This window comes from Leucopleurus acutus (genome assembly GCF_964270905.1).
Source record: "Leucopleurus acutus genome assembly, chromosome: 15".
Classification (NCBI taxonomy): domain Eukaryota; kingdom Metazoa; phylum Chordata; class Mammalia; order Artiodactyla; family Delphinidae; genus Leucopleurus; species Leucopleurus acutus.
The window spans coordinates 833,405-977,583 of record NC_139157.1 but is presented as its reverse complement, the minus strand read 5'-3'; the positions used below and the strand labels follow the sequence as shown (position 1 = coordinate 977,583).

General features: G+C 44.1%; 3 protein-coding genes and 1 pseudogene across 5 annotated transcripts; 1 reads left to right on the top strand and 3 right to left on the bottom strand.

Moving 5' to 3' along the window:
• Positions 1-20,923: 20,923 nt before the first annotated feature.
• On the bottom strand, positions 20,924-21,304 carry LOC309972037 (eukaryotic translation initiation factor 1-like; annotated as a pseudogene). The gene has a single exon. The product of its transcript is annotated as a eukaryotic translation initiation factor 1-like (transcript).
• A 45,879-nt stretch (positions 21,305-67,183) lies between these two features.
• Positions 67,184-114,286, bottom strand: WDR27 (WD repeat domain 27; the record flags this gene model as incomplete). Its single annotated transcript, XM_082855446.1, is given in 20 exon segments — positions 67,184-67,368; positions 67,772-67,852; positions 70,750-70,935; positions 72,906-72,947; positions 72,950-73,014; positions 73,016-73,023; positions 74,067-74,155; positions 74,850-75,043; positions 82,431-82,552; positions 82,779-82,847; positions 83,418-83,482; positions 85,083-85,164; positions 86,038-86,121; positions 88,019-88,089; positions 88,803-88,854; positions 89,926-90,039; positions 91,445-91,744; positions 96,950-97,223; positions 107,124-107,216; positions 114,231-114,286. Coding segments are annotated over 18 exon segments (2,076 nt in total). The 5' UTR covers positions 97,217-97,223; positions 107,124-107,216; positions 114,231-114,286.
• A 178-nt stretch (positions 114,287-114,464) lies between these two features.
• On the top strand, positions 114,465-115,656 carry LOC309971905 (UPF0669 protein C6orf120 homolog). The gene is made up of 2 exons (XM_082855322.1): positions 114,465-114,542; positions 114,814-115,656. Exon 2 carries the CDS (start codon positions 114,858-114,860, stop codon positions 115,410-115,412), a length of 555 nt encoding a protein of 184 aa, XP_082711448.1. The 5' UTR covers positions 114,465-114,542; positions 114,814-114,857; the 3' UTR covers positions 115,413-115,656.
• A 577-nt stretch (positions 115,657-116,233) lies between these two features.
• On the bottom strand, positions 116,234-135,249 carry PHF10 (PHD finger protein 10). Of its 2 annotated transcripts, none has more exons than XM_082855687.1 (12): positions 135,112-135,249; positions 132,101-132,207; positions 129,500-129,630; positions 128,800-128,883; positions 127,774-127,907; positions 127,534-127,683; positions 126,816-126,925; positions 124,634-124,787; positions 122,580-122,735; positions 117,956-118,064; positions 117,502-117,690; positions 116,234-116,412 (listed from the first exon to the last, which is right to left on the bottom strand). In XM_082855687.1, the coding sequence occupies exons 1-12, from the start codon at positions 135,196-135,198 to the stop codon at positions 116,327-116,329; spliced, it is 1,497 nt and encodes a 498-aa protein (XP_082711813.1). In that variant the 5' UTR covers positions 135,199-135,249; the 3' UTR covers positions 116,234-116,326. The 2 variants fall into 2 exon arrangements, with proteins under 2 accessions (XP_082711813.1, XP_082711814.1); XM_082855688.1 differs by having other exon boundaries at positions 128,800-128,877; positions 135,112-135,225.
• Between the last annotated feature and the right edge of the window lie 8,930 nt (positions 135,250-144,179).

The following is a 144,179-nucleotide window of genomic DNA, read 5'->3' as shown; positions in this document are numbered from 1 at the left end:
AGCTCTGCAGGCCAGACGTCCAGAACGGGCGCCACGGGGCTAAGCTCGAGGCGCCAGCCGGCCGCCTCCCCGCTCTGGGCTGACACAGGCCTTGCTCCAACTCTTCCCGAGTCCACCTCCCCCTTAAGGACGCTGTGTCTACACTGGGCCCACCTGGATGACCCAGGAAAACCTCAACTTCAAGTTCGGTTGGTTAGCGCCCCTCATTCCACCTGTCTTCGTCCCCCTTTGCCACGCGCAGTAACATATTCGCAGGTTCTGGGGATTTGGACGGGGATGTCTTTGGGACCCTTATTCTGCCCATTCTTGGATAGCAGCTAAAAACTGAGATTCAGGAGGTTAGCTGAGTCTTCTGTAGGTCAAAGAAAACTTGTGGTAGGGCCCCTGAAGTCCCAGTAGCTCGTCCTGAAACGTGCACCTGGCCAAAGGGAAGATCAGATGGTTGTCCTGTCCTGAACTTTATCAGGGCACACGGGGCAAAGACACCTGCCAAGTGCTTCTCTGGCTGTGCCCGTAAGCAAGACTTCTCTGGCCACATCACGAGTGGAGGAGTTGGGCTGAAAATATTGGGATGTCCAGCTGGGAAAACTTCTCAAGCCTTCAGACGACAGCTCAAGTGCAAGTGGAGGCATGAAGGTGTTCCCGAGGTTAATGAATGTGGTGGGTCACTGAGGGGGGTCACGTGTACAACCACCACCAAGGAGACTCTGAAGGGTGTACAGCCAATTGCCACAATGTGACCTCCTGAAAAAACTCAGATCGAGGGCGGGTACTAACGGGTCCAAAGCTGAGACAGTACAAATGTCAGGAGGATGGTCCTCACCAAGCTAATGATGGGTGACAGGCCCCTCGCCCGTATGCTGTGTAAACATTTCTGGGAAGAAATATGAGTGCAGGCATTCAGGGAATACGATTCTCTCTCCGGCTTCCAAGAGCCATCCCCAGACACACAGCCTGTCATCCATCAGCTCGTTACATGATGAGCTCTTACAAGATGAGAGAGTTTGCAAAAAAAAAAAAATGCAAACTTTAACGTGTAGCTACATGTCTTGGGGACTTTTCAGTGCCTGGAGCCCCCCGACATTTTTAATTTCTGCTGTCATGTCCTGGGTCTGCCCAGTATTTCCACAGCTACATAAAGAATAACCAATGGTCAATTAAACTCTAATCATTAATAATCTTTTTCTCATTATTTTAAACCCACATGAATCTAGCTTGACACTTACACAAGATTTCAGCCCAAAAGCCATAAATTTAAAAGCCCGTCTATTTTTTATTATGTCCTTGGTGTAGCATGCTGGGCTCCTATGCCTTTAAAAGGAAGGTTTGCCAATAAGTGGGACAAAATTCTAGTTTAAAATGGTAGTAACTGGTTAAAAGTATAGATACTGAGGTATTGGCAGGAAGTGTACTGATGTGTCAAATGTATTTTGAAATGCATCAAAAATCAGATTATTATTGAGTGGATAAAGAGAAAGACAGATGGATAGTTACGTGATAAAGCAAATACGGTAAAATATTAATCCCAGGATCGAAATAATGGGAATTCAACTGCCTACTGCAAAACTCTTTCAACTTTGATGTATATTAGAATACATTCATAATAATTTTGGGAAGCATAGCAGGCTTCTGTCTTAGATGAAGGTATCCTGTTACCCACGCTTAACATCCTCTCAAAGCTTTTATAAAAATCAATTATTTTAGGCTTAGGGTCTCTACAAAAGAAATGAAAACTTTATGCTCTACTTTTCGTGTAATTTGCCAGAGATCCTCAGATGAGATCTATCAACAAAGACAGTATTACTTGGCTGTCATTCCTCATAGTAAGTGGCACGTGGGGTTCCATGTGACGATGACCAGGCTACAGTTGAGCAAATTTTCCTACGGCAACGAATACCGATTATATAAAAACGTATCAGCCTTAACTTGCTAGTCAAGTTACTGTAGAGTCTTCATAAGACAGTGATAACTTCCGGTCAGTTAAAAATCACTTGCTAATTGTCAAAATCTAGCTCCATTCAGGGGGTCTCTCTGGACGGAGAGAGAAAGTTAATGTTGAGTGATTTCCCTGGTGTGCCCGCGGCCACCTGGACGAAGCCACCAATCTCAGCCCACTGGGGCAGCAGCAGCAAGAACCCTTCCTTCAGACGTACATACACACTGACCCCACCGCAGGACTCGGACCATCTAAGTGGTGGGTCGCAGGGCAGAGCTGATACTCAGCCCCAAGTAGACAGCTGGCACTCCCCGGCCCAGGCATCTCCCTGGGCCGGCAGCAGTGAACGTCGCTAGTGAGCTTGTTAGAAAGGCAGGGTCCTGGCCCACCCACATCCATTGAATTAGATCTGTGTCTTCAAGGATCTCAGGTTCTCTGAAGGCACTGAAGTCTGAGAAGTGCCGACAGACCCAGTCCCCTCAACCATCGCACCAGTGGCCCCCAGACGTTGTGTGAGCAGAATCACCCGGAGAGCTGAGTACGTATGGATTGCTGGGCCTTTCCTCAGAGTTCTGATTCAGTAGGGCTGGGCAGGGGGCGGGGTGGTGGGAAGAGTCTGCATCCAACAAGTTCCTGAATGGTGCTGACGCTGCTGGCCCAGGGACCACACTTGAAGAACCGCTGTGCTCTGCGGCACGGCCACCCAGACACCGCCTTAGGTGCTACGTTTATATGGAGGATATAAACGCTACTAACACCTTGCAAGCTGTTAAACTGATAGACAGAGCTTCCGGAAATTAACCCTATGGTGTACATCTGCACTTTTAGAACATCTTCCTGTCTTCTGTGGAACTGCAGTTTCTCTGCAAATGTGCAGCATTTCATCTGAGCTAAAAACTGAAATGCTGCAACTCTAGAAGCTACACCTGGAGGACGTCCAGGCACTAATTTTTCCACTTTAGTCACGTTTCCCTTTGATGGAAGAAAACCGGCATATACACCACGACGCCTGTATTTCCAAGGAGACAACCATCAGAAGGCACCGTGTCCCATCACAGTCCGCTGCCCTTCATAACAAATCCTGAGCAGCTGCAAATTCCATCCCATTCACATGCTGACAGGACTTGAAGTGAGGGATCAGAAAAGAAAATGCAAGGGTCTTGTTGGTGCCTATCTGAACAGACAATAGTAAGAACTTTTCCAAATGTCTGAATTACAATCTCTAAACCCTGCCTCTCCTCTAATTGCTGTCTGGAAGCGCAAAGAAATCAGAACATTGTACCAAATGAAGAGCAAGCCTGCTTGAATGAGGGCAAATGCAGTGATTGCAAGACTTAAAAGAGGAAGCAGGGCCCAGTGAGTTTACAAAAGCACATTCACAGGATAGGAATGCGGCGGTACAGGCAAACATAGGTAGAGTAGGTAAAAATACCTACAGTCATCATCTTCAAAAAGTACGCCTCTGTTACACTGAGTCTTCCGGTACCTTGCATTGCTAGACTGTACAGAAGTGGAGTGGATACTGTAGACCAGGTGTGCCCTTTCTAGCCTGGGATACGCATGGGGCACTGACCGGACTGCTTCCACACTGCTCTTCTGATTTGATTCAGACTCCACGCATTAACTTAATATTCTGAAAATTTGTCTTTATCACTTACTGAGGTCCATGGACTTTAAAAATATCTTACTATGCAGCATATTAACTCTGCATTTATTGCATCTCTGCATGGATTAGAATTTAGTTCAAACAACACTGCTTACATTTCTAATGATGTAAATAACATCAAAGTAAACATAACTTTTTAAATTATTTATGATTTTTTTTTAAAAATTAAAATATTTTGGGGCTTCCCTGGTGGCGCAGTGGTTGAGAGTCCGCCTGCTGATGCAGGGGACACGGGATCGTACCCCGGTCCGGGAGGATCCCACATGCCGCGGAGCGGCTGGGCCCATGAGCCATGGCCACTGAGCTTGCGCGTCCGGAGCCTGTGCTCCACAATGGGAGAGGCCACAACAGTGAGAGGCCTGCGTACCGCAAAAAAAAAAAAAAAAAAAAAAAATTAAAATATTTTGAATTCTGAAAAACACTGTTCTTTCCATTTAAGATTTGATTTTCCAAATTCTACCTTGGGTCTCTGACCTTCTTCCTTAACAGACTTGGTTAAGAATAAGGCATGCACAAAATTAGACGTGTAACCCCAAAGCAGCGTGTTTTCCTCCTTTCTTGCCCTTTTCTGACCTGACCTATTGAGAGGAGGTGGAAGGGGAGAAAGGTAGAGGCAGAGTGTCCGTGAGATGCTCAGGTTGCAGCAGGAACGTCCACAGTCTGCAGGCTAACGGTGGGCCCGCAAGTGGGCGAGCGACGCAGAATGGAGGTGCCCCACGCAAGCTCCACCCTTCACACTTCCTACAGTTCTGACCTTTAGCTGAGTGAAGGCGGACATGGGTGCATAACCAGAGCGTGTGTGACGCCGGGTCAAGCTCCCGGATCCTTTACCCGGGATGGAGTCCTCACCTCCCCATTTGCTAACTGCAAACTGCACCTGACTTCTCTGCGACTTTCCTCCGTGAGTCCGCAAACTGGGCTCAGGAACCAGCCCTGCTCACAGCCTGCTTTTGTACAGGCCAGTGAACTAAGAGCCCCTTTTATGTTTCCAAGTGGTTGAAAACAGTTAGGGAATATTTTGTAACCCATGAAAATGGCGTGAAGTTCAAATTCCAATGTCCACAAAGAAAGTCACATCCACATGCTCCCATGTTGTCAGTGGATACTTGCTGCCGTGATGCAGAGGGGGTGGCTGTGGTGGCCACCTGATGTGGGTCCCATGGCTCACGTTGTGCTTGTCGCACCACACGCCACGCGGTGCAATATCAATTGGCAGCGTTTCAAGCCCCCCCCCCCACACTCCTTACCATGACGTTCTACTTCCTTGTCAAAACAAGAAGAGAAAAGTGGACTCAGTGAGCCAGATTGGGGTGCGGGGCGCGTGGATAGTTGTGTTACAGAACCGTTACATCGTGCTTGTTTTGCCATGACACTCAAGCTGAGCCCAAAGGATGCCTCATCCACCCACAGGCCAGACTGAGGCTCATCAGAACCCACAGACGGCATGGTCAGAACATGAAGAAAGTTTAAAGCAGGATATCTCAACAAAGCAGAACAATTAACCAATTGTGAGTTAAACAGATCACGGTTGATTGCAGCAGCCGTGGAAGTGGGCCCCAGCAAATAAGCTCGTGGAAGATTGTTAGCCTTTCGACTCAAGGATGTTGAAGAATTGAGGACATTGTGGCAACATCAATAGTTCACTAACAACAAGGAAAATTATCTCAAGAGCTCTTCCTCGACTCCTGACGAGTCAACAAATGTTACTGATAATATTTTCTCAAATATTGTTGTTGACTTAAGAAGTCAGCAATTCAAAGTGACTTAAGAATTAGTCTCAGTCAATAGTCAGCCTGGATCAACTACAGATGAGAATATTTCAAAAGAAGCTGAGAAAAACATGGATTTGGTACAACCTGAAGTGGAATCCACTAAGATGTGTTATAACTGCTGGTGGTAAAACCTGTGGAGGGAAAAACTTGACAACACTTTTGAGGATGTAAATTGTGTGAAGCTTAGGGTTATTTATTACCTACTTTGCAGAAGGTATTTTGATCTATCCTATCTCACTGAACCTGCAATGACAATGGTGAGCTTTAATGCTCTGGTTACCTAATCTTCCCCAGGGCTGTGACGTCTGTCAGAAATACAAGCTGAGCACTGAACTGCTCACCACACAGCAGCCCAGCAACTCAGCACCAGTAAAGCTCTATTGCAGCTGTTGAGTTCAAGGTGGAGACAAAGTTTTCTAAATGAGAACTGCCTTCTACCATTTTTATCAAACACTGAAGAACTGTGGAATTAGCTTGATACTGTGTCTTAATAAATTCAACCTAAAATTACAAGGCAAAACAATACTTACATGCAAAAGTTATACTGCACTAAAGTCATTTTGATGACAACTAATGTTTGAATTGAAAGTTACAGAGGGTTTGTACACTTCCCATGCTGTCAGAAGTCAAAACAAGAAGTGAGATCTCCATTCTCATATACATTTGAGGCAGACATATTTCCCAAGCTCAGCTATTGTAACAGTTCCAGCAGGGCAAAAGAAATTTCCACATTTCAAAATCCATTTAGCTGCATGTTAAGAGCTCCTACCTAACCTTCAACTGAAGGTGATTAATCTGCAACTTAATGAAATATTAACAGACAAATATCAAGAGTAAAATCTAATGGAATTCTAGGACTACTTGCCAAGGAATGAATATGCTCAATTAAAATCAAATATTTGTGGGTTGATATCAGTGTTTGGTAATACCTATCTGTGTGAAAAGAAATTTTCAATGATGAAATATGTAGAATTTCATTACAGATAAGCATTAACAGATGTACATTTGCAATTAATTCTGATATAAGGAATGTTAACTTTGAACCCCAATTAAAAAAATATTACCCCTCCCAAAAACTATTATTTCATTCTTCTCATCTGCAGATCTGTATTACAACAAAAATTGCACTCAATTTTATAATTATATTTTGAAAGTCGCTAGTGAAAACATTGTTGAGATTTGTTTCCTTTCCTTATCCTCAATTTTCCTCCTGGCCCACACCTAAAATATTTTCTATCTGGTCCTTCATCAAAAAAAAGTTTTCTAACCTTTGCCCCAGATATCACCTTAGTCCCCAAATTATACTTAGTACTTTTAGCTAATGCCTATATCTGTCATCATCTTACATGGTTTTAAATTGTCATTCACAGAAAAATGTGTGGATGGATGGATGGATACTTCCTGTTTTGTAGTCTTAAACACAGCGAGCCATGGCCAGTAGTTTACTGCTGTCCTGAAAGGGAGGTGGAGCCGTCATACAACGCCTGGGGAAAGCAGGGCCTGGTCAGGGTCTTCACCACAGCCACATGTCTACAGGTGGCAGTTTACATTATTTATTTCAAAGGCCTTCAGTCCAAATTATGGCAAAAATAGCTTTACTGAGCATTTACAGAATATTATGCTATTTCCTTCTACATAGAGAAGCAGGACTGACACAATATACATTTAAAAATTGCCCTTCCAATGGCAATAGCTCATTGTTTTGTCAAACTACACTTTTTGGTAATTCAATACTTTGCCTTTAGACAACAAAATGCTATTTCAACTTTAAATGCAACTGAAGTAAGTTCCTAAATAACGTTTAACTGTTGTAGTTTTTAGAGTTCTTCACCCTGGAATCAGCAGCTCAGCAGCATGTTATTATCCCCAGGTCTCACTCAGGGAACTTTTCTTTAAGGTAAACTGATAACAGAAATGGAACCGTAAGTGGATTCTCTAGTATCAGCTGTTCAAGCTTCCAATGGTACGTTTTGAGACATCCTTAAACAAGCCATTTCTCTTGTAATATATTATTGTTAAATTAACAAAGCAAGTCATTCTGTTGCTTCAGTCTTTAAAAATTATGAAATTATCCAATACTAATTCTTCTACTCCTCCTGGCTGCTTGTTTGCCCTGATGGAAGGAAAAAACCAAATGTCAAGTTTTAGTCATCAGCAGTTCACACCCAATTTTTTGGCTTAAAAAAAAAAGAAAAACAAAACAACAAAAAACTAACAGGAAGCTTTCACTATAAACAAATTACACTGTCTTCCTGAAACTAACAATTCAATTCAAGGGTCAAGCCTATGGTGGGTCCTTTTTGTTGCTCTTTCCCATAGGGTCTAGGAGAGGTTTTACCTAAGGCATTAGCTTTGTGTTCTAGTTCACAAAGTCAATCAATTTTTCAGATTATTTTAATGTAGGAAAGGCAGAGTTAAAAAGTCAAACAATTCAAAACCTACTCATAATGTGATCTCTTAGACGACCAAAAAGTTAAATTAAATTTTAAAATCGAATGAGTTAACAAAAGAGAAGTATAATCACGGATCCCAAATTGTGTTATTCCAATTAGCTGCCTTATTCTAGAGGAAAATAGAATTAGTAAGGCAACAAAATGTGTAATAACAGCTAGCAAGAGACTGTCAAGAAATCACACTGGCTTTCCAGACTACACACAAGTAGATTTTAATTTTGTTATTGAAAACTTGTTTAAAGCCTGCAGACAGGGCTTCCTGGTGGCGCAGTGGTTGAGAGTCCGCCTGCCGATGCAGGGGACGCGGGTTCGTGCCCCGGTCCGGGAAGATCCCACATGCCGCGGAGCGGCTGGGCCCGTGAGCCATGGCCGCTGAGCCTGCGCGTCCGGAGCCTGTGCTCCACAGTGGGAGGGGCCGCAGCAGTGAGAAGCCCGCGTACCACACACACACACACACAAAAACAGCCTGTACACATGAGCACTGCAACACTGGACGCAATAGAACCATCTGTGTCTATTTTTGCTTTTTTAAATATTAGATATAATGGCTTGAATCACCTTTGATTCTTTATTAACAGAAGGTCATGTTCACTGTTTCAAGAGAAAATATGTTAAAATCAGTGCCTGCCTAGTAGGCCCATCATAGTCTCTTCGTCTTAAAACAACGTCTATTAAGAGAGAGAAAAGAGACAGTGTAAAAAACTAAGAAATGGGAATGCCAAAATATGGACAAAATCACCACCAACTCAAAAGGAAATGGAAATAGACTAAGAAAATATATCTTCACGAAATAAAGAACATGTGAAAAAATATCCAAAGATATTCCAATTGTTGCATTACAAGCTACCCCCAAAACTTAGCCGCTTAAAATAATACCCATTCTCTTATATTTCCTGGTTTTGTGGGTCAGAAGCCGGGCAAGTCCAGGTGGGGGACCCCTCTGCTCCATGTTGCACTGGTGGCTGTCACCCGCTGGGCTCAGCTGTGCTGCTGAAGGGGCACCGACACAGCCTCTGCAGGGTGGTAACCTTAGCCTGGCGAGGCTTCCACGGCGGGGCTCAGAGTCCAAGAGCAAACATTCTAGCGGACAGAGTAGAAGCTGGATGGGCTTCCATGCTGGGCCTTAGAAAGCCTATGGATCCTGTGGTCATGCTTCTGTGGTCAAAACAGTCATAAGAACACCCAGGTCCATAAGGAAGGGACAGGCACTCACCTCTTCATGAAAGAAGCATCAAATACTTCGTGGCCATGTTTTAAAATTCTATGTTCAGAACCCCACTGTCCAGTCCCTGGTAAGAATTTGTCCACTTTGACATATTCACATATATTCAGAGGCAACAGCTTCCAGAAAGTAACTAGGCCTAAGTAGGAGAGTCTAGGACTAGAATAGGACATTTTGAGCAGAACATCACTTATAAATGATGTTCTAAAGGAAGATCTCTAACAGTAAATGTGCTAGAAATTGTAGTCAGTCATTCATTTGTAGACCTACTTACTATATATCAAGGGTCTACTATTTGCCAGGTCCTGTACTAAAAGATACAGATGCAGCAATAAAAAAGTTGGACATTTTCTCTGTTCTCACCACTCTGAGAATTAAGGTGCCCAAGAGCACAGGTAAGAAATGGGAAACCCTTTTGTCCAGCAGAGCCCCCACTGGACAGTGCATTTCCCAGTAGCTTCTAGCTGTTATCTCAGAGCCACTTGACAGATAACTAATGGAGAAGTGATGGTCAACTGGCAGTCCACACAGTCTGATGGTTTACAAATTCCAGATCTAGATAAGACTCACTTTACTTCAGGTTGAATTAAGAGAGAAAACAATAAAATCAGCACCTACACAATGAAAACCTAACAAAAGTCTTATAAGAAAAGAATTATATATATACCCCACTCAATTGTGAACATAAATTTTTTAAATGCAAAATAAATTATTATCCAAATAAATCCCTCAGTATATTAAAAGTGTAATACATTAAGACCAAGTTGGATTTACTCTAAGAATAAAGGTTTAAAAAGAAGAAAAAAACACATGATCATTTCAATAGATGGAGAAATAGCATGTGTTAAAATTTAACATTGAGGGTCTTCCCTGGTGGCGCAGTGGTTGAGAGTCCGCCTGCCAATGCAGTGGACGTGGGTTCGAGCCCTGGTCCGGGAGGATCCCACATGCCATGGAGCAACTAAGCCCGAGAGCCACAACTACTGAGCCTGTGCTCTAGAGCCCGCCAGCCACAACAACTGAGCCCACGTGCCACAACTACTGAGCCTGCGCACCTAGAGCCTGTGCTCCACAGCAAGAGAAGCCACCGCAATGAGAAGCCTGCCCACCACAATGAAGAGTAACCCCCGCTTGCCACAACTAGAGAAAGCCCACGCACAGCAACGAAGACCCAACACAGCCAAAAATAAAAACAAATAAATAAATTAATTAAAAAACAACAACACTAAGTGTTGGTGAGTATATGGAGCTACTGAAAAATCTCATTCAGGGATGATGGGTCTTTAAATAGGCACAACATTTTTGGAAAACTGGCTTTATTTACTGTAGTTGAAAATACACAAGCCTATGACCCATCAATTCCTGCCCTAGTTACATAAACAACAGAGACATGTGTGAGAATGTGCAAGATAACATTATTTGTAAGTATAAAAACAAAGGAAAATATACCGTGTATCATGTATAAAAAGTTCAAAAACAAGAATATATATATGCTTTAGGGATGTAAGTTTTTTTAATTAAAAATAAAGCCAATGAGGTGATGATCATAAAAGCTAGAATACCATATATATTTTTGGAGAAATGGATATAGGAAATATCCATGGGAAATGGAGATATCCAATATCCATTGGAAATATGGAAATGGAAATAGGTTCTGTACCTATTGGAACAATGCTCAATGATAAATCACTGAGGTGTACACATTTGTTTTATATACATGTCTTCAATATATTATATTTCACAATAAAAAAGAAAAGGGGGAAAGAATAATAGTGAACCAAGATTCTAGTTGTAAACAGTGGGAGAAAATTCAAGCCAACAATAAGAAGCACGCTTAATTTTTGAACTCTGCAGATATTTCTGCTAAACTCATATATATCGTATCTATGGTTATTGAAACTTCTCTATGGTTAGAAATTTATTGTTTTATAATTTTAAAAGCTACATCTAAAACATGTCAGAATCAAACAAGAATGCTTGCTACCACCACATTGATATAATAGTACTTGGGGATGTTACGTAATAAAATATTGGAATAGAATAAAATAAGGAGCATAAATTTGGAAATTAGGTGTCAAAATTATCACTCTTTGCATGTTTACTTAAAAAAAAACTCAAGGATGCTATGTGAATAAAAATATTGAATGAAAGAATTATCTGCAAATTGACAGCTTTTTCTCATACCAACAATATATTCTTAGGAAATATAATAGAAAAATAGGCTTCATGGACTATTTCATTATTATAAAATAAATATAAATATGCATACATATTTATTATACACTTATCTATTATAAATATTTAAAATAAATAAAATAAAAGGGATAAACTTAAAATTTGTCAAAGAACTATATATTTTTAAATAATTTACAAAGAGACACATAAGCAGAAAAGCATATCATGTTCTTGAATGAAATCTTCAAAATTATAAAGATCTCAATGCACTGAAAATGGATCTACGAATTGAATGTAACCCAAGTCAAAACCTCAATATGAATAAATAACTCTGACATTCAGCTGAAGAAATAAATCGCAAGAGTAAGAGGAAAGCAGCAGAAAGATAAGAAACCCCAACTTCTGCCCCTCCATAAAAGCAACGAAAACTTGGCCGGAACTGTCAGAATTCGCTTTTCTTCAGAAGTTGGAAAATTAATCAAAGGGTTACAGGAACCATAAGAGCATTTACTCAACAAAACAGCTGAATCTCAGTGAGAACCACAAGATTTTTGGTGTCTGAGTCACCCCATTCCCATTGCCAACTCCCTTGCTCAGTGGTAGCCGTGAAAATAATTCCCTGCATCTCCTGTACTGGATGGAGCAGAACAGACCTCATTTACAAGAATTTTAATCATTTATTTTGACCTATCTGATGTCTCCCTGGAAGACTGGCTCAAAAGGCTTGTCTTTGTTTTACCTGATGCAGAACCGGCCCACGCTAAAGCATTTGTCTAAAACTGTTACAGGCTAATGCTTTCCTTGCTGCTGCCTGGATGACAGATAACATTTGGTGCAAAAAACTCACGAACCAAAAACCTTGGAAGGAAAGGCTAGAGAAGGGAATTGCCACAGTCCCGGGGACTGAGAAGTCCTTGTGCACACCTATGCTGTGCGCAGGCTCAGGAAAGGTCCAAAAAGGACCTAAGTGCTCACCTCTGTTCTGATCTGAGGCTCAGTGAAGGAGTGAAGCTAAGACAGAGTTGTATACTTCTTGGCCGAGTACTGAAGGTGTGTCCACACACACACACACACACACACACACACACACACACACAGCTCCTGTTCCAAGACCGGGAAATAATTTGGTTCCAGATATTTAAGGAAATCTCTGTCATTAGTTGACAACTAAGTTAACTGTAAGGAGACTTCAACGGCTATAAATGACAAATAATACATACAGAATTTACAGAACTCATCCAGAAAGTCACTAAAACACAAATAAAAATGCCTGCTGTAAGCAGCAATAAAAAATTATCCTGGGAAGGGGAGAGAATCTGGTTTCTAGAGGGATCACCTTATCATGTTCATATAACCCGTTTTCAACAAAAAAAGGACAGTGTGAATCATGCAAGGAAACGAGAAAGTGTGACCCATACACACGAAAGGAAGCAAACAACAGAAACTGTCCCTGAGGAAGCGCACACGTGGTATTGTCTAGACCAAGACTCTAAATATGCTCAAGGAGAAAAAGGAAGCTATGCCTAAAAACTAAAGGAAAGTTTGAGAATGATGTCTCACCAAATAGAAATTATTCGGTAAAGAGTGAGAAATTATAAAGAGGAATGAAATACAAATTCTGACGTTAAAAAGTACAATAGGGCTTCCCTGGTGGCGCAGTGGTTGAGAGTCCGCCTGCCGATGCAGGGGACGTGGGTTCATGTCCCAGTCCGGGAGGATCCCACATGCCACGGAGCGGCTGGGCCCGTGAGCCATGGCCGCTGGGCCTGCGCGTCCGGAGCCTGTGCTCTGCAACGGGAGAGGCCACAACAATGAGAGGCCCGCGTACCGCAAAAAAAAAAAAAAAAGTACAATAACTGATATGAAAAACTCACCAGAGGGATTCAACAGCAACTCCAGTTGTTAGAAGAATCAATGAACTTTGAGCTAGGTCAATAGAGTACCCATCTGAGGACTGGATGGAAAAAGAATGAAGAAAAAGGAGAAGAGCCTCAGAAACCTGTGGGACACCATCAGACGTACCAGCATTACACATACCGGGAGTCCCACAAGGCAAAGAGAGAGAGAAAGAATCAGAAATATTATTTCAAACACTATTGGCTGAAAAATTCCCAAATTTGATGAAAACCATTATTCTATACATTCAAGAAGCTCAACAAACTCTAAGTAGAATAAATTTATAGATGTACACCTAGATACATCATAATGAAATTATCCGAAGACAAAAACAAAGAGATGATCTTGAAAGCAGCAAGACAGAAGCAATCCATCATGTACCAGTTATCACAAATGAGATTAACGTCTGAAACCACGGATTCCAAAAGGCAGTGGCGTGCCATACTGAAAGTGCTGAAAGAAAAAAAACCATTTCAACCACCCTATATCCAGAAAGACTACCCTTTAAAACGAAGGAATGGGGACTTCCCTGGTGGCCCAGTGGTTAAAACTCCGTGCTTCCAATGCAAGGGGGCACAGGTTCAACCCCTGGTCAGGGAACTGAGATCCTGCATGCCGCGCTGTGTGGCCAAAAAAAAGAAGAAGAAGGAGAAATTAAGAAACCTGCAGATAAAAATCAAAAGGGTCTGTCATGAGCAGACATACCCTACAACAAATGCTAAAGGGAGCCCTTCAGGCTGAATAGAAAGACACTAGATAATAACTCGAGTCCACATGAAGAAATAAAGAGCACCAGTAAAGGAGACTAAATAGGTAAATATAAAAGAATAAATGTATGTTTGTTTGTAACTCCTTGTATTTTTAATCTGATATAAAAGACAGATATATAAAGCAATAATTATAAATAATAAATATAAATCTATGTTTATGGGCAAGCAATGTATAAAAGAGAGAGAGAAGACACAAACTAAGGAATGAAAGAGGAGACATTATGCTGACCTTACAGAAATGAAAAAGGCTGTAAGGGAATACCATGAACATTTGTATGCCAACAAATCAGATAGCCTGGATGAAATGGAACAATTCCTATAAATGCACAAACTGCCAAAACTGACTCAAGAAGTAATAGACCTATTAGCTAAGAAGACTGAGTGATGATGATGATGATGATGATGATAATTACAACTTCCAACAAAGAAACACTGAGCACTCAATATATTTATTGGTGAATTCTGCTAAAACTATAAAGAAGAATTAATACCAATCATTCTCAAATTTTCCAAAAAGAAGAGAAGTGAACGCTTTATAACTCATTCTATGAGGCCAGTATTTCTCTGATACAAAAGCCAGACAATGACATCACTAGGAAAGGGAATTATACAGCAATATTCCTCATAAATATAGAGGCAAAAGTCCTCAACAAAATACAGGAGAACTGAATGCAACAACATATAAAAAGGGTTATACCTTATAATCAAGTGAGATTTATCCCAGTTAGTAGAATATAGAAAAATCAATTCAGGTAATACATCATATCAATAGAATAAACATACGATCATCTCAATAGATGCAGAAAAAATTGAAAAAAATGCAACACCCTTTCATGATAAAAACATTCAACAAACTAGAAATAGAGAAGACCTTCCTCTACCTGATAGAGGCCATTTATGAAAAATTCACAGCTAACATCATACTTTTTAAAATAAATTTATTTATTTTTGGCTGAATTGGGTCTTTGTTGCTGCACATGGGCTTTCTCTAGTTGTGGCAAGTGGGGGCTACTCTTTATTGCGGTCCGTGGGCTTCTCATTGCAGTGGCTTCTCTTGTTGCAGAGCACAGGCTCTAGACATGAGAGCTTCAGTAGTTGTGGCTCGTGGGCTCTACAGCGCAGGCTCAGTAATTGTGGTGCATGGGCTTAGTTGCTCTGCAGCATGTGGGATCTTCCCTGACCAGGGCTCGAACCCTTGTCCCCTGCACTGGCAGGCAGATTCTTAACCACTGTGCCACAAGGGAAGCCCCTAACATCATACTTAATGATGAAAGACTGAACACTTTTGCCTAAGATTTGGAACATGACAAGGATGTTTGCTCTCATAATTTCTATACAACATTGTACTGGAGGTTACAGCCAGAACAGTTAGATAAGAAAAAAGAAATAAAAGCCATCTACAATGGAAAAGAAGACACAAAGCTATCTCTATTTGCACATGGCATGAGCTTATATATTGAAAGTTCAAACATCCATTAAAAATATCTATTATAGCTAACAAACTAGGTCAGCCAGGTTGCAGCATACTAGATGGATATACAAAAATTAGTTGCATTTCTATATACTAGTAGTGAACATTCTGAAATTAAATTAAGAAAACAATTTAAAATAGCATCAAAAAGAATAAAATACTCGTTTTATTAATTAGTTTAACAATTAGCTTATTCATTAGAATTAATTTAACAAAAGATGTGCACGACTTTTACAGTGAAAACAATGGAACACTGTTGTATTAAATAAGATCTAAATAAATCGAAAGAGAATAAAACTGTACTACTTTCTCACACCGTATACAAAAATAAACTCAAAATGGATTAAAGACTTAAATATAAGGCCTAAAACCATAAAACTCCCAGAAGAAAACATAGGCAGTTCTCTCTTTTAAATAAGTCTTAGCAATATTTTTTTGGATACGTCTCTTCAGGCAAGGGAAACAAAAGCAAAAATAAACAAATGGGACTGTATCAAACTAAAAAGCTTTTGCACAGCAAAGGAAACCATCAACAAAATGAAAAAGTCGCCTACTGAATGGAAGAAGATATTTGCAAAAGATATTTCCAATAATGGGTTAATATCTAAAATGTACAAAGAACATATACAACTCAACATCAAAGGAGAAAACAACCCGATTAAAAAATGGGCAGAGGACCTGAATGGACACTTTCCAAAGAAGACACACTGATGGCCAACAGACACATGAAAAGATGCTTAGTATCACAAATCATCAGGCAAATACAAATCAAAACAACAATGAGATACCACCTCACACCTCTCAGAATGGCTATTATCAAAAAAACAACAAATAACAAGTGTTGGTGAAGATGTGGAGAAAAGGGAAACCTCATGCACTGTTGGTGGCATTCTAAATTGGTGCAGCTACTATGGAGGTTTCTCAAACAATTAAAAATAAAACTACCATACGATCCATAAAAATAAATAAATAAATAAATAAACAAATAAATAGACATCCAGTATTCATGGTATGGAAAACAATATTGTTACAATACAAATACCCCCAAAATTGAATTAGAGATTCAGTGCAATCCTTATCAAAATTCCAATTTCTTTTTATGCACAAAAGTACAACCTGATCCTAAAACTCATATGAAATGCAAGGGACCCGAATAGCCAAAACAATCCTGAAAAAGGACAAAGTTGGAAGACTCACACTTCTCAATTTCAAAACTTACTACAAAGCTACAGTAACCAAGACAGTGTGGTAGTGGGACAGGGATAGATATTTAAAACAATGGAATAGAACTGAGAGCCCCAAAATACATTCATAATCAATGGTCAATTGATTTTTGACAAGGTTTCCAAGACCATTCAATGCAGGAAAACAATCATCCTTTCAACAAACAGTATGGGATAACTGCATATCCCTGAGCCAAAAAATAGATTTGGACCCCTACCTCACACCATAGGGAAAAATCAGTTCAAAATGAATCAAAGACCTAAATGTCAGCACAAATACTACAAAACTCTTAGAAGAAAACACAGGGGTACATTTCTATAACTTTGGCTTTGGCAAATGATCCTTTGATATGACACCTAAACCACAGGCACCCAAAGAAAAAAAGACAAATTGAACTTCATTAAAATGAAAGATTTTTGTGTATTAAAGGATTTTATAAAGAAAGTAAAAAGACAACCCACAGAATGGGAGGAAATAGTTGCCAGTTAACTGTCTGATAAAGGTCCAATATCCAGGATATATAAGGAAATATTACAACTAAACAATATATGTCAAATAACCCAGTTTAAAATGGACAAAGGACTTAAATAAAATTTCTACAAAGAATTGGAATAGAATATCTCCAAAGGAAGGAATTTCTCCAGAAAAGACATAGAGATATACAGATGGCCAACCAGCACATGAGAAGGTGTTCAACATAATTAATCTCTAGGAAAATGCAAATAAAAACTATGAGATGCCATTCACACCCACTAGAATAGTTATAAAAAAAAAGAAAATAGAAGATAATAAGTGTTGACAAAGATGTGGAAAAATCAGGAGCCTTTCACATTGCTATAAAAATTTAAAATAATGCAGCCACTGTATAAAAGTTTGGCAGTTCCTCAAACTTTCTAAAAATAGAATTACCATATGACTGATAAGTTTCACTCCTACACATACACACAAGAGAAATGAAAAGATATGTTTAGAGAAAAACTTGTATATGACTCCTCACAGCAGCATTATTTGTTATAGTCAAAAATTAGAAACAACACAAAAATCCATCAACAGCTGAATACGTAAGCAAAATGTGGCATATGCATACTGGAATATTTTTCAGCCATAAAAAGGAATGAAACACTGATACAATCTTGAAAACATCATGCTAAATGAAGAGCACCAGACACAAAGGACATACACTGTAAGATTCCATTTATGTGAAATATTCAGAAAAGGCAAAGCCGAAGAGCCAAAAGTAGATTAGTGGCTGCCGGGGGTTGGCGGTGCCAGAGTTGACACTGATTATAATAGGTATGGGGCCTCTTTGGGGATGATAGAAATGTTTTGGAACAGATGGGTGGTGAGAGTTGTACAATATACAAAAACGCTCAAACCAGCTGAATTGCACAGTTGAAAATGATGAATTTTAAGTCATGTAAATTGTACCTCAATAAAAATATCTAATAACAATACATACTAAAATATTTACAGATGACATAACATCTGGGATTTGCTTCAAAATGATCTTGAGGTTAGGGGTTGGAGTAAATAATATCAATAGACTGGTTCAGTGTTGATAAACTTGTAGCTGGCCATGGTAAGAGTGGGTTCATTAGAGCATTCTCCTTACTTTTGGATATATTTGGAACTTTGCATAATAAAATTATTTTTAAAGAACAACTAAGTAAAATGTTTTTAAAAGGATACTGAGGAATAGTTATTATAAAGCTGCATAATCAGAATCAGTGGACTGTGCTGGAAACTAATGTTAAGAAACAGACCTAAGAACATTACATGAAGGATTTGGAATTTTAAATCAGTAAGAAATAAATGATCAGTAATTGGGATACCTAGATAATCCTTTAGAAGAAAAATAAATGGGTTAATAGCCTTACCTCATACCATACATACAAATATAATCCACAAGGATTATATTTTAAATAAAATTAAAAATATATAAGAACAAAGTATGTAAATATGAAACAAAATTAGGGAAATGTCAATGAATATGTAATCCTGGGGGCAGTTCTCCTAAGTCTAATACAAAAAACAGATCTTGGAATTTTTTTAAATATCATAAATTGAGAAAAAATATTGCTCACATATGGAAAGAGGTTAATAGTTAAAGAGAAAAAAAGGTGTTTTCTTTTTTTAAATTTTTGGCTGCATTGGGTCTTTGTTGCTGCATGCGGGCTTTCTCTAGTTGCAGCAAACAGGGGCTACTCTTCGTTGCAGTGCACGGGCTTCTCATTGCAGTGGCTTCTCTTGTTACGGAGCACAGGCTCTAGGTGGGCAGGCTCAGTTGTGGCACACAGGCTCAGTAGTTGTGGCCCACGACCCCTAGAGCACAGGCTCAGTAGTTGTGGCACACGGGCTTAGTTGCTCTGTGGCATGTGGTATCTTCCCGGACCAGGGCTCGGACCCGTGTCCCCTGCATTGGCAGGCAGATTCTTAACCACTGTGCCACCAGGGAAGCCCCAAAAAAGGTATTTTAATGAAAAACTAATTTAAAGGGTGAACAAATAATTCACAGAAAAATGAAATACATGCCCAAGATACTAAGCACAGTTCCCTTTCTTGCTGTCTAATAACTGAGACTCTTTCTGCTTTGGAGAGGCCCCTTCGTGAGTTGTGGAGGCAAAAATGAGGAACTCAATTCACAAGAACGGAAACTGTAAGTTACTCTCTCTCCTAGGCCCTTACAGTTTGGGCATAGGCCTGTGATCTGGGCTAACAAATATTTTTAAAATAATAATTTCCATTTTTTGATGTAGACAGTTTCTTCACACTCTACTAGCAGATATATAAGTTGGCCCTACCTTTTCGGAGAAAATTTGTCAATATTTATCGAAAGCTGTTAAAAAAGTGAGGGAACTGACTCAGCAATTACACTTCTGAAAATTATTGTAGGGAAATAATCACACAAGTATAAAAATGCATCTACTAGGTGTTCATGATAGCATTGTACATCTCAGCAAAACAATGAGAAGCAGTCTGAATGCAGCACCAGAAGACTGACTACACAAACCATGGGGCACCCCTGTATGAGAACTAGATGCAAACATCAAAGCTGATGACTTGAAAACTTAGACTAAAAGCCAGTATCTGCAATAGGATCTCATATTCCTATGTCCATATGCATGTGCATGTGTTGTATACACACATATTCAGGAAAAAAATCTCCAAGTTTAAACATCAACATGTCAACAGCGCTTGCCTCCAGGTGTGAGCACCTAATAACCAAGAGCTTTTGTTTTTCCCTTTTGTTTGTTCGCTTTGTTTTGCTCACGTATATTTTCTATTTTCCAAAATAATATATACTCTTCCTTTAAAAGCGGGCACGTATTTAGAAATAATATCTTCTCTGAAGTAAAAAAAAAATTTCCACCAACATATTTTTGTTTATCTGTATCTTAAATGTCCCGTAAAATGACTTCATATTCTACAAGTTATACTAAGAATAGAGGGTTTTATTAATCATGGACAAACCACACTCATTATATCAGAGCAATGATCCACTTTTTTTTTTTCTGAAAACAAGTTTTATATAAATAAGTGTTTAAATACATTACATAACATTAAAACTGAAGGCGAAAAAACCCCAAAGAAAACCAAAAACCAGCTTGTTACTTCACGTGGCATTGGGCAGCTCTGCTAGTAAGTTGCGAGCTCTACAGCTGCATGACTGATACATCGGTTTGAAATTTGTTCCCTTGTCCAAAGTTTAACTCTGATAGAAGGTTGGCCTCACATTCTAGTTTGCTCATCGATCAGCTGGGATATGTCTGGTCAAAAAGACCTTGGTGGCAAGCCAGATGTCCTGTCACCTCAATAGAAGGAAGGCGGCTGCTCTAAGCTCTGCCCACCTGGTCACGTTGGAGATACCAGGGGATCTTTCCCCTGACGATCAGAGACTCCCTCTAGCAGTACAGCTGCCGCCGCTGCCTCACCCCATCCTCCACTCTCAGCTTCACCGAGGGCTGTTCAGGTGGCGACATTCTCTTAGGGCAGGGAACTCTGTAGAGGGATTGCTGGGAGCTTCTGGCCAGACACAGCCGCCTGTGATCTCGGGGCTCTGGACTTGGCTGAAACATCACCGTTATTGCTTTGTTTCAGGCCGGACCCTGCCAGGTGCCTACTGCTTGACCTCTGTTTAAATGAGGGACTTCAAGGCTACACAGCATGGCTGTTTTCAGTTTATTGCGTGAAGCAGTTACACTCGTCCAAGTTAACAGCAGACCCCAAGTGGTTACATTACACAAGCTGCGAGGTTTGTAAACTTGTGACAAGGGACAGAAGGAAAATTCTACTCATTGCAAGGAAATCCTCACTTAAGCTTCAACGAGCCAGGAGCACTTAAAACCCATGAACCTTCAGCTGATCGCCCTTAGCCAGTCCAACCTCTGCGAGGAACTGGCATATGTTCTTGCGCTGGTCACCCTGTAGCTGAATTACTTCTCCATATTCTGGACGCTCAATTACAGTTCCATCGCAGGCAAATTTCTTCCTAAACGCCTTCACTAGCTTCTTTGTATCGTAATCATCAGCGATCCCTTGGACAGTAGTAAGGGTCTTCCTGCCGTTTCTCTGTTGAATTCTTGTATAGATATAAGATCATCACCCTTACTTGCATCAGCAAAGGGGTCGAAAGAGTGGAGGTTCTGGATGGCGGACATACGATACGATTCCTTTTCCTCGGTGGAAACGGCCTGCGGAAGGCGGCGGCTGGAGAAGGCGGGCGGGGGGTACGGAGCGTCGGGAAGCGAGGGGGCTCGAGGGGGAGGCTGCTGGGTTCTCGGCGGCGGCTCAGTGACTGGGGCTATGATCCACTTTTTAATTCAACTCTGGCTTGTCCTTCAGTAAGTAAATGAAAGCAGTGAGCTTTGGACAAACCCCGCTTAAATGGGCCACCATCTTAAAAATTCAGGGAGATTTACCACCAGCACACTTGCAGTAAAGTCTGTGGGCTTTATATGTGGAAACTTTTGTTATTGTACCTTTTCCTTTGGTATTCTGTTCTCTTGAACACCATTTATCCTTAAATGCAAAAAAAATTTTTGCCATATTTTTATAATTCACAGACTTTGCTAGGACTGTGCCATAACTAGTAATAATAGAATTATGTGTAATAGGAATCCTACATGTTGGACATAACTCCAACGCTGCAACTTATTTAAAGATAGATTTTTTTCAAGTTGGGCTTATAAATCATTTACAAAGAAACTGAGCAGGCCTGAAACTACAGTCCAACTGTCACATTCCTGTAATGTGATCACAGCTGCTCGGGGCTGGCGGCCGCAGCGGTGAGGGAGCGCAGAGCTGAGGGCCCCGCCAGACCGTCAGGAACAGAGCTCTCGCACTTGCCAGATATTAGATCAACAACCATTAAATATAATATGAACCATCTTCCGTGGCCAGGGCTCAAAAGCTGCAAGTACAAACAGCTACAGATATGTCACTGGAGACGCGGGGCCCAGCACACCGACGGTCCCCAAGCTGCAGGGGGAACCTCGCCTCCACGGCCTCAAGCCCTCCTGTCACAAAGTTCTGGTTCTCTGGACCCAAATGCACAGACGCGTCCATTCTCCGTGAGTTACGCACACACGTCGGACCCCACGTCTGCCTCACAACACATGCACCCATTTGGCTTTTACGGGGGGAGGAAGTGGCCTCAACTGTGCAAGAACCCAACACAGGTTTCGGGCTCTCGCCTGAGGGACTTGGTTCCAGGGTGTGTGAACCTGGTGTTCACTGCTGGTAAAGAACAGCTCTGTCCTGAAGGGGGTCAGAGGTCCAGCGGCCACGCCTCCCCCCTACCCCGCTTACAATGCCTTCTACCTCTCTATTCTGTGGATCAGATAAAAATAAGACATCACTTACCAAAAGGGTGACTTTTAACGTTGTCCTGAGACACAGGTCTAAAGTCTATGATTAGAGAATTATTTTTCTGAGAAGTGTTACAAACCTACCTAAAACATAACACACACACACACACACCCATGATTTCTGAAACAACAGCAACGTCTTTTGCATTTTAGAGAGTTTATTTGTGCTTTGATTTCATAGTCCCCACTCGTGAGGGCCCCTCCACACCAAGTCCCACTGCTTTTGTCAGAGACCCGAACACTGCCCAGCATTAGTTTGGTTTTTTCACATTTACTGTCTGTGTTCTTCGCTAGATTAAGTTTTATGAAAACAAGGATCTCACCAGCCTGTCTGTTACTGTTTTTCATGGCACTAAGTAATTCTGATTGAATGAATGTATGAATGTTTGAATGTGTTACATTTGATACATAAAATTATATTCTCTTGACTTTAATATTTTAATAAAAGTGATTGCTGCCAGTTTCCTTAGGTCAGTTTTCACACGCTCATATTTACATATTTATGTGAAAGAGTTAGGAAGCAATGATGTTTTCTGCAATTAACAATGACCTTCAGCCTTTGTATGTTTTCCTGCTGAAGCTCATCCTTGCTGTGCCCCTCCTTGGACCAACAAAGACTACTGCAATGTTAACTCTTAGTGGGGAAACAAGTGCATATTAACGACACCTACATTTAAAAATCCTTGATTTTACAACAAGCATCTTCAAACATTCTCCCTTCTAACAGATATGAACAGGATAATGTCCCCACATCACTACCAAGGTGTAAGAGAGGCACAAAGGAAACTGTTCAGCCTCCTCTGTGTAATCCCACGATCGTGGCATCACACGCACATCCACTTAGCAAAGACTCTTGTCTGTCTTCCATAAAGGATATTTGTCATGTTTTCTCACCACTGAGCACCTTCTGAAGACCCTCCCGATGTTAGGGAATCGGCCACCTCTTGATCTCCAGGCAGAGGCCGGGAGGCGGTTTCCTAGCGCCCTGCACAGACGTGTAGCCCTGACCCAGGTTCATGGATTCGATGCAGGTGCCTGCGGGATTCTTCAGTCTGGAAGTGAGCAGCGGGTGGAAGCAGTGCTTGTCACCAAGCCTGGCATATTTTCCTATTTTTATTCCTATTTTCATTAAGTGAGGATTTAACTCCACTGCCAATCCTTCAGCAGAACACCCAAACTTGCACAGTAATTATATTCAATTATTTTTGAAATTTTGTTAATTTTGGTCATATAAAACTCAGGGCTTTAAGTGTTTTCAATTTTTGATGTGATAAAGGTGTACCTGTCAAGGTCGATGGGTAGAGTATGTTCTTTTCACAGCTTAACTAAAATAAGAAGCTTAGGCTCCTACTTCTGACAATGTCTCAACCAGGTCCCCAGGACAAGGTAACTTCAGAAAAAACAGATGCCTAGGATGAAGGTACACCTCGAAGGGGAGCTATCACTGGATCTGTGTCACCATGAGGTCCTCTAACTGTCAGTATCAATTCAGCACATACTTCTGAGCATCTATGGTTTATGGTAACTAATATGCTAGACTCTGGAGATGCAGAGTTTGTAGGAGATGAACGTGTAGAACAGAAACAGAAAAGTAAGTTAACAGGTTTGTAAAGGATCTGGGAGGTAATCCTCACCCAGAAGAAGACAAAGCCCCAGGGGAGAGCACCCTGGGTAGGGCAGGTAGGGCCTTGAAGGACAAATAAGAATTAGGGAGGGGACAAGTGGAGAGAACTTTTCCAGAAAGAAGAGCTAGCACAGGGGAAGGCACAGCTGTGTGAGAGGACAGAGTCTATGGAAAGGGCGTGGAATTTAGCAGGTTGGGCAAAGAGTTTTGCAGGACAGTAGGACATGAGGTTAGAGGAACAAGTAGCAGATACACAACGGGTTTTATATCCCACGCCCAGGAGTGACTGGGAATGACTGAAAATGTGTTTCTGTGGGAGTGACAACTGTGACTAAATAGCAATTAGTGGCGAATCCTCCTATATCCTGAGAAAGGTCCTAAGAGAGTTCTGCCCAAGTGGAGTCTAAGGGTTTCCTAAAGACGGCAGCCATGCAGTAAGGTCTCAGACTCCTGTTTCAACAGACCATACATCCCGTGTTCAAAGTCAGAAAAGTCAGAGGCAAAATGGTATGGCACTGAGATTCCACTTCTGGGCACCCCAAAGGAAAGGAGCTCTGTGTTCGTAGAGCCTCATGGGCAGAAGAGACCTTGGGTCTCATCTATCACAATGACTGTCATTTGCTTTTATCCCGAGACACTTGAGAGGGACGACAATCCCATAAGTAACTGGTAATGGATCACCAGCTGGTAATGATTCTCAAGATGTAAATGTGTATGTGTGTTTCCTGCCTAAGTGCCCCAACTGGAACCTCCAGGACAATCACAAATAGAAGTGGCAGGAGTGGACACCCTTGTATTTTTCCTCATCTTTGGGGGAAAGTATCCAGTCTTTCAAAATTAACGATGATGTTAGCTGTGAGTTTTTCATAGATGACTTTATCATTTTGAAGAAGTTCTTCTATTGTTGTCATTGTTTGAATATTCATAAACGGGTGTTAAATTTTGTCAAATGATTTTTCTGTGCCTATTGAGATGATCATATGTTTTATTTTGTTTATTGACATAACATATTACATTAATTTACTTTTTTGTTAAGCCAACCTTGCATTCCTGGGATAAATCTCACTGGGTAATGGTGTATAATCTTTTTTATATTTTGCTGGATTTGATTTGCTAGTCATTTGTTGAGTATTTTTGTGTCTATATTCATAACAGATATTGGTCTTAATTTTCAGTTCTTTTGATTTTTTTTTTAATCAGAGTAATACTGACCTCACTGAATGAGTTGTGATGTGTTCCCTCTAATTTCTTGGAAGATTTTGTGAAGAAGTGGTATTAATTCTTCTTGTTTGGTAGGACTTACCAATGAAGCCATCTTGTCCTGGATTTTCTTTGTGGGAAGTTTTTAAATTATTATGACAATTTAGTCTCTTGTTAGAAATCTACTAGAATTTTCTATTTATTCTTGAGTCAATTTCACTAATTTGTACCTTTCTAGGACTGTTTCCGTTTCACCCAAGCTACATACATTACTGTCATACAGTAGCTCATTTGTAAGACAGTCAGTGATGTCTCCACTTCCATTTCTGATTTCAGTAATTTGAGTCTTCTTTCTTTTTTCTTGGTCACCTTTAGCTCTTATCTTAAATTCCCTCCTTGGTAACTTCATATACTCTAATGTCTGGATATACCAATTTCTCATCCAGGTACAACTTGAAATCATTTGTATTTTCTACTCATCTATAAGAATATTTTAATGTAAAAGATATCTATGAATATCTTTTTAATTCTGTGAACCATTTAAAGTATAATTTTATAAGATGACTTACCTAAAAATTAAGATAGCTAACCATTCACAAGTAAAATTCTAAATTGTACTGAAAGGCTACCACAGTAGAGTGGGAAAACACCCACCTAGGATTCTGGAGACCTCTTATAACACGTGCTCTGCTATGAACTAGCTCCATAATTTTCATTAAGTCACTTATTTTCTTGAGGCTATAAATGTAATTCCCATAGCTGGCAGGATTGTGAGCTAATACATTGCCATCAATCATAGAGAACTTGAGGAGCAGCAAATAAACTCTGTTCAGAACCAAAGTCTGAGCATAGGTCTCCCGGCATGCCAAGCATAAGGTAGCACTACTTAGTGCCCATATTCCCTTTCCATAATTTTCTTTAAAGCTCAAAGATCGATTATTAGATTTTCTTGGGTTTGACAATTAAAAGGCATGAGAGAAGACCTCATGAACTATTTATATTTATAAAGGAGACCATGAACTATTTCAAATTCTTAAATTCAGCAACAGGGGAAAAAACAGACTCATCCATCAGAAGTTCTTTTTTCTTTCTTTCTTTTATAATATGACATAAATCATGGAAAGCAAAGGCAAAATTTAAAAGCAATAAGATATTTTCCAGTAGTTCACCTTATCCTTGGAAATGAAACTTACTAGCTGTTACCCAGATGTACTTAATATAGCTTAAAACAACTGTGCTCTGGTTAAAACGTGGTGTAATAATTTAACAATGTGCTATCTGCCTGAAACAAGACCACCCATACTTGGGAAATTTCCATCTTTTTTGAAGTCAGGATAATACAAAACTTGGCAAGTTAGGAAAGGGCAATGAAGGAGGCCAAAGATGAAGTTCAGAGAATGCAGTTTTCCATATAGATTTGTATGAATCGTTAATGATAAATAAAAACAATGACTGTTTAGTTTTCATGCCCAATACATCCACGTTGGAATAGTTGCTTCCAGCAGAAAATAGCAACATTATTTCAGATTTGTGTCTCCATTTAACCCAATACCTTTCCCAAATACTTCCATCTAAAGGAATCAGGACCAACAACCACACACAAGACTGAGGGATCACTTTACAGAAGCAACCCCAGAAGCTGCCAGTGTGCCTGCAAGTCTTCATCTCTGGAAAATATTAAAGTATCCTTCTGTGCCAGTAACAAAAACAGACTCAAAAGAGCAAAAATGAAGTTCTGGGCTGATAGTTCAAATGAGAGCGAAAGCTTCTGTGGTTTCTAACTTGAGGACTTTTTTCTTTCAAGATTCCCTTGTGGAGAAGCTTTTAAAAATGCAATGAAACGCCTTACAGCAGGACCGCACCTACCGTGTGTTCTGTGGGACGCCAGCACAGCCAGGCCCTACGTAGTCCTCATCAGTCCCACATGGTCACTGTGACACCCACACACAGTCATCACACGCTTGCAAGGGAGCATTTTCCAAAGTACGTCAGTTATTTTTATGAACCTTGATTCTAGCCACTGTCACTATTAATCTGGATATATTTCTTTATATCTGAGTATCCCATATAAAGTATGGAACTAATAAAACAAGTAACATGGATTGCTTAAAAGTGAAGAAAACTGCTACAAAAAAGATGGCTCTTTTAATTCCAGTCGACCGTCCCCAAGATACTGGATCGCGCCCGTTCACAGGCAAGGATTTATTTTGCTCTTCGAGCCAAGCAGTGCTGTAGGCTCTGGGCATCAGACAGTGGGGCCAACAAATTGATCAGATACTCAAACTGCACTCACACGAATCAGAGCTCTTACCCTGGATCAGGTTTCACTGGCAATTTCAAGGATGAAGCCATCAGGAGGCATGAAAAAGCAGACTCAAGTTCGGAGCCTCCTCTCCTCCCAGGCCTCTGGGCCAAGCACAGGGTCAGTTCACACAGCGGGGAACCTTCAGGCTATGGAATATCTCCACTTCATACCTCAGGTACTTGTGCAGCGTGTAGACGTTTCTGAGGGAGCCATGGCTCACAGATCCACAGATCACAGATTTACTTCCCACACGCAATCCTAACCCAGAGACATCCTGCTAAAAGCATCACATAGATTAAGACTCTCTTCCCAGCAAATACTATGAGTCTATGTACCAGGAGATGGGGTATTGCCTTGGTGACAGAGACAGTCCGGCCTACCTGCCTGCTCTCTCCCGAGTGGCCCCTGTGTGTTCCCAGTAACTAGAGGGAAACAGATCACAGTCAAGCTGCCCTAACACCTTTCTCCCTGATATTAAACAAGGCAGGCACGCAACCCCCTTCTCGCGTGGCTTGTATTCTGTGCAGAGAAGCAGCCAGTAAGAGGGTGGACACGTGCATAGACAGACTGCTTCTAGAGAACCGTGTGCTATGGAGGCTGAAACGGGGCGATAGGACAGAGAACAAGAGAGAAGACTGTTCAGATCAGGTGGTCAGAGGTCTCTCTGAAGACATGATTAAGGAACTGAGATCTGAAAGGCAGGAAGCCGTTCATGAGAAAATTTCTGGAAAATCATTCTAGTCGGGAAGAAGAGCAAGGGCAGAAGTTCTAACGCAGACGGCTTGGTGTGAAACAGAAATGACTGGGAGATGTTAAACTACGCCTACGCGGGTGGAGCTTATTGGGCCAGGAGGAGAGTGGGTGGAGGCGGGCCCCGGGCAGGTCTGAGAGGCCACAGTGGGAAGCTCTTATCTTATTCTAGGCAGCGGGACGGCACCACAGGGAGTAGAAGAATGACACAGTCTGCCTGATGTTTCAGAAAGATGGTCTGGCTGCCGGGTGGACAAGAGGAGGTCACGTGAAAGTGGTCCAGCAGAGAGATGATGGTGGTTGGACTAAGGTGGTAGAAGAAAAACGTGGCAAGAGACGGAGGGATTTGTCTTACCTTCAAGACTATGGCCAGGGGTGTAAGTTACACCTCAATAAAGGATGGTTCAATATATATGGCCAAGAGTCCTTGTCTTTCGAGGACATTACTATATACTGAAATATTTACAGCTGAAAGTATACCGTGCCAGAATTTCCTCAAACTAAATAGAGCATGTGTTGGGGGCGGGGGTGGGGAGCTGAAACGAGAATTGAGTTGCTAACTGTTGACGTTGGGTGATGGGTGCATGGAGATCTACTATGTATTGAATGTATGCTTAAACTTTTTCATACTAAGATATTTGAAATTGAACAGTCCGGGGACAGGACTCCTATGGTCATGGGGTTGTAAAGCAACTTGTGAGTTACTGGTAGAACCACTCGCCCCACCCGTGGCCACTGTAACCTGTGATGCCTGTCTGCCTAGAGTAGGAGGAAAGTTCTTTTGAACAGAAAGCATTCTTTTTAAGCCACTTTAATTGGTGGAAATGATCAATTTCTTTGGTAGTTTGGAAGCTCTTTGTTACACTGAGCTAAAAATAAATCTTTCAGAAACTTCCAACCCTGGGACCTAGTTCAGCAACATGGAAGCCAAGAAACAAGTGGACTCTTCTTACATGATAACTCTGCAGACTTAAGGACAGCTCTCCTGTCTTCTACAAGCTGAAACGCTGATCCTTTAAATCATTCCTAAAACCAAAAGGAGAGATTTTCCTACAAATTGTTCTCTTCCTGTTCCTCCTCCTTTTTTCCCAAGCTCAGGTATTCTTAGCTTCCTTCTAGGACCTTGCAATTTCAATTAAGGCCTCTCTTTTCACTGGTTTATTCACATACATTGGCCCCATATTGAATAAATCCTAAATATATACAGCAATAGCTCTCAATCAGTTTTCTTCTGCAATACAATAGTGAATAACATTTCTGTGATATAATCTCATACACAAATTAAAAAGTACAAAACTACTCTTTAGACTATATAATTTCTAGCATTGGAGCTCGCCCCTACCCACGGGGCAACAGCCAGAACTGCCATGTCATTTGTCCACAGTTAACTGGACCAAGGACAGCAACTGACCCAACAATAGTATTCCACTTCATATTGACAGGAAGTAATAATTCAAAATAAAAGTATTGTAGTCAGTTCTTTCTGTCAGTGTTTCATATTAATCAAAGTGCCCCAAATATTGAACTTCTTTCTTGCTCTCAGAATCATGTTAAACGTTCGCCAGCATCCCTTTAGCACAAAAAATCATCACATTAATGGGATGTTCATGGTGATGATGTGTGCGGTTCAGACTTTGTGCTCAAAATCAACACCTGTTCATCTCAGCTCTCCCCACTCACAAGCCTACGTCAGAGACAGCGTCTCTCAACAGCAAGGCTGATTCCGTGTTTATAACCAACTGTGCCTCCTGGCTCTCTACTGCAAAAGAACAGAATGTACCTCAGTTAGAACACAGAACTCTCTGCAGACCTCTCGGTCCCGGGGCTTCACAACTATACTGTGATTCGTTTTGTGTGGTCCACAGCGTGTACACCTGTCTACAGCGAGGATACGGGCCATCCCACCATCACAACCAAGCCTCCCACTTTCACCTCTCACATCTCTTAGCCAAATTTTAAATGGTCAAGGTGTCAACAGTTATGTGGTTTCTATAACTATAACCAAATTTTCTATCCTTAGTTTATGGATGATAAGGAAAAATTCAAAATCATAACCAGCACTTACTTTATGATACTTGTGTAAATATCATTAATCATTCAGTCAAGTAACACTCCTTCTCCAAGACCCCACAGGACAACTATTTAGGCATCAGAAGCAAAATATTCCTAGAATCAAGCTTAATCAAATACACACTCTCACATTACATAAATTGCTAACAATCATGGTGCTTAAACTCATTTTAATTTCTTTCATACCAGGACCGTAAATGCTTTGTTTCATTTTCTTAAACTGTCTAATTTTCTTTTTATTTTTTATTAATTAAAAAACTTTCATCATATCTTGAAGATGTTCTATTTTTCAATATCACTGTTTACTGCCTGGAGCCCCTTTCTTCCTGGAGATTTCCCCAGAACCCTCCATCCACATGCAGGAATCTGGACCTAGTGTTTTCTAAACCTGATGCACAGCTGAAGTCTGGGGATTCCCTTCATTACATCTTGGGTTGGATTAATCACGTTCTGGATCTCAAGGCTTCCCTTTTTTCCCAACCCTCAATTTATTGGAATATTTGCTCAAGTAAATTTCTTTCCTCAGAAAGAGTGTCTTGGAGTGAACTTCATACCTATGTGTTACTGAAAATGACTGTGTCTATAGCCTGCAATTCAGTTGATTGCTTGCTGTCTACATGAGTCTCCCTCAGAAAGTAGGATAAATTACAAGGTGAACAAGGAAGAACAGACTCAAGTAAAAATGCAATTAACATAGAGGGAATTTACCTCAACATAATAAAGGCCATATATGACAAACCCACAACCAACATCATTCTCCATGGTGAAAAACTGAAACCATTTCCACTAAGATCAGGAGCAAGACAAGGTTGCCCACTCTCACCACTCTTATTCAACATAGTTTTGGAAGTTTTAGCCACAGCAATCAGAGAAGAAAAAGAAATAAAAGGAATCAAAATCAGAAAAGAAGAAGTTAAACTGTCACTGTTTGCAGATGACATGATACTATATATAGAGAATCATAAAGATGCTACCAGAAAACTAGTAGAGCTAATCCATGAATTTGGTAAAGTAGCAGGATACAAAATTAATGCACAGAAATCTCTTGCATTCCTATACACTAATGATGAAAAATCTGAAAGAGAAATTAAGGAAACACTCCCATTTACCATTGCAACAAAAAGAATAAAATACCTAGGAATAAACCTACCTAAGGAGACAAAAGACCTGTATGCAGAAACCTATAAGACACTGATGAAAGAAATTAAAGATGATACAAATTGGGCTTCCCTGGTGGCGCAGTGGTTGAGAGTCCGCCTGCCGATGCAGGGGACGCGGGTTCGTGTCCCAGTCCGGGAGGATCCCACATGCCGCAGAGCGGCTGGGCCTGTGGGCCATGGCTGCTGAGCCTGTGCATCCAGAGCCTGTGCTCCGCAACAGGAGAGGCCACAACAGTGAGAGGCCCACATACCGCAAAAAAAAAAAAAAAAAAAAAATTAAAGATGATACAAATAGATGGAGAGATATACCCTGTTCTTGGATTGGAAGAATCAACATTCTGAAAATTACTATACTATCCAAAGCAATCTACCGATTCAATGCAATCTGTATCAAACTACCAATGGCATTTTTCACAGAACTAGAACAAAAAGTTGCACAATTTGTATGGAAACACAAAAGACCCTGAATAGCCAAGGCAATCTTGAGCAAGAAAAACAGAGCTGGAGGAATCAGGCTCCCGGACTTCAGACTATACTACAAAGCTACAGTAATCAACACAGTATGGTACTGGCACAAAACCAGAAATATAGATCAATGGAACAGGATAGAAAACCCAGAGATAAACCTACGCACATATGGTTACCTTATCTTTGATAAAGGAGGCAAGAATATACAACGGAGAAAAGACAGCCTCTTCAATAAGTGGTGCTGGGAAAACTGTACAGCTACATGTAAAAGAATGAAATTACGGGCTTCCCTGGTGGCGCAGTGGTTGAGAGTCCACCTGCCGATGCGGGGGACACAGGTTCGTGCCCCGGTCCGGGAGGATCCCGCGTGCTGCGGAGCGGCTGGGCCCGTGAGCCATGGCCGCTGAGCCTGCGCGTCCGGAGCCTGTGCTCCGCAACGGGAGAGGCCACAACAGTGAGAGGCCCACGTACCACTAAAAAAAAAAAAAAAAAAGAATGAAATTACAACACTCCCTAACACCATACACAAAAATAAACTCAAAATAGACTAAAGACCTAAATGTAAGGCCAGACACTATAAAGCTCTTAGAGGAAAACATAGGCAGAACACTCTATAACATAAATCACAGCAAGATCCTTTTTGACCCACCTCCTAGAGAAATGGACATAAAAACAAAAACAAACAAATGGGATCTAATGAAACTTGAAAGCTTTTGCACAGCAAAGAGAACCATAAACAAGATGAAAAGACAACCCTCAGAATGGGAGAAAATATTTGCAAATGAACCAATGGACAAAGGATTAATCTCCAAAATATATAAACAGCTCATGCAGCTCAATATTAAAAAAACAAACAACCCAATCCAAAAATGGGCAGATGACCTAAATAGACATTCTGCAAAGAAGATATACAGATTGCCAACAAACACATGAAAGGGTGCCCATCATCACTAATCATTAGAGAAATGCAAATCAAAACTACAGTGAGGTATCACCTCACAATGGTCAGAATGGCCATCATCAAAAAATCTACAAACAATAAATGCTGGAGATGGTGTGGAGAAAAGGGAACCCTCTTGCAATGGGTGGGAATGTAAATTGATACAGGCACTATAGAGAACAGTATGGAGGTTCCTTAAAAAACTAAAAAATAGAACTACCATACGACCCAGCAATCCCAGTACTGGGCATATACCCTGAGAAAACCATAATTCAGAAAGAGTCAGGTACCACAATGTTCACTGCAGCACTGTTTACAATAGCCAGGACATGGAAGCAACCAAAGTGTCCATCGACAGATGAATGGATAAAGATGTGGCACATATATACAATGGAATATTACTCAGCCATAAAAAGAAATAAAATTCAGTTATTTGTAGTGAGGTGGGTGGACCTAGAGTCTGTCATACAGAGTAAAATCAGAAAGAGAAAAACAAATACCGTATGCTAACACATATATATGGAATCTAGAAAAAACAAAAAATGGTTCTGAAGAACCTAGGGGCAGGACAGGAATAAAGACGCAGACTTAGAGAATGAACTTGAGGACACAGGATGGGGGAAGGGTAAGCTGGGACAAAGTGAGAGAGTGGCATGGACATATATACACTACCAAATGTAAAATAGATAGCTAGTGGGAAGCAGCCGCGTAGCACAGGGAGATCAGCTCGGTGCTTTGTGTCCACCTAGAGGGGTAGGATAGGGAGGGTGGGAGGGAGGCTCAAGAGGGAGGGGATATGGGGATGTATATGTATATGTATAGCTGACTCACTTTGTGATACAGCAGAGACTAACACAACATTGTAGAGCAATTATACTCCAATAAAGATGTTTTAAAAAAATGTAATTAAGAGCATTGAAGAAAGGCAAGAAAACCACCAAAAGAAATGGAAATGGTGTAAAAAGAAGTAAAAGGGTTAAGAATGAAAATGGAATAAAGTGGGATGAAAGGCAGATGAAAGACATCTCGAGCAACCAGAACCCGAGGAATGGGATGGGGTAAACATGTAAAACTGTCATCTAGGGAGACTTCCCAGGGGAGGAAAGGAGTCCCTCCACCCACATGTGGAGAGCGCTGGCCTGACAGGGAACTGATGGGAACGACGGCCCCTGAGATGTGTGCCAGTAAAACCTCAGGCTTCAAAGCTGAAGGGCAACACCCTCAAGGCCGCGCGGAAGCAGACAGACATCTAGCTTCTAGAAACAACCACGTACAAAACAATGGAGCACCGTTTGCAAAAGTTCAGTAAGAGAACCTGTGTACCAGGCACAGAAAACAGGGTTAAACATGCAAGAACTGGGGTGTTTTGTCACCATGAGCCCTTCTGAGGAATGTAGTCAAAGATAAGCTTCATCTAACCAGGAGATGACTGGGAAGTTTTCAGCAAAAGTGCCCCGTGAATGCAGCCATGAGCCGACCCAGCAACAGGAAAAGAAAAGGTGTTTATTTGTGTTGACACTTACCCGACAGGTGTGTCTGCAAGGACACAAATCAGACAAATATCTTGAGACTTTAAAAAATTTGAATGCAATAACTAATGATAAATCTTAAAGGCCAGTTAACAAAGATTGATTTTTTTCTTAATGATTGACCATTTCTAGGCTTTCTCCTCTTCCAAATAAACAGGAAAAAAATAATAAATGAAAGGGACAATTTTATGATTCATGAAGATAAACAAGCTGTTAAATAACTTCACTGCTACTGGCTCAAAACTTTACGTAGAAAAGGGGTATAATTTTTAGACATCTGCAGAAATCCTGAGGATAACACTTTTAATCTGTACCGTTTCATATTTCTCATAATTTATTAGAAAACAAATGAGTTTAAAGAAAGGAAGTAAAAATCTATGCTCCTAAATGGCAAAATTCATCAATGGATGTTAAAATTAGTAGGTAAAAGTTTGATGACAAATGAATATTTACATAATTACAAGGTATCCACCCCAAAAATGTTTATTAATTATAAAAGGAAAAATACTGACTTTATAATAGAGAAACCTGGTGCAAAGAATATTAACCAAGTTATGAACATAAACAAGATCACCAAAACAAACCAATCTCGTGTTGCTACAATAAGAACACATCACTCCTGACAAAACAAGCATCTAATCACAAGGAAGAAATTTTGCAAAAGAATTGACCTGTGCTCTTCAAAAAGTCAAGGTCAAGACGAAGAAAGCCTCTTCCAAGTTAGAGGAGACTAGAAGACATGATCCTTACGTGAAATGCCTCATCTTGGAACGGGAAGATAGTTATTAAAAATGTTTAAATGTTAATTGGAAATGAACTGTGGATTAGACAAATAGATGATGGTACATTATGTATTAAGGTCACATTTCCTGGCTTTGGTAACTTTGTGTATTTATGTAAGAGGATGTCATTGTTCTTAGGAAAGGCATGATAATGTGCTTTGGCACAAAGGCTATTATGTCTCCAACTTACTCTCAATGGTTTTGAAAAATAAATTTATATGGATGTAATTCAATAGAAATATTATGCAAGCCATATGTATAACTCTAAATTTTCTGGTGGCCACATTTTAAAACTCAAAATAAATGATTTAATTTTGATATTTGCTTTAACCCAGTATACAAAAATATTATTTCAGCACATAATCAATATAAAACTTTTTAATGAGAAAGTTTATATTTTTTGTACCAAGTTTTCAAAAGCTGTTGTGTAGTTTAGACTTACAGATCATCTCAATTTGAACTAGCCTTATTTCAAGTGCAAATAGCTACATGTAGAGAGAGTAAGAAAGAAGGGACATGAATAAACAATAAATCAATTAAAAACAGTATAAAACAAAAATAAAATTATTCTTTAATCTGGGTAAAAACTATATAGTATGTCCATGTATTATTCTTACAATTTTTCTATAAGTTTTGAGCAGTATCAACATTTTAAAATTACAATAAAAATCAAATAATAAAAATTATACAGGATATGATAAATAATTTCATGCCAATAAATTTTAAATCTTATCAAATGAGCAAGGTTTTAGAAAAATATCTTACTAAAATGAATCCAAGGAATTATTTAAAGCCAGAGTAATCCTATCACAGGGCAATAGTTCCTAAACTTTTTGGTCTCAATACCCCTTCAAACTCTTAAAAATTATTGAGGACCTCAAAGAGCTTTCGTTTATGTAGTTTATATCTACCAATATTTAGAAAATTGTAAATTAAAACTAAGAATTTTTCATTTACTTTTGAATTCATTTAAGTTAACAATAATAAATCCATTATGTTTCAACATAAATAATCTATTTTGGAAAATTAACTATATATTCTAAAACAAAAATAAATTTAGTGAAATGAGTGGCATGGTTTTATATTTTTCAAATCTCCTTAATGTCTAACCTAAAATAAGACAGCTGATTCTCATACTTGCTTTTGCATTCAAATTGCTGCAATATGTTGTTTTGGTTGAAGATATGTGTTGGGGAAGGAAGAAGTATTTTTAATAGTTCTTTCAGATAATCGTGAATAGTCTTCTTTGATGCTACTCCAAAATATGATGAGTGCATGTTTCTTAAAGGCTATGTGAATTGTAGAATCTGAAGCCATATCTGCAAACTTTCTGTAACCTTAAGAATTAAAACCTATTGGCCTATCTTCCACTTTGAATGAATGGATCTTTACCAATGCACGGTTTTGTAACACCATGCATTAATCATGTGGAAACGTCAGTTCACTGAGCTATGCAGATCTTCAAATACTGACACATTACAGTATACAAAATCAAAATATCACAATCAACCATATCAACAAGCTAAAGAAAAATTAGATGATACCAACTGATACAGAAAAAGCATTTGACAAAAACCAACACATTTATGATAAAAAGCTCTCACCAGTCAAAGAGGAAAATTACCTCAACTTGATAAAGACCATGAAGAAAATGCTTACAGCAAACATCCTACGTACTGATGAAAGTTGAATGCTTTCCCCCGACTCTGGGAACAATGACAGAAAGCCTGCTCCCACCGGAAGCTCCAGCGGTTACAGCGGGGCAAGAATAAGACGTAAAGTACGTACATGTTGGAGGGACAAACTATCCCTATGTGCAGATGACGTGACTGTCTACCTAGAAAATCCCAAGGAATCTACCAAACACACACACACACACACACACACACACACACACAACAAACCCCTAGAACTAATAAGTAAATTCATCAAAGTCACGAGATACACTATCATCACAAAACTCAATCTCATTTCTATATACTAACAATGACCTTATGGAAACCATTGTTAAAAACACAGTATCATTTACAACTACTCTAAAGAAAATTATAGTACTTCCCTGGTAGCACAGTGGTTAAGAATCTGCCTGCCAATGCAGGGGACATGTGTTCGAGCCCTGCTCTGGAAGATCCCACATGCCGTGGAGCAACTAAGCCCGTTTGCCACAACCACTGAGCCCGCATGCCACAACTACTGAGCCTGTGCTCTAGAGCCCGCGAGCCACAACTACTGAGCCCACGTGCCACAACTACTGAAGCCCATGTGCCTAGAGCCCGTGCTCCGCAACAACAGAAGCCACCGCAATGAGAAGATCGTGCACTGCAATGAAGAGTAGCCCCCGCTCACCACAACTAGAGAAAAGCCCACGCGCAGCAACGAAGACCCAATGCAGCCAAAAATAAATAAATAAATAATTACACAAATAAATAAGAAAATGATATATTAGACACAACTTTTAAAAACATATACAGTATATGTAAGGTGAAAATTATACTGACAAAAGCAATCAAATATCAAAATAAACAGAAAGACAAAGCATGTCCATGGGTTGGAAGACTCAGTGAACTAAAAATGTCAATCCTCCCCAAATTGATCTATAGTTTTAATGCAATTCCCATCAAAACACCAACTAGGACTTTTTTATTCAAACACAAGCTTATTCTAAAATTTATGTGGAAGGGCTCATGCCCTAGAATAACTAAGACGATCTTGACAGAGGACAAAGTGGGAGGAATCGCCCTCCCTGACAACCTAGCTCACTACAGGCCCACATGAGCAGACTGTCCCTTTCCCTTGTAGTTCAGACACTTCCTATGAAACATGAAGCAACTTCAGGCCTCAGGACTCCAAGTGCCTCCACTCCCACTCAGAACTCTGAGGCTGTGTCCCTTTCCACATGAGAAAACTTCAGGGGTCTTGAACACAGGGCGGAATGCACCCATGTCTCCTCAGCTCTCCTGAAAAGTTGGAAAACACATCCAAACTCACACTGACCCGCTTCTCTTTGGGGATTTCACGAAGTTCCACTAAATCTTGAAAAGGGGACAATAGGAGCGTTTTCTCAAATCAGTTGCTTCATGTTTCATAGGATGTGTCCCCCCCGCACCTCCTGCACCTGCTCCCCTGCACCTGGCCGGCCTGTGTCCCCTCATTCTCTCTCCTGATTGGCCATCCACTCCCCTTCCGTCTCCTGTGTCCACTGCCTCCCCACATCTTTATCTTGACTCAGCAGCCCGCGCGGGTCTCTCACCACGGGGACGAGGCTTCTGTAAAGCCCGGTAAGGAGCCATAGGACCGAGGCAGGGCTGCCAACTCTGCCGCTCTGCACCACGGCTGCTCTGCGCCCACAGGATGTGGTTCGGTCTACCAACCGCTTCCCTAACACGGAGATTAGCCTCTCCTCGTCGGCGCCTTCAGCGACTCTGTCTCTGGCTTATCCTTCCCGTCATCGTGAGCCTCGGTCTGCCTCACTCACACCCGCAAAACCCACCCAGGACCTGTGGGAGTCACTGTACCTGTGCACCTGGATTGTGTGGGCGGGTGACGTCTATTCCGAACAGTCCTACGCCCCACAGTAGGTGCTTCATTAATATCTGTAGAATAAACACTTCAACAGTGTGCTGTTGAGGAAACTAGCAATAAAAGAGGTCATGTGACTCCCTCAAGGTCACACAGGGTGACCCACTCTGGTGAATAAACGGCTGCCCTGGAACCTCACTGACGTTACAGTCACACATCACTTTCTCTATTACTTACGTCTAAACATTGTTAGTTGAATTTTTATCACCACGTATGTAAAAATAATTAATCTGCATTTCTCTGCGTATTGGGAGTTTTTAACTGTTTTAAAAGACCTCTGTCTCTCCAGTAAGGCTAAAATGGCCCCCCTTCCCTGAGGCCTCGGGTCATCCGCGGGAGCCTGGGTTCCCGGCAGCCGACGCCCAGGTGCTCGAGGCGCTCCGTGTGTCCCTTGGGTGGAGTCGGCGGGGCTTGTGACCCCGACAGGGAGGCGACCACTCGCGTGGAGTCCACGTGACAACTGCCCACGGCCGCGTCCAGACGCAGCTGCTCTGCGTGCGCAGGACGGCCGTTCGCCGTTGGGCCGGCTCCGTGGGCTCAGCTCCCGGCCTGCGGCAGGCGGCCCAGTCAACACCCATCCCGAGGGCCTCCAGCCTCGCCCCTTCTCGCCTACATGCTCTGTCCCCCTGCAGACTAAGCCCTTCTTCCCTTTCTCGTACAAATGTCAGAAGGAAGTGCTGGTGCCTTTTTTTTAGAAAGTAAGAACAATATTACAATAGTCTCTGCCAAAGTTTTCTTGAATCTTTATAATGTACCTGAGAATAGAAATTAGGAATTCATTGTAGACCTTACAAAGATGGTAAATATGTGACATGATGCAGGCATCAGCTCATACTACAGCAGTAATCACTTTGGAACATATGTCACGTCAGCGCGCTGAGCCTGCACAGTGTTGTGTGTCGACTACACCTCAGTACAGCTGGGGCAGAGTCACAGAGCAGCCCCCACCTTCACTGGTAGTCATGAAGCTTACAGTCAAGAGAAAGCACTTGCTGTTTTAATGAAATGCTATTATCCGAAAACATTAGGAATGAATTGTCACAAAAGGATAAATGCAATAAGATGGAAAGGCAGAAAAAGGCAGATCAGCTATGCTATCGTGGGAAGTCTCTGGTTTGGGATATGGGATTTCTGCTTCAAAACTGTCTCCCAGCCACTGTGTGACCCTGGGTCCATGTCAACCTCGCTGTAATTGTTTATTTTTCTATAAGAAATGATGACACCTTTCTAGGATGACTCTGAAGGCTAAAAAGATATTTATTTTATGTGAACATGATAACTTGCTATGGAAGCATAAGGATGATTTCTCAAGGTCCTAGAAAAGTGAAAAGCAAAATGAAAGCTATTTCCATGAACGTGGAGCACAAGCCACAGGGTGTCTGCTAACGTGTCAGGGCTGAGTTGGGGTACAGAAGGGAGTGAGGGGAGGGAGGGCCACAGCCTCGATTTCCTGCTGCGCTTTACCCCACCTTAGCTCTATGGCCCTGACTCTTCTAAATGTGGGGTGGGGTGGCTATCAAAAATGGGAAATGAAGAGATGGTTCTTTACAATCTCTCAGTCACTGTCAGCTCTACAGCGCGGTGCTCCAGTTCTGTTAAAATCTAACGTGAGTAAAAAGACTGACAAACAAGTCATAATTATCTGAACCAGCAAAGTAAGAACCGCACGGGACTTTCCTTCCCAGTTAAGGCAATCGTGGAAATTTGATACTGACCCGCGTTTCTAAGCCTAGAACTGTGGGCTGGTTTACACAGCCCGGCCCACAGGCTCCCTCAGCCTCAGGATCTGGAAGAACTTAGTGGCTTGGCAGACGGGCACAGATGTACACAGCCTCCTGACGGAAACTTGATGGGCCTGTGCAGGAAGGGGGGCGGGGAGTGCAATTAACACCGGAAGTTCCTCTGATCAAGACGATGTGAAGAAGAGCTGCACGTGCCCCGCGGCTGTTTGCAGAAAATCACTGATGCGCCATGATGAGTGGCCCTGCTTTATGACCCTCATATTTTTATATGTCATTACTGGGAAAATGCAGTTTTAAATACTGAAATAGTACGGGTGTACCCAAATAAAAATACTGAAGCAGTGAATCCTTAGAAAATATAAACATCTTAGGATCCCAGATCTCAAACTTTTAAAGCCACAAAATAGATGTCCCTTGTGCAGCCCCTTTTCCATCCAGACCCTAGCATCTCACTCCCAGGGCTGCAGTGCCACCAGCCTCCGATTTAGTCAGCGGTGGACGCGGCTGCCCTTTCCACGCTGGTACAGTGAGAGACCCTCTGGTCACATTACAGCCTACATTTTACACATAAAACTCACTCTGTTTCTAACACCTGATTCACCACTTTAAATGCTTTCAAAGTAGAACGGCTGCACAGCTTAGTTTCCTGAATTCTGTGTTGTAGATGCACACTGTTGCCTCCACACGAGGGAAACACCTGCAGAGGAAAAGCAGTGTAATTCCGAGACAATATGGAAGCGAGCAAAGCTGTTAGAAGTAACGATGCTATCGCAACACCTAACACACGGCCAATGCACTTCTTCCGGGGTCAGTAAGCCGCTGCTCTGCTGGTGACGGGCCTGAGGCTCAGGAATAAAGATAAAAATAAAGATGAAAACCCATCGTCCCGAGGAACCCAAATTCTAGTGGAGAGGGCGACACATAAATGATAATTTAAGAATGCAACACCCTATGTGCTCTTTACAGCCGTATCTAAAGCCTGTTATTGGAGTGCCAAGATAGGCAGCCGACTTTACTTCAGGGGAGATGCCACAGAAGACAGCATTTAGAGGAGGCCCCCGGGGTAGGCGGGCATCTGCCCTGAGGGGCAGGACGGGGACAGGAGCGGTCCCCGGGCCAGCACGGGACCCGCAGTACACAGTGTGGGGTGACAAAGCTGGGCAGTGGGCTGGCTAAGACCCGCTGACCAAGCCAGGGAGTTTGGATGAAATCCTGGAGGACTTAAACTTTCATTTACATTTTTTCACTAAAACCCTAGAGGGAAAATTATACAGTAATTAAGCGAAACTGTGACCATGAGATCACATTACATGAGGTCACATTACATGTAATTACCATGAGGTCAATTACAGTATTATATTGAGTTATTTTCCAGAATGACATTGAGCGCTCAGTTGTATGATGGAATCACAGGCTGTAAAACATTTGAGAAGTGTTATTAGGCGCGTCCAGAATTTTCCCCAGAAGCACCTGGGCCACAGCGGCTTCACCACGTGACTAACTGGCCACAAGGCAATTCTGCAGTGAAAGATTGAAGAGCTGGCTGACAGTTTGCTTGGTGGTTTGGTTTCGTCTCTCCATCGATGCAGTGTGCCCATTCTCTTATGACTTCAGTCGAAGCCCTCACGGTCTACACAGTGACAAGTGCATGTGGCAGCCTTAAAACAGGGGACGATTACCATCATGCATATCAACTTGATAGAAAATATGGGGATAAAACTCACTGGAAGAGTGAAATGAGACAGTGTAAAGCCATACTGCACACTCTACCAGAAATTACTCTACCAGAGTAATCATTACTCTACCAGAAAATGATTAGCACATCAGCCTGCAAATTCTTTGGTGATTTGAAGGTGCAGAGTTGCCACACGGACATGGGACAGGGGACAGTGTACCCAGAGGACACAGCAGGGTAGAGGCCCTCAGGACACGATGCAGAGCTCAGTTACAAACACCATCCCAGTATCTGGAAGCTGATACCTCTCTTAATGAAGAAAAAAATATCAGCAAAAAAAGAAAAAGTGCAATGCTGAATGAGACGATGAATCAAACAAAAAAAAGATAAAATACTATGAAGGAAAGACCTGGAAGGCAGGTGCTTGGGTACAACCCACAAAATAAAATCGGTTATTAGCACAGGATCGCCATGAATCTACACACATTTTATATTATTCAAATGTTTTGTATTTCACAATAAAGTCTTTTTAATTTTGCTATTCATTTCTTATTATGTACTTTTAAATGTACCTCTTTTAATTTTTGGTTATTTTATCTTTTATGGCAAAATTGCCTTACAGCCAGTCAGTTATGCAGCGAAAATGTTTGCAGCAAAAACGCTAAGAGCAAAGATGCTTATGGCAAAAATACGTAGAGCCATTATTAGAAGAGGCAGCAATTTTCTCTGCTAGACAATGACAACCATACCATTGCGAGCAAAACCAAGTTAATAAACTTAAATATCTTCCCAAATTATAAAAAGATTAGGTATTAAGCAAGCTATTTTACGCACACTTAGAGAGTCAATCGATGTTCAACAAAGACACTAATGAAATCCAACGGAAGATGAAAACATTCTTAAGGACTGTCTGCTGGATCAAAGGATCCTCGTCCGGGACAGAGCGACTCTGCTCTCCCCCCTTGCCCACCCCCGCAAGCTCATCCAAGACGGTGTGAAGGCGACACGGCTTCCCGGTGCTCTCACCCGAGGACACGCCTCCCCCCTTGAGAGTAGGTGGCCTGAGCCTTGCTCCCAGCCTGCACAACAGAGCAGATGGGATGGGACGTAGCGTCACGCTGGAGTCTCTCCTTGCTGACCAAGAAAGCAGGTGGCCTTGCCCTGGGCACTGCAGGGCTCTAGGAGCTGAGGGAGGCTTCCGACTGGACTGTAGCTGCCAGAGGTTGGGGCTATCGGTCCTTCGACTACAAAGGTCTAAAACCTTCCAACGACCTGAGGGGGCCTGAAGCCTCAGATGAGAACACGGCCCCGGCCCTGAGAGACCCTGGGGGGAGAACCAGCTGGCCATGCCCAGACTGCTGGAGCACAGAAAGTGCGAGATAATAAACGTGTGCTGTTTTTGTCAGCACTGCCGGGCAGCAATGGAAGCTAACTCAGTGCGTCGCAGACCTGAGTACAAGTAAAAACTGTAAATCTTCTAGAAGAAAACGAGAAAATCTTCACTGCCTTTGGACTGGCAAAGCCGTCTTAGGCCACAGAAAACACTAAGCATAAACTAGAAGTTGGAATTCATAAAAATGTAAAGCTTATTTTCATTAGAGGATACATTATAAATAGACAATCAATAGATGAGGGGGAAATAGTCACTATACGTACATCTGACATGTGATGGTACCCAGAATACATTTTTTAAAAACTCTACAACTCATCAATAATAATAGGCCTATAAACATATAATAAAGTGCTCAGTACCACTCATTATTTTTAAAATGCGAATTAAAACCACAATAAAAATACCATAATAGCTAAAATTAAAAACACTAACAAAGCCAAATGCAGCTGAGAATGGGGAACTCCTGGGGCCCTCCTGCAGGGCTGGTGGGGCTGTAAACGCGTGGCCACTTTGGAAGCTAACGGCAGTTACTTTAAATTGAAGCCTGCACACCCCATCACCCGAGGTTACACACTACATGCCACACAAGAATTTGTTTTTAACATCTTTATTGGAGTATAATTGCTTTACAATGGTGTGTTAGTTTCTGCTTTATAACAAAGTGAATCAGTTATACATATACATATGTCCCCATATCTCTTCCCTCTTGCGTCTCCCTCCCTCCCACCCTCCCTACCCCACCCCTCCAGGCGGTCACAAAGCACCGAGCTGATCTCCCTGTGCTATGCGGCTGCTTCCCACTAGCTATCTACCTTATGTTTGGTAGTGTATATATGTCCATGCCTCTCTCTGGCTTTGTCACAGCTTACCCTTCCCCCTCCCCATATCCTCAAGTCCATTCTCTAGTAGGTCTGTGTCTTTATTCCTGTCTTACCCCTAGGTTCTTCATGACATTTTTTTTCTTAAATTCCATATATATGTGTTAGCATAGGGTATTTATTTCATTTTGATTAAAAATATCAAAATGTAGAAAAACATCTTGCTTTCCCCTCCACATATGTCAAAAAATGGTCAGAAAGGAGGGTTAGAAGCAAAAATGACTGACTTCATTGTAATTTTCTACACTGTACAACACTTTAGACTTAAAAAATACATTGACTATAGTGTAAAAATGCACAGACATATTTTTCAGTGTTCACAGAAACTTTAATGTCTATAAAGCCCTTTCAAATTTATAGTATTTTATGATTTCTAAAAACCTGAGTATTGAGTAAACAATGTCATCGTATTTCCCCACGTGATTTAATATTTTCTGGGTTCAAACAAGCAAGTGTGACCTGCGTTTCATCAGAAATTAATCTAAATCCAACGTTCCTCTTGACTTTTCCATTTCCTACAAACTAATGATGGCTTCTGGATATAAAATGCTTTCCTCATTGAAGTAATCTGCATTTAAAGTATATTAATTAGTGATTTGGATCATATCTGAATTTAGAACTTTCTCTTTGTTATTTTAGCAGGTCAGTCCAATGTGTAACCTACTGGCCTCGGGCAGCATGGATTTCATGCAGGTAATTACGCCCATGTTGTCATTGGCCAGGCTGGAGACGGAGCCTGGCAAACCCAGACCACTGAGCTCAAGAACAGCCCTGGGCTCAGATCCATGTGGATTCTTGCTATCGAATGATGGATGTGGGTCTTCCTAGAAAAATGGGTAGAAGTCAGGGGTTGAAACCCAGAGTTTGGACAGCTGAGTACTGGCGGTAGATCAGGAAGACAAGGCATCTGGTGGACAGCCTTGCACCACCATCTAGGTAACTTAATAAGGAATCTCTCAGAGTAGGATCTGATGCCCAGCTGCAACAAAATGCTGATGTCTGGAGAAAAATTCAAATGTCCAGCCTCTTGCATGGACCTATGGAAATAGCACATCTGGGATAGGACACAAATATCCCTACTTTTTTTAGAAACACTCTAGGAGACTTTTATGCAAGTACACCTTATATACCATGACTTTCCAACCCGAGTACTTGTTGCTCAGCTAAAATAGACCCAGTACTTCTCCAGAACGCATGAGCCATAAACCTATAGCAAAAAACAGACTTCAGTTGACTACTGTTGGCGAGAGGTAAGTCGTTCACATTTGAGTCCTGGAATAAATTCTGCTACTAACGGTTCAAGCTGAAAATCCTCTGTCTCGTGCTGTGCAACACGACACCCTGTCCATGTGGCTGTTACAGCCTCGTCGACTCAGGTGGTTTCCAGCACAAACAATAATTCCCTACTAGTTTTAGCGTTGAGTTTCCTTCCTCTTCTGCTGCAGAAATTCCATCAGCAACCAGAAATTGTGAAGTCAATACCTTATTTGTTTCATCTTAAATAATCATCCTGACAGATTATGCCTACATTACAGTGAAAGATCAATTTGTGGTACATTTTTTTGGCCATCATAGAAAATTGCTTGAATATTAAAATAAACAATGCAGGGACCTCCCTAGTGGTCCAGTGGTAAAGAATCCGCCTTCCAATGCAGGGGACGTGGGTTCGATCCCTGGTCAGGGAACCAAGATTCCACATGCCGTGGGGCAACTAAGCCCACGCTCCACAACTACTGAGCTCGCGTGCCTCAACTAGAGCCTGTGTGCCACAAAGTACAAAGCCCACAAGCTCTTGAACCCATGCACCACAACTACAGAGCCCACGCAGCCTGGAGCCCGCGCACCACAACTAGAGAAGAGAAAACCCACACGCCACAACTAGAGAGAAGCCTGCATGCCGCAAGAAAGAGCCGGTGCACCACAATAAAAGATCCCACATGCTTCAATGAAGACCCCGCGTGCCGCAACAAAGATCTGATGTGGACAAAAATGAATAAAATAAATAAATTAATAATAAATTTTTAAAAAATAAAATAAGCAATGTGACAGTAGCAGGCTTCCTACTCCTCAAGTCTGTACCACATTTAAATTTATGGTTTGGCTGTTGACTTTGCTAGAATCTGCAGAACATTTTCCAAAAGGGAGATACTGTAGATTCTTTAGAAGTGAAATTAACTTTTATGATGTGGGCATGACGGGAAAGTCAGGAAGTGTCTGGGAATAAAATACTCTTCAGAACTAGAACACTGTATATGAAAACACATGTTTGAAAGCACTTGATGGCTAAAAAAAGCATTAATGCCACATTAATAGAATATATATTGCCTCTCATAGGATGGAAACAAGCAACTTTTCTGAAATCTTGATTTAGAATTCATCTCTAGTCAGATGATCTAAGATGGAGAACACACTGCTGGTGCCCGTGTCTCCACTCTTGCTCCTGCCTCTTAAAATCCTGTGCCTTTCAAGCCTCTTTTCTCCTAGGAGCCTTCCGCTCCTCACTGGGGACACTTAGGATTTCTCTCTCCTGTTCTTACACAGCTCATTGGGTGTGCAGGCGGGCACAGGGCTTCCGAAGGTGGGACCTGAAGCCGGTTCAATGGGAAGCCAATCTCAGCATATCCACTTGCCAACAGTAAGGATTGCTCAAGTATGTTAACCTCCTCATGCCTTCACTTCCCTATCTGTAAGATGAGGCTAATTAAGTACCCACTTCTCTAGGATGTGGTGATTAAATAAATAAAGCACTTATAATAGTGATATTACACAGTACCTATCTAATAAATAAAAGGAAATGTTTAAATTGAACTCAAACCATTTTGTCTTTGGCTACAAATAAGAAATTAGGCTTGGGCATGTGGCCAAGAAGAGAAACTCTAAATGACATCCATTTTCGCCCAGTGCACAGGGAGGCTGGCGGCAACTTGACAGGAAAACACAAGTGGCATCAGAGGCAAAATCAGAACTGAGAGTTGATGCCCCGTGGGTTTGAATCCAGACAAAGGTGGGCTTGACACTGGCTCTGTCACTCACTGGATATCAGACCTTGGTCAACTTACCCCTGTAATCCTCAGTGACCTATCCAGTACATACGGCAATCATTAAGATTGGTTTACCGTATATTGTATATAATTATACATGTATATATAAGGTATGGGGAATAAAGAATATATATACATAGATACAAAAAATACCACACCCACACGTGCACCTGCACACAGAATTCAACACTATAGCAATCCTCTTAGTGGAGAAGAAAGCTATTCTAGAACCACAGAGATCATATCATTCAACAACCCAGCTTTAGAGGTAAGAAAATCAAGGCTCAAGAGGTTTGGTGAGGAATTGCATGGCAAATATATAAGATTTTTCTGTTATTGTTTAAATCTGTTTAAGAGATAACGTTTGAACAAAATTAATAATAACATAATGTGAATTTACAGCATATGGAAAAGTAAAATACCCCATAATCATAGCTTGAAGACCTGGAGAGGAGAAATGGAGGTGAACTCCTACTTACCTGTAAGGTTCTTACTGTAGACAAAGTGAGGTAATATCACTTGGAGGTGGGCTGGCATAAGTTAAAGTATACACTGTAAAATTAATAAAACAAGGGGTTACACCTAGAATCCAGAAAAAAAGAGTTATAAAATAGAAATACAAAAAGTGTCCAATTGAGCCAAAAGAAGGCAAGAAAAAAACCGAATAACAGATGGACAAATGGAAAACAAATAGGCAAAGTGAGAGTCTTAAACACAACCATATCAATAACCACATTAGGTGTAAATGGTCTAAAGATACCAATTAAAAGCCAGAGATCATCATCAGATTGGATAAAAGAGTAAGACAAACTGAATACCACCTGTAAGAATGCACTTCCAATATAAAGACCCAAGCAGGTCGAAGAAAACAATTTTTTAAGATATACTAGCCTAATGCTTATCCAAAGAAAGCTGGAGTGGTCATATCAATATCAAGTATATTTCAAAACAAGTAAAGAAAGAACACCACTTCATAACAATAAAGGGATCCAATCATCAAAATGACACAACTATCCTAAACCTAATACAGGAGCTTCAAAATACATGAAATAAAGAAAGAACAAATAAAGAAAGAACACCATTTAAATAAAGAAATAAACACCATTTAAATAAACACCATTTAAATAAACAAATAAAGAAAGAACACCTAATACAGGAGCTTCAAAATACATGAAATAAAGAAATAACAAATAAAGAAAGAACAAAGAAAGAAAGAACACCATTTCATAACAATAAAGGGATCCAATCATCAACTATCCTAAACCTAATACAGGAGCTTCAAAATACATGAAGCAAAAGCTGACAGAATCACAAGGAAAAGATCCTCTTAGTGGAGGCTCCTTAGTGGAGGGTCTTTATCCAGGAGTATAGTCAGAGTTTTCAGTACCCCTCTCAGTGCTGATGGAACACAGACAATTATTCTGGATACGGAAGATTCAAAGAGCACTGTTAGCCCACTTGTCTTAACTGATATTTAGAGAAGACTCCACCACCAACAGCAGAACACATTCTTTTCAAGTGAACACAGAACGTGAATCAAAGTGCAATACATTCCGATCATGCAAAAAAATGTACCAAATGGAGTTAAATCAGAAATCAATAAAAGAAAGATCTTGGGAAGGCCCCCAAATATGTGGAAACAGAATAGCACACTTTTAGATAATCCATGAACCAATGAAGAAACCAAAAGGGCAATTAGGAGGTTGGACTAAATGAACATGAAAAGATAACATATCAAAACTGCGGGGATGCTGCTATAAAGCAGTGCAAGGAGGGGAATTTACGGGGCACAAACCTACGCCAGGACCCTTCTGATCACAAAGAGGACTGAATCCAGGGCAGCAGGCAGACGGCAAGGCCAGCCAGCAGGAATCAGGAGTCTGGTCCCACCCTCACACATCATGGCACACGGGGTCTCACCGTCCACGGCAAGCATGGCCATGATTAAACGGGAAGGGTGAGGGACGGGGGGCAGGAGGCGCGCGACGGGATCTGCTGCAGAATTCAAGTCCAGGCGTGGGGAAGGTGGGTAAGAAGTGTCTGTACAACCTGCCAGAAGTGAAGTGGGGAGCAGAGAGGACGAGTGGAGGAGAAATCACACGTAGATTGAGAGTCGATTGGATTATGTCTGGTGGCGAGTGAACGAGGTGGGGATGGAGACCAAGGGCACGGCTCCTGAGTGGGTGGCGGTCAGACAGTCCAACAAGGAAGGACCCACGCAGGGGCCAGCGCCTGGGACAAAACACTTGGTCTGGAGTCGGAACGTGGAGCTGGAAACGCTGAGGGCTTCCGGCGGGAAGGCCCAGCAGCAAACGGAACCTGGGTCTAAAGGGGATAAGAGGCCCAGAGACAGGAGTCTAAGGTGAGGGAAAGGACAGAGCACTCAGAATCAGCGCACAACGTACAGCCGCCCGGAGAAAACCCGCACCAAGAAGACGGGGTTCGCCCGGGGCCACCCCACCCCCAGCACCCCAGCAAGCAGCACCCCAGGACCCCCATGACGTGGCCAGGACTGTGGCTTAATCTCCTTGGCTGGGGGATTAATCTCCTCCTCAGGGACATCTGCTGGGGACCTCCTGCAATTCTAAGAGCATCCAGGGAGGAGAATCACTGACTCAAAGAGGAAAAGGAGTCAATTTTAAAGAAAGAAAAAGTCAGAAGGCGACAGCAAGCGGCTGCAGTGGCCACAGGTCTGACAGGAGCCGCTGCTTCTGATGCAATGCCACTGCTGCAAAGTTTCAACTACACCAAATCAGACTAAACAGGCTTCAATTTCAGAAGTGTGCGTCTGCTGACATCAGTACATCTCTAACTAACCACAGACTGCTGTCTACTGAAAATGTCAAGCAGAATTTTTTCTAACTGTTGTCATCAAGAATGAAAGGAGTCTGTAAGGATCTGTTTTTTCACAAGAGATAAAAAGACAGGAGACATGGTTCAAGCAGTTAGACGTGGTAGCAAAAGCCTTTTTCCTGTCAATGTAATTTTTAAGGACTGAGGTTAATTAAAATCTAAAATTTAAAATCCAAACCATGAGGATAAGGAAATCTATTTTCCAAGTTCACAGGCTGGCTTAACTTCGTGATCCTGGGGGGCAGGAGGGTAGGAGGAAGGTTTAAAAGGATAATCACCATTGCTCTAGCTCTTGCCTCAGAAGAGCCAGGCCGGCACCAAAACTGGACCTACGTGACATTTAACCTCCATGACCAGCGGGCAGCATCCCTCGCAAGGGCTGTGCTCTCACTCCCAGGAGGCCCTTCCTTTCATCGCTGCACTGGACACTTTGTGGGTGATCCGCTCTTCCTCGTCCTGGGAAACCTACGGGCTCCACTGCAGGCACCCGACACCTAAATACAGGTGGCGGCCCCTCCGCCGGGCTCTGGCCACGCTGCCCAGTGTAGACGGGGAGCGGCATCAGATGCGGCCAGACGGCTACACACCTGCGCTCCTGTCTGACTCCAGCACGGAGGGCTCGGCTGGAACCCACCTGTCCTGGGTGTGGCCCTGACCAGACTCTCCCAGCTTCTGGAAAGTTCCTCTGGCCCTTGCTTCCCAGCCCTGTGGACACCCTGGCTTCTGCCTGTTTCCTAGCCCGGCTCTGGTGCTGCCACCAGTCCTGGGAGCTCTTGAAATACTCCCGGTAAATGAACAGATCAACCCAGTGTCACTTAAGTCAGCGCCAAGGCCACTGCTCGCAGCTGAGGCTGCAGACGCCGAGACGCGGACGGGCTGAAGGACACACACACTGTCGGTGCCCACGGAGGGGCTCAGGTCCACTGGTGTCACACACAGAGTCCCCGCTCCCGCCTACCACTTCCCAAAATGGGCACGTTTGACAAAAGTCAAGACATGTGAAGGCACGGCCGTCTGTTGAAATCCAAGCGCAAACGAAACAGAAGGTAAGCCGTTGTCTCAGGCGCCCCCTTGACTGAAGGCGCTCCAGGTAGAGAAATTACAGCCAGGTCAGGCCACTCAGCCGCGCCGGGCTTCGTGTGGCCCCTGGGGTTTTAGAAGACCGCACGTCTGGGAGACGGACCCTCATGTTGCTTGAGCGGCACTGTATTTGTCCTGACATACTTTGCCTGTTGGCAGATAAGAACTGGCAGAGAAATGCAGTGCTCCCTTCCCAACGAAACGTTAACTCTGTTTCATGTGCTTCTGCCTGGACTTTAAGGCCAATTCCTAAATGTAGAGCCTAGCTTTCTTTGGTAAAATTTTCAACCAAAATGAAACTTTATCCTGAATCAATCATCAGAAGACTGAATTTCAGTATTAGTTCTCCACAATATTCAGAATTAGAAACACCTCGGGCGATTGATACCCTATTCCGAATTAGAACACTGCCCGCCCTGATCTATTACTCGTTTCATATTTTAAGGGGATCATTAAGTCCAGCTACCAAAAATACCTTCCCCAGATATTAAACATCTATGATATATGCAATGACTTCCTTCCTTCCTTTAGCAGTGGGTGCTGACTGATCCCACGGACACCGGCGGGTCTGGGTCTGCACACAGAGGGGCCTCCTACCTCCTGTAACCGACCTGTTCCTAAAAAGCTGAGCGCTAAAGAGTGAGCTTTGTAAACCAAGCACCAGTTTCTCATCAGCCGATATTATAAGTTCACTCTTTACCTTTATTATCAAGGTTTCTTCAACAGCCCAGTGTTTTGGTCTGCGAATGATCACACATTAAAAGGAACCCTTTGATCAACTAGGTAACAAAGAAAAGCATTTCGTAACGAACAGAAAATAGCACCACTTAATAAAGTGCTACTTTCGATTTCTAAAAATCTTGGGGTTAATTCTGGGAGACAGCAGCCCTCTTCTCCGGCCTGGGGCCCCTGAGAGGGCAGGGGTCAAGTCACCCGTGGGCTGGTGACCGTGGCACCTGCCAAAGTCACAGAGAGCAGGCGTCTCTCCTCCTGGACCCAGACGGCATTCTTATGGTGTTCCTGGCCCTCAAAACATGCTACATTCAAAGGAAAGCACAGAACTATTTTGAGGATGGCCACTCATAAATTTTCACTGAACCACCAGGAAGGGAGGCCTCGTGCGCCCACCACGCGCGCATCACGTCCTGGGGACAGAGCTCCGCACGGGAGCCCTTCTCCCCACAACGCAGGTGACGAGACAGATGCGCAGGGCTGAGCGAGGGAGCACACCGTGACGAGGCCACGGCTCCAAGACCAGCCGAACCACGTTTACATAAAATGTCTCTATTTTACTGTGATTATTACACAAATCACGGAACATCTCTGAGCCCAAGCTCCTCAAATAGAAGAAACAGCAGCGCTGCTCACCACTAACTTTTGCTGACACTGTTAGATCAACCGGCACTGACCAAATGCCCGGCTCAGAGCCTGGCAGTTATAAAGCAGCTGAGGGGGGAGGGGTAAGTCAGGAGCCCGGGGGAAACATACACTCACTACTTCATGTGAGACAGGTGACCTACAAGGACCTACTGTGCAGCACAGGGAACTCTACTTAATATTCTATGATAACCTTTATGAGAAAAGAATCTTAAAAGAAGAGTGGATATGTGTATAACTGAATCACTTTCCTGTACACCTGAAACTAACACAACATTGTATATCAACTACACTCCAATAAGATTTTTTAAAAATCAGTTGATAAATATCACTATTATTAGGTTTACTATCTGGTCCTCATCCTAGCACCTCTTCCTCTTTAGAGAGTGGTATCTAAGAAGCAAAATGAAACTGGAGAAATGTTTTCTAAAAGAAGATATCCGATTTCAGTTTGGAGAACTCAGAATGAACGTACCAGCCACGGTTTGTGCTTGACCATAAGCGTGTGCGTTAACACGAAGTGTGGGAATTCAAACGGAGGACTCGACTCGAATGACAAAGGAATGTTTAATACGCTTGCTTGGTTTCATTGAAAGTGTTTTAAAAAGGCGCACAGTGGCCCGGGCAGAGCAGCCCCTCAGACAGAGCGAGAACTGGAGGGAATTGGGCACGGCTGGGGCTGGGACTCCACGGGGGCCTGTGCTGACCCGGCGGTCACCGGGGCGTCTGGAAGTGAATCAGGGCACGTCGGGCTGTGGCACGACTCCTCGGGGGGCTGGGGATCCCTGGCATCAGTGGGAAAGGACCAGGGATGCCATGAGCCCTGGCGTGAGGGGACTGCTGTGCACACTTCAGGATTGTCCACTGAGAAACCAATTGAATGCATTTTCCTACGAAAACAAGAAATCCAGGCACAGGGGGCTGCAGCGTAAGGCACCCTGACAAGACTGTTTGTATGGGAGGGGACAGGGCGCGTTTCTATCTTGGTACCAAAAGCATTTAAACTTTAGGAGTAACGAAATAGGAATAAGGAAGTTCCGAATAAGGAGATGTGTTAGGTTCTCCAGAGAAACAGAACCAACAGGACAGATATAGACTCATTACATAGGAGGAGGTTTATTCTAGAACTGGCTCACGAGGTTATGGCAGCTGAGAAGTCCTAGGATCCACTGTCTGCAGGCTGAGACCCAGGGCAGCTGGTGGCGTCATGCAGTCCAGGGTGGAGGCCTGAGGACCAGGCCTGAGGTCTGAGGCGGGAGAAGGTGGACGCCCACCTCAAGGGGAGAGGGGAATTCATCCTTCCTTCCCCTTTTTTGTTCTTTCCAGGCCCTGAGTAGGTTGGGTGAGGCCCTGCCCCACAGCGGGAAGGACAGTCTTTACTCGGTTCACCAGCTCAAATGCTCATCTCTCCTGGAGACACCCTCCCAGACACACCCAGAAATGACACTTTACCAGCTGTCTGGCATCCCTCACCAGGCGTCGACACATAAAACTAATTATGTTCTTCCTAAATAGTTTTAGTTCTATGGCGACTTCTAGGTTAAAATGGAACCAGGCTCAGGGCTTCCCTGGTGGTGCAGTGGTTAAGAATCCACCTGTTAATGCAGGGGACACGAGTTCGAGCCCTGGTCCGGGAAGATCCCACATGCCACAGAGCAACTAAGCCCGTGCACCACAACTACTGAGCCTGCGCTCTAGAGCCTGCGAGCCACAACTGCTGAGCCTGCGTGCCACAACTACTGAGCCCGTGAGCCACAATTACTGAAGCCTGCGTGCCTAGAGCGTGTGCTCTGCAACGAGAAGCCTCCGCAATGAGGAGCCTGCACACTGCAATGAAGAGTAGCCCCCGCTCGCCGCAACTAGAGCAAGCCCGCGCGCAGCAACGAAGACCCAGCGCAGCCAAAAATAAAATACATAAATTTTTTTAAAAATAAAATAAAATGGAACCAGTCTCAGAATCCCAAATGGTGCCTCCCTAGCAGTCTCCAACCAAAAAATAAATAAATGAAAGATGAAAATTATAACACCACACACAAGCACCAACCACAAACATTCGATGCAAAAGTCTGGGAAGTGTTTTCCTGTAACCACGAGACTGAAGGAGGTGGGTTGAGACACGAATTTCGGCCTCCACATGCGCCACCCTCCGAAACAGTGCAGCTGCCCTGGGCCGGGCGAGCCCTGAAGAAGCCCCCGCCCGCGAGCGGCCTGGCTGGCCCTGGCTCAGCAATGTCAGGACACTCTTAGGACCCTCTCCCAATCAGCACCTCTTTTTCTACGTCATTTTGAGGCTGCAACTCCAACGATAAGCCGGGCAACTTGAAAAAGAGACGATAAAGCCAGTCTACTCCAGGAGACGTCGACATACAAATTACAGAGGAGGGGTGCATAGAACAGGACAGCCATGGGCAGACTGAAATTGCAAATGCACCTGTACCCGCTGAAATCAGTAAAGACATGAAGTTGGGAAATAAATGATGTCACGGCCACCGCCGTGGGAAACCCACTCTCGTGATGCTGAGGAAGAGAACAGAGGGCTTGATCGTTTTCTCTCCCAGGAAAATAAGGTCAAGATGGTTACTTTTCAATAATGCATATTCCTGAGTGGAAACAAAAAGAGATGAATGATTTCACAATTCCTTATGCATTAAGGCACCTTCGCAATAGCTGATGGGGCCTGAGGGTTTTCTTTCCTATGTGTTCTTTGTTGTTTCATCTAAGGTTTCGAGTCTTATTAAGAAGAGGAGGGGCTTCCCTGGTGGTCCAGTAGTTAAGACTCTGCGCTTCCACTGCTGAGGGAATGGGCTCGATCCCTGGTCGGGGAACTAAGGTCCCACATGCTGTGTGGTGCAGCCGAAAAAAAAAGAAGTGGAACTGAGAGAAAACATAGAGTCCTTTCATGTCAGGTCCCATGTATGTAAGCGTTTCCGAGTGGGATGTGGCACTGCACCTTGGGTGTAAAGGCAGAGTGGTGCCCCCGGCGGCTCTGGGGCTGTGATTCTGCCACAGTGACGCACCTTCCCAGCACCCATCCCAGGAGCAGAAGACTCCGTTCCCTCTCTGTGGCCCTCTTTCACCCACACAGCACGCAGTGAATCGCCATCCCACAAAGGAAATATTAATGCCAGAAAGACCAGCAATGCAACCCAGGGTGGTGCTGGGACGCCATGGCAACGTGAGTTTTTGACGTGCCAAGAGGGTTCATACAGAAGAAAATGATTTGTGTTCATTTTCATTTTCTTAACTTATCGTCCAATCTATTAAGGGTTTACATTTTAAAACCTAGTTTCCTAAATTTATGAAAATCTGTTAATAGTGTGGGTTGGATGTACTTATCTCTACATTTAATTCTAAGCACTAAAGAAACATCTTCTGATCTGAAGGAAGTTGGGGTCTCATTCTGGGGGAGCCAGGCCACATGCAGACGTGCAGGTGAGCCCTTTTCATCACGGCGATGATGGCGGGGTCCTCAAGCCTACGCCCTGGAGGGCTCTGTAAGTCTGAGGTCAGGGCACAGCTGCTCCTGACTCCCCTGCCCTGTTTGCAGGCAGCTCACTTGCTCCTGACCTTCGGTGACCTTTGCTGTATTTAGTCTTCCTGAGGTGTGTTGCTGTCTCCCCACACTGCCGAGAACAGCTTCGAGTTACGCTCACCCATAACTCTTCGTGACCCCCTCAACTTGACCACGTGCTTGAATGCTGCTTCCCTCTGAGCTACTTTTCTGGTCTTTGTGGTCACAACGCACGCAGATCCAGCTCGACTCTCCTGCCTTCTCCTGATTCTACGATCAAAGTCACGGGCACAAGGAACCCACAGGCAGCTTTCCCAGAGAATTTGGGGAAGAGCACAGCCTTCCAGGAAAGTCAACGAGTGAGGACCAGGTAGCCAAAAACCGAACTTTGAACCAGGACAAACACAAGGAGTAAGACAGAAGTAAAACGCAGACATTTCAGCACAAATGAGTAATCTAGACCACGCGACCCAGAGAGAAGACAGGGCTTAGAAACGGGGTGTTTTTCTCACCACTTTGCAAGGAGACAAGAAAATCCAGTGTGCCTGGTGCCTCCTGGTCTGGAAACACTTTCAGTAAATCATCTATTCTCTTTACGGAACACAGATGTACTCATTCTCAGCCAATCCTGTGTGTTGTCTTTGAAAAGCAGGAAATCTGTCTGCCTGCGGAGGGAGACCAGGACCAGGAGCCCTGGCCACACAGCGGTGGTGGGAACAGCACAGCCGGGCAGCAAGTGTCTCGAGGAAGCTCCCCGAGCCTGCCCTCGGCTGCGCCAGACCGTCACAAGAGCAGCTCCTGTGCATTACGGGCACTTAGACGGGACTTACAGATCCAAACTGACAAAACAATCATAAATATCACAAACTTTAAATTTAATTCCATTTAAAAATGCCATCATTTCATTAATTATTTTATAATTGACATGTACAGACTTTTTCCACGTATAGACTTAGGTTCTTTTTCCTTGGAAGAGCTAAACCATAACTCTCAAAGTAACATGGCCCAATTAAAACAGGAGGATTTAAATTTCATCCTCATATTCTTCAGTAAATAAAATTTTTGAAAGAGAAAACAAGATAATAAAAAGCAAAACCAAATCTGGAAAAAGCATTGACTCTAATACAAAGGACAAAGTATCTATTTTAAATTAAAAGCTAGAACACTCGGTAAGCAAAACTTTGGGCCCAAAAGATAAAGATATGAAGGATATAACAAGTAATCTAAAAATGAAACGAAGGGCTTCCCTGGTGGCGCAGTGGTTGAGAGTCCGCCTGCCGATGCAGGGGACAAGGGTTCGTGCCCCGGTCCGGGAAGATCCCACATGCCGCGGAGCAGCTGGGCCCGTGAGCCGTGGCTGCTGAGCCTGCGCGTCCGGAGCCTGTGCTCCGCAACGGGAGAGGCCACAACTGTGAGGGGCCCACGTACCGCAAAAAAAAAAAAAAAAAAAAAAAAAAAAAAGGAAACAAATACTCAACAGCATATGAGATAATGCATATTCTCCCTAATAGTCAAAGAAAGGCAAGTCAAAATAATGGGATACTATTTCTTGATAATGAATTTAACAAGATAATGAAGGTATTAATAATCGAAGCTGGTAAGGAAACAAAAAACTCTTCGAGAAATGTTTGTCTATATTTATCAGAATCCTTTCAACGTTTCACTAGTTTACTCAGCACCACTACTCCTAATAATCTTGAGAAGATACATCTAGATACAGAAACCCCTGTATACCAAATATGTACATCAGAATATTACTTACAACACCAAAAACAACTTAAATGTGCACTATAAGAAGATAGTGAAGTATCACTTTCTTAAAGCGAAATAATTTTTCCGATTTCCATTTCTTAACTTTCTCCTCTCTTTCCCCGGGTACTGCCAGGCTGCAGGGGAAGGACAGCCGTCCCAGCATCGGGCGCATGTCCCGTAACTACTCCTGGTTCTTCCCCCACCAGGTACTAAACCACGCCACGCTCTGGACTCCACCTATATCTTGTCTCTTTGCATAAACTATTTGAGGTCTCCCATGTTTCTCCTCTGTGTTCTAGGGTAACGTTAGTGACGTGGTTAAATGCAACCCAGTAACGCTGGAAAGACCAAAGCAGAATATTCCATAGTAAACCCCACATGACACAGAAATGGAAAACTGAAAATGAATACCTACTAAATACCCTAAAAGCCACTGTCAGCAAGAAAGGGCTCTTAGATTCTTTCATTAATGCCATCATTTCATTATTTTATCATTGACATCAGATGAAATTGGTGATTGTGATATTAATGTGAGATAAATTTGATGGCATAAGGCAAAGGTATATTTATGACTCTGTTATACCTGCCAACAAATTTCATGCACTTTTGTCCTCGGAGGAAAGTCGTGTGGAGCGGTTTTCCTCCGTGGCTCACCTACTAGTTCCCTGACCTTCTTTCCTGCACTTCTCCCGGGTCTGCAGCCCTACCCCAGACCACACTCTCACCCAGGGCACCCATCCCTCTGCATCATGCTCCTCTGTCTTCTTTTGATCTCTGGTTTCAATACCATGCATCTTTTTTTGCCAGAAATCACAGCCTTGCTTGGCTATCACCTCAGCAAGGATAGATTAACTATGAACTTATTCCCACCTCAACAGTGAAGTATCTAAACGGATATATCTTTTCTTTTTTTTTTTTTTTTTTTTGCGGTGCGCGGGCCTCTCACTGCTGTGGCCTCTCCCGTTGTGGAGGACAGGCTCCGGACACGCAGGCTCAGCGGCCATGGCTCACGGGCCCAGCCGCTCCGCGGCATGTGGGATCTTCCCCGACCGGGGCACGAACCCATGTCCCCTGCATCGGCAGGCGGACTCTCAACCACTGCGCCACCAGGGAAGCCCTCTAAATGGATATATCTTAAGACAAATACACCAAAGCCCTCCGCATGTCCAATAAGCCCAAATCTGACACCCGCCCTCCGGAGCCACACTGGACCAGGCCCACGTGGCACAGCTGCGTTTCCGGGCAGGACTGTAGCAGCATCCTAACAGCCTCTCGGGTCCCAGCCGCCCTGCGGAGGCCCTGCTCCTCCTGAGCTGGTAGGATTCCCCTTTCATTTTCAGAGCCCGACTCTTAGCCGCATGCATTGCTAATAATAATTCCATTAGTACAAGTATAATCTTCTTCCAAAAGACTGACAAGTCTTACTCTGACAACTGAGCAATGTCAGTGATGAAAAATACTACTTTTGAACCATATCTCGTAACTTATTCTGAGGGGCTCAAATCTTTCATTTTTGAAAGGGGATAATATCTCTCTCAATTAAAATGTATTAAAAAAAGAAAAAACTAGCCATGGGATCTGTCTCCTGCTTTCTCCAAAGTCATGTTATGTCCCTGGAATAAAGTCAGCACCATGCCAGCCACTTTGAATCAGCTCCTGAATAAGTCCCAGGAGCTCCACGTCACCCTCCTGACTGAGATGCAGGAGCTAATGCCCCCTTTGCCGACGCTTATGGACACAGCTGATTCTCATGAGGGCTGGACTTTCCAGCACCCCAGCAGGCATGCGGGGCTGGCGGGTCCCTCTCTCCACAGTCCAGCAAGAACAACCTTGGGCAGGGCTGGGCATCACCAGCCATGAGGGAGCGGCCAGCACTGACCACACAACCAGGAGGAAGGGGCTTGGAGGATTATGGTTTAGAACTACACGCATGTATTCAAATTCAGGGAAGTCACCTGAAATTCATGAGATGAGAAATAATAATAAAGAAGATGAGGAAGGGGTTGGAGGGGGGAGGGCAGCCATTTTAGCTGTAGCATTAAATCTGCAAGATTCAGAGGAATTAGAGCCACGTACCTATCCCACTAATCTGTCACGTGTAACTTTCCCTGTGGTAGTGCACCCATGGTATTACTTGCTTTGTCTCTTGTGGAGAGGGGAACGTTTATAAGGCGCCTACCACAAAGCCAGCCCTTGCATGTTTTTACCCTCCTGCCCCTACTAGGAGGTAAGTATCACCACCCATAGACGCAGATATCTCAGCCGTGGAAGGCGAACCTTCCAGGCCCCTCTCTGTCGGTCAGGAAATGGACCAAGCCACCCTCTATGCCTAAACATGCATTTTAAATGTTAATAGGCCTGGATTAGAACTCAGAGCGGTCTTTTTCTACAAGTAGAAATTTCAAATGGTTGTTTGATGGACCATTTGGTATATGTTTTAAAACCAAAGCTTGAGTCCAGTATTTCGTTCTATGGACACAATTTTAAACATCAGTGTGAGGTGCACCAGAGATTCAATAAAACAGAAGAATACTCCATACTGAGAAGGAAGCATGAGGTTCTAAGGTTCACCCTGATCTCGGAAAAATGTTAGTGAACGGATAGCGTGTATCTTAAATCAGATAAATACGGTACTAAGAGACAAAGCCCGTTAAACACACCATGAGTCCGTTACTGAAGAAGGGTTGCTCCTTCACAGAGATCTTCTGACCATTGTGCTCAGACAAAACACAGGACTTTGGAACAACGAGGGGTTTTGTTAGAAATTTCTATTACAAAGACATTTAGCACTGCGTTATTTTATCATCATTCCTCCAATTTGATAGCAGTTCTACAAAAACAAGTGTGGTAGAGAGTATGAACGTTTGAAAACCTTCCTGCAGGTTCTGCGTGGCCTCGTGGCTTCCTGAGATGCTGAACGCGAACGTCGGCTTCTCCAACTGCTGGCTCTAGGGTGGCAGCTCGTCGGGAGCCAGCGCGTCCCTAAGAAGTGCTGGTCCTCCTTCCTCCCATTCTTTCTCATGTGCGTAGGTCACATTTGCTTCTTTCATTCATGAAAATAACCTCGATGGCAATAGAGACCTACACAACGTTTTCTAATTGAAAATTTTCAAGTATTCAAAAAAGTTCCTCTGATCAGTTATGCTAAAGGGTATTTTGAGGCCAACACTTAATCTTCAGTATTCCACCTGTCAATCACCACACCCAGCCCCCTGCCACACACCTTACTTGCCTCCTAGCCTAGCTCTTCTCTTCTGGCTCTGTCACTCATGACCACTCCTCAGTATTACTGGCTGTGCTACTGAAAGGCTTCAAAAAGGAATCCAACAATGTCAAAGACCACACTAAAAATTTAAAATAGGCAATTGCCATGCATACTATGAACTAAGAAAAGCTGGTACACTACAGTATATGCAGCACAACTCATTTGGGGCTGAGTGAAGCATAACCAGGTGCACATCCCAGTATTGTTTACAAGAGGATAGAAAAATTTAAACCTAAGTACCCATCAGCAGAGGATGCAAAGGCTAAATTAGGTCAGTGATGGATGGGGTACAAAGAACACTTCAGGTGATAGCGATGGAAGTTCTGTAGTCAAGGACACAAGCTTCATTTATTCATTTTTCCAACATTCAATACAAATGGAAGGTAAACTATGTTGCCAGGCACCATAACACGCCCTGGACTGCAGCAATCCAGTGTCAGGGAAAGGAAGCAGGTACGGAAAACAGCATCGATGGTACAGCCCCACATAGTACACACACACTCGCGTGTGCAATCACACAACAGCTGCACTCTCGGAATCAAAGCTTCAAACTTAAAGGGACAAAGTGAAATCAATATTCCCAAATACTCAAGTTTCATTAATATTTAACATTGCTTACATCTTTTACCAAAAAATGTCCCTCTGCTTCTTTTTTTTTTTTTTTTGCGGTACGCGGGCCTCTCACTGTTGTGGCCTCTCCCGTTGCGGAGCATGGGCTCCGGACATGCAGGCTCAGCGGCCATGGCTCACGGGCCCAGCCGCTCCGCAGCATGGGGGATCTTCCCGGACCGGGGCATGAACCCGCGTCCCCTACATCGGCAGGCGGACTCTAAACCACTGTGCCACCAGGGAAGCCCCTCCCTCTGCATTTTAATAGAAGATCATTCACTTTTCTGGGTTGATTTGCAGTTGATGTTACTTTCTCTTAATCCTTTCTCCTAATTAAGATTCTTTAAATTTTGTGGAACTCCTTCTCCATCTAAATCCTTTTCACAAGAATTTCAAAATCATTTCCTTACTTGCCGTGCACTTGCTTTCTTCCTTCAATGTTCCTGTCCATGGATATCTCATTATTTTTTTATATTTCAGTTAGAGCAAATGTCCATCGGCACCGAATGACAAACACTTTCACTGTAAAAGAAAACACCCTCGATTTCTCCTTCTCCCCAGTAAAGGTCTACTTCCTAAGTTCATCTCCCCGCACTCGATGAATGCTGGCATGTAATCTTTAATATTACAAAATTGCACCAAAATACAGGCTGACAGATAGAAAAGCTATGATGTGAGACTTGTATGAAACAGAGGAGACCATACCTGGGCAGCGGCTGGGCTGATGGCCACGGCCGTGACCGCGTCCATGCGTCCTGCCAGTCTGCAGCAGCAAGTGCTGGAGCTGGTTTTGTACATGAACGCCTAGACGACAGAATGCACAGGTGTTCCGTACTGCAGACTCAGATGAGCCACAAGGAACTGTGCACAGCTGAAGTATGTTCGCCAGCTGATCAGGCATCAGAGCAGGAGCTCGTCGACAAAATGCCGCCTAAGCCATGGAAGTAACTCCATGAAATGTGCTTTCCTCTTTTCCCTTTTAGAAGTTTATCATCTTCACGAATTTACTTCATACTTTCTATTTTCTATCATAAGCTTCCACAATACCCTGTGAACAGTTTTAAATATATGCTCATTAGGTGGATGGACCTAGAGTCTGTCATAGAGTGAAGAAAGTCAGAAAGAGAAAAACAAATACTATATGCTAACACATGTCTATGGAATCTAAAAAAAAAAAAAAGGTTCTGAAGAACCTAGGGGCAGGACAGGAATAAAGATGCAGGTGTAGAGAACAGACTTGAGGACACGGGGAGGGGGAAGGGTAAGCTGGGACGTAGTGAGAGAGTGGCACGGGCATATATACACTACCAAATGTAAAACAGATTGCTAGTGGGAAGCAGCCACATAGCACAGGGAGATCAGCTCAGTGATTTGTGACCACCTAGAGGGGTGGGATAGGGAGGGTGGGAGGGAGATGCAAGAGGGAGGAGATATGGGAACATATGTATATGGATAACTGATTTGCTTTGTTATAATGCAGAAACTAACACACCTTTGTAACACACCTTTACTCCAATAAAGATGTTTTTAAAAAAACATCTTTTTTGATATGATATGGATAACTGATTCGCTTTGTTATAATGCAGAAACTAACACACCTTTGTAACACACCTTTACTCCAATAAAGATGTTTTTAAAAAAACACTTTTTAAACCTTTACATATTTTTTAGCTTTTCAATTCAAATTAGCTGTCTTGTGTTACATATTTACATCATAAAAAAATGCAAATGCAAAATCTCATTCAGACACAGAAAAAAAGAGTAATAGCCAATCAGATTTTTTAAATATATAAGGAAAAAACATCTGCTACAATTCTTAAATATCAATAAATCATAAAAAAGATTTACATACTTTCATTCTAAAAATAAGCCATTTAATGATATAAAACAATTCGAAAATATGAAAATACGGCGCTCACTCTTTTGTGAACTGGATGATAAAATGAGTTAAATTCTGCTTGTCCAACACAAGGAGACAGCTACAGGGGTAATTCTCAGAAGAGGTCATTACAATGTAGCAGGATGCTTGCAAAAGAGCATCACTGATGCATGATAAATGTGGCTACACTTGTCAGTAAGCTCAGAAGAAATCAGAAACGACCTATTTTCTATTTTACTGGAAATAGGACATTTGGGCCAATTGTGATTTGTGCTTCCCCTGAATTTGGACTTGCAGGATGATAGGCCTTACGGGGCTGTGGTTAGTTGGAACTCTTTGATGTACACTGCGTAGCTGAACAGAAATTTAAGAAAACAAGCTATTAAAACATGGCGTAAACCTCCGTAACCTTAAACTCCTGTCCTTTCATCCCATCGTATACCATTCAGATGTTTATTTTCAGGAAGTAAAACCAGCTATTTTCCCATCAAAACCCCTCAGAACTGTTTTTCCCAACCTAACACCTCTCATCCAAGAGCACGCCACGGTGAGTCCTGGAACCGCACTCGGCGCTGAGAGACCCTGGGGTCGGCGCTGAGAGACCCTGGGGTCTGCGCTGGAATACCACACTCGGCGCTGAGAGACCCTGGGGTCTGCGGTGACTTGGCCCCTGTCCAGTCCCTGTGTGAGCACCTGCCCAGCACAGACGACATCCTTAGCCATTTCCTAAAGCAAATGCACTGAAACTCCTAACGAAAAGACACGCGGTTTTCAGAGAGAGGAATTCTCCCCGCGCTGGCATCCCAGACGGTCACTCATGGCCCAGGAGGGAGCATCTGGAAGGAAACTTCCCAGGACCCCTGTAGGGCCACCCCCCTGTAGGGGCACTGGCTCAGAGAGGTGCCCACTGTGAGGGGGCCTCACAGCACTGTGTGAAGACGGGTCTAGTCACGGCCCACCTCCTGCCTGGACTGCCCCCATGCCCTCCCTGCATCGCCCCGTGGCTCTCTGGTCCAGACATGGCCACAGAGCCAGGGACCAGGAGGACAGGGGCCACGGCAGACGCTGGGCAGAGCACGTGGAATCTGGGGGATGGTCTCCCGGAGCTGCTTTGTTCTCTCCCGAGGGAACGAGGGACCCTCAGACTGCAACTGCAGGACCCACCCAGCACGGGGGACCTGGGAACACCCCCCACAGGGGGAACCTCGGAGGCTGGCGCTGGGTCCCTGAGCAGGAGCCTGGCTGGGGCTGCCGCCAGGGTCACCAGGTGCCTGCTCTTGGGAGCATGAGGAAGGAGCTATGTGCAAAGCCCTTCACCCTCCTGCAGCCCGTTCCCGACCCCGATCCCGGCCCCCAACACGCAGAGCCGCACCCAGAGGCTGAGCCGGGCCCCTGGCGGCACGACCGAGCCATTTCCAACGTCCGCGTAGACAAGGGGACGCGCAGCGTGCACGCACTCGGGCGCTGTGAGGGCACCGGCCTCCTCCTCAACCCCTCCTGATGGCCCCCCGCCCAGAACAAAACCCTATGTGACCAAGGCCCATGAGCCCAAGGGACTGACCCCTGCCCGGGTCAGCGCCCCCAGTCCAACCCCACTCCTCCGTGACCCCGCTTCCCAAGAGCTGCTCCCCCATCAACCTGGCTCCCTTCCCCACGTCACACACCTGCGGCTCAGGTTACCTGTCAGGGAGGGTCCCCCGAGGGGCTCAGGCTCAGGGTGTCTGACCTGCGTTGAACCCACTTGCTTCTTTCTTTGTAAGACTACAAAATTCTCAAGTGTCAGGACCTTGCTGTGTCATTCACTCATGTGCCCCTGTACTTGGAACAGTGCCAGATACCAGTGGCTGCCAATAGGTATGATACAACTAAAGGGATTCATTCATAGGTAGATTACTATACATGTGCACACGTGCACACACACGTGCAGGCATATGCATATGTACATACACACATGTACATATACACAAAGGTGCATTGCATATGTACACATAAAGCCTGCGCATATATGTGCACACACATGTGTGCATGTGTACGTGCGTGTTACATGGATATACACATATGTACCCACACACTGGCTTTAAGCCGGGAGTTGTTGAAATAAACACTGACAGAGTAAACCACCCTGGGTTATTTCGACTGAATTTTTTACAGAGAGAAAAGAGAAGCACTTGGAAAACCAGATCTTGACAAAACTTAATCTCCTCAAAGTTTCATGTAAAATCCACTATTACTCATTATTTTTGTCAGAGCTATAAAAACTGGGAGCCTTTAAAAGAAATAAGTCGCTTCTTAAGGTGCATCTCCTCGAAAGGGCGCTGCAGGGTAAGTCGTGCGGGGAGAGGCTCCCGGCGCCCGGCCCTGGACTCTGCGGGTCCGCCGGCTGTTCCTGCCCTTCTCCCGAGGCGAGCCGGCGGGCTCTGCTCGGAATCGAGCTGCGCCCGAGCCCCCACTGGAGAAAGCAGCTTATGGCCCGACCCGGGCGCAAGGAGAGCTGTGCTCCGCTAGGGCCGGGAAGAGCGCCACCGGCGCGTGCGGGACAGGCGCGCTGAGCGCTGCGAACCCGCGCCTGCCGCCCAGGGACGGGAGGTGCGCGTCGTAGCGACCCCTCCGGTGGAAGTGACACCAGATCCATGCCGAGCCGGCCCCGGCAGAGTGGGGGGAGACACAGGAGGTCGGCTTCCCGCGTAGGACACCCAGCCGCCTTCATCTAAGAGAGCAGCTCACCAAGACCACACCCACGGCCCAGGCCACGGGGTCCCTCCTGCCTGAGGCGAGGCCCCCGACGGCTCAGCTGGGCGCTAAGAAGGAGGTGGCGTCCCAGCCTGGTTAAATACTGCGCCATGGACCAAGGAGTTTAACATGAACGAACAGTGTTTGGGAAAAAAAGGCAATTTAGAAGAGCAAAAAATGTATTTAAAATGCCAAAATGCCAAAACATAAAACGTTCACAGGGTGTTAAAGGGACTTGACTGACCCCTGCTGAGGTTCCAGCAGAAACAGACTCACAGGCCGCCTTTACATCAGGGCCGTTGTGAACCTGAGGCAGGGTAGACCCTCCCAGTGCCCCGTGGGCAAACAGAAACGCGCCTCCGCACCATGCAGATGGGCCCCTTAAACTACCCGCGGCAGCCCCCTGGGCTCTGACTACGCAAGGCATTTTTGAGCGCCAACTGTATGCCAGCCAGGTACGGCTCTGTCCTCAAGGAGGTCGGAGTCTCAGGATCTCACGGGGAGGGTGCGTCACACACCGTCCCCCGGCACGGAGAGCTTTAGGGAGGCACGGCCGCTGGGCAAAGGCCGGCCCCGATTTCAACCAGACAGGCCAGGGCGGCCTCGTGGAGCAGCGATGGGGCCAGTCTTGACACAGAAGCAGGAGTTTGCCGCTGGTCCAGGCCACGGAGGCAGGTGGTGGGAGGTGCAGTCTGGCCATCCGCCAAGACCTCCCGGGGGAGTGCTGTAGACGTGGAGCGTGTGAGCTCATCTGTGTTCTAGCAACAGCTCCCCGAGGCTGGACGGGAAGAAGCCGGCGTGGGGACCCTCACCCAGTGGCCTTCCGCCAGGGTTAAGAGCATGAGCTCTGCGGCCAGCCAGTGCCTGAGGTCACACTCACGGCCCACAGGTCTCGGGACTTGCCAATGCCAGGGTCTCAGCCACCTCGTCTGCGAACTAGGATTTCTGTGAGGACACCACGCCGGAACATGTGGCGCATAGGAACCCTCGGTGAGCAGTATTTATCACCACCTGCACCCAAGAGGGGACAGGGAAACATCTGGGGTTTGCCCTTCTTCTGTCCTGGTCAGTGCCCCTGGGGCATCTAAAACTCTACAGGGCTTGGTGCATGTCACAGCAGCACCCACGGTGCAAGAGAATGGCCTGGGCCCAGCAATTCGGGCCCCCCTTGGATGCCCGGCCCGAGACCAGAGGGTCCACACCCACACCTGAGGAGACCAGGCAGGGATGAGACAAGAGCAGTGGCCAGAGTCTGCCTGCAAAGTTGATTCCAACTCGGAAGCAGCTGGGCCCTCGAGGAATTTAAAGCCAGACGTTGAAATGGTGGCGTGTGTTTTAGCAGCAGGGTGGTTGGGGAAGAGCCCGGTGTAGACGGGCTGCTTGGAGTGGCAGGAGACGGCCGCTGGGACAGGAAGGCTGACAGAGGGCTGGACCGCACACCCCTGTACCTCCCTTCTGAGGGTCTGCACTCACCGCGGTAACACATGTCAACCCTCTTCCGGGATTTTAAATACGAGTCAGTCTGGGAACAGACAGAGGCCTGGGGAGACCCGGGGACCAGTCCAGACCCTCCAATACATGGGAAGCTGAATGAGTTCAGTCAACCTGCTTCTCTATTTTATGTACCTTCAAAGTCCCCGTAAAATCAAGTTCTGTCTAACAATAGGAAGGACGTGGGATTCCAGCCAAACGCAGCCTTCTCTCATCTTCCAGACAGAATAAATGTCCCAGTCCTCATCGCTCTGCGGCGCCCTTTCCTCTCATTTTACGATGCTTAAAGAGTCAGCTTTGTATAAATGTTATTCACACCCACATCTACCACCTTCTAGATGACAATTTCTTTGAAAGCAGAAATCATTTCTAATTCAGCTTCTGACCTTCTACTGCAGGAAGCAAAATTCTGTGCACTTCTCCTTAAACTCGTGGGAACAAACAAATTGTGTGAAATTAGTTGCACGCAAAGATTGAAAGTTTTCTAAGGCAATGTCCGCCAGCCTTCATAAATTTATATTTTAAAAATGGCTTCCAGTTAATGACTTTAGCATATGCTAAGAAATTCTCATGCATTATCTTATTTAATCCTTATAACAGAGAAAAGTATTCTATGCAAAAGGTTAAAACATCTTCTTTTATGAAATGGAAACAGAGGAAGATGTCAGACAAAACAGCATCACGTTACTTTTCAAAATGAAATAACTTCTCTGAGAATATGAGAAAAACTGGTTACCTAAGTTGAAAAGAATCGTCTTTACCATTATTCTAAAGCCAGGGCTTTATTTTTATAAGTAAAAGAGCATCTAAAGCTCCAAAATCATATTTTTCATTTTTAACTTAAACAGATGAAACAAATTTGGGAACCAAGTTGAAAAAAATCTCACACTAGGCTCTAATATGCCAAGTTTCAATCAAGTCTTTATGACTCTGTGATAAACTCCAGAAAGAAATAAAGATTAGAACACACACAAAAAAAATTTATAGTGGAAATGCTGACAAGCCATTTTCCACACGCAGAAAATGATGACGGTGATGACGACAGTGATGATGATGATAGCTTTGAAATGACCACCTTTAATAAGTCACGTACAATACATTCAAAAGTTAAATGAGCAAAGAAATCTTTTTCTAATTCTGTAACTCATAATACTTCAGAGACAGCAAGTGTCCGAAAGCATGGAAAGAAGTATGTTTTAAATGTAACACTTAACAGCATTAAAGGAACATCACATGGGAGATTCCTATTTATCTTCATGACTGAAACATTTTAACTGAAGAATGGCAATATTTGGTAAATTTAGTCAATTCTTACTGCATTATATTAACTAAAGACTCTAAGAAACTCTGCAAAAACTGATCAAATATACAACCCATGTAACATTTCAAGAGAGACACTTGGATGTTAGAAATATGTATCTTTAAGATAAATTTTATGTACTGCATTTTGAGAATAGTACATTAAACATTCTAAATGCTATTCGTCAAACTGTAACCCCTAGAGTCTGTGTGCAGACTGGTCTTTTCAAGAAACCCATTGCCCTCAGCACGTACATCTCATTTCCTGTAAGGGACTATATCCTTTGCTTTCTGTTGGTAACAGTCAGTTGTGACTCAGGTCAGCAGATTCCAGGGATGGACAGCTATCCCGGGGCACAAGGACCTGCGTCTGGAGGTGAACGCCTCTGCCCTTTAAGATTCTGTGCCGGGGCTTCCCTGGTGGCGCAGTGGTTGAGAGTCCACCTGCCGATGCAGGGGACACGGGTTCATGCCCCAGTCTGGGAAGATTCCACATGCCGCGGAGCGGCTGGGCCCGTGAGCCATGGCCTCGGAGCCTGTGCTCCGCAACGGGAGAGGCCACAACAGTGAGAGGCCCGCGTACCGCAAAAAAAAAAAAAAAAAAAAAAAAACAGTAAAAAAAAGAGAGTCCTCTTAAGCAATGTGGTAAGACTTCACTGAAATAAAGAGGATACCCTTGAATCATCATGCAGATTTCAGAAGGCATTATACATTAAACCCTTAATTTAGAAAGTCATTCCAAATATATCAAAAAGCAAAATTGTAGCTGTCGTCCTACAAACAAAAGTTTTGTTCACAAGTCTCTTAGTTGTTCTTTTGGGTAACAAAGTGTCTTCTGAACTAAACTATGAGGCAATGAATTCATTGAAGGGGCCACCTCCTCAATTCCCCAATTTTCAACCATCAGCTGTGAGTATTTTTAAACACATCCTCTGTAGAGACAGACTAGCTACATCCTACAGAGAGAACCTGCGGATTCACAAAGGCTGCTTCGCATTCCCGCAGCATCTCCATGGCTGTCACCCAGTCCGCCTAGCGCTTGAAACACCCAATGCTCCACCACATTTTAAATGAAAATGGATTATCAGTAAAATCAAAAACTGGGCCCACAAACTAATCAAAGACAAAAGTGTAAACATTAACATTCCATACAGAATTAAAATGTCTTCTAATGTCAAACATCAAGGCTTAGAAGAATTTCATGCCCAGTAAAAACTACCGTTGAACCTGGCAGCAAACTGATTGCATCGTACCTTTGCATCTGCTAAACACTTTAAACAAAGTTGACAAAGGCTGTGCACTGTCAAAAACTCACTCGCTTTCCTTTGACAAATTTGGTGGATGGGACAAGAATGGGCTCCCGCCGTGACGGCGGTGCTGCAGCCGCACTGAGGTCGAAACCTCCAGGGTCCTGCTCCAGCCAGCAGCAACCACGAGGCCTGTGACTCGGTTGGGAACTCCTTCCAACCAGAGACGTACAGATGGATGATTAGGTACGATTCTGAGGCCCAACAGGAGAGGCCTGACCACAGCCCCTCCCCTAGCTGATCCCAGGCAACTGGCCGGAGCCAGTGGGCGCACTGCTCAAACGGTGGGGAGACCCGGGCGGTATGGATTTCCAGGTGGGAAGCCAAGAGTCTACTTAGAGGTAAGTGAGGCTGCAGATGTCAGACACCCCATAATAGAGGTGGAACGGCCGTCCGGCATGTAGGTACTGAGCTGGAAGACAGGTCTGAGCCAGAGGTTAGACAGCGAGGCCGTGGGCGGGAGAGACCCCAGGCACAGGCTGCACACATGAAGGACAAGCCCTCGACACAGCACATGGTGGGTAAACTTCATCAATGTGGCATAGGAGGGACAATGTACCAATGACCTAACCTTCAATGTTTAGCCCAGAGCACTGTCTTAAAAAGTATATGTGGGAGGGCTCCCCTGATGGCGCAGTGGTTAAGAACCCGCCTGCCAATGCAGGGGACATGGGTTCGAGCCCGGGTCCGGGACGATCCCACATGCCGCGGAGCAATGAAGCCCGTGGACCACAACTACTGAGCCCACATGCCACAACTACTGAGCCCACGCTCCAAAACAAGAGAAGCCACTGCAGTGAGAAGCCCGCACACGGCAACGAAGAGTAGCTCCCGCTCGCCGCAACTAGAGAAAGCCCGCGCACAGCAATGAAGACTCAACGCAGCCAAAAATAAATAAAATAAAATAAAATAAATTTTTAAAGAAAGTATATGTGGCAGAAAAGTACAGAGTAGAAAGAGTACTAGGTTCAACAATAAACCCAATGCTAACACCAAAATATGCAGAAATCCTCACTCAAGGCCAGAATAATCAGGGTGACACATTTCTGCTATAGGTGCTTTTTGGTTGGTTGGTTTGGGGTTTTCTTTTCGCAAAAGGTTCTAGCATAAAAATGTCACATTTCTAACCAAAATATACTAGAACCTGTAACACCTTGTATCAGTCCTTCTGAAATTTCAAGTATAACACTTTTCAAAAGAATCTGACTTAGACCTTTGAATAAATTAGAAGTTTATAAAACGAGTGTCTGAAGCTCAGAGCTTTGCTTCTAAATAAATTAAAATCAGTGCTCTTTAAGTTAAAATGATGATGTTAGCCACAAAAGCTCAAAACTTAAAGTTTTGGAATCAATTTCCTATCAACAGCAACTCCTATAATTTTTGCCATCTTCCACGTGAAATGGGGTAAACTGTTCAATTCATCACAGGACGCACATACTAAGTGTAGCAGTTTACTTTTTAAATGTACTAAATTACTATGTTATTTAATAGGCCAGAAGCATCAGGTTATATCACCCTGCTGTATGTCATATGCTCTATTGCCTCCAGTTTTATTTTTCCTTTGAGGCTCTTTTCACGACTGAGATGAAGCCATTACACAAAGGACCATGAGCTCCCCGAGTTCCCGGCGCTCAGCCCGAGCCTGGGGCTTGGACCTTCAGCACATGCTTTTGCTGGAAGGGCAATGGTAAGGATGTGATGGGAGGACAGCAGGAGAAAGGATACAGGAATAAAAATCACTCACTGCTGATAAGCTAGTAATCTGCTGCTGCATCTGTCATGGGGATCCTGAAAACAGGTGTGCACCTGCTCTTCTGTTTATACCTGGAAGAGAATGAAATATGATCCATCATTTTGTTTCCCTTTCACTACAACTAAAGATTCTACCTACATACGAAATGAGTTAAATATGTTGCTGAACCAGGGTGATGACCCCCTTTCCTGAGCCCCGGCCACTGGCAAGATCACCCCAAGCCCAGGGACGGCCCTACAGGGAAGCTCCACGTGTGGAGAAGGGGGATTTCTGGTAACGGAGGCTATTATCACATTTTGGATGGCATCTGTAAATGTAAACGCTTATTTACACATAACTCCTTGTTGAAATGCGGCACCCCGAGTCCAGAGAGGACAGGCCCAAGAGGAGATGACTGCCTTCATGCGGCGCCTTTGCTGGTGTCAACGTGATGCTCGAGCAGCTGAAACTCAAGGCCGAGGACGACAAAATAAACGCGTCTATGTAATAAAACTGCACAGACTGTACAGGATTAGGAAATGTCTTTGCCCTGCAATGAAAATCAGTAATCATTACTAACAAAATAAATGTCAATAAAAACTCTCCTGCTCTAAATATGAAATCCTTTCATCTTAACACCAAACATCTATTTATTCTAAATGTATAGAATGTACTTTGTTAGAACCAGCTTAGTTTTTGGTTTTTCTTCCTGACTTTCTAAAAGATGTTACATGATTAAATTTTACTGTAATGAATGTTTTGAATTCTGGCCGTTTAAAAACTCTAAAATAACTGGGCAGTAAACATATTCAAGCCAAAATTCTAAACCTGTTTTAAAACATAGTTCTGAGGTGTCTGCTGCCTCATTGCACAGCCCATGTCACAGGGTAGAAGCTGATAGGACTAAGGGCCTAAAACAAATTCCCTCTCTCTTCACCGCTGCCGAGCGCCTCACCCTGCAGAGGCCTGGGAATTAACCAACTTTCCCTTCCTGATTAGTTTCCCTAGGATTCAGTCCCTTTTTACAAGACTCATAGAAAATAAATGCTAACAGCTTTCTTGAAAATATGCTTTTTGCCAGCACATAACCTTATGAATCGAAGCCGCATCTCCTGTCATCACCTCTTTTCCTGTCATCTTCCTGTCCCCCTTTCCCATTCTATTTCCAAATGATCTCCTATAAGTTCACTGAAACAAGGCATTTTTTTTCCCCAGAAGGTACTTCCTCCACATAGTATCCCTTGAGCATATTTTCATCGGTACTATAAAATCACGTTGAATTTATATTTAAATTATTCCAGTATTTTAGTATTAATCGCTGTCATTTTTAGGCCACACAAACGAAAGGCTTAACTGTGTGTACATATGTGCACGCATGCATGTACTTGTGTGCTGTGCACGCATGCATGTCACGTATGTGTACACACACACGCACACCACGCACGCACACACAGCAGAAAGTCCTGAACCATCGATCAGTGTCACCGTGCTGTCCAGCTGCCCAGCCTCCTGGTTAGGGTAGGACACGGGGACCCTGGAGAAGCTCTGCTCGGACAGCGGACTGCCCGACAGTCTCCCTGGGGTCACCATTACCAGACGCAGTGCCAGCTCTGTCCTGCGGACCGACCACACCTTCAGCGTCCGTCCCAGGAAGCGGACAGTGCTCACTGCTCTGTCGTGACCTGAGCGGGACAGAGCAGGAAGGACCGAGTACCTTCATCCAAAACACCAGAACCGCACCTCGTCCAGGAAGAAGTAACGCTGGAAGCCAGAGGCATTTCCGAGCCAAGCGACCCAGGGGAACCAACGCCCAAGGAGGTGGATTTTACTTCATTTAAAGGCTAAATATGGTTTCTGAAGAAGGTGTTGAACTCTGACGTAACCCATCGGCTTGACCAGCAATTACAGCATCAGAATAATTAAACTTGCATCTAACGGACCGGTTGTCACTTACTGCATCCATCCCCTCCTTTTACAGGAAAATAAGCGTCTGCTCAGGAAGGGACAGGCAGTACTGCCCAGGTCATGCCGCTGGCCAGCGCGACGGCCGTCCAGACGAGGGGTCCCGCGCCCCGTCGGCCCCAGCGCTGGGCTGCCCGGCCCGCCAGCTCCGTCCTGATGAAGCGGCCGCAAGCGCTGTGGCTTCTGTCTGGGCCCCGTCCCGTCCCGCCCTAGTGACCAACTCGAAAGGCCTTCACAGCGGCGGGGGTGAGGGGCACCCTTAAAGTCACCCCCAGACGCTGCCACCGCCTGCCACGCTGAGGAGCCCGTGCGGCGAGAGGCTTCTTGGAGGTGGGTTCTTGGAGTCTGGGAAATGAAAACTGCCGTCCTGCGAGAAGGGGTGCCAAACGGAAAGGGCAGGGCTGGGCTGCCCACTAGACTCTGGCGGGTGCGCCGGCGGGCGACTGGGAGACACTCGCACCAGAAAACCAGCGATGCTCCCTGCGCTGCAGCAAAGCTGCGCTTCTGAGCCGCTGCCACGCGCTGGGAAGGGCTCCAGCCCCACGTCCTGGGCGCCGTGATCCTGGGCGATCCAGGGCCTCAGATCTCCCGAGTCTGACACTTCGTGACTGAAATCGCAGGGCTAGGAGACATCCTTGCCGTCGCAAGGAGCCTGTGCTCACGTGGGCTCGGCGTGTGAATTACAGATGGTAATTTAGAGATTAGACAGTGACTTGCAACATCACCACATCACACCTGTCAGAAAACTAACAGGAAGAACTGGAAACCCCCGGGAAAGATGCACATTGCAGCTCTGTGACATGACCTCGAGAAAGCTGAGCGCTAAAGTGTACCGAGCAGAAAACTATCCGAAATGGCTCTGCTGCCCTCTGGTGTAAGTTTCCGGGAGCTTCGCCGAAGCACCAAGGCCGGAGAAGGGGCGGCACCTCGGCGCTTCCTCGGGACGCCGCGCCCCCGCGCCCCCGCGCAGAGACGGCGCTGCGGCCCCCGCGTGGGCGCGGAGGGCCCGACACCGTCCCTTCGGACCTCCAGACGCGCCCCTGTCGCGCTGAGCGGCCTTTCCTCGCACGTCACACGAGGGCGCTCGCACCACCCACCTCCCCAGGCGGCAGGAGGCCGCGGGGCCACGCGTGGTGGATTCAGCGGGGCACCCAGTCATCCACTGCAGAGCGGGACACCCTCCTCTCGTCCTCCCAGCCCTCCCGCCACTGACTAGCATTCCTCCCCAGCTCCCGACGGCGCGGCTGCGGTACCCAAGCAGGCAGGGGCGCCGCGGAGCAGACGCCGTAAGGAGCCTGCCCGGCGCCTCAGGACAGACCCGCAACTCCCAGTGACAACAACGGGACCCCAACGGGACCTTCTCCTCCAAGCTCCGCCTGGGCACACGAAGGGCGGAGCCGGAGGCCTGTGCCGACGCGTGGCCTCGGGGTGAGCGCCGGGACCCCAGGGACCCCAGCGAGGACGCGCTTTCCTCTGTGTCCACGTGGCACACACGTCTTCTCTTCTCTCGCCTCCGAAGAAGACCGATGTGCCGGGTGTGGGCTGGGACGCCCTCTAGAAACAGAGCGAGCGGCACAAAACCCAGGCCCACAGCCCTCTCTCCCCCAGGGAGGAGGCTCCCGCCCGGGCGAGGAGCAGGACGGACGGTGGGTGGGCAGGGACGGGGCGCGAGGTCCCCACCAACAGGAAGGGCAGCGGGAAGGGGGCCAACTCAGCAGCGCCCAGACAGACGAAGGACTCAAGACCCAGAAGCAAGAGTTCTCAGCTCAGCTGCATCCTTTTATGAGAATTCGTTTTCATACAATTCCATAATACTGAATGAAATTTTAATTAATCTGGCTTTACACCCCTTGCCCTCAGCCCGACATGAGAAGGGGTGGGCCCCCCAGGGACGCGTTCAGACCCACCCAGCCTGTCCCCGCGTCTGCCCGGTGCCAGGCGCAGGCTAAGATGAGGCATGGGGCCGGGCTCCCCACGTCTCCGTGCCAGACAGCAGCGTGTGGTGGGAAACGACGTTCTAAAGCCTAAAGCATAAACACAGACCCTGTCAGCAAATTGAATATCATTGTGATCCGTGGTTTCCACACGGGACACACCACCTGCTTGTGCTCTCAGAGGTCAGGTCCTCCAGGAGGGAATTTTAACTTAGCACCTAATACTGACCACAATCAAACTATCCAGAACACACTTCTCCTATTTCCCTTAGACGATGATGGAAACAAAAACCCACTTTCCTGCCTTCCGGGTAAACGCTGAGAGACCAATCCTATTTTCAAAGCTGAACCGTATGCCCATTAACCAACTACCCGCATGGGGTAAAATGCTGTGCTGATAACAGGAAAGGGGGCTAATGATGACTCTTTTCCCCAAAATGGAAATAGAGCCCATTTTAAAATGCAAGCTGGACTATCTACTGCATTTTCTTAACTCAGCAGAAGCCCTTTTGCCAACAATAAAATCCACAGAGAGACGTCCACAACCAAAGCAATCACCGTGGACACCCATCTTGGGGGTTGCCCGGTGTACGTGCACGAGGGGCCCTAAGAGCGCCCTCCCGACACAGGCACTGAGCCCGGCGGAGCCACGGGCCGTCCTGGAATTACATGGGCTAGAGGCTGGGTGGGTGAGGAAAAGAGACGCTGCGAGAAGCACGCCCCCCAGGCCCTGGTCTGCCCTTGGGAAGGGCCGCTCCTTCCCTCTGTCCGGAGCCGGCTGCAGACTCTGGGAAGAGCCGAGGCCGGGAACCCGGAGAGAGGCCGGGGCGTGCTCTCATCCACTGCCGGGTGTGGCCTCCCCACCGGCTGGGGCCAGTGACCCCTGGTTCCTCCTCTATAGTTCGCAAAAACGCACGGACTAGTGCAAGCTATTTTGCTTTTTCGGCTGTTGTTACAATACCCACCAAGTGTAAGTTTTGAAGCAAGCAGCACAGGAGTCTCACGAAGAGGGGCGAGACCTCAAGGTTTAGGACCAGGAACCTGCAGGTCCCAGTTACAAGGCCAAAGCGGCAGTGATTTTAACATCATTGCCCTCATCTCAAACCTGCTTGCTTAAAAAAGTTCTTTGTCTTGTTCCGTTCATAAAAATGTTTATTTACAAACGCTACTAACTTCCAAACCATGTTTCTGTCCTGTCTGTAAGACGACTTCACTCCCCCAAAACCTCGGGGCCCCTGCCACAAATATGCCCGCAGTTCCGGTCTCACAAATTACACTCACACTTCTTGGTCTAGCGGAGCTCAGTGGAATCTGGTTTGTTAAATCTCATCATTTCATTCCCCAGTTCAAGCCATGGTTCTAGTCTGTCCTCGTCTTGAAGGGAACGAGAGTTGCACTTAGCAACTAATAACAGGACCATAATGAGGCCGAAACCATGCCCCATAGGGTTAAAAGGCCTGTCCAGAAACCATGCCCACAGGGTTAACAGCAATGGGTGACCAACAGAAACCCTCGAGCTCGTCCTACAGAACAGCAGGTGAGGGAAGAGCTGGTCAGGACCCTCACGGGTAACGCGTCCCGACCAAGCTCGCCTGATCTTTGACTCCCTAGCCAGCGCTATAGGTAACGCCTCTGACGTACGGGTTCCTTGGTTACTGGGGCTTCAGTCCCCAGCCTTGGGGAGCGAATCTGAGATGTGCTCTCCCGTCTCGTCATGAATAACCCCATGGCATCTCAGCGTCTGGCAAACGGACCTAGTTTGGTAACAAGGCCCACTCATAAATCCACATGAACTAAAATTCTACATTTTACCTGAAAAAACAGCAGGTGTCCCTGATCATCACTGAAGATCGTCATTGAAGACCAGGGACAAGTGGCTGACTAAGCCACAGGCCAGCTGCCGTCCATCTCCTGCTTAAAAACGTGAGAGGAGCTCCTTATAAATCGTAACTCAGAGGAGCCACGCTTGCAGCAGATAAAATGTAGAGTCTCCAGTTAACCTGGTGCTCGTTTTCCCAGGCAGTGAGGAAGCCTGAAGCAGGTAACAACACTTTCCCCATCCCCGGCCACCGAGGGCCCGCCGGGTGCCTCACGTCGTGGCCCGACTTCTACAGCGAGGAGCCTGAGGGCGGGGAGCCGAGGATCACGCCCAGGACGCAGGTCTGAGCCCAGGCCGCCCACTCTAACAGCTCTTGAGAGGCGTATGCTCGGCTAAGCCATTCCATGTGAACAGTTCCCTAAAACAAGGGAGAAATCAGTATAGATCCAACGTTCAAACTTGAGGGCCCACTTTTTAATCAAACACTCTGTAAGCAAGCACGTTGAGTATCACAAAAATATTCAGTTTACTGATAACACTACATATCTAATTTCCTAAAATTATTCAAAACACTTCTTTGGCTAGAATTATATGAAAAACAGAAGGAAGTCAGCACAGTTATAAATAACCGTGAGCTTTAGGGATCTGCTCTGCACAGATGGCAAGCACTCATGGAGGTTAGGGTGAGGGGGTGCTGGTGCACAACAGACCCTGGGTTGGGAGCAAAGGCATGTTCTCACCTGTAAGCAAATCTAGGGAGCAGACATGACGTTTACTTCTGAAAAGAAGAGCTCAGAGTGAAGCTGCCTGGATGAAAACTGCCTCCCGACTTCTTCCAAACTTCACCGAGAAAACTGCTGAGGTCCCAGAAAGGAATTAAAGGCATTCTGATGCACTTGACATCACGGTGCTGCCACGAGGCCAAGAGTGCCCGGCCCTGCATGCCCTACTCCACCTGGGGGAGGAAGGGCTCAACCCACTGAGGAAGCAGAAGACCAGGCCTCCAGGGGGCAGCTGGTGGCTACTCTGCAGCTTCCCTTTGTCTATGAATAAGCCTCTATGTGCAGCCCTCCTGCCAGGCTCCCTTGGAGCTTATGGAGGAGACGGCCACAGAGTGCAGACCTGGACCCAGTGCTCGTGTTGCAGGAACTGCAGGGCACACACAGACGCTCTGGGCTAATTCCAATAACGTTCCAGGGGAAGTGAGTTTTGATTTTAATCTCGACTCAAACAATGTCATACAACTTCAAGTAAGCAAGATTTTAAAAATCTGTTTAAAATGGAACAGTGGGCAGGTAAGAGACTCTTACAAATGCAGAGAAGCACGGCTCCGGCTGGACTGTGTACCTGAATACTGAACACAGAGCACGGCAGCTCGGTCGTGGGCCACGGCAAACTGCCTGATGAGCCTGCTTGACAGAGGACTCTCCAAAGGGCACTCCTCACTTCAAGGAGGATAAGAGAAAATAATTGAGATAGTCCAAAGTGGCGTTAGAAATAAAAAATAAACCAGAAACAAGGTGAATGTTTCCCTATTTACATGTATAACTTTACTCCATAACATTTATATATATGTTTACATAAATTTATATATATATATATATATATAAACTCTTATTCAAAACCATGAAATACCACCTATATGCTGCCTACAAGAGACTTACTTCAGAGCTAAAGACATACACAGACTGAAAATGAGAGAATGGAAAAAGCTATTTCATGCAAAGGAAACTACAAGAACACAGGAGTAGCAGTAATCGTATCAGACAAAACAGACTTTAAAACAAAGGCTAAAAAAAAAAACAAAGAATGGCATTATATAATGATAAAGGGAGCAATACAAGAGGATATTATACTCATTAACATATATGAACCCAATACAGGAGCTCCTAAATATATAAAGCAAATAGTAACAGATACAGAGGGAGAAATTGACAACAATACAATAATGGTAAGGACTTTAACACCCCACTGACATCAGTGGACAAATCATTCAGACAGAAAATCAATAAGGCAACATTAGTCTTAAATGACACAACAGAGCAGTTGGACTTAATAGATATCTACAACATTCCATCCAAAAACAGCAGAATACACATTCTTTTCAAGTGCACATGGAACCTTCTCCAAGATAAATCATATGCTGGGCTACAAAACAAGTCTCAACAAGAGACTGAGGACAGAAATTCTATCAGGCATTTCTCCCAACCACAATATCATAAAACTGGAAATCAATTACAGGAAGGAAAATGAGAAAAGCACCAACATGTGGAGACTAAACAACATGCCACTAAAAAACAAATGGGTCAATAAAGAAATCAAAGAGGAAATCAGAAGATACCTCAAGACAAATGAAAATGGAAACACAACTTTCCAAAATCTATGGGATGCAGCAAAATAAGGTCTAAGAGGGAAGTTTAAAGTGACACAGACCTTCCTCAAGAAACAAGAAAATCTCAAGTAAACAACCTAAACTTCCATCTAAAGGAATTAGAAACAGAAGAATAAACAAAGCCCAAAGTCAGCAAAAGAAAGGAGATAATAAAGATCAGAGAGGAAATAAATAACATAGAGACAAAAAACAATAGAAAGGATCAATGAAACGAGAGATTTTTTTTAAAAGATAGAACAAAATTGACAAACCTTTAGCCAGACTCATCAAGAAGAAAAGAGAGAGGACCCAAATAAACAAAAACAAGAAATGAAAGAGGAGAAATTAAAACCAATGCCACAGAGATAGAAAAAAACATTAGAGAATCCTATAAACAGTTATATACCAACAAACTGGACAACCTAGAAGAAATGGACAAATTTCTGGAAACATACAATCTTCAAAACCTGATTCAGGAAGAAATACACAATCTGAATAGATGGATCACTAGCAGTGAAATTGAACTTGTAATTTACAAACTCCCAGCAAACAAAAGTCCAGGAGGGAACAGCTTCATGGGGGAATTCCACCAAACATATAAATAGCTAATACCCATCCTTCTCAAACTATTCCAAAAACTTGAAGAGATGAAACATTCCCAGATTCATCTACAATGCCACCATTACCCTGATCCCCAAGCCAGACAAAGATACTACAAAAAAATTACAGGCCAGTATCACTGATGAATACAGATGCAAAAATCCTCAACAAAATACATGCAAGTTGAGGGCTTCCCTGGTGGCGCAGTGGTTGAGAGTCCGCCTGCTGATGCAGGGGACACTGGTTCGTGCCCCGGTCTGGGAAGATCCCACATGCCGCGGAGCGGCTGGGCCCGTGAGCCGTGGCCGCTGAGCCTGCGCGTCAGGAGCCTGTGCTCCGCAGCGGGAGAGGCCACAACAGTGAGAGGCCCACGTACCGCAAAAAAAAATAATAATAAAAATAAAATAAAATAAATAAATAAATAAAATGTGAAACTCTTCAGCAAAGGGAAACAAGAACAAACTTTTCTCACAATAAGTCTACTCTGTGCTGGCCACTAAGGAACCACCACCAGTATTTTTCACGTTTTGAATTCCTATGAATTATACCCAACTCAGGAGAAGAAACGTCAGCACATTCCCCACCACAAGCACCATGTGAAAACACGCGAGAGGCACAGAAAGGAAGGAGTGAAGGAAGAAGAAAACGCTGAATTTGCACTTCGACGAACGTGAATTCACAAAACGACAGAGTGAAGCTAAACAAAGGTAACTCAGACAGGGAACCCCTCTGCATTTTGTATCTCAGACTACATTGCGCTAACCAGATTGTTTGTGAGTAGCCGGCTTAGTACTTTTTTTCTTAACAAGTCCGAAATACAGCGGAGGAGCCGATAAGACACAGGAGCTAAAATAAAACAGAAAACTGGTCTATGAGGGCGAACTTATATGGCGAGTTATTTCAAGGAGACGCGCAACTTAAAGGCAGTTTTGGACGATTCATTCATGCAGATACAGGTGTGCAGCATTTGGAAGTGAGGAAAACCGCCAAGCTTATTCTTATCCTGCTAAAAAGTGAATTCATATTTTTAGTAAGAGTCCTGTTGTAAAGTCTACCTTCTATCCTGAAATAAAATAATGTTTCACATGAAAATAAACCACAAGCCGTTTAGTTTTAAACAAGATAGGAGCCATGGTGTGAGCAATAATTTCTTTATTGCTGGTATAGCTGGGAGTTTACTAAACTTTACTTCTATTTCTTAAGATAAAAAGGAATCTAAATTCTCCTGAGTGATAAACCCACACGTACACAACCTTCCTGAAAGACTGTACCGGGGCGGCACTGACAGATCCTTTCCCACGCCGGGGCGCTGCTGAGACCTCACCGGGGCGGCAGGGTCAGCCTCCACCAGGGCCATCTGATTTTCGAACATGGATGTAAGCAAGCAGAAGGCCTGCGCGGACCGGTCGTGAGAGAATTAATGATGAACTCGGACTGCGGACACAGCTTTAGCTGTGCTGATAGTCACGCTGCTTGCAGAGCCCCGTGTGGTCCCCTGAACTCTCACACCCACAGTCTCAGTAAGCAGCCACTACAGCGCCGTTGGGAGAAAAGGATAAACCACAGTACGGACAGGTGCACTGTGCAGACTCTACGCACAGTGAGCGGCTACGACTGACCTCACGACCACTGGTTTTGCTCATCACAGCACACGAGCCAGCAACTTGAATGCGGGGGCTCCTGAAATCCTAATTTCCAGCAAGGAGCAGCAAACAAGCAATACGGCAGGGGTGCTCCCTGCCGCCTCCCTGAGTGCCTGCTGCACACAGGCTGGGGCCGGGGCTCGACACCAGCACACCAGGACATTAGGAGGGAGCAGACAGGCCCGGCCACTGGGGCCCGCAGCTCAAGGCCCGGCCCACGGAGAGCTGACCCGGCCCAAGCCCGCGGACTAAACACATGACACGGCTGTGAACGTGCTGGGAAGCGCAGCGTCCCTGTGAGAACACAGAGCCTGGTCTAGGGGACATCCAGTTGGGTCTTAAAGGATAGACCAGCGGGATAGGGGGGCAGGCGCGGGCACTGAGGCCAGTGGAGGCTTGGAGGGTTCAGGGACTGTCACATGAGCGGACAGATGACAAGGGAGGGGTGACATCCCACGAGGAGGTGAGGTGTGGCCTGGGCCCCACCCCAGGCCGGCCGGGATCCCTCAGAGCACAGGGTGCAGGCGGCCGGCTCAGAAGTGGCCTCGGCTGTAGGGCCCACGGGGGGCCGGGGGGGTGGGCAGGAGTCGGTCAGCCCCGCAGCTCAGTGGACACCAGGAGGGGCGAGGAGACGTCGCTCAGCCTGACAGGTGTGAGGGTGACCAGGCACCACACCAAGACTGCGGCGAGAACACGGGCAGAGCCGACTTCAGGGTCCCTGACACGGCCTAGCCGAGCCCCAGAACAAGGAGGGAGGGCGTCAGGCTGCCAGCGGGACTGGGGACGCCAGGAGAGGCCAGGGCGGCGTGGCGGTAACCCGCCAGCCTGGTGAGAGCAGCTGGCGCTGGGGACCAGCGCATCTTGTCCTCCTCACCTCTGACCTCCACACGCGGCAGGCAAAGCAAACTTTTAAAGTTACACAAAGTTCACACCAAAGATCCTTTGAACGTAGGTCTTACCCTTGCAACGTAAAATGCCCTGCAGTTCAAAGTCTGCCAACTTAAATATGAATAAACCCGCTGAGCTTCCAGTCCGCAAGCAGCTGGCATTCTCAGAAGAAAGATTAATTTTAAAAGAAAAAGAGAAAAAAGTGTCCTGATCTTCCCAGCTCCAGGGCACCGAGAATTGCGCTGGACCCACGTGAGAGGAACAGGTGACGCACAACCTTGGCGACCTGAGGGTCCCTCTGCCTGTGTCCCAGGGGCCAGTCCGATCACTTATAACCTCTCAGCACATCCCAGGGTCTGGGTTTCCTAGACACCCACTGTCCAGGGAAGACAGGGAGCTCAAAGGGCCACAAGCTGGGCCCAACTCAACTCTGGACGGAGGTTTTTCTCCCCCCTGACGTCACAGGAGGTCAGCACATCGGCCCCCGCGAGACCCCACACAGGTGGGCTTCCCCTCGGGCGGGCTCCACGCCTGCGTGACGGCTGCACAGAAGACCCTGCCGGGCGGTGCTGACAGGCTGGAGACTGATCGACAGCAGCGTGCACATCAAGGCACACACAGATCTGCCATTTCTTCTTTGTTTTTCCGTTTACAAACTAGACGCAGGCTGTAATCTGATTGATCAGCCGCCTCTGGTTTCACCAGACCTGGACTCAGAACGGCCTCCACAGACACCTCTGTCCCACATGCGCCTTGGGCATGAAGCCAAACAGCAGCCTCAGCCACTGCCCAGGCTGTTCTCGGGTCCTCAGCCTCCAACACCAGCCCCAGGGAGACCAAGCGAGTCTGAGCAGAAGTGGGATCACTGCTCCCTGAGGGACAGTGGGGACCCAAGGCCTCAGACCCACTAGTCAGCTCAAGTTCGGGCCAGGCGCTGTTCCGGACCAGGCAGGGGCACCTGTGCAGAGACACGACTGCCTGCTGCGCAAGCACAGAAGGGCTGCAGCCGCACCAGCAGCCTCCTCAGGTCTCCCACCCCAGCAGGGCCAGAGGCTGCTCTTTAGTCATCTCCAGAGCTCTCCAAACTCTGTGTGGAGCCAAGGGGAATGAGATCACGACATCACCCTCTGCCCTACTGCAGAAGTCAAGATCTGCCTAGATTTGGGTGAAGAAAATTAATCTCGCTTTTTTAATTAAATAGACTTTAAAATAACTGGCCAAAATTATCAACCTTAAGACATAAAATATGCAGTCCTAAGAACACTTACACTTACGGTTATGTCAGACAAAGATAATTCGCTTTATTTTAATCATTCTAGAAAAACAATGAACCTAATTTAGGAAGGAGGCTTTCTCCATACGGCCGTGGCGGAGTCCGTGGTACTTACAAACCACAGTCACAGGGCGCCAGGCTCAGGACAGGAAGTGTCACTTCAATCTCTTCTCCTGTGTCCGGTGCCTTTGTGGAAGGAGGCTAACAGCTGACCCAGTGGGATGTTGTAGGAAATGCATGTTGCTGGAAAGCTCAGATCACGAATCAAGAAAAATCCTTAGGCTTATACATTATAAAGCACAAGGTTAGAAATAAACATTAGACCCTATATCATGAGGCCTGTAGGGACAGAGATGGAGTCTCAAGGATAGATCCACAGAAAGGGGGTGAGGAGGAAATGGTCTACTTAGAGATAACTGTGAATTCCTAAAGTGGGCTTATTACTTCATAATAAATGAGTATTTACACAAGAAATAATGAAAGCCAGGCAAACACATTAGGAAAACATAGATCTAACGGATAAAGGCAATTTCTGACCTGCTTTAAAAAGGAACAGCTTACAGCCATTTACCTATATATACACACATATATCACAAACTGAAAGAACACCAACCACGATAAATCTGAAGGCGAGCAGAGCAGAGACACACCTGCTGTAACAAGAAAATGAAGGACGCAGGTGCCTAGGAAAGAGAATCCATGGCGGGATTAAACAGTAAAAGCAGTAGCTTCCCCAGCTCCTCCGGGGGCAGAGCTACTCGGCACCTGGCGACGGGGACAGGCGTGGGGACGGAGGGATGACGAGCGGGCTCAGTGGAAAAGCCGCGGACCCCTGGGCAGCCCCCGCTGTGACATTGCCAATGGGCTGGAGAGCCGCAGCCCGCTGTCCACTAAGACAGGCCTCCACCCGCCCCACCCCGCCGCTCCCACAGGACCTGCCTCGTCCGGGACCCTGGCTTCTCCTCCCTCTCCCTCCACCCCCTGCTCGGGGAGGGGGTCGCTGTGGGCCTGAGCCCCGTGGGCGGGTCTGCAGGGCATCACCTGGCCAGCTGCATGGCTTGGACTCCACCCCACTGGTGCGGAAACTCTCTCTTTCCTCAGGTCAACGTGTGTCACACAGTGATAATGGTGTCCTTCCACCAAACCGAAGGTCCGAAGCTGGAGAAGCAAAACACGTCTAGACACGCAAGACCACGTGTAGACACAGGACTCTCACCAGGTGGTCGGATGCAAAGCAGGAAGCCAAGGAGAAGAGTGAGCAGGGAGCCGACAGGGTGAGAGGCGGTGCCCTGGCTGCTCTCCTCTGGCCTCCAATCCTTCCCTCCCTCATGCCCCCACCCGGGGGCGTCCTCCTAACGGCACGTCGGGGGGCAGTGCCGACTTGAGGTGCAGACACAACCCAGCAGTCACTCGTCTTCTGCAAAACACTGGACCAAGCACGGTGTGCTCCCGTCCCCAGCGCCGCACGCCTGGTCTCTCCAAACACAGCACAGCGGACACAGCCCAGAGCTCCTAAAACCCTTGGAATCTCCTGATGAGAGTGACCATGGTGTTGCCTGTTATGTTAATGAGGTGACTTCTGGAAAGCCCTCAGGTCACCTAAGGATGGGGACTGGTTGCCAGGGGAACCACCGCTGACCTCGGGGGAGGGGTGCAGGGGCTGGAGACGGACTTCAATCACCACCGCCAAGGATCGAATCAATCCTGCCTAAGCAATGAGCCTCCATGAAAACCCCAGAAGTACAGGTTCAGGGAGATCCAGGTGGGTGACAACATCCTCCCTGGGGTGCGATGCGCCCCACGTCCATGGGAACAGAAGCTCCTGTGCTGAGGACGCCCCCAAACCTTGCCCTGGCAGCTCTTCCTCTGGCTGCTCGCCTGTATTAATCAAGCAGAGGAAGGGGCCGTGGGAACCTCTGATTTGCAGCCGAGTCAGGCGAAGTTGTGGGTGACCTGGGGACCCACTACCTGCGACTGGCATCTGAAGTGAGGGGCAGTCTCGTGGGACTGAGCCCTTAACCACCTCCAGGTAGACAGTGTCAGAACTGGGTTAACTGTGGGACCCCCGCTGGTGTCGTGCTGACCGGCTTCCTGGGGGACCCCCTCCCCCCGGTCTGGGGACAGAAGCATCAGAAGAGTGCAATGTGAAAGCCAAGGAGACGCACAGGAGGAAGACCTGGGTTACCATCTCACGCGAGGTCTCTCCCAAGTTATATCAACAGCCACTGTTTTTAAAAGAGAACAGTATCCATGCTTTGTGAAGTAAACCTCAATTGCTCACCGAAAATCTGGTAAATGGAACATTTATAAATGGAATATTTCCTGCCATATCAATAAACAAAGGATGTCACAGTCACCAAAGATTGCGGCCCTGCCTGCAGCTTGAGCCAAGGAAGCTCAGGGCTGAAAAGAAAGCTGCGTCTAGCAGCCATCAGGCTGCAGCCACTCCCCGCGGCGAGCCCTGGCGAGCCCTGAGGCAACTCAGCCCGAAAATACTGGCCCCAGGTAGCTGAGGTGCACGTCAAAGGAATGACTTCACTGAGGCCAGACTCTTGCGTCTTCCATAGAAAAGCGCTGAATTCCTTAACTTGAGATGCCTGGATTTCTTTGATGTTCCGACTAGCTGCCCTTTGCTGCCAAACTCCTACATACCCTGGCCCTCAGCCTCCCAGCCCCTCGCCTGGTAGGAGCAGTTCTCAGAGTTCCCTGAAATGCCACGTCCCGGGCCGCAGTCCTCATTTTGCCCCAAATAAAACTTAACTCACAGCTCTCACGTTGTGCATATTTTTTTAAGTCAACAAAACTAAGTTTTTAAAAATATCAAATATCTTCAAATTTCTCCAAATACGTAGATCTGACACCAGTGGTTGTACGCGATTTTACAGAGGACCGAGGCTGTCTGCAGGCGAGGCCCCGCGGGTAGGAAAACCCCACCCGGCGCTGGAGGTACGGCCTCAGCAAAGGATACAAAGCAATAGTGGAACAGAGACCTTTGTGCACGCGCTCACTTAGTCATAACAACGTCTGAAAACTGGAGTTAGCCTGTGGTTCTCACCTGGCCATCCACACAGCCGGTGACCAGCTGCAGCCTTCGCTGGTCCACAAGGAGACTCAGGAGGGGAGAGGCTATTGGGGGGGGCACGTGCGTTCTTAGCTTTAAAGGTGCCTGACAGAGTTTAAACTGGGAGCCAGCACTTTTACTGATGGTATTTCTTTTAGTCACATGTGAACTATTCCAAAGTGAGTTCTTCACCAGGAAGTAGAAACTGTAAGTGAACACAAATTTCGGAAAGTGCATGAGTGTGCGAAGACAGCGGTCGGAACGGCCCGGGGGAAGCCTGGGGGGTCATCCCAGTCCCTCCATGAGTCACTAACTCCCAGAGTGAGAATAGCACCAAACAACATTAAACACGCAGCAACAACGATTCTTAAGTAAGAAACAATAAGACTACGGAATTAGTGGTGAAAACAGCAATTAAACGAATGTCTCTTTTTTAAATCGTTGCCTAGGATGTCATTTCATTTAAAACTTACTGTGAATCCAGAGTGTCAAGGATTTAGAAGGAGAGTTAGGATACATGAATATTGAAAACACTGCACGTCCTAAATAAACTTTATAGATGACATCAAAATCAAGTTTATAATTGTTTTCTTAACAGTCAAATAAAGTCCCCATAGTTAATTTCAGGAAAATAATTCCAAGAAGTATGCTCTATCCCTGAGACTGATAAATGGATTCAAACCCCCTTGACTGTCACAGCTCCGGCTTACAGGTTAACATGTATGTATTAGGTTACACATAGCCCACGGACAGAAAACAGGTAAAAGTTTTAAGTTACCTGTTAACACTGATGAGCTGTATGTTAATGATCCCATGCGATGGTCCCAAACCTTTGGACAGACACACGTTTCTTTAGAAGAGGTCAAAATTTTGCCATTATTGCTATAGTTTGAACTAATACTTCTACCAAATTACAAATTAATTTATGTGAATGGTTATCTAAAGGACAAAATAATAAGCATATAAATAATAAAACTACAGAAATACAATTCAAGATATCAGCATCATACACACAGGAAATAAACATTTCCAGAAATAACAACCTATAGTTTTGGAAGACCCAGCCAGACAAGAGAAGGTTGGAGACGTTTCCAGCACTTCATCAACACTGCCGAGAAGAGGGGACAAGGTCACTGTCACCTGTATCCTGACGACAAAGGACCAGTTACTAAGCGACAGGCGCACCCTCCTGTTTTCCAAACATCCGCTCTAATTCTCACCCCCCTTGAGGAGACGGAGGCCATCATTTCCATTTTCCAGATAAGAGAGGTCAGGCGAGCTCGGTTAATCTGTCAGCAGCAGCTGGTAAGTGGCGAGCTGGGGTTCTGGCCCCAGCAGTCTGCTCCAGAGCTCTTGCAAGTGCGAGATTTCAAGGTGACAACAGAAGCATTTTTACAATCTCTCTCCTCTCTCGCTCTCTCTGCAGATGCCTGTTAATCACCCCCAACTTTCCTTCAGCCACAACATAGGACATCCTCACTTTGTCAGTTAGAAAATACTCACAGTGCACTGACTCGGAGGTGAACGGGAACTGAGCTTGCGTTTTGCGTTATTTCCTTCTTAAGCCTAATTTAGCTCTGAATGAATCTTCTGATATTGGAAAGTGGCCCTGCTGCTGGGCCCCTAGGATATACTGTGGAGGTAAATTAAGGTGCTAGCTCTCCAGGGCCCTGGATTCCGGGAGAAGGAGGGTCCCGTCACTGACTCAGCCCACCTGGAATGCCAGGCCACCAGAACGTGCCACGAGCCCCGGCCCCCACAGCCGCCCAGCAAGCAGCCAAGACATCGGGCTGAGTCCAGGACAGTCACCCCTCGGACGTTACGCGTGTGGCCGTGACCACGAACCAAAAGCACAACACAAATCGTTCACACACCACCACAGTCTAATGCCCGTCCCGTACCTCGAAGCTTCTGTCCTCGGACACCGCGATGATGACACGTGCCTGCCAAGTGCAAAAGCCGGTCGCGGTCACTGGGCCCTGGGGACCCTGCAGCTCGGCTAGGGTAGACCGGCTCTGGGGGAATTGGTGAGGGAAGACCAGGCACCGAGTGTTCTGGAAATTATTATTTTTATTAAGAAGTTCTATGAACCTCACAGAAAATAGTTTCTATTAAAATTAATTCTACTTTACATAATCCCCTGGTCCGAATTTGGAACTTCCTGTGCATAACGCTGGAAGCTAAAGTTCAGGGGCTGAGCCGAGAGGGAAGCGCCGCGGCCCTGGCCCCGGGAGCAGCGACTGAAGAAATGAGACTGACCAAGGCCGACACCCCCGTCACGCCCTGAAGCAGCATCTGGGGCGCCCCACCTCCCCACGGCCCACACCCCGCACACGCTGCCCCGCCGCACCCGCCGCCGGGCCGGCCCTGCAGAGGCGTCCGCCCTCCATGCCAGGCTTATCACTTTCTCTTTCGGGAGCATCTGTCTTCCTTCAAACACTGTACGTGCTAAGTGTCCTCCTGCTCATCCTGGTTTACCTTCCCCTGACATGAAGATGGTGTTTGTTAGGTATGGGGGGTGACCATCAAAAGGTGTCTGCACAAAACGCTTTAAATATTTACAGCTCAAATGCCAACGTGTCGCTGAACAAGCTCACAGCCCTGCCCTGATCCTAGGTCACCTCCACCATCTGACCTTTTGTTATGTGCGACCCTCAACTTCACAATCTGGCCCAAAATTGTTTGAAGACAGAAACGTCCACTCTGCACCGCAAACTGCCTGGCACACCTGAGGCCCCATGGCTTAACCATCAGTGAAGGTTTGGTGCGCTAACGTCCCTCCTACGCTAGGTTTTGACAGTGGAAATGGCAAGAAAACGCCTTGCAGGCAACTAGCTTTGCTGACTGCATTCATCCGGCAAACAGAAGACAAGACACGACACCAGGCCCTGGAAGATCTGTCTCCAAGCTGCGTCTCGGGCAGAAGGTGAGTTCTGAGGAAGAAGCCGCCTGCTCTCCAGGCCTGGCGTCCGGCCAGCGCGTAGAGCAACCAAAGCACAGAACCCGCAAGAGGTGGCACGCCTGCTTAAACTATCCCAACTGAGAATTAAGGCAGAAGAGGCCAATTCTTGATGAACAGCAGATTTGCTAGAAGAGATAAAAGCACTGCGCTTTCCAGGCCTTGAAGAGACCGCTCAAGGAGGAGCCGATCAGAGAAACACAGTTTACCACACGTGTGCTCAGTGAACGCTGGTGTCCAGACTTCCTGGAAAGGTTTCCTAATTTACACAGAACAGCAGTATCTGGGTCCAGTGCTTTCCAATCGCAAGATAAAGAAATGTTTTCATTCGTTGCCCCTCACATCTTTACAAAAACAGGCCCAGTTACAAAGCCTGCTGGGAAGAGGCAGGTGAGGCCCAGCACCAGGAGCCGTGGGCGTCGTGCCGGGGAACTTCACGCGGTGTCGGGTCTTAGCTCAACGTCCAGTGTGAATACTTTGTTTCCAGCACACACCGCAGCAACATGATCGGTGGGACTAGGCCTTAAACACAGCGCCTTTCCCAGGAGGGTGCCGAGGACGGTCCCTCGTGGAAGTCGCCCTGGAGGGAGTTGGGTCGTTAGTGTAGCGTCCGAGATGACCTCATGGGAGATGCTGAGAGCGCAGCCCTCTGCTCCAGGCTTGCGCGCAGAGTGGCGCGAGCTTTGCTTTGATTCTGGCTCTTTGAGGGCATTAAAAACATTGAAAAGTTCTTCTGGAAACACGTGGGACACAGGCATTGTCTGTAGGGAAGACACTGAATCACGAGGATGACGGCGTGTCTTGCGGAAGGCCACGCGCACAGACTCCAGGTGAGTTGTGCATCCCGTCCTCCCTCCTCCCTGCATCCGCCGCGGCTCCACGCCTGGCCAGTGACCTGCTATGGCCCGTGGCAAGCAGGCAGAAGGGACACTGTGCCCGTCTGAGCAGAAAGGTACTCAAGGAGACAAGACCATTCGGTCATAAAACAAGAGAAATAAGAAATGATGGAAAACACCCACAAGTCGTTTAGACCTTGAAAGCAAACCAGAACTGATCCAGGTGTCAAAACTACTAGATAAGGACATTTAAACAGTCATTATAACTTCATTTCATATGTTCAAAAGGTTAAACAGAGGCTTAGAATATATTTTTAAAAGACCCAATTCTAACTTCAAGAGATGAAAACTAATATGAAAGATGAAAAACACACTAAGTGGGATTAAAAGCAGATTAGACATGGCAGAAAGAGAAGTAGGTAGTCTAAATAGGCCTATATCTGTTAAAGAAAATGAATCAATAATTGATAACCTTCTGAAACAGAAAGCACCAGGCCAAGATGGGCTCACTGGTAAATTCTACTAAACATTTAAGAAAGAAATCAGACCAATTCTTCAAAACGTCTTTCAGAAAATAGAAGAAAAATAAGAGGAAACACTTCAGAAGAAACAGAGGGAATACCTCCTTACTCATTCTATGAAGCCAGTATTACCTGAATACCAAAACCAGACAAAGACATGACAAGAAAAGAAAATTACAGACCAATACCTCTCATGAACAGAGATGCAAAAGTCAACAAAATATTTAAAATATTAGCAAAGCAAATTAAACAATGCATAAAATGAATTATAAACCATGACCAAATGGGATTTATTCCATGAATGCAAGGCTGGTTCAACATTCAAAAATCAACTAATCCACCATATCAACAGGCTAAAGAAGAAAAATCACACAAAAACATCAATAAAAGTAGAAAAAGCATTTTAAAAATCCAACAACAATTCATGATAAAAAAACCTCTCAGTATACTAGTATCTAAGCATAATAAAGAATAGCTACAAAATATCAAAAGTTACCATATTTAAAGGTGAGAAACCAGAAGTTTTCCCACTAAGATCAGAAACAAGGCAAGGATGTCCCCCTCACCACTCCTTTCACCATCATACTGGAAGTCTTAGCTAATGCACTAATACAAGAAAAGAAAAGGAATAGTGTCTGAGAAGGAAGAAGTAAAACTGTCTTTGTTCACAGATGTTTCCATGACTGTCTATGTAGAAAATCCAAAAGAATGAACAAAAAACTCCTGAAACTAAGCAATTTATAGCAAGTTTGCAGGACACAAAGTTAATATATACAATTCTGTTGCTTTCCTATATACTAGCATTAAACAAGTGGACTTTGAAATTAAAAATACAATAACATTTACATTAGCAAAATGTAATGTAATATGAAATAGGTACAAATCTAACAAAATATGCATAAGATCACCATGAGGAAAATTATAAAGCTCTGCTGAAAGAAATCAAAAAGGAACTAAATGAATGGAGAGATACTCCATGTTTGTGGACATGAAGACTCAACATTGTCAAGATGTCAGTTCTTCCCAACTTTATCTACAGATTCAATGCTATCCGAATGAAATCAACAAACTTACTCTGAAGTTTACATGGAGAGGCAAAGGACCAAGAACAGCTGCATAATACTGTAAAATAACACAGTTGGAGGACTGACCTACCTGAGTTCAAAGCTACTCCAAAGCTCCACCAATCGGGCCTGAGTGATGTTGGCAAAAGAAAAGACAAACAGATCACTGGGAGAGGGCAGAGAGCCAGAAAGAGTCAACCGACCTTTAACAAAGGAACAAAGGCAATACAGCGGAGAACACTATACACTTCTAAAAGGTAACATAGGAGAAAATCTAGACGACTTGCGTTGGGCAATGACTTTTTAGATAAGACACCAAAGACATGAGTCATGAAAGTAAGAATTAATAAGCTGGACTTCGTTAGCATTAAAAAATTCTGCTCTGTGAAAGACACTATCAAGAGAATAAAAAGACAAACCACAGACTGGGAGAAAATATTTACAAAAGACATATATAATAAAGGGCTGTGACGCAAAATATACAAAGACCTCTTAAGACACAACAAGAAAATAAGCGACCCAATTTAAAAATGGGCCAAAGACCTTAACAGACACCCCACTAAAGAAGATACACAGATAGCAAGTAAACATATGAAAAGTATATGTCATCAGGGAAAGTCAAATTAAAACAGCAGTAAGATACTACTATCCACTTGTTAGAATGGCTAAAATTCAGAACACTGACAACACCAAATGCTGACGAGGATGTGGAGCAACAAGAACGCTCATCCTTTGCTGGAGGGAACGCAGAGTGGTGTGGCCACCTTATTAGAGTTTCTTACAAAATGAAGCATACTCTCATCACACAACTCAGCAATCCTGCTCTTTGGTATTTACCAAAGGAGTTGAAACTTTAGGTCCACACAAAAATTTGCACAGAAATTTATGTTTATAGCAGCTTTATTCATAATTTCCAAAACTTGAAAGCAACTAAGATGTCCTTTAGTAGGTGAATGAATAAATAAACTCTGGTCCATCCAGACAGTAGAATATGATTCAGCGCTAAAAAGAAATGAGCTATCAAGTCGTGGAAAGACATGGAGCAACCTTAACTACACATGACCAGAGAAAGGAGCCAATCCGTATGATCCCAACATACAACATTCTGGAAAAGGCAGAACTCTGGAGACAGTACAAGATCAGTGGTTGCCAGAAGCTGGGGTAGGGAGGTGCGAACAAGCAGAGCCCAGCGGAATTTCAGGCAGTGAAAACACCCTGCGTGGTGCTAGAGTTGTGGCTACATATCATTGTTCACTTGTCCAAATCCACAAAATGTACCGCACGGCGGGGGAACTCTAAGGCGAGCGATGGACTTCGTGTGAAAACAATGTCAATGTCGGTTCATCGACTGTAACGGATGTACCATCTGGAGGATGCTGAGCACGGGGGAAAACACGCATGTGTGGGCGCATATCACAGGGATATAGGACCTCTCTGTACTTTCCCCTCAATTTTGCCGTAAACCTAAAACTGCTCTTAAAAAATAATGGCCTCAAAATACAAAAAGTAAGTAAAAAGTAGAATCCAAAAAGAAATGTGTAGCCAAAATTCCACAGTAAGAAATATTACCAGGGATAAAGCATGTCACTCCATAATGTTAATGGAGTCACTTCACCAAGAAGACATAAAGATACTGAACATTTACGTGCTTAACAACAGAGCTTCAAAATACATGGAGCAAAACTGATAGAAGAGAAATAGACAAATTCACATTTAGAGTCGTAGATTTCAATATGCCTCTCTCAATAACCGATAGAGCAGGTGGTCATAAATAGAAGACTTGAAGAACGCTATCAACCAGCTCGATCTAACTGACATTACTAAAACAAAAGACACACAAGTATTTATGGCAACTTTCTTTATAACAGTCAAAACTGAAAACAACCTGAACGTCCACCAACAGGAGAACGGATAAACAAATCACAGTATATCCATACAATGGAATACTACTCAATAATCAAAAAGAACAAACTGTTGATACATGCAACAATGTAGATAAATCTCAACACAATTATTCTAAGTGGAAGAAGCCAGACAAAACGAGGAGAAGCTGCCTGATTCCACTTACATAAAACTCTAGAAAATGCACACACACCAATACAAAGTTTATATTTAGATACATGAAGAACCCCTTCAAATCAACAGGAAAAAGACAGATAATTCAGGAGAAAACTGGCAAGAGATTGAACATATATATCACAAAAGAGAATGGCCAAATGGCGAATAAACGTGCACAAAGGAGTCAAACCTCATTAATCATCAGGGAATTGCAAATCATAATTAAGTACCACTACACCCACCAGAAGGGACAACATTAAAAGGACCAAGTGTAGGTGAGGACGTGGACCCACCACGTGAAGAAGGACAGGTTGGTACAACCACTTTGGAAATCTTAGCTTTAACTTTTAGACTAAATATATGCATTCCTTAAGACTCAGCAATTGTATATACATGTGCGTCAAAAGACATATAAAAGAATGTAGCAATCAAAATATGGAAACCAACCAAACCTCCAATAAGAGTAGAATGGATAAAGTGTGGTCTAGCCATACAACGCAATACTGCACAGCAATGAAAACAAGCAATGTGGATAAATCTCATAAGCATAATGGCAAACCAAAGAGACCAGCAAAAAAGAATGTGTGATGTGTGACACCATTTATACAAAGTTCAAACACGAGCAAAGCTACATGCTGGAAGTGGGGCCAGAGCCACCTCTGGGGACGAGACAAGGGAGCACCAGCTGAGGCAGAGCCTGGGCGGTGGCCGCCCGGCTGTGTTCACTTTGGTATTATCACTACAATGTGCACTTAACACCTGGGACACATTTTTCTAAGTATTTTATGCTCCATAGAAAAACAAGAGAGATCAAGCCAGAGACCGGAATGTAGGGTCAACTCATCAATGCAAGTTGTGTTGAAGAAACACATAAAAACCTCTCTTAACTAAGTGGGAAAGAAATCAAAATACAGATTTCCCTTCAGCAATGATGAACAGCTTCCACTATTAGTAAAGTGTTTGCCAGCATAATTGAAAGTTAAAGAAAATTTCAAAGCAAATACAGTTTTGGTTTGCATGTACTGTCATCACTATTCTCAAACCCCTGAAGCCCAAAATGAAGATTAAAACTATCCCAATACCAAAAATGTTGATAGACTTTTGCTCTTTTATTTTTTACAATAAAACCTGTTTTTAACAGTATTAAGATAATTATATTAGTCATAAAATAACCTTTAGAAAGAAAACTGATGTCTTTAAAACCCTATCAGTTTGATGTTAAAGATTCTGCAATAAACTCCCTTAAATGTTGTATTAAAAATCTACAATTAAAATTAAAAGTTCAACTTGTCTTGATTGTGTTAAGAAGAACCTCTTCTTGTTTACATTCTTACTCAAGAAGAAATTTTAAATGATTTTAAAGTATTTAAATTTATTTTTAAATAAAGTGATTCCAGTTTATTTCCTAAGTCAAAGCTTAATATGCTTTGTTTTGTTAGCATTTTTCTCCCGTAGCTGGTAACTGAATCCACAAAGGGCAAACTCACCCAAACAGCATCAGAGGAACACAGCTTGACGGCAAATTTCTGTGACTTAACAAAAAACACGTATAACTTTTTAAATACCTGGTGAGGAGGTTCCTTGGTGTCCCATATACAAAGTTCGTTTCTATCTAAGGGGAAAGCACAGGACTGCCCACTGCAGGCGAACTGAACGTGGGATGCGGACTTCTTGGAATCCACCAGGTATTTTTCCACGACTATATCACCTGCGTGGCCATCATTTATGGAGAAAATCTCTTGTGGTTCTTCCATCTTCAACCTGAAACACAAAGTACATATAAGCGGACTATGGATATGGTATTTCATGCAGAGGACAGTCTGTTGTTTACTCGTAATTACCAGTATGATCACACACACGTCACACCTGGTGACTCGTCTTCCCTCCCCACCCCCAAGAAAAAGAAAATCACTGACACCCCGGAAGTTCCCTGTCATGACTGCTCACTGCTCCCACAGGCTTTCAAGTTAAGCAGACCTCGGTTCCAGCGCCACGGCTCCCACTGAGCAGACCTTGCTTCCACGCGGAGCGCCTGCTCCCCCACTGGGAACGGAAACGCCAGCCACCCTCACAGAGGCCTCGCGAGGACCAAACGATGCTCCAGCACCGGCACCAAGAAGTGCTTTCAGAGAGCCACGACCAAAATCGAAGACTGTCAGCGACGATTAAGATGCAAAGTTATGGGCTTCCCAGGTGGCGCAGTGGTTGAGAGTCCGCCTGCCAATGCAGGGAACACGGGTTCGTGCCCCGGTCCGGGAAGATCCCACATGCTGCGGAGCGGCTGGGCCCGTGAGCCATGGCCGCTGAGCCTGCGCGTCCGGAGCCTGTGCTCCACAGTGGGAGGGGCCGCAGCAGTGAGAGGCCCGCGTACCGCAAAAGAAAAAACAAAAAACAAGATGCAAAGTTATGTTCTACACTGATGAACAAAGTCAGTGGTGAACTACAAAACAAATCCATACCCGTTGTGCAGCTGGGACTCGTTCATCTAGTTCACAACATTCTAGGTCGTTAAAGTTGGTTATCTCGGCTTATACAACCACTGGTTCACTGGCTGTGTCTTATAAAGCATCAATCAGTGACACACAGACAGAAATGAAAACAGTCTCAGACTTGTCCCACTTCACAGTCAGTAACTCCGTAACGGCTACCGGGTTATACACATGCGGCAGTAGCCCTGGGTCACCCCTGATTCCACACCGCCTCACGAGCACCAGACACACCTGAAGCCTCAGCTACAAAGTCGTGAGCAAAGCGCTTCGCCATCCGGCCACCAAGCTGGTTGTTTAGATTCAGAGAACCCAGCCACGTGGTCACCATGCTGGCTGTGTGGACTCGGCCTGGACAGGCCTCTTGGGGGAAGTGGCAGTTAACACAGAAGAAGACTCTGGACAGTTACCAGCAGAGATGGGGTGGGGCTAAGAAGTGGGGGCAGCTGATGCTCCCGAGGGGAGATCCTGGGATGGTCGCTGCTCAACAGACCGCAGAGCAGGGCTCATCCTTATGCTCAGGGGACCCTGGGGAGCTAAGAACTGAGACAATCAGGGCTGCCCGTCCGGAAACACACACGTCAATCTGGCCGCAGCACCGGGGGTCAGAGTTGAGAGGGGCTGGGTGGGGACGACGGGGCTAAAGCCAAGTCCAGGCCTGGGGTCTGGCCCAGAGAGCCTGGTCAGTAGCTCTGCAAGGACAACGGAAGGTCAGCCAACACCTCAGTTTCCACCCTCTTCTTCCCTTGCAGACCTTTCCTGTCCCCACATTTCTCTTAACCGCACAACCGTTTTCCTAGTTTCCAAGTTTCCAGGCACAAAGCTTGAGTGAATATTAATTCCTTCCTTTGTTTGCCCTCATATCCAATCCATGCCCAGCCCTTTCTTTCTTCGTGGGGAATTTCAGATTTGTCCCTCAAACACCCAGCGAGTGAAGGGTCATGCCAATCCTAAAAGTATAATCTGCTGCAGACACCTGGTGGATTACCTGCTAAAATTGCAGTGATTCTCTCTTTCGGGGGCCAGAATCCCATTAGCACAGAAGCAAAGAACGCGGAAGCCGAGGGCAAGCGGGATGCTGCCGTGGGGTGTGGAGCGGAGGACGCTCTGTGTAGAGAACAGCAGGACTGGGTCTGGGCCACTGGGTCCCAGCATTTGGTTCTACTCCTTCTGTCTTGAATTTGGTGGGGTTTCCCTTCATCTAGGCTATTCTGTTATTTCCAACCAGAGAGCCCTAAATGATGGACTATCTGATTTCATTCCAACTGTGAAAAGAAACAGCACACAATCTGAGACAGCGGGAGCGCAGGACCTCAGCGGTGGGAAGTTCACCGCCAGAGGGGACCGGCCGAGGGGCCTCAGGCTGGGGCTCCCACGCAGCACGCCCCGCACGACGAGGAATGTACAGATCTAGGCTCCCCAGGCCACTTCATGGAGGGTGACCCCCCAGCATACACCTCCTGGGTCGATGGGTGGGGCTGTAATCACCTCCCAGCCTGCAGGTGCAGGGCTCGCGATTTAACAAGACAAAAGAGACAAACAAAAACATGCTACCTAAGAAACTCTGTTGGAAATAACCCCAAAGAAGGCAGGAAGCACTTCCAATAGGAGGTGGATAGGAGGCCTTATTTTAGCACCTGTAAGGCCAGACACCAGACCCAGTCAGGCCTTGTGCGCTCCCCGATCTCCCCAGGACACACATTCTCTGTAGTAATAAATCAGACTTTGAAAGACTTGAGAAGCCTGCGATGTTTGGAGAAAACAAAAACAAAAATAAAATGTGTTGAATATTTTAAAGCACATTCTTCTCTAATTTACAAATTGGTTTTACTTACTTATTTTACATTTTCCAAGGTACAGCAGAGAGCTTCATATAAAAAATAGCTAAATGTTTCAAAGCTACCATGATTTGCTTTGCAAGTTTTATAATTGTAAAGTACCCAGTGCCTAGCACTGCTGGCACGTGGAAATGATGGGTGTACGTGTCCCCAGTAGATGAAAGGAAGTTACTGTGCCTCCTTCCGCTGTGTTTTGAAAGCATAAACATTTCAAGAAACACATGAAATAATATATCAAAAGTCACAATTGTTTCAAAATTTTTAAGAATCCACCCATCAAACTGTGATAAACTGTATTGTATTTGCCTTATTTCAACTGTCTTAATCTCTTCTGTAATTCCTATAGAGTTTATCACCATGATTTGCAAATAGTACTTTCATAGATATTAACATGTAGATTTGTGTTTATTAATAATACATTATACCACTTAATTCTTACAATAATCCTTTAAAATGGTTATATTTTTTCCCATTTTCCAGAGAACAAAATCAGAAAGATTAGAAAGTGTTAAGACTACTCAGTGGAATCGCCACACCTACACTTTCTGACTCGTGGTGGGTAGCACCTCCACCAGGTGCTTTAATGTAACCTCACAGCCCATCTGGTCCCAGAAAGCGTTGCCTCAGCAGAGAAGGAAACACACCGAGGGGAGGAGCATGGGTCTGGTCTGCCACTCAGGGCCACCTCAGTGGCTTGGCATCTATGCCCACGGCGGCAGGTGACCATGCTCGGAGCTGCCACCTCCAAACCTACTCACCCTATTTATTCTGACTTGAGCCCCAAGAGGATTTGCCAACCCTCAGGACCAAATGCATGGTTTGGGCTGGTCTCTCCCAGGACATAGATGTGGTTTTCCTTTGCACTGAGTTGTAGCCCATCCCAACTAATTCTAACCAACAGGCTGAGCAGAGCCCAGGACAGAACTCTGCACAGACAGCTGAGCTGGGATACAGTATGAAGGAATATCACCCTGAGTGTAAGAAACAGACCATTTTAATTTTCAGAGACTAGACAAACACTTGGGAAATAATAGCAAAAACAACTGAATTTCAGATGGATTGCAGGTTACCAAACACAATTAAAAAATAAAAAACAACGAAGGGTTCAAGATGGTGGAGTAGAAGGATGTGCGCTCACTCCCTCTTGCGAGAGCACCGGAATCACAACTAACTGCTGAACAATCATCGACAGGAAGACACTGGAACTCACCAAAAAAGATACCCCACATCCAAAGACAAAGGAGAAGCCACAATGAGACGGTAGCGGGGGCACAATCACAATAAAATCAAATCCCATAACTGCTGGGTGGGTGACAGACACTGGAGAACAATTATACCACAGGAGTCCACCCACTGGAGTGAAGGTTCTGAGCCCCACGTCAGGCTTCCCAACCTGGGGGTCCGGCAACGGGAGGAGGAATTCCTAGAAAATCAGACTTTGAAGCCTAGTGGGATTTGATTGCAGGACTTCGACAGGACTGGGGGAAACAAAGACTCCACTCTTGGAGGGCACACACAAAGTAGTGTGCGCATCGGGACCCAGGGAAGGAGCAGTGACCCCACAGGAGACTGAACCAGACCTACCTGCTAGTGTTGGAGGGTCTCCTGCAGAGGCGGGGGGTGGCTGTGTCTCACCGTGAGGACAAGGACACTGGCAGCAGAAATTCTGGGAAGTGCTCCTTGGCGTGAGCCCTCCCAGAGTCGCCATTAACCCCACCAAAGAGCCAGGTAGGAGCAGTGTTGGGTCGCCTCAGGCCAAACAACCAAAAGGGAGGGAACCCAGCCCCACCCATCAGCAGACAAGCAGATTAAAGTTTTACTGAGCTCTGCCCACCAGAGCAACGGTCAGCTCTACCCACCACCAGTCCGTCCCATCAGGAAACTTGCACAAGCCCCTTAGCTAGCCTCATCCACCAGAGGGCAGACAGCAGACGCAAGAAGAACTACAATCCTGCAGCCTGTGGAACAAAAACCACATTCACAGAAGGATAGACAAGATGAAAAGGCAGAGGGCTATGTACCAGATGAAGGAACAAGATAAAACCCCAGAGAAACAACTAAATGAACTGGAGATAGGCAACGTTCCAGAAAAAGAATTCAGAATAATGATAGTGAAGATGATCCAAGACCTCAGAAAAAGAATGGAGGCAAAGATGGAGAAGATGCAAGAAATGTTTAACAAAAACCTAGAAGAATTAAAGACCAAACGGAGATGAACAATACAATAACTGAAATGAAAAATACGCTAGAAGGAATCAATAGCAGAATAACTGAGGCAGATGAACGGATAAGTGACCTGGAAGACAGAATGGTGGAATTCACTGCCGGGGAACAGAATAAAGAAAAAAGAATGAAAAGAAATGAAGACAGCCTAAGAGACCTCTGGGACAACATTAAATGCAACAACATTTGCATCATAGGGGTCCATAGGGGTCCCAGAAGGAGAAGAGAGAGAGAAAGGACCCAAGATAATATTTGAAGAGATTACAGTCAAAAACTTCCCTAACAGGGGAAAGGAAATAGCCACCCAAGTCCAGGAAGCACAGAGAGTCCCAGGCAGGATAAATCCAAGGACAAGACACATAGTAATCAAACTGACAAAAATTAAAGACAAAGAAAAATTATTGAAAGCAACAAGGGAAAAATGACAAATAATGTACAAGGGAACTCCCATAAGGTTAACAGCTGATTTCTCAGCAGAAACTCTGCAAGCCAGAAGGGAGTGGCATGATATATTTAAAGTGATGAAAGTGAAGAACCTACATCCAAGATTACTCTACCCAGCAAAGATCTCATTCAGACTCGACAGAGAAATCAAAAGCTTTACCGACAAGCAAAAGCTAAGAGAGTTATGCACCACCAAACCAGCTCTACAACAAATGCTAAAGGAACTTCTCTAGGCAGGAAACACAAGAGAAGAAAGGACCTACACAAACAAATCCATAACAATTAAGAAAATGGCAAGAGGAACATACATATCAATAATTACCTTAAACATGAATGGATTAAATGCTCCAACCAAAAGACACAGGCTCTCAGAATGGATACAAACACAAGACCCATATATGTGCTGTCTACAAGACACCCACTTCAGACCTAGGGACACACACAGATTGAAAGTGAGGGGATGGAAAAAGATATTCCACGCAAATGGAAATCAAAAGAAAGCTGGAGTAGCAATTCTCATATCAGATAAAACAGACTTTAAAATAATGTTCCAAGAGACAAGGAAGGACACTACATAATGATCAAGGGATAAATCCAAGAAGAAGATATAACAATTGTAAATATTTATGCACCCAACATAGGAGCAACTCAATACATAAGGCAACTGCTAATAGCTATAAAAGAGGAAATTGACAGTTACACAATAATAGTGGGGGACTTTAACACCTCACTTACACCAATGGACAGATCATCCAAACAGAAAATTAATAAGGAAACACAAGCTTTAAATGACACAATAGACCAAATAGATTTAATTGATATTTATAGGACATTCCATCCAAAAAGAGCAGATTACACTTTCTTCTCAAGTGCACATGGAACATTCTCCAGGATAGATCACATCTTGGGTCACAAATCAAGCCTCAGTAAATTTAAGAAAATTGAAATCATACCAAGCATCTTTTCTGACCACAAAGCTAGAAGATTAGAAATCAATTACAGGGGAAAAAACCCACAAACACACGGAGGCTAAACAGTATGTTACTAAATAACCAAGAGATCATTGAAGAAATCAAAGAGGAAATCAAAAAATACCTAGAGACAAATGACAACGAAAACACAACGATCCAAGACCTATGGGATGCAGCAAAAGCAGTTCTAAGAGGGAAGTTTAGAGCAATACAGTCCTACCTCAAGAAACAAGAAAAATCTCAAATAAACAATCTAACCTTACACCTAAAGGAACTAGACAAAGAAGAACAAACAAAACCCAAAGTTAGTAGAAGGAAAGAAATCATAAAGATCAGAGCAGAAAAAAAGGAAAAAGAAACAAATAAAAAACAATAGCAAGAATCAATAAAACTAAAAGCTGGTTCTTTTAGAAGATAAACAAAATTTATAGACCATTAGCCAGACTCATCAAGAAAAAGAGGGAGAGGACTCAAATCAATAAAATTAGAAATGAAAAAGGAGAAGTTACAACAGACACCACAGAAATACAAAGCATCCTAAGAGACTACTACAAGCAACTCTATGCCAATAAAATGGACAACCTGCAAGAAATGGACAAACTCTTAGAAAGGTATAACCTTCCAAGACTGAACCAGGAAGAAATAGAAAATATTAACAGACCAATCACAAGTAATGAAATTGAAACTGTGATTAAAAGTCTTCCAACACGGCTTCCCTGGTGGCGCAGTGGTTGAGAGTCTGCTTGCCGATGCAGGGGACGCAGGTTCGTGCCCTGGCCCGGGAAGATCCCACATGCCGCAGAGCGGCTGGGCCCGTGAGCCATGGCCACTGAGCCTGCACGTCTAGAGCCTGTGCTCCGCAACAGGAGAGGCCACAACAGTGAGAGGCCCACGTACCGCAAAAAAAAAAAAAAAAAGTATTCCAACAAACAAAGTCCAGGACCAGATGGCTTCACAGGTAAATTCTATCAAACATTTAGAGAAGAGCTAACACTCATCCTTCTCAAACTCTACCAAAAAATTGCAGAGGAAGAAACACTCCCAAACTCATTCTATGAGGCCACCATCACCCTGATACCAAAACCAGACAAAGATACTACAAAAAGAGATAATTACAGACCAATATCACTGATGAATACAGATGCCAAACTCCTCAACAAAATACTAGCAAACAGAATCCAACAACACATTAAAAGGATCATACACCATGATCAAGCAGGATTTATCTCAGGGATGCAAGGATTCTTCAATATATATTCTTCAATATATATGCAAATCAATCAATGTGATATACCATATTAACAAACTGAATAATAAAAACCTTATGATCATCTCAATAGATGCAGAAAAAGCTTATGACAAAATTCAACACCCATTTATGATAAAAACTCTCCAGAAAGTGGGCATAAAGGGAACCTACCACAACATAATAAAGGCCATATATGACAAATGCACAGCAAACATCATTCTCAATGGTGAAAAACTGAAAGCATTTCCTCTAAGATCAGGAACAAGACAAGGATGACCACTCTCACCACTATTATTCAACATAGCTTTGGAAGTCCAGGCCACAGCAATCAGAGAAGAAAATGAAAGAAAAGGAATACAAATTGGAAAAGAAGAAGTAAAACTGTCGCTGTTTGCAGATGGCATGATACTGAGAATCCTAAACATGCCACCAAAAAACTACTAGAGCTAATCAATGGATCTGGTAAAGTTGCAGGATACAAAATTAATGCACAGAAATCTCTTGCATTCCTATACACTAATGATGAAAAATATGAAAGAGAAATTAAGGAAACACTCCCATTTACCATTACAACAAAGAGAATAAAATACCTAGGAATAAACCTACCTAGGGAGAAAAAAGACCTGCAGGCAGAAACCTATAAGACACTGATGGAAGAAATTAAAGATGATACCAACAGATGGAGAAATATACCATGTTCTTGGATTGGAAGAATCAATATTGTGAAAATGACTATACTACCCAAAGCAATCTACAGATTCAATGCAATCCCTATCAAATTACCAATGGCATTTTTTACAGAACTAAAACAAAAAATTTTAAAATTTGTATGGTAACACAAAAGACCCCGAATAGCCAAAGTAGTCTTGAAGGAAAAAAACAGAGCTGGAGGAATGAGACTCCCTGACTTCAGATTATGCTACAAAGCTACAGTATTCAAAACAATATGGTGCTGGCACAAAAACAGAAATATAGATCAATGGAACAGGACAGAAAGCCCAGAGGTAAACCCACACACCTATGGTCAGCTAATCTATGACAAAGGAGGCAAGGGTATACAATGGAGAAAGACAGTCTCTTCAATAAGTGGTGCTGGGAAAACTGGACAGCTACATGTAAAAGAATGAAATTAGAACACTCCCTAACATCATACACAAAAATAAACTCAAAATGGATTAGAGACCTAAATGTAAGACTGGACACTATAAGACTCAGAGAGGAAAACATAGGAAGAACACTCTTTAACATAAATCATAGCAAGATCTTTTTTGATCCACCTCCTGGAGTAATGGAAATAAAAACAATAATAAACAAATGGGACCTAATGAAACTTAAAATCTTTTGCAAAGCATAGGAAACTACAAATGAGACAAAACGACAACCCTCAGAATGGGAGAAGATACTGCAAATGAATCAACGGACAAAGGATTAATCTCCAAAATATATAAACAGCTCATGCAGCTCAATAGTAAAAAAAACAAACGACCCAATCCAAAAGTGGACAGAAGACCTAAATAGACATTTCTCCAAAGAAGACATACAGATGGCCAAGAAGCACATGAAAACCTACTCAACATCACTAATTATTAGAGAAATGCAAATCAAAACTACAATGAGGTATCGCCTCACACCAGTTAGAATGGGCATCATCAGAAAATCTACAAACAACAAATGCTGGAGAGGGTGTGGAGGAAAGGGAACCCTCTTGCACTCTTGGTGGGAATGTAAATTGATACAGCCACTATGGAGAACAGTATGGAGGTTCCTTAAAAGACGAAAAATAGAATTACCATATGATCCAGCAATCCCACTACTGGGCATATACCCAGAGAAAACCATAATTCAAAAAGACACATGCACCCCAATGTTTATTGCAGCTCTATTTACAATAGCCAGGACATGGAAGCAACCTAAGTGTCCATCGACAGACGAATGGATAAAGAAGATATGGCACATATATACAATGGAATATTACTCAGCCATAAAAAGGAACGAAATTGGGTCATTTGTAGAGACGTGGATGGATCCAGAGACTGTCATACAGAGTGAAGTAAGCAGAAAGAGATAAACAAATATCGTATATTAACACATATATGTGGAACCTAGAAAAATGGTACAGATGAACTGGTTTGCTAGGCAGAAATAGAGACACAGATGTAGAGAACAAACGTATGGACACCAAGGGGGGAAAGTGGTGGTGGTGGGGGTGGGGTGGGATGAATTGGGCGATTGGGATTGACGTGTATACACTAATATGTATAAAATGGATAACTAATGAGAACCTGCTGTATAAAAAAATAAAAATTCAAAAATTCAAAAATAAAATAAAATAAAAAACAAAAAGTATTGAAAAAATCTGAAACAATAAAGACAAAGAATCAACATCCTGTCAATTGAAGAAAAACGCACAACCTAAAAGTTGAGAGTTAAGTTTTATTCAGGGAACTTACTGAGGACTATAGCCTGGGAGGCAGCTTCTCACATGGGTCTGAGGACCTGCTCCAAAGTGGTCAGGGAAGAGCCAGGATATACAGGAGTTTTTGCTGAAAAACAAAACAAAACAAATGAACAAGAAACCTGTAGTCGAACAATGAAAGATTACTTCACAAAGAACAGACATCTCAAGTTAATGCTTTTCGTGCTTTTATATATATAGGAAGATGCAAGAGTCTAGGCTCATTGAAATCATTCCTTAGGTATGCACCGTACCTACCTAGGGCCAGTACCCTGGTTTTCCCCACCCTGAGTCCCCTCAGGGTGCACCGTGGCAGATGGCTTGATGGCAGACAACATTCATTGTTTACTGGGATGGCAGGTGACATTCTTTATCCACTATCCTTAAAAATTAGAGAGCTATTATAAATAAGTGAGAAAAAGCTTAAAACCCATTATCATGCAGCCAGGAAAACATCCCTTTTGAGGCTAAAATCTGTATGGTTTCTTTCCTTCTGCTAACTTTAGTTGTTTGTTCTTCTTTCTCTAGTTCCTTTAGGTGTAAGGTTAGATTGTTTATTTGAGATTTTTCTTGTTTCTTGAGGTAGGACTGTATTGCTATAAACTTCCCTCATAGAACTGCTTTTGCTGCATCAAATAGGTTTTGGGTTGTTGTGTTTTCATTGTCATTTGTTTCTAGGTATTTTTTTATTTCTTCTTTGATTTATTCAGTGGTCTCTTGGTTATTCAGTAGCGTATTGTTTAGCCTCCATGTGTTTGTATTTTTTACAATTTTTTTCCTGTAATTGATATCTAGTCTTATAGTGTTGTGGTCAGAAAAGACACTTGATATGATTTCAATTTTCTTAATTTACCAAGTCTTGATTTGTGACCCAAGATATGATCTATCCTGGAGAATGTTCCATGAGCACTTGAGAAGAAAGTGTATTCTGTTGTTTTTTGGATGGAATGTCCTATAAATATCAATTAAGTCCATCTTATGTCATGTGTCATTTAAAGCTTGTGTTTCCTTATTAATTTTCAATTTGGATGATCTGTCCATTGGTGAAAGTGGGGTGTTAAAGTCCCCTACTATTATTGTGTTACTGTTGACTTCCTCTTTTGTGGCTGTTAGCAGTTGCCTTATGTATTGAGTTGCTCCTATGCTCAGTGCATAAATATTTATAATTGTTATATCTTCTTGGATTGATCCCTTGATCATCATAGAGTGCCTTTCTTTGTCTCTTGTAATAGTTTTTATCTTAAAATCTATTTTGTCTGATATGAGAATTGCTACTCCAGCTTTCTTTTGATTTCCATTTGCATGGAATATCTTTTTCCATCCCCTCACTTTCAGTCTGTATGTGTCCCTACGTCTGAAGTGGGTCTCTTGTAGACAGCATATGTACCAGTCTTGTTTTTGTATCCATTCAGCCAGTCTGTGTCTTTTGGTTGGAGCATTTAATCCATTTACATTTAAGGTAATTATTGATATATATGTTCCTATTACCATTTTCTTAATTGTTTTGGGTTTGTTTTTGTAGGTCTTTTCCTTCTCTTGAGTTTCCTGCCTAGAGAAGTTCCTTTAGCATTTGTTGTAGAGCTGGTTTGGTGGTGCTGAATTCTCTTAACTTTTGCTTGTATGTAAAGTTTTTAATTTCTCCATCAAATCTGAATGAGGTCTTTGCTGGGTAGAGTAATCTTGGATGTAGGTTCTTCCATTTCATGACTTTAAGTATGTCCTGCCACTCCCTTCTGGCTTTCAGAGTTTCTGCTGAAAGATCGATCAGCTGTTAACCTTATGGGGATTCCCTTGTATGTTATTTGTTGCTTTTCGCTTGCTGCTTTTAATATTTTTTCTTTGTATTTAATTTTTATGGTTTATTAATATGTATCTTGCTGTGTTTCTCTTTGGGTTTATCCTGTATGGGACTGTCTGTGCTTCCTGGACTTGACTGACTATTTCCTTTCCCATGTTAGGGAAGTTTCTGACTATAATCTCTTCAAATATTTTCCCAGACCCTTTCTTTTTCTCTTCTTCCTCTGGGACCCCTATTGTTCGAATGTTGCTGTGTTTAATGTCCCAGAGGTCTCTGAGACTGTCCTCAGTTCTGTTCATTCTTTTTTCTTTACTCTGCTCCCTGGCAGTTATTTCCACCCCTTTATCTTCCAGCTCACTTACCCGTTCTTCTGCCTCAGTTATTCTGCTATTGATTCCTTCTAGAGTATTTTTAATTTCAGTAATTGTGTTGTTCATCACTGTTCATTTGCTCTTTAGTTCTTCTAGATCCTTGTTAAATGTTTCTTGTATTTTCTCCATTCTGTTTCCGAGATTTTGGATCATCTTTACTATCATTACTCTGAATTCTTTTTCAGGTAGCTTGCCTATTTCATCTTTATCTATTTGTTCTTGTAGGTTTTTACCTTCCTCCTTCGTCTGTAACATATTTTTCTGTCGTTTCTTTTTTTTTTTTTTCCGACGGGTGGAGCTGTATTCCTGTCTTACTGGTTGTTTGGCCTGAGACGTCCAGCACTGGAGTTTGCAGGCAGTTGGATAGAGCCGGGTCTTGGTGCTGAGATGAGGACCTCTGGGAGGCCTCACATCAATTAATATTCCCTGGGGTCTGAGGTTCTCTTGTCAGTCCAGCAGTTTGGACTCAGAGCTCCCACCACAGGCGCTCGGGCCTGACCTCCAGCCTGGGAACCGAGATCCCACAAGCTTTGTGGAAAGAAAGAAAGAGAGAGAAAGAGAGGGAGGGTGGGAGGGAGAGAGAGAGAGAGAGAAAGAAAGAAAAAGAAAGAAAGAAAGAAAGAAAGAAAGAAAGAAAGAAAGAAAGAAAGAAAGAAAGGAAGAAAGGAAGGAAGGAAGGAAGGAAGGAAGGAAGGAAGGAAGGAAGGAAGGAGGAAGGAAGGAAGGAAGGAAGGAAAGAATGAAAGGAAGGAAGGAAGAAAGGAAGAAAGAAAGAAGGAAAGAAGCAGTACAATATCAAAGAATAGAAAACAAAATAAAATTAGAAAGATAAAAAATATATTAGGAAAAATAAAACTATAATTGAAACAACCAGTCGCTCGGGGTTCCTCCCATCCCCTTTGGTGTCCGTGGTCCCCCACCGGTGCCTGGTAGGTGCCCTGGCTGTGCAGAGACGCGAATTCCGCGGCCTCCTAGTACTCCATCTTCTCCTGCTAGTTTTTCACCAAAAAAACCCTTCCACTTTATCCCTACAGCCAAACCACATTTCCCGGCCTCTCTGGAAGTCGCACAACCCAGCTGAATGCAGGGAGAAGCTGCAGCCCTACGCACAGGCTAGGCCCCACCGGCACGAGCCTCCGTCCACCGGAACACCAAGAGAGGGCGCTTAGTGGAAAGCACTGGTCACCTGAGCTGCTACCCAGTAGGGTTCACCTGACCAGCAGCACTGGGCTGGAGTGGTGAAAAGCAGGAAACGAACTTCTACTGTGTCAGGCACTGAAACGTGAGATTATTTGCAAAAGCCCGCCCAGACGCACCAGAACACGGTATGCAGGTGGTCCACGGTGACGGAGCATCTGGTTAAACTCCACTTTGTAATGACCTGGAAGGCAGACCCCTCTCTCTGATCCTGCAGCCCTCAAGGAAATGATGGGAAAGAACCAGCATTGGTAGCCCACACTTAAAGTTGGCTCAAGCAAGCAGAAACGAGTGGAAACAGAAAGTATCCAGAAGCCTGGGGGCTTCAGGGAGGCAGACTGGAATGGGTTGCCCCTCAAAGCTCCAAAGAGACCAGGGACCATCTAGACTCAGCCTTCCCGGGAAGGTCAGGTCAAGGATGGTTACCTTCCCACTCAAGCCTTTAGTTCCACATAACCTCCAGGTCTCAGCCATTCAGTTTCAAGAGAGACAGACAGCAAGTAAGCACGAAGAAAAGAAAACGTCGGGCTGGAACCGCACACCCGGCGGGACTGAGGTAGAGCTGCCGGCTGGCAGGCGGAGCTGACAGGACGAACAGAGCCAGGCGCCCACGTGCTCCTGGGAGAGCCAGGAGGCCAGAGCAAGGGCACAGCAGGCGCGACGGCTGACTGCTTAGGACTGAGCGTCTCTGGGCCCCCGTCTTCACGGCTGCAGGAGGGGGACCACGGCAGCCCCCTCCTCACAGACCACTTTACACGAGGCCACGGAGGGGAAGGTCTGAGGGGCGGACCAAAGGCTTCAGAAAACAGCCGTCCGGTCCCCAGGCAGCAGAGTCAGGGTCCACTTGGGAAACTCCTCCAACACCCACTCCACCCGATTTCAGCACTGCTATGGCCCTGTCTCCCTTATGAAGGGGAGAGTCTCTGGAGGCGGAGCAGTTCATGGGTCACTGGGCCCTGAGGAACCACTGTCCGGCGCTGACGGGGAGAGCAGTGCATGCTGGGAGTCCTCTGTGTCCCGCTGGACGCCCTGCCCAGGTTGTGCCCCGGGGAGGTGGGTTCTGCTTGTGGGCTCAGAGCTGAAGCAGACCTCTGGCTTTAGTCAGATAACGGAGGCTGCCCCTGTTCCCCGAGCCATTCCCTTCCCTTCTGGAAACTACAAGATCCAGCTTCCTTGGAGCTAAGTGCCACCACGCGGTTGAGTTCTGGCCAGGGCAGCAGGGGCAGGGAGTGTGTGGGATAAGCAATGCAGGCCACTTACAAGCCCAGCCCAGAAAACCCTCCCACCTGACTCTCTTCCCCCCCCCCAACCCCCCCGCTAGGTGGAGAGGGCTTGGAGGGCCTACTGAGGAGGGAACCACCAGGTGGAGAGATGCTGAGGAGTGGCATCCGGCCTGAACAGCCACAAGGACCCTGTGGGCAGGAAGCACGCTATTATCTGTCAGGGTCCTGTGCTTCCGCACTAGTCTACCCACACCGACAGAAATCGTTTAACCTTTTTCATGTACAAAAGCAATACAATGCAAAATATTTAAACAATGCAAAAATAATAGAGTTGGCCTTTCCCTCCCTACCTCCCGTCCTTGCTGTGTCTTCCCCCGAGGAAAATCAATGTAAGAGTCCAGTATGCGCATCACAGGAACAAGTCTGAGAGGACACACTACAGTTAGTTTCTAATAAGGTTCTCGTGTATCTCAGGCTACAGAAGCACCTTAGGAAAATCTGGAGACAGTGGCTGCTAGAGAGACCATTGTTTTAAAGTTAAGTCAGTAAATCCCAGACAGCTAGAGGCTGTATATTCAAGACCCTTTCACTGATACAGCAGAGCATGTAAATTGCACAAAATTAGAAAATCCAGACTAGGAAAAAAAACAAGGGGCACCACTGTTAAAACCTTGCGCATCTCCTTTTTTTTTTTCATTTGTATAAATGTGTATATGTATATTTTTTAGAAAGAGAAAACTACTCCACTTTGAGTAAAAAAGATCATAATCTTTCTCTTTTAGCAGCTAAGCCAGCCAGAGATGTGCCAATTTATTCTTGAGTTAGGAAAACACAGTGTGGTAGTCAGACAGCAGGTTGAGTGCCCACAGGCACCATAATTAAAGTACCCTTAATGGCTTACTTTGTAGCAAAAGAAAATATAAAGTTCTACACATTCGCCAGAACCAGAGACAGGTTCTAATTCTAGCTACTTTGAGGACAGAACTAGTATAAAAATGGAGTAATGGCTGATCACGGAGGTATGGGAACACTACCAAATTATACTCAGGCATTCCCGTGACTTTAAGTCCTTTCCTAAGTTATTAAACACTTTAAAAGGTATTACTACTCTTTATATTTAGCTGCTTTAATTAAAAATAAAACTGATACACTCTGTTGGTCAGGCTGAGTAAAGCCTGATTTCACAAACCTGTGGTTCTTGAAACACGAATTTTGTACTTCTAAGCCATGTGAATGAAGAAAGCTGTCTGCCATATCAGTAAACACAGGATGTTGCAGCCATCAAACCGTCACATTACAGCATCCCAACGGTGCACCCTGAGGGGACTCAGGATGAGAAAACACAGGATACTGGCCCCAGATAGCTGAAGTGCATATCAAAGGAATGATTTCAGTGAGCCCAGACTCTTGCACCTTCCCATACATAGAAAAGCACTAAATTCCTTAACTTGAGATATCTGGTTTTCTCTAATTAACAGTAATCTTTTGATGTTCCAACTACCTGGTCTTTGTTACAAAAGTTCCTACATATCCTGGCTTCCCCCTTGCCTCTTCGCAGCCGTCCCTCAGAGCTATCTGAGAGTCCTGTCTCCTGAGCTTGAAGTCCTCAGAATGTCCACCGAATAAAACATAACTCTCAGCTTTTAGGTTGTGCTTTTTTTTTCAGTCCACACCACCATGACTTGTTAGGCAAGCACAAATCATTGACTACCAATAGCAGTAATGATGCTGAAGTTTTAAAGTCAATCTTTTCCAATGATTTAAGACAGATCCAGATGTATCTCTATAACCTACACACTCCCTTGTATTCCAGTCTGATATGCTTTCTTGACAGGAAAATGTTAAACTTGGAACAGCCCCGGTTCAGCGGATGTCACATGTAACCAGATACTTCTTGCAGGAGGAAGTGTTGAGGTCCACTAGTGCCATCTCATCATCAACCCAAACCAGTAACTACCCACCTGGATACAATTTCTCCTAACTTCACGCAAATCAACCCCCCCAAAATAATCAGCCTTAAGTCTGTCATGTCTCTTTTACATGCCCAAAGGTGACAGCAAATGTAACTATTCAATGCGGCAACAGACATATTCTTTCACCCAACACATGACAATCTCCTTAGCAACATGACCAACCCACATCTTGTAGCTACTTAGCAGAGTTCAGGTTCTGTAGAAAGGAGCACAAGGGTCACTGCCTGTTTTTAATATTTACACTCCACCTGTTTCCACAAAAGTGATTCATTAAGTTCTAAAATGAAACACAGGAATTGGAATCAACACGAAAGTGTGATACTAAAATGCACATAATCTTTCTTGGGAGAATCTTTTCCAATGGCCAACAGGCGTCCATTAACACCATATTCCAAATTAACAAAATAAATGCTGAATATAAATACAACTTCAGTCTGAAGCCTCTCTTAGGAGCATTTCGAGAAGTAACACAGTTAAGAGAAAGAGAGAACAGGTAACAGGCGCCCGGACAACGGTCCCTCGGGCGCACCTGTTTCTTACCTGGGGACCCTCTGGGACCTGACGCTGAACTCACCAATTGGACGCGCAATCCAGGTGAGCACCCTGCGGCGTAGGGCCAGCGCCCCGCCCCCGTCGCCCTGGTTACGAGCCCCCGCAGCTCGGCGCCCTCACCACCTCGCCATTCTCGCGAGAACCCGGAGTCTACGCCCTACCCCATTTCCGGGCTTTGCCTCACTTCCGGGCGCCGTGCCACCTCCGGACGCCTTATTTCCGGGCGCGCCTCACTTCCGGCTCCTCCGGCTCGGCCGCCCGGTCCTCATGCTCCCGGCGCGGCGCCTGCGGGGAGTGGAGGTGAGTCCAGGGGCGGATACCGGACCTGCCGCCCGCGCCCACCCCGGCGGACCCTCCGCCCGACCCCGCGCCCGGTGGGTCCCCGGCCCACTCCCCTCCTCTGCCCCTCCCGCCCCGCCTTCGCGCGCGTCCTCCTCCCCGCAGGTCCCCTCCCCGGGCCGGGGGCGGGGCGGGGGCAGCGCGGGGCGGGCCGCCGAGGTGGCCGGGACCCGCCCGCAGTCTGCGGCTCCGGACGCGCTCAGCGTGTCCTTCCGCTGTCGTGTGTCCGCAGGACAAGTCACAGATGAGGAAGGCACCGCACTAGGCGCCCCAGTCATGGCAGCTCCGTGGAAGAGCGCTCTGCTGCTGCTTCTGGCATCTCAGGCTGTCTCCTCGTTGAACGCCTCTGACGAGGAGGAAGTTCCAGAAGAATGGATCCTTCTGCACGTTGTTCAGGGTCAGATAGGAGCTGGGAATTACAGCTATTTGAGGTTAAATCATGAGGGAAAGATAGTTCTTAAGATGCAGAGCTTGAAGGGTGATGCGGACCTGTATGTATCCGATAGCACCCTGCACCCGAGCTTTGATGACTACGAGTTACAGTCTGTCACTTGTGGCCAGGACGTGGTTTTCATACCAGCGCACTTCCAGCGCCCCGTGGGCATAGGGATTTATGGACATCCATCTCACCACGAGAGTGAATTTGAAATGAAAGTGTATTATGATACAACGATCGAACAGCACCCCTTCGGTGAGACTGCTTATTCAGACGGTACAGATACGAGTCGGAAGCAGGCTTATGCTCCAGAAGATGCATCTCAAGAAGAGGAATCTGTTCTTTGGACGATATTAATTAGTATTTTGAAATTGGTACTTGAAATTCTTTTCTGATTCTTTGAACATACTGTGGAGTATAATACCCTTAATCTGTGAAGCTGAGTGCAGTTCGCTGTGAACCTAGCTACTTGTACCTGGTTGGAATTCTGGTTACCTTTCCTAGATGGGGGATGGAAAAATAAAGCCATACAGTTTTGTTACCTCAGTCACCCCAGAAGTATGAACAGCATCAAGCACGATATTTATTTTCTCTCTAAACATCAAAATTCCTGTAAAAGGAATGTGCATAATAAAATGTTTAAACCCCATTTTGATTAGTTTGTCAGGTGACTAAACATGATTGCAGTGACTTACGAAGTTACAAAGTGTCAGCGTTGAAGAGTTAACTAAAAGCAAGTCTGAAATGTAATGATTTCTCCACAGTTGCCTGAGCATGGACTAAAGTCCCATGCCTACACCCCAAGCAGGGACAGCACCTCCTGTCCAAACGGCATTTCCTGGTAGGCAGGTCCCAGTTAAAGACAGTTCTAAACCCAGCTGCACCAAATCTCATCAGGTCATTTGTAATTTTATCATCTTGGGCTCCTATTAAAAGTCTTCCGTTATTAAATAACTTTGCTATGCTACCTACCCATGGTAGACAAGAAAGGCTATAGATTAGGAAAATTTCATGAAAATAATAGTAACTTTTAGGCTAACGGAGTAATAAAGTATTTCAAATTAAGCTGCATGATATTACCACTGAATTTCTGGAAAGAGAGTACTAAGATAAAGCCCTTTTGGAAGATGGAACTATTCTTCTGCCTGAAATTGGTTTCAAGGGTAAGAGTAGCTTATAACAAAATGAATGAACTTGCAGATTTTAAGCACACAGTTTCAGAAATCTTTTATTGGCATAAAAATGAGAATGTTGTAAATTGGCACCAAATACTTCATTTAAATGCACGTTACAGTATTGGGGTCAAAACCTATCCCTCTTTGCTGTTCTTCCCCCTTCTGCCCACCTTCCTGGGTGTTGGGGGGGCTTGCTGACAACAGGCACAAATCCAGCGACCTAGGAGAAAAATTGTTAGTTAATACAGGATGGAATTTAACTTTTTAGGACTGAATTTTAAACCCAGTTAGCTCTCCTTCTTTAGCAACGGCTACTGATAATCCTCACTGGATTTCTGGTGGGACGGGCACTAACGAGTTCCTTAATTTAAGGAGAAAAATGCAAACTTCCCTTAAGGTAATCAGTGTCATCAATGCCCTGTGAAATGCACAGGGGGAAGGAAGGGGTCATGGGAGGAACTAAATGGTAGGGACCTTTAAACAGTTAAAATCCTTTCTGAAATTCAAACACTATCATACTCTAAGAGTTCAAGCATACAAATCCCAATATAAAACCTGTTACTGACTTTCGCTTAGTTTCAGCCTGTTCTGCTCAGCGGCAGCTGTGCGCTCCTGGCATCCTCTCAAGTGCTGGTGTGCTGCAGTCACACAGCACTGTAAAGTGTGTCAAGTATCTGACGGCATTGTGATGAGCTCTACAACATACTTGATCTCAATCACTGAACAACTCTGAATAATTAAGTTGCTTGCATCTCAACAAATCCCAGGAAACCTAGGCATATATTTTATAAAGTATGAGACAGTGTCACCCATGCAAATAAGTTCTAAAGTTACACAATTATGTGTGTAATGTTTTAGTCCGATTACTGTAATTTATTCTTTGATTCTGTGTTCATTCTGAAGTTACCTGGAATTGTTATGCTGCCTCAATTTACAAAAATCTGGTTTAATATGTATAAAGGCATAGCAGTCATTTTGTTAAGTTTCTAAATGACTTATAAAATCAAGGCTTTGAAACAAATTGATGCTACTCCTTTAGCTATTTCAGTAGAACACTGGCTCAATCTATATACACTGAGCTCTACTTCCAAAACTTATAGGCAGTCTGATATCTCACTTGTCCTTTAGTCAGCTTGTCTAAGGATGAAAAACAGGTGGACATGACCACAGCTTTGGTCACTTCTTGTGAATAAAAGGATCTCCAGGCCCTTCAGGTGATTATGGTGTTTATGCAGCCTCAAAAAAAAAAAAAAAATGCTGGAAGAGTCCCTTCACTCAAAGATAACATTCCTTCTTTTTTAATCTTTACCTGATGGAATAGCACCAAGGCCCACACAAAAAGTATGATAACCTCTGTCACACACATCACAGAACATCATTTCTTCTTCATGGTGGGGTTGTCCACATATAATGCAAGTCTTACACTCCATACACTGCCATGGGTAGGTCTTAATCATAGAAACAAGCTCCATGGTCATATCCAGGCAAGAAGGATGGCCTAAACCAAAACCAGTATTAGTTGTATTTCACACAAGAATTTGTAACTTAATATGGCATAATAAAATGCTAGTTTGCTTGGACGTCTCAAGAATGGCTACAATGTTTAACTGCCAAAGAGGAATGAAAACACACAAAGTCGAAAAAAATACATGGACTTTATATATTTGATGATTCTTTGGTTCAGGTCTAGCTGACAACTAAGAATCCTAGTTTTCGAAGCAACAAATAGGGTGGTTAAAATGTGAAGACATGTCAATACTTACCACTGTTATCACACTGGGAGCAGTGTATAAGTGATTCAGCCTTCCCTTTCTTGTTGGACTCCTTACCCTTCAGACAAATTCCACATAGAGCATTTGGAATGACCTTTGGCTGGAAGGGTAGAAGAGGGCTATAAATTCATGCCAGAAGAACTTACTATGGGTTCAAAAGGAATTATCACTGTATTGCCTTATCTTTACTCTGGTTAACTTGCTAATGAGGACCTTCTTGAAGGACATAACCTGACATGAATCTGCCTTCAACATACAACAGCCTACCGACTAAAGCCTTAGATTTCATTTTTAAATTTTGTCAATGGCATGATCTCATGTTAGGATTAGATATAGCATTCTACACTCCCTACATGCCCAGTAAGATCTGTATAATGAACTGGAAGGGAAGACTAATACATTGTCAAGCTGCAGTATTAACTGAAAGAGAAAAATCCAAGTACTGAGTGACCATTACACGGAAGTTTTAGGCTTGTTCCCAAAGAGAAGACTCCATTGTAAGCAGCTTATATGCTCATTTTGTTTAAAAAACCTGATATTCTCCAAAGTTGCAAAACTAGATCTGTAAAATCTAAGTTACAAAATCAATGTTTTAACATTTTTAATTGCAAGATGTCTCAGCATACAATCGTGCGCAAAAAAGGTTTGTCGGAATCCCGAGTTGTGTCATTATTCCCTTTGCATATCTAATACATTAATAAAAGAGCCTATATTTAAGAGAAAAAGCATTCACTATGACATACAAAACATGAAAGAGAAAAGTAGTTCTCAGACAGGCAAAATATGAAATTATCACTTAAAAGTATGCAGACACCCTGTTTTAAGTACCATTCATTTTTCAGATTAAAAACAGGCACTATCCAATGAAGGCATCTGGGCTTTAAGAAAACACTTGGCAACACATGGAAAAGAACAAAGAAGAAGGTTCACTACACCTGAAACTGGGAGGGGAAAGGGGACATTGGAAGATCACAGCCTTGACCGTGGTAACATGATATTCACTGGCTCCACATGAACATGGGGCAGTGGTAGGAAAGGAGAGCAAGCCGGGGCCAGGTAGGAAATGGGGGCCGGGGGCATGTTCACTCACTCATTCACTCATTCATTCATTCATTTATATAAAAACTGGGAGAAAAGGCATTTTAAGTAGAAATATTGTATTTCTGTTTAATACAACCCAGCCAAATGCATCTTATGTTTCCCTTTCCTAAGTTACTGAACAAAAGAGGAGCCTAAACAAAATTCCAACTTTGCATATTGTATTATTCCAGCTTTGAAATGTCTCACTGCCACCTTCAAAACCTGCACAGCCTAATTTGTTCTTAATTCTTTAGGTTTTTTTTTTTTATTTTTTAAATTATCTTTCTCTACAAAAGATGACAGAGGCATTCAAAAATAATTTTTGGCTTATTTATTTAAAAAAAGTCAACCTTATACATAAATATTATAAAAACAATAACTCTAAACAATCACAAATGTCTCTACAAAATAATAAATATCATGGAAGTTAAAACATACATATAAAACTTTACTGTTGACTATTCTACATCTCCTGTATATCTTTATACCCTGCTCCCCAACAAAAGGATAGTGTCACATGCTCAAACCTCTTAAGTCTTGCAGTGTAGTTACCCTCTGTTGTTACTGCTACATTCTAAGCATAAAAGGTTCTCATTGTGTTTTCTCATACCTAAATAAAAAATAGCTAGGAAGTGCACTTCTATGATCCAAATTCTGGTTCGGTTATGACCAAATCTGTAACCGCCATAATATACAGCAGAAAGCTACCTCTCAATCCACCAAAAAAAGAAATATCTTTTGGTTATGGTACCTGCACTAAATGTAAAAGATACACTTATTTAATACTTATAGTTCAAGTTAGATACTGGCATACTAAGTACTTTAATATTTTTCAGTAAAGTCAAGGAAGTAACCACACAGTATTGAAATCTAAATCAAGAACTCCTCATAGGAGATCCTTTACAAAAAATCAAAAAGAATAAAACACAAAGCTAGTCATTCACATTCTAGAGCAGTTCAAGTTCTACAATCATTAAAGTATACATTGAACACCTATGATAAAAGGGATACCAAGAAAATTCTAGGTTTACTTCTAAGCTTAAAATCATAATGTTTTGTTAAACCACTTAAAATTTTTCTTACCCAATAGTCTTCATCTTGATGAAAAGAGGGAGAGACGGGTGGAGAGGGAGGGAGAGGGAGAGAGACAGAGAGAGAGACAGAGCTTTGCAGCATTTTCTATGATGATGCCACAGCTCAATATAAAAAAATACTTTGTTCACTCAAGCACTCTCGAGCTCTCTCAGAAGCCACACTGCTCACATCGAGGACTGTACACGTCGGGTACCAATCGCTGATTGGGAAGCTCGTCTCTCGGGCTTTGCAGTGGTGTGGAGGAAGGGAACAGTGTATGGAACTCTCTGAAGGTTAATGAACGGAACCCTCCATACATGTCTGATGGAGACAGCCCTACTTCGTAACAGCAGAACATCAAAATTTCACTACTGACGAGAAAAAAATAATCTCCCTAAGAGTTCTCAGCATCTCAAATAAAAGGCTCACAATACACTTATTTTCCTGCTTGAAAAACAACCAAAGATAGTGAGACTTTCATGTTAGCATTAATATAGCATAGATTTTAATTATATACTTTTAACATAGGCCTGAAACCTAATAATTATGCTGCAATTTCAGGTTAATGTAACCCAAACAATACTGTCCTACAAGATTAAGGGCAAGCACTAGTGAATCTTATTAAGCAAGACATCAAATACATTATAATTTTTCTTAACTCCCATATTTTAAAACATATTTATATATATGACCTTCAGCTTAAAGTACCCTAATATTTAGGCACATCTTGGCTTATTAATACTTTTCATAGAGAGGTTAGCTTTTAATAAACATGTTCACATTAATGTATTGTCTAGATACTGGTTGTTCCAAACTTTGAAATAACTGAAACATTTTTAGGTACTAAAAATATTCACAGATTATAAAATGTGCATTCTGCGTATCGACTCCCTTGAGTACTACCAATTTAGGTTAATCAATTCATTTCTTCTACCTTAAATCAATGATAGCATTGAATAGTTCTTCATTTTCAGCCTCTAAACATCTGTTTCAGTATTTTTTCTTTTTTAACCCATGATTAATCCAGGCTTACTTTCTGAAAGGTCTATGTAACACTGACAGTGTGCTTTGAGCTGCAACTCCCATTCCAAGCTCTTCCAGGACCAGAAGCACACTATTTAGCAAACACAGCAGGCTAACTTTCCAAAATTTAATCTCTGGAGTTCATTTGCTTTCAATTATTAAGCATTAATTTAAATCTTTAGTTTAAAACAATTAGATTATGTATGTAAAACAAGGACAAAAATCACATGGCTGCAGCCTAGTGCAGCCGTCCTTGCTGAATGAAGCTGGGCTGAAAAAATATATACTTGAAAGCTGATGACATTTTCTGATTAGGCATTTTCTAATTAAATATGGAATATGCTAATTTGTGAAGTTGCTTTTTTACTTCAGGAAAAGAAAGGCAATGGACTGTTAGCAGGGCTCTGCTTAGGCTGAAGGGACACTGGCCAGCGCCCACTTGAACCCGTGCTTCTGGATTATACACCACAACCCTGACCTGACATACACAAGTGTTCAGCAACTCCGCTCAGCAAAACTTTCTGATCAACTTACTCTAAAATGCTCCTTCAAAACACCTTCATAACCACATAACAAGCATACTGATACATGCCAAACTGAAAACTGGGTATTCTACTGTTACCACTCAAAACATAAAACTTGCAGCTAATTCTACTCCTTTTATGATCCTCTTATATCCCATACATGAATAAGGCTACTCATCTCTCACCCGACCCTCTGAGGGGAAGGGGCAGACGGAAGGAGGAAATGATCAAAATAACCCTATTGCTGACAGCATGCTACCTGACTGAGAATAACCGGATCAAAAAGTTAACAAGTGCATCTAAGCCAAACTGCCTGCTAGATAATGTGTAAATCCTTGTCACAGAACTGCACAGGCTACCTGCCAAGGTTAGGCTGAAAGCCACCACAATGTAGACCAGTTTTACTGTTTTCCACCAGAGGCTTAGCTCAACGTGGCCAGTGAGTGGACCCAAGAGTTCCTAGACTGAACCCAGATGGCTCTTAGTGAAAGGCACTGCAGAAATGCAGCCTGGCCTAGGGGCTCCCTCCCCACTGCATGGCTCAGCGGGCCCAGCTTCACCAGTACCAGGGCACTTTCAGCGTCAGACCATGATGCTTTTTAGTCTGAGGGAACAAGTATAAAGTTCTGCCTATTAGACCACTCCTTAAAAACCCATACTTGCCTGGTTATTATTTAGAAGAACAATTGTACATATACAGAAAACAGAAGCTGAACCATAGCCACAGTGATAGAAAAGCCACCAAGAAGATAAAGCAAAAAGGAAGGGAGGCCGACAGAGGGCACACACCACAGAAGAACAGCTAGTGAAGTGCAGCAGGCAGGAGCTCCACGACTTTGAAATTCAAAGTTAAAATATTTCAGGGAGAGAGGCTGGTCAGGAAGGAAGCTGAGTCAGGGGCTTTTTTCTTCTACCTTGTACCCAGGAACTGACTTGGACAGTACAGAACGTTTGGAAGCATCTTTTCGTGGAGGAGCAGCCTTGTCCCTGGACCTCTGTCTTCCCTGCAGAGGCTCCTCCTGGCCTTCAGGAAGGCCTTCCCCCTCAGACACGTTGCCAGAGGAGCTGTCCTGCAAGCCAAAGGCACAAACAGAGGTTCCTTGGAACTCATGCAGATTTGAAAACTACAGAATATATCCAAGAAAAGTTTTAAAGTTCCATCAATTCAAAAATAAAAAGATAATTCTCATCTACGAAAACATTTTCCAGTGTGAGACTGAAAGAAGTCATGGTAAGAATCATTTATCCATCTTACGTTATAGCTAGTTCCATTTATATCAGCAAGTACCTTAATCGACTTTGTTTTCTGACCTAAGTCAACAGTAACACAATTATCTACTTCAGCTATTATTACACGACACAGCTTCAACACCATTTTACCATGTCACAAGGGAGCATATTTGTTTCACACAAAAATATTCTTTAAAAAAGAAACTACTTTAACCAAGTGTGGGTATTTTTACTGAGTAATAAAGGTTATTAAAGAAGTTCTTCAAGCCCACACCTGTAACTTCCTAATGTTAAACTAGGCAGAGGGCCAATATCGTCAAGTATTTACAACAGTATCAGACATATTGTACATGTTCAAAGTTTAGGAGTTCAATAATCACTTAATTCTTCATTTTTTCATTTAAAATTTTCTAATTAGAATAAAAATGTTACATTCATATAAATTATGAAAATTATAAAAGACCAGGTTATCCATAACCACCCTGGTAAATATCCTGAGACAACGCCTGGGAACGTGATGTATCTCTTTTCTAGTTACGTGTTTGTACAGATACCCAGATTCACACACTAACACACACACATCCTACCTACATGTGTGCCCTCATTTTTTAAAACACAAACACGAAGCTGAATTACATTGTATGTGTGTGTGCATCTGCGTTTTAATATTTTTAAGTGTTATGTGCATTTCATCACATCATTAAATATTCTTGGAACTGCATTTCTACCATGTAAATGTAATATATAACCCACTGTGGACATGACAGTTCTAATTTCTGCTATAGAAAATAACACTCCAATGGACATTTTTTCATTGGATTTTAAATTTTGTTACCATCTGATCAGGTTCTTTGGATAAATTCTATTAGTGTATTTGCCAAGTCAAATTCCATGGAAGTTAAAAATCTTGGTACAGACTGTGAAAACACTTTCCCAGAAAGCTGTATTAACCAACACTCCCACTAGCAGTGTAGGAGAGTGTCAACTTCATCACACCCTCGTCACAACACAGCACCCCTGTACCAACGTGACGGAAGACAAGCAGTGTCGTCACTTTAGTATCTGAAAAGCATCTTACTTTAATGCGACATGTATCAGTAAATATGTTTTAGAAGCGGTTAGTGACAAAGTGTAGTGCCTATTAATGCTAACACAACCCCACGTTCAGGTCGGCTAGAAAGATATAAACCGGCCAGCTGCTTAATATGCCATGCTAAATAAAAATCAAACCCCTGACTACTGTTTTCTTTGTTCTCCTTCAGTTCCACAGAGCACATCAACTTCCCAACTGTCCTGCAATTGCATTTTGCTACAAAAAAAAAAAGTCATGCAGGAAAACCTAACTAACAGCACAACATGTTGGTAACCTTAACATTATCCTAGAAGAGGCCGAAGACTATTAATTAAGCAACAGGAGCACAAGTTAATGTGCTCCCCCTAACCCAAGACGGTTAAGCATAAGATCGTAAACCAATGTCTAGTACCCTGCCTAACCTGCTCGTGAAAACCAAACAGGGGCAACTTTAAGGACAAAACTTACCAAAGGCCACACACAGATAGTCCGTATCAACACACACAATCAATAACTTTTCCTGATGGAAGCTTCTGGAACTTATATGCAACTGTCCTTTTTCAAAAAGAGGGTAGTGATACAAGTTCAATTTAACACTCCAGGAAAGCTACCAGCAAAAGTTCAAAGGAAAAGGAGACACCTCCTACTGAAGATAAACGTTCTCACCGAAGTGCCTTTATTTTTCCGTTTCTCATCACCTCGACCATCTTCAGCATCATCTGAATCACCATCGCTATCGAGAGCAGGGAGCTCAGGATCCAGGGGGGGCTCATAAAGTGCTGTGTTTAATGGCAAATACCGCAGTTCATCTGGCGAGTACCTATAGTTCAGAGAGAAGATTTTCAGTTTTCGTTTTTTTTTTTTTTTGGCTGTGCCGCACGGCTTGCGGGATCTTAGTTCCCCAACCAGGGAGAGAACTGGTTCCATCCCATGCCCGTGCCTGTGCCCCCTGCAGTGGGAGCTCGGAGTCTTAACCACTGGACTACCAGGGAAGTCCCCAGTTTTCCTTTATTGTTAAATATATATGGACTAATTTTGAACTACGATAATAGCCTTAATATTAACCACAAATACTTTTGAAAAATGATTAGAGGCAATAAATACTTTTTTCATTTTGGTACTCAAATAGGGGTAAGGAATAAAAAAAAGCCTAAACATTTTTTCACCAGTCTAAGAGTATAAAATGTATATTTGATTCTTGTTATCAAAAGATTATGTCTCTCTCCTTTACCCTCAACACCCTCCCCCCGCAAAAAATGTCAGCAGACAAGGATGAAACTGTGGCAATACAGAATCCTGCCTGAGCACCTCCATCCTCCCACTTTCCTGAGTCCTCACTGCCTGTGCACTGCTGCTGCTTCACCTGTAAAGCAGGTATGGTAACAAGTCCACCTCACAGAGTGAACGTGAGCATCAAATAAATTAACACAGGTAAGTCACGGCGGTGCATGGTACAAGATACCATTTAAGAAACAAAATGTCCAGCAACAAATTATTTTAAACCAATTTGTGAAGCATGTATTCTAACAAATGTAATCATCTCTTTTATCTGAAACTAGGGATCGGCAACCCCTTCCCCAGGTCAGTCAGCACACGGCCCGCGGATGACGTCCGAGCCATCCCCACAGGATCGCACCATCCTGTGGCGGCTATGATCTCGGAACCTCAGTAGGGAGAGGACACTGGATCAGCATCCTGCTCACCTAAGACGTCACACCAAAAAGCACAGGGGTTGGGACACAGGCCTATCACTCAATAATGTGCTTTGCCCAAAGTGAGAAAATGAAAATTTGCTGACCCATGATTTAAGTTTGACTTTCAAATAGTGTGATTGTATAGTCTATTTTTTTAAATTTTATTTATTTATTTATTTATTTTGGCTGTGTCGGGTCTTTGTTGCTGCGCATGGGCTATCTCTAGTTGTGGCGAACGGGGGCTACTCTTCGTTGAGGTGCGCGGGCTTCTCATTGCTGTGGCTTCTCTTGTTGTGGAGCATGGGCTCTAGGCACGTGGGCTTCAGTAGTTGTAGCACGCGGTCTCAGTAGTTGTGGTTCTTGGGCTCTAGAGTGCAGGCTTAGTAGTTGTGGCACATGGGCTTAGCTGCTCCACGGCATGTGGGATCTCCCCGGACCAGGGCTCGAACCCGTGTCCCCTGCATTGGCAGGCGGATTCTTAAGCACTGCACCACCATGGAAGCACGTATAGTCTATTTTAAATACTACTGTCTAAAGAATATTCGCTATCCTAGAAAGCATAAGGTTTTTTATGAAGTAAAAGCTGAGATTTTGACACAAGTGACGCTGTGGGCCCTGTTTTCAGTTATATCCAGGTTGGAAAGGAGAGACAAGCAGCGTTCTTGCTACAGGAACGGAAGCAGTGGCAGGCCAGGGTAGCAGAAGCTCCCAGGTGGCCATGCCTCCCCACAGCCACTCTGTGCCTTCCTTCACGCCCTCTACATCTGTGAAAATGCAGACGCCCAGGCAGAAGGTCTGGGGGCGTGCTTGAGAGTCTGCATTTCCAATAAGCTTCCACATGACACCAGCAATGCTGGGCCATGGACCATACTTTAAGGATGGAGGTCTGGAGAACCCCTGGCACCTGTCCACAGAAACACAAACAGGTGGGCAGTGAGATGGCACCCCAGGCTTTGTCAGCAGATGTTCAAGTTCTGTAAAGAGCATTCTTCACCACAGAACCATAGAAGATAGAAAAGACTGATACAAATCTTATACATCTTATGGTGATGCTTATAGAGCTAAAAACTTCTAGAAGACAAACACAAGGCTTTGAAGTCCCTCACCAACACTGATGTTAATGGTAAAAAAAAAAAAAAAAAACCACTAAGTACCTTTTGTAATATTCCTGGAACTGTCCAGGGATGAGGGCCACCGGGTAAGAACTGACCTTGGTTCTCTCTGTCGGCAACACTTTGTACTTCCCTTGAGGCACCTGGATAACCTGGTTTAACACAAAGAGAAAGACACACCCGACTCCATGCGAAGAATCAAGGCTTTAGGAAAACAGTTCCCTCTTGCTCTCTACCCTGTTTCTCCCCCCAAAAGCTAAAAATATAAGAGACATTAGGAGCTATGACCTAAGGGGGTTGGTATTCCTAGTTCTAGTGAGTTCGTCTGGCTGTTTACCGTGGCCATCATTTCTGAGGAAAGGCAGTGTGTCTGCTCACCACTTAAGGGCTACTTATAAAACCTCTGGGGCTCAACGTCCTCATCTATGAAACGGAAATAGTAAGTTTTAACCTCATGTGGTAAGGGTGAGAAGTACGTGAACTACTATGGAAGTCTCTTATACCTACCCCTGGGACACACAAGGATGCTATACAGCTACTAGACTCCTTCAGTAGCATGCCAACCAAAAAGCAAGAGACATATCACACACACGCAGAGAAGTGAAGCAAACAGTATCAGGCACATTAAAAACGACAGCTTTGGTTCTGGGGAAGAAAAGGACATACTGCTGGTACAAAACATTACGGTAAAGGTGTTCAGTAGCCTACAGTAAGAAGCAATTAGCGAGGTTCAGGGATTAATAAATGTAAGAGATCCTACATGTGTCTGTAAGTCAAAATAAGCTCTTCTTTCTTCCATACGTTCCCGGTTTAAATTGCTGTTAAATTCAGCTGCTTTTTTGGCAGCTTTCTTAATGTACTCAGGCACTTTGCTGGCTTCAACTTTCTGAGTATTCTGTTGTTGCATTTGCTGAAATAAAAATATTACAGTTGGAAGTCACATCTAACTTTATAAAACGTCATTCCCCCAAACCAACACGGTGGTCACCTAGATACTTACAGAATATTCTTTATAGTGATCTGTAATTCGTTGGCGCTCTTTTTCTTGAAGAATGACAGAATATTCAGCATGTTTGGCTGGATATTCTTTTATCATTAAATCAATTACTTCATCACTGCGCAATGCTGTTAAGCCTGTTTCAGACCAAAGAAAAGGTCAAGAAGCTTTTTCAAGGCTAAGTGAACATACCACTTTTCAAAATTTGCTTTTCCTTCAAACTACTCTACATTTAAGAAGTTTTCCAATAGTCAAAGCAAAATAGTTTAATACATTCAAAAATAATAAAAAATAATACTCATAATACAAAGTCAAACAATTAAAAAGAAATAGATTACCAAAGTTGCAAAGGCAAATAAATCAATTTTTCAACCAAAACTTTTTTAAGATTCTACATACTATATATAAACATATATCCCTTTACTAGAAACAATTGCTAAATAATGACACACACTAACCACTGGCAATCAACATGGGACACCAGAGGAGAAAAAGACTTTTTCAATATACTTCAGTTCTTAGTCTTCAAATTTGATATACTAGAAATATTATAGAGTCAATTCAAATTTCACCAAAAGCATCAGCACACACACATAAGTCACACAGGCAATTTCTGAAACTCATGGTATCAGATTATACCAACTGCTGAGATGAACTCCCATGGTTTTATATTAAAAAGTTGCCTTAATATATTTATGAAGGGAAAATTACAAATAAAGCAGGGAGATAGATAACTATACATAACTAAAAATTGAGCAAAATTTGCCTTTTAAGAGACAAGGACCAATACTTTTAAAAAGTACTGTACAAATTTTGCACACAAAACATACACACACTTTGACACTTCTGTTAAAGTTATTAGAAAATGATATTGTTATAAAACATCATTCTCTTTTGTATTTTAACAATAATCAAAAATGAAGTTAACAGTTTAGCATTTAAATAATTCAATCTATTTATTAATTCTGTAAAATATTTTGGGAAAGAGAATAAATACTCATCCGGTATCGCCTAATTAATGTTCATTACCTAGAGTGCACTGTGTTTCTGTAATGACATTCAGCTCTCTCAGGTACAGTTTCTCCTTATGAGACAAATCTCGTCGCTCTAAATCTCCAAAAAAAAAAAAAGAATAAAAGACTATCAAAAATAGTCTTTTGCATTTGTAAAACTTTTAAAAGCTTAAAAACCTTTAAAAAATGTTTAAAGTTAAAATCTTCATGGATTTAAAAAAGTATTCCCTGTTACATATTCCAAACATTATTAAAAGACTACACAAAAAAGCTTACAAATTAAAAAAATGAAAGTTAAAACTGAAAACAGAGTAATCCAAAGCCAGAAGGCAAGACAAATAACTGTATTAAACTAGCTGACGAAACACAGCCTCTCCAAGTTCAGATATAGCTGATGTGGCTACCTCCATCCCTAAGGCCAAGAAGCAACAGTCAAGAAACAAAGCCCTTAGTTCATTCATGTGGCTACAAAATGATTTCTCCCTGAAGTTTTTCCAGGAAATTCATCTTCCTCATTTTGCTTGTAAATCAGTTTACAAGACATAAGAGAGATGCTGAACGAATGAAAGCTGCAAATAAAAATCAGCCAGCAGACGAATATAAAACACGTTATAAACAATCCGTACTCACGTATTCAGCACTTGACAACCTATCAACGAGAATTACTATTAGTTAAAAGCTAGATTTAATCTGTTATATAAACTAAAACTTAATACCTGGATATTTCCGTTTAAAGGAGGTCACACCCAAATATTCACTGACTTGTTCCTGAAGCATATAGTATTCTCCTGTTTCATCAGGCGGCCATTTGTACTCTATCAAATTTTCTGCTGGATAGTAGCTAAAGCTAAGCACAGAAATATATATTATGCCTTAAATGTAGCTTTTATAACACTTTAATCATTTTTGTTTTAAAGGATATTCATTTTTAAACATTTTTGAGAATATGTTTTAAGGATTTGGAAAAACTATTTTAATTATTTAAATTCTCAGTCTTCTATGATTTTGTAATACAAAGAAGTTCTTATGATTTCATGTGCATCAATGAAATTACAAAAGAGGTAGAGATAAAAGAAACCACCATCTGGAATACCAAAGCAAAAAAGTACACTGGAGGACTTCCCTGGTGGCACAGTGGATAAGAACCCGCCTGCCAATGCAGGGGACACAGGTTCGATCCCTAGCCTGGGAAGATCTCTTCCCACATGCCGTGGAACAACTAAGCCCATGAGCCACAACTACTGAGCCTGTGCTCTAGAGCCCACGAGCCATAACTACTGAGCCCACATGCTGCAACTACTGAAGCCCGCATGCCTAGAGTCCATGCTCTGCAACAAGAGAAGCCACCGCAATGAGAAGCCCGTGCACCGCAACAAAGAGTAGTCCCCACTCACTGCAACTAGAGAAAGCCCACGCACAGCAACAAAGCCCCAGCGCAGCCAAAAATAAATGAATGTTTTTTAAAAAAAAGTACACTGGACATAACATTTTCCACATATCACAAAGAACAAAGTCTCACAACTGTCAGGAACAAAGGCAACGTTTTTTAGCTTTTGCAAATCGGGGTAGTGATACCAGTTCTCAATTCTTTCTCATGGGTTAGCACCCATAGCCACTATTTCATGCACCCAAAGGATAAAGTAATCAACTTCTGTTTCCCATCTTCTGTTCAGTGAGTCACAAACAGCAGAGAAAGCAGAACTCTAAGAACCCATTTCTCAATAAACTGAACTATAAAGCACATAGACTCCACATACCCAGTGCACTGCAGATCAATCCCCAATCCTGAACAGTAAAGACTACAAATGTCTGGACCTGGACCAATGCAACCTCTGAATTTCATCAGTGGATAATACAGGCAGAATATAACACCATGTTATGCATCTATCCAATTAAAAGTAACAGGCAAAAGAACAGTTTTCTCAAAAGTGGTGCTAGGAATTTGGACAACCAAATGCAAAAGTATGAAATTGAACCTTTACCTCATATCACACAGAAAAATTAATTAAAAAATGGATGGACGACCTAAATGTAAGAACTAAAACTAGAAAACTCTTGAAGAAAACATAGGGGTAAATCTTCATGATCTCAGATTTAGCAATGGATTCTAGATATGAATCCACTGCTAAATCTGAGCAGTGGATTCATAGCATGAGCAACAAGAGAAAGAGTAAATAATTCGGACTTGAGCAAAATTAAAGATTCTGTGTATCAAGACACTATCAACAGAGTGAAAAGTCAACCCACAGAATGGGAGAAAATATCTGCGAATCATACATCTGATAAGAATGTCTAAACAACAACAACAAAAAAACAATTTAAAAATGGGCAGAAAACTTGGACAGACATTTCTCCAAAGATATACAAATGGCACATGAAAAGACGCTCAATTTGACTGGTCATTATGGAAATTCAAATCAAAATCACATCAAGATTCCACTTCACACCTTTTAGAATGGCTGTTATCAAAAAAAAAAAAAAAGGAAATACAACAAGCTGGTAAGGATGTGAAGAAGTCAGAAACTTTGTACATTGCTGGTGGGAATATGAAATGGTGCATCCACCGTGGAAAACAGTTTGGCAGCTCCTCAAAAAGTTAGACATAGAATTGCCATGTGACCCACCTGTTCCATTCCTAGGTATATACCCAAAGAAGTCTGAACAAATATATTTATACACCAATGTTCAAGGCAGCATTATCCACACCAGCCAAAATGTGGAAACAACCCAGTGTCCATCACCAGATAAAGAGATAAACATAAGATAGAGTATAATTATAGCAATGGAGTATAATTCAGCCTTAAAGAGGAAGGAAATTCTAGCACAAGCTACAACATGAATGAACTTTGAAGAAATTATGCTAACCAAATTAAGCCAGACACAAAAAGACAAACGCTGTATGATTCTATTTACATGAGGTAACTAGAATAGGCAAATTCATAATGACAGAAAGTAGAATGGTGGCCGCCAGGGGCTGGGGATACGCGAAATGGGAATTTTATTATGTAAAAGTTTTGGAAGTGGATGGTGGTGATGGTTACACAACACTGTGAATGTAATTTATGCCACTGAATTATGCACTTAAAAATAGTTAAAATGGTGAATTTAAGTGTATTTTACCACAATAAAAAAATTTTTTTTTAATTGCACTAAGTAGCAAAAAGCAACTTTGCTGTCACGTTGTAAAACACAATTAAAAACATTCTACAATCTTTAATAATTGCCTTTGCCAGGGCTGGGGGATGGGGAGCAGGGAGCTAATGCAGAGAAAAGACAAGTACCACAAAAAACATTATTAAGCAATAAAATGACAGTACCCAAGATCCTGACTGGAAGTGTCACAGCTCCTAGAGCTATCTCCTGAGCCCATTCGCCTCCTTTTGGAAGGTTGGGTCCCATCATTTGAATTATCTTCATTATCATCCTAAACATTTAAAAGATTCAAAAGATAACAAGACAAATAAATAAGGAAAGATTAATTATGTATCCTCCCAGACTTGCTAGAAGGCTCAACTTAAAGGCTTTCTAAGGACTATACAAATGTTAACGTCCTACTCTAATTAATGAGGGACAAGAATCTGGAATGGGCAAGATCTGGGAAAAACTAAAAACTAATCTTCAATACAAATCAAAGTAAGAAAATTTTCAATTAACTTGTAAGTCTAAATCTACTTTTGCTTTCTTACCAAGAGGTTACAATGCCTCCTGCTTTAGAGAAACACATAAAATTGCTGCAATACTCTGAAATTAAAGCAAATCCTCCTACCCTAGCTAGGATAAAAATGTACGGATCATGTAGTGTTTAACTCAACTTATAGCTGGTTTACTGGACTATTCTAACTGGCTACTTTAGGTACTTATATCCCTGTGAAAAGGGGACACAAAAGGACTGAAAACAGACGATCAATCCTGTCAATTTTTTTTCTTACATTGCAAAAATTTAGCAAAAATATACCCTAATAAGAGTCATCAATCTATATAACACCACACACTACCTCCCAAAAAGGAGAGGCTTAAAAAAAATTTTAAGCGACATCTTCCACTACGTGACAATATGAAGAGCTGTTAAGTTAGGCCGTTTCATTGAGGCAATGAATGATGTTATCAAGTGTCGGGAAATTAATTTAATCGCATATTAGTTAAGACTTTAAAAAAATAGATTAAAAAATAAAATCAAGGTAATGTAGCTTCCTAAGACAATACAATTTTGTTAAATACCACGGTTCTAAGAATACAGAGGTAGTAAGTATGTTGGTCAAGCATGCCAAAGCTGGACTGCCTGGAATCTTACTGGGCACTGCCCTTCACGGGCTGAGTGGTTATCCTCTGTGATCAGCTCCTTATCTGTAAAACTGGGACCCTAATACTGCCTCCAATACTTGGCTAATGTAGAGATTAAATGAGTTAATACATGGGAAGCCCTTAGAGCAAGGCCTAGCGAACAATTAAGTGCCCAGTAAAAGTTAGTTAATATGATTATGATGATATGATTATAAAGTGTTAAAAGGCTCCACCTGGGCTTCCCTGGCAGCGCAGTGGTTGAGAGTCCGCCTGCCGATGCAGGGGACGCGGGTTCGTGCCCCGGTCCGGGAAGATCCCACATGCCGCAGAGCGGCTGGGCCCGTGAGCCATGGCCGCTGAGCCTGCGCGTCCGGAGCCTGTGCTCCGCAACGGGAGAGGCCACAACAGTGAGAGGCCCGCGTACCGCAGAAAAAAAAAAAAAAAACTCCACCTGTTAGGAATTTACTCAGATTCTTTACCAAATAGCAAAAAACGGGGAATATTCTCCTCTTCAGTTCTTACAAAATAAGCATTCAATTGAAGAGCTCTGCATACTCCTATAAAGAAAAGCAACCAGGTAGGAGATGGAGAACAGTCTAAATCCATTCTCCAAAAACTTACACATAACAGTAATTCTCCCAAGTGAAACATTTCATATTCAATAAGCATTCGAGTATCATTTATATTTTACTTGCTTCTGAGCACTTTAAGGATTTTAATATCCATTGAAGCACATTTCCCTTGGCTAAAAAATTTAGACACTCAAAAAGAGACAAAAAGTTAAAAATGCGAAGTCCTCAGAAAAGCTGAAACCACAATTTCACAAGTAGTGTTTGAATTTACTATTATAAATTCTAGGCAAATGTGCTATTACATAAGGTGAACAGCAATATATACCTCCTAATATTATGATGGAATACAATTAAGTTGAAAGAACTTCGCTTGCAACCTCGATATTGACCCAGAAGTCCTAAGCTTTAAGGCTGCCGAAATCTCCCATATCAGCTATCTGCATTTCAGAGTCACAGGCGGCTCCCACCTTGGGATTAAACCCGTTTCTGGGGGTCCCACACTTGCTTCAGACACGCTCCTGCAGCTGGGCCTGGACTCGGGGGGCCCCGCCGCACGCAGGCCAGGCTTCAGGTTCTGCGAGCACAGCTGCGTGGAGACCCACCGCTGTCACCGGTCGGGGCACCTGAGGGCCCTCGTGCACAGAGGACCGCACAGGAGGGGCTCCTGGCAGGGGCTGCCTCGCCAGAGGACCGAAGAATCGTCCCTATGCCAACGCTGACCCCGAATCAGCGAAGACAAGGGTCCTCGGGGTTCCGGTTCCCATCACGTTGCAATTCCAACTTTTCACTTACAGCTGAAACACTGGGGTTGTACAACTCATCGCTCCATTGGAACCTTCTGTCACAAACTAGTAAACTAACTTTGAAAACAAAATGTTTTAATGCACGACATCCTACCGCTCATGTCGATTCCTCTCCACTCCTCTCGGACTTTAAAACACTAAGTCTGTTTTACTTCCTTAAAACAGTGCGAACTACAAAACTTGAAAACAAAAAAGTCGGCCTGAAAATAACAACGGTTATTTGTTCTCAAACCAAGTTCATTAACGGGCTGGCTTGTTTTTCCACTGGAACACATTTCTGTTTTTTAGGAAGAGCTCAAATATTTCAGAAAGATACTCCTCAAATGAAGGAGCTTTTAAAAATACAGCATCCCAGACTAACGTGAAGAAAACTCTCTCCGTTTCTGAGGAAAGTTTTATTTCTACGCGGAGCAGAAAGTCCCCGGGGGACGTGCTCAGAAGCTCCTTCGGCGCAGAAACCGCCAAAAAGACTTCGGACCGAGGCCGACTCGCCCCCGCACCGCGCGGGGCTCCGCGACTGCGCCAGGGCTCGGTGGGCCGGACGGGCCAGCCCGACGCCGGGTCCCCGCCGCCCCCTCACGGCCTCCTCACGGCCGCCACCCCCGCCCCCGGCCCGAGGCCGCCCCCAGGCCCCCGGGCCCGAGGCGCCGCCGCCGGTCCGCCGCTCCTCACCTTCGGGGACTGCGCTCCGGGGGTGGCCGGGTCGCTGTCGCACGGCCGCGGGGACAGCGCAGCCCCGGGGCCGCCCGCCGCCGCCATCAGCCCGAGCGCCCCGCGCCGCCGCCTCCGCCGCCTCCGCCGCCTCGTCCCGGCCGCCGCTGCCGCCGCCGCCGCGCGGGCCGCCCGCCGCCCGGGCCCCGCCCCCTCCGCCCGCCCGCCGCCCGGGGGCCGGCCCCTGCCTCCACGCGCCCCGCGGCCCGCCAGCGCCGCCGCCACCGCCATGGCCGCCGCCAGCGCGCCGCCCGCCGCCGCCGCCGCCGAGGACGCCGCCCGCCGAGCCCGCCGCTGTGCGCGCCCGCTGGGCCCTCTGCTCCCTCGGCCGCCGCCGCCGCCGCCCGCCGCGCCCGCTGCCGCTGCCGCCGCCGCCGCCCCCCGGCCGCTGCCCTCGGCACCGCGCGGCCCTAGCCCGCCGCTACCCCGCCTACCGGCCGCCGCAGCCCGGCGCGCTCCGCGGCCCCACCTCCCGCCGCTCCCCTCGGCCCCCAGCCCCGCCCCGGCCCGCCGCCCTGGGCGCGCTCGCCGCCGCCCCCTGCCCGCCGCCCCCGGCCCAGCCCCTCACACGTCAGCCCTCTCCTCCCACCTCGCCCCGCCCGGGGCTCCCCGCCCCTCCCCCTCCTCCTCCATCCCGAGGGTCCCTCCCCGCCCCTCCCTCCCAGGTGTCCGCGCCCCTGTCCCCACCCCCTCCCTCCTGGGGCTTCCCTCCCCTCCCTCCCCTCCCTCCCCTCCCTCCCCTCCCCTCCCCCTCCTCCTCCTTTCTGAGGGTCCCCGTCCCCTTCTCCCTACAGGGGTCCCTCTCCCGCCTCTGCCCTCCCCTCCCTCCCGGGGTCTTCGCCGCCCCGCCCCCTCCTCCTCCTCCTCCTTCCGGAGTCTTCACCCCCATCCTCTTCCTCGTGGGGGTCCTCTCCCTTCCGGGCGTCCTCTCCCTGCCGGGGGTCCCTCCCCAACCCCCCTTCCCGGGGGCCTCGTCGCGGTGGACTGTGGGAGCCCTGCCTCATCTCCCGGTGTTCCCGGTTCCCAGTCGCTGCCCGTCGTCCGCCTTTGTTCTCTGCTCGCGGCCTCGAGCTGTCTGGGGCTCCTGAACCACCTGCCATGGAATGTGTACTTTCCAAAGACATCCTCAGCTTGCTTTCATTTGAAAAGTTTATCCACATTCACCTCAGTGCGTGCGGAAATCATAAAACTTACAAGTTCACGTTCGACTTCGTTGGGATGTAGCTGCTGCAGCAGCTCCCACCCAAGACGGGAGAGCGAGCCTGCGGAGAGGGAGGACAGCGCTTCCGCAGCGGAACATTTGGGGAGTATACTGGCCTCCGCTGGATTCTGCCTCGCTTTTTCTGGCTGCATAGCCTAGCCGATCATTTATTGAATCTTCAGGGTTGTTGTAAAGTGCGTACAATGGTAGACCCATAAAAGTCACCAAGAAAGAGACCTATTTTATTTGAACTGAATTTATTATTAATCCGAGTTCTTAGGCTTCACCTGGTCACTTTTGGACTTCACCAAAAATTAAAAGAAAAAAACAAAGTAACTGAACCTTAAAAGAACACGAGAGACAGCTGTGTTAAGATGACAATGGTATATGACCCAGCAATCCCACTACTGGGCATATACCCTGAGAAAACCATAATTCAAAAAGAGTCATGTACCACAATGTTCATTGCAGCTCTATTTACAATAGCCAGGAGATGGAAACAACCTAAGTATCCATCATCAGATGAATGGATAAAGAAGATGTGGCACATATATACAATGGAATATTACTCAGCCATAAAAAGAAACGAAATTGAGCTATTTGTAATGGGGTGGATGGACCTAGAGTCTGTCATACAGAGTGAAGTAAGTCAGAAAGAGAAAGACAAATACCGTATGTTAACACATATATATGGAATTTAAGAAAAAAATGTAATGAAGAACCTAGGAGTAAGACGGGAATAAAGACACAGACCTACTCGAGAATGGACTTGAGGATATGGGGAGGGGGAAGGGTAAGTTGTGACAAAGTGAGAGAGTGGCATGGACATATATACACTACCAAACGTAAAATAGATAGCTAGTGGGAAGCAGCCGCATAGCACAGGGAGATGAGCTCGGTGCTTTGTGACCACCTAGAGGGGTGGGATAGGGAGGGGGGAGACGCAAGAGGGAAGAGATATGGGAACATATGTATATGTATAACTGATTCACTTTGTTATAAAGCAAAAACTAACACACCATTGTAAAGCAATTATACTCCAATAAAGATGTTAAAAAAAAAAAAAAAGATGACAGTGGTGCCAGAAATGTGTTAAAGTTGACCTCTCAGCAGACGCTTTGTATCTGAGAGTGTAGATGACTTGTTTTATGGCAACAGAGAAGATTCTTGGATTTAGAATGCAAGATGGCTTCCCTTTCCTTCATTATTTTCGCTTACACTCAGCAGACAAGTTTGGAAAGATAAGACAAAGGGATTGTTTCTAGCCCATCACGTTGACACAAAGGACCTCCTTTGACTCTCCCAGCCCACCCTTTCCTGGCTTCTCCACTTGCATCAGATCAGAGATGGCATCACCAACAACTCAAGACTCACAAGCTGCTGCTAATCTAGACTTTGCTTTATCTCACAACCTCAGTCAGAGCAGCTCCCCATTTCCCTGTCAAAAGCCCACTGAAGAAAATGGCCTAATTGTCTGAATGAGCCAAGAAGAACCAACATCTTTCCCCCAAATTCCCTCAACTGATCCAGACCCTCAGTTAGATTCTCTGGATAGAGTTTAATGTTAAATATATATTTGTATATTCAGTTACTTGGTTCTACTCATGTCCCTTGGGTATTCTGTCTTTAGATCAAATACAAAGTTAAAACTCTTCATTCCAAGTCAATAAACACTGATTCAGCCTTTCAACATGAAAGGTAAGGCATAATATTAAGGTGGCACTGTGCGGATTACAATCCCTGCACATAGGCAGTTTCAACACTGAAAGAATATGATACAAATATACAGTTGTACTTAAGGCAATTTAGGTGTGTTGACTGAAAAAAAATGCACAACCTAGAAGTTTAGAGTTACGTTTTATTCGGTGGACATTCTGAGGACTTCAAGCCCAGGAGACAGGATTCTCAGATCACTCTGAGGGACAGCTGCGAAGAGGCAATGGGGGAGCCAGGATATACAGGTGTTTTTGCAACAAAGACCTGGTAGTCGGAACATCAAAAGATCACTGTTATTTAAAGAAAACCAGATATCTCAAGTTAAGGAATTTAGTACTTTTCTATGTATGGGAAGATGCAAGAGTTTGAGCTCACTGAAAGCATTCCTTTGATGTGCACCTCAGCTACTGGGGGCCAGTATCCTGTGTTTTCTCATCCTGAGTTTCTTCAGGGTGCACTGCCGGGGTGGGCGGGTGCTTCAGCACCTGACTGCGGGATGGTGGGGCATCCTGCCGCCATCCTGAGTTCCCCCAGGGCCGACTGTCGGGTGGCCATAACGTGATGGCTTGCTGGCTGCAACATCCTTTGTTTACTGATACGGCAGGCGACATTTTTCGTTCACAGGTGGGAGAAAATTTACTTGCAACCAGAAAAATTAAGATTTTAAGGTTGACGTAGAATTTGAAAAGTATCTCAAGAGACTGGTAGGACAACTTCCTGTAAATGTGCAATTAGAAGTGGAAATATGGGTTCAAGCCTGAAAAAGACTGAGAGGTGGGAAAATAAGAGGCATACTCAAGTGCAAAGGTCATTCCATGGCCTGAGAATAGGGTAAATGAAGGTGGATTCTTGGAGTTAGGAGTGAAATATACAGGGAGGCAGTTTGATGTAATGGCAAGAACAAAGATTTGGAATTAAGACCAAATGAATACCAGCTGTGCCACTTATTAGCTGTGTGATCGTGGATAAATTATTTAATCTTTCTGACCCTCCATTTCCTCATTTGCAGGATTAGAATAATAATGTCCATTCAGTTATTTCACAAATATTTTATGGAAACCAACTAAGAACTATGTTAGGTGATAAAAATACAAGGAATCATTTATTCACTCATTCATCAAATACTACCTTACTATGTATTAAGTTAGGCCCTGAGTAAAGCACTGGCAATAGAGTGGTGAAGAAAAAAAGCCATAAAACTGTATGAGGTCACTTAGCATATGTAGATATAGGTGAGAAAAATGCCCAAGTTCAAGAATTCCAGAGATACTGGCGGAAATAGAGAAGAAGGGAGAAAACTATCAAGTGTTGTGAGCTGAGAGGGTAGAGTGCCTCAAACAGGGGACTGATCAACATGTCAGTTGAGAAGTTGAGTAAGATAAGGACAGGAAAATGTCCATTGTATTTAGAAATTTGGTAGTTAACTACCAATCTTTATTGTCCCAAGCTGTTTCAATGGTGTGGCGATTTCAGAAGCTAAATTGATGTCGATTAGGGAAGGAATGGGAGGCTAGGAATTGGAACCAGAGTGCTGCACAGAGAGAAGTGTGAGTAATAGAGAAAGAGGGTGGGTGGAGAGGTGGGTTGCTGTCGTTTTTACTACAGAAGACACTAGAGCATGTTTGCATGCTGACAAGATGACTCAGTAGAATGGGAAAATCATGATGCAAGAGAGAGAGGAGATAGGTGCTGGAAAGTGCCTGCCATGAGAAGGATGGAAGGCAGCACAGACGTTGGGATAAGCCTTTGATAGGAGGAAGCACAGTCCGTTTATTGTAACCAGACGGAAACCAGACTGGCTGCAGATGCAAGTAGCTTTGGAGATCTGGTGGTGGGAACTTGAGGGATTTTTCCTCTGATACTTCTTCTTTCCTTGATCAGGTATGAGGTGAGATCATAAGCTGAAGGTGAGCAGAGGAGAGGAATATAGGAAACTGGGGGAGAGAGGAGGTGTGGGGATAGGAAAACAAAGCTTCTAGGATGCCAAGTATTTGCCCACTGGAGGTTTGTGGTCGTGAATTTAAAGTGAAACCAGTCAGTCAAGTTCAGCTATTTGAACTCAGGCTTGGACAAAGCAGACAAGGGGATTCGGGATTGTTCGGGAAGGGGTGTTCCCAAAGGAAGAAGAGGGGCAAAGGAATTTGGAGTGTGTTTGTCAGGGAGTGACTGTACAGCAGTTATAAAGATGGGCCATGAGATCTGAGGCAGAAAACAAGAGAGCTGTGAAAGAGCGAGGAAGGTCAGTGAGCGGGAGGGTTCAACAAGACTGAAAAGTGACTGTCTTCAGGGTGTGCCAGGTGGTGAGCTAGAAGCACAGGAAACCACTGCATGAGAGTAACCTGCTCGAAACTGAGATTTCAGAGGTCATACTGATCTTGAGGCTAACAAGGTCTACCGGATGAACCAAGGAGCAGATGCCCGATGTGTGCTAGATGAAAAGGTCCTTGAATGTGAGTTGGTCAAGGAACTGGGAACCTAGAGCACAGACAGTCCTAGTTGCATGATAGCCCAGGGCCATAAAAACAACCATGGAAGCTGGAGTCGTACAAAGTAATCTTATTAATCAAAGAGAAAAAGTAGAGTTCTTCTATGACTTTAAAAAGCTTTCGTTAAAAAACTGAAAACTCCCTTACTGACAATTATACACATGTACAGAATTTTTTTCAATGTAAAATTTATATTTAGTACACTGTAATTTGAAACATGACAAACATTGAGAATTAGTATTTTCATTTAAAAACTTTACCAAGAGTAATTTAAATTGTGCTTGCCTTTTTCTCATCCTGTAACTTATCTTTCCTATGCCTTGATAAATTGTCATACTTCTTTCGAAGTTTGGATGGCTTCCAGCATTTTATCTTTTGCATTTTCAATGTTGTAAGTAATCTCCAAGAGTCTCTTTAACATGAAGTCTCTTAGCCTCCTTTCCTCTGGACACCTCCAACCTTTTCTCACAACAACTGTCTGTAACTAACCTGTGACATCTGGGTGCATATTTCACAGCAGATTCACCAGATAGATCGACATGAATCAGTTCATGTCGACGCCTAAAATGATGGAATCAGCCTTTACTTGCAGAAAAAGGTTGGTTTTCTGTCTCTTTGTAATTACAGTTTTCTTTCAACAGAGTTACTAACTTCAACGCTTTGGCCTGAATGCTAGCCAAACTGATTGAGATTTTTTTTTAATTATTATTACAGTTGATACTTGAACTGTGCAGGTCCACTTATACAGATTGTTTTCACTAAATATATCTACACTACTACACCATCTGCCATTGGTTAAATCCGCAGGTGTGGAACAGCAGATACCGTACAGTTTTCTATCCAAAGTAGAAGGAAGTCTTTCACAACCACAAGTGGCTTTCTGTTCCTAGATAATTTAAGCTAAAAGATGTTGACGCAACCTCACCTTACTTTTCTTACTTATTGGACGTTCTCCCCATGATTCCTGCAGTACTTCCACGCGGGCTTAGGTCTCATCCTATCTTGGTTTTGCTGTTGTCATTTCAAATTTCCTAACGAATTTCATTTCTAGCATCATCACTTCTTCTTTGATGCACTTTCACCTTTTTTTTGCCCCATTTCCTCTTTTGGTGGTCCATTTTTGTAAAACATCATGTGGTTTTGTCACTGGGAGACAAGGAGGCAACACAACTACATGCTTTGCTGTCTTGTGACCTGAAGAGCTGAATACCAGAAGTGCAGTGACCAGTGACTGACGGACTTTGACAGAAGGCTCGTGACGCCCACCTGCTATTTACGTAGTGACTTGAGGACTGAAGAGCTGGCTGAGGAGTTTGTACTTTATGAAGTTACTCACGGTTAATATACTGTGGTCACTGAAATGTGAACCATGTTGTTGGGGGACTGGTGTGATTCAACTAAACTGTAGTAGCTACAACTTGTGCAAAGCGAGAGCTGCCTTACTGGATGATTATCTACGTGGATATTGAAGTCACAAAGAATGACAGCAGGAGTTGAGTGGAGATGAAGCTTGCAATCCAGTAGCTCAGGTTTTCAAGAAATGAGAAGGAACAGGCCAGGGGACTAGTAGGCAGCAATGACACACAGAAGTAAAGAGCTGTATATCCAGATAGCATAAATTTCCAGGAGCCTGAGCTTTTTAGTCAGTGGGGTTGCCTACCTACCTCCTGGCTCTGAGGCATTAGCGATGAGGGATGAGAGAAAAACTAGCTTTTACTTGAGAGGGCTGCAGTGGGACTCTTCCTCAGGGAAAAGTCAGGTCCTTGTTAAGGAAAGAAACTCGGAATGCATCTGGAGGAGCGGGTGGGATGACAGAGGAGTTCTGTGAACCATGTAAACGATGGTCAATAACCTGCTATAAAGCTTTGAGAAGCAGGGGATCAGATTAGGGGGTATTCAGATTTCTGTGGTGACATATTTTGAACAAAACAATTAACACGTGAAAAAATAAAAGAAGGACTATCGAAATAGTTGTGAGAGAGTGAGGACCCAGGCAAGAGATATCACAGCAGGGTTTTTTTTGAGGTGGACCATTTTTTAAAGTCTATTGAATTTGTTACAATATTGCTTCTGTTTTATGTTTTGGCTTTTCGGCCGCGGGTCATGTGGGATCTTAGCTCCCCCACCAGGGATGGAACCCTCACCCCCTGCATTGGAAGGGGAAGTGTGTTTTTGTTGTTGTTGTTGTTTGTTTTTTGCGGTGCGCGGGCCTCTCAGTGTTGTGGCCTCTCCCGTTGCGGAGCACAGGCTCCGGACGTGCAGGCTCAGCGGCCATGGCTCACGGGCCCAGCCGCTCCGCGGCATGTGGGATCTTCCCAGACCGGGCCACGAACCCGTGTCCCCTGCATCGGCAGGCGGACTCTCAACCACTGCGCCACCAGGGAAACCCGGAAGGGGGAGTCTTAACCACTGGACTGCCCAGGAAGTCCCAAGGGGATGATTTTGAGTCACTTCAAAAAAAAAAAAAAACAGAATCCATAGAATTTAACAATTAAGTAGGAATGGGGGTTGGGACAAGGGCAAGAGAAAGCAGAACTGAAGGTAATTCTGAGCTGTCAAACTGAATGATAACAGGTAACATTTCAGGATTTGGTATGCTCCAGGGTTATGCTAAGTGCTGGGCATAAGTGCCTGACTATATATATTACCTCACTTAATTCACAAACCAATCCTTAGGAGGAAGGCATAATTCTCACTTTACAAAGTCACGTTTATAAGCATCTGCTCTACACCAGGAAGTGTGCTTATCCTGAGGAGGTCATCAGGAAGGAACATTGCTTAACAGAAGCCCTTCGTAGGTTTGTTATTACTGATTTTTCTGTGACCAAAGTTAGCAAACAATAAATCCTGTTTCAAAGATTCTTTGGGCTACAACTATCATGTCTATGCTGTGTAGTATGGAACTGCCGGTCCTGGATTATCCAACGCATTAAAACACACAAGTGAAAAGAAAACTCTCCTCTGTCTTTCTGTTTTCCTGTTTATAGATTATTCAACTAATCAGTATTTTTACTGTCCATTAAGTTTGGCATGCGTTTTCAAGTTCTGACTATAACTTGAAAATAGTATGAATTATCACAGACATTACTACTTGGCTCACCAAGCCCACCCCCTGCCTCCTTGCAGGAGAAGCCCCGATTGACAGTGGTGTCCACTCTCCACATGGCCGTGTGCTTCAGGGAAGGTGAGCTCCAACCCAGCTCAGGGAGTGAATCATGATGATAAAGCCATGAGAACATGGTTTAATTCTACCAAGTTAAACTCGTGTACATAGAATCTGAGGGGAGCGCAGGATGACAGAAAGAACCCGGATCCTTGATCAAATGCCTGAGAAATACAATTTTCTTCTTTTTAAAAAATAATTATGTTAGGTTTTTCGGTTCTTGCAGCTAAAAAGAGCTTAACTAATGGACTAGCAAATAGAAAGACTGCACACTTGGAAGTGTTTTGATTGGAGGGAGAGGTGTTAGGGAAGTATTAAATATATCAACATCTTTCTTTCAAACTTGGTGACTTCTTTCAAAAGAATGCATGTAGTATATTAAGATACCATTCAAAATATCTGCCTTTGGAAGTTTTCCAAAAATCTATCTTAACATTTACTTAATTTGACATTTTACAAGGTT

Excerpts from the sequence above, each read along its gene's own strand:
- LOC309971905 (XM_082855322.1), top strand. The coding sequence starts at position 114,858 with ATGGCAGCTCCGTGGAAGAGCGCTCTGCTGCTGCTTCTGGCATCTCAG.
- PHF10 (XM_082855687.1), bottom strand. The coding sequence starts at position 135,198 with ATGGCGGCGGCGGGCGGCCCCGGGGCTGCGCTGTCCCCGCGGCCGTGC. Across the intron at positions 122,736-124,633 it reads GGAAAAATAAAGGCACTTCG|GACAGCTCCTCTGGCAACGT; the intron begins GTGAGAACGTTT and ends TTTGGCTTGCAG. Across the intron at positions 118,065-122,579 it reads AGTCAGTTCCTGGGTACAAG|CCAAAGGTCATTCCAAATGC; the intron begins GTAGAAGAAAAA and ends CTACCCTTCCAG.